This window comes from Phytophthora cinnamomi (genome assembly GCF_018691715.1).
Source record: "Phytophthora cinnamomi strain GKB4 chromosome Unknown Contig32, whole genome shotgun sequence".
NCBI lineage: Eukaryota > Oomycota > Peronosporomycetes > Peronosporales > Peronosporaceae > Phytophthora > Phytophthora cinnamomi.
This window is the reverse complement of record NW_027150965.1, coordinates 101,646-240,058: the sequence shown is the minus strand read 5'-3', so window position 1 is coordinate 240,058 and position 138,413 is coordinate 101,646. Positions and strand designations below refer to the sequence as shown.

Here is a 138,413-nt window from a genome sequence, read left to right as displayed (position 1 = left end):
TCTTTAATATCTCGTACGTGCTGAAGCACGTAGGATCGGAAGTCGGCGTCCGTACGCCCAATTCCTCGCTCGTCCGCCAAGACATGACATGGCGAACGCAACCTTCGACAACGGGTCGACGATGCGTCGAGCCGCAATGGCTGTCGAGTTCGACAAGCCATCGGAGGAGAGGCTCGCCCTCTCTTCCTACATAATTGCTCACGCTCAATTTTAATGATTGAGCACGCGGTGTCGCCCCGACGACGCCGTTACTGAAGGAAACAGCATCGCGCTGCTCCTTCATGATGAATCCAGAGCAACACCATGTTGCTCTGTCGGCGATAGCGTACGCAGCATTGTAGCTATCGCCGCCTCTAATGACTGTTGACAGTCGTTGGAGGGCCTCCACTCTGGATCCGACAGGTGGGGGCAGTCCGCGCGTGCAACATGAGTTGCAGGCGTGTTGGAGCTCTCCATGGGCACCTCCGTGCTCATGTGGCTCTCGGCTCCGCGTTCGTACACCTCGTACGAACGTCAAGCATCGGTCGTTGGACGGACTACAAAGTGCTACCAGGTGTAGTGGGTCTAACTTGACTCACTACTTTAGCTTACACGTCGCGCTACGTGTATGAGGAAGCGTAGGAGTTTATTAATAATTTGAATTAATTATACTTGAGTCCACAAGTATAATATAAATCAAATAAAACACCAAATAGGTAGTTTAAGGTAAAATGAGAACTGTATTGTTTGTAAATTGATCTTCCTCTAAAATCTGCTAAACTGTTTATCATCTATGAAGGGTTGGCAGCGGCTGGCTGTCAGGGCCCTTAATATGCATGTCTCTGATTGGTAGAAAGATGCTGCTTTCTACCAATAAGATCTTGGGTATGTGGACCACTCACTGTGGTGGTCCACTTCAATGTATCCATTGGTGTGTCTTACACCAATGTGAAATCTAAAACCTTTAACAGATATTTATCTGTTAAACCATAAGCGGCAATTGCCATGCACAAATTGACAGTTGTCACTTGTGACCGTTAATCATTGCACAAGTGACTGTTGTTGTCGCGTATGCTTTCGTTACAGGCTGTAACGAGTTACACCTGAAATGGCTTTAAACCACTTATTGAATTTAATAAATAGGTTATCTGTTAAAAGTTTTGGATACTTCCCTCACCTTGGTGTAAGACACACCAATGGATACATGGTGGACCACCACAATGAGTGGTCCACATACTAAAGATCCTATTGGTGAAAGCAGCATCTTTCACCATAATCAAGAATCATCCTCGAAGTCTCTTCAAATGACTCGTATTTTAACTTTTAGTTTAGAAAGGAAGATCAATTACAAATATTATAGTCTCATTTTACTAATCTAAGAATCGCGGAGTCTTGTCTAAGTTAACCTTATTTGGTGTATTCAAATATAATTAACCTAAGTAATTACGAAGTACTTACGCTTCCTCATACACGTTGCGCAACGTGTAAGCTAAAGTAGTGAGTCAAGTTAGACCCACTACACCTGGTAGCAGTTCATAGTCCGTCCAACGACCGACTGCTTGACGTTCGTACGCGGTGTACGAACGCGGAATACAACCACATGAGCACGGAGGTGCCCATGAGCTCCAACACGCCTGCAACGCATGTTGCGCAGCGACTGCCCCACCTGTCTGACCCAGGTGGGAAGCCCTCAATCAGCAGTCATTGGAGAAGCGGCGATAACTACGATGTTGCGTACGCTATCGCCGACGAATAACATGAGGTGGGATCATGAAGAACGGTGTGATGCTGCTTCCTCAGTGACGGCGTCGTCAGGGGACGACACCGCGTGCTCAACCGGTAAAGTTGACCGTAAGCAATTACGTGGGGAGAGAGGGCAAGCCTCTCCACCGATGGCTTGTCGAGCTCGACACAGCCATAGCGGCTCGACGCATCGTCGACCCGCTGTCGAAGGTCGCGTTCGCCATGTCCTGTCTTGGCGGACGCGCAAGGAGTTGGGCGTATGGACGCCGACTCTCCGATCCTACGTGATTCGGCACGTACGAAGTGTTCAAAGAGGAGCTCAAACAAGCGTTTGAGCCCCCGCAAAACGAGTTCAGGTCGAGGGCGGAGTTCCTCGACATACAGCAGGGTAAGCATGACGTCCATGCTTACTGTAGTGGGTCTAACTTGACTCACTACTTTAGCTTACACGATGCGCAACGCGTATGAGGAAGCGTAAGTACTTCGTAATTACTTAGGTTAATTTTATTTGAGTACACAAATATAAGATAACTTAGACAAGACTCCAAGTGACTTAGATTAGGTAAAATGAGAACTGTAGTGGGTCTAACTTGACTCACTACTTTAGCTTACACGTTGCGCAACGTGTATGAGGAAGCGTAAGTACTTAGTAATTACTTAGGTTAATTATATTTGAGTACACAAATATAAGTTAACGAACAAGACTTCAAGTAGCTTAGTTTAGGTAAAATGAGAACTGTATTGTTTGTAAATTGATCTTCCTCTAAAATCTGCTAAAACTGTTTATCATCTATGAAAGGGTTGGCGGCGGCTGGCTGTCAGAGCCCCGCTAATATGCATGTCTCTGATTGGTGAAAGATGCTGCTTTCTACCAATAGGATCTTTGGGTATGTGTGGACCACTCACTGTGGTGGTCCACTTCAATGTATCCATCGGTGTGTCTTACACCAATGTGAGGAAGTATCCAAAACGTTTAACAGATAACCTATCTGTTAAATTCACAAGTGGCTTGCAGCCACTTGTACGTGCAACCGTTACACCATCCCCATAAGGTTAGACGCGCGGGGTCCCCGCACGTCAATCTTTGGAATTGACCATTCGTCAATTCTCCGCGTTTGGAGAAAATCCGCGCTCATTCAACGATGAGCGCGCCTCGAAGTCCGCAAAGTCGGTGGGAGTCATCTCTCCATCGACGACTATCGAACGCCAGAAGGCGAAGTACGGTGACGTCGTCGACTTCGACGACGACGATGAACATGGAGGGCGAGGAGGACTCGCCCTCAAAGCGTAAAGACTCAGTGTCGAGCGAATCGCTCGACCCTCACGCCAAGAACGTTCGCCCGCGTGAAGGGGACGAATCGGACGCTTCGAGTTCGAAGCGTTCGCGTACTGAGTGATACCCACTCGCTTCAGCTGGGGCTCTCAGTACTCCGCGCGCTGCTGCTGCAGCGCGTGATATTAAACTCAAGGCTCTCCGCGCGCTGCGCCTGCAGCGCGATCCGAATGCCGTCCGCGTCCGAGATCGCGGACCGGTTTGGGAACTCGGTACCTCCGAATGAGGTGCCGCTGTACGTATGCAGCGCCATCAAAGATGACGCTGTGGCTGCCGAGCTGCACTTTGATGCGGAAACGCATCAAAGGCGCGATACTACATCGGACTCTTTCATGAGCTCCGATGGTTTCAAAACAAGAAGACCTCTTCTCGCAGCAAAGTGCCCGAATGGCAGGCACTTTGTCAAAGTTGGAACGCCTTTGTTGAGAACTTCAACAAGAGGCCGAGTGCTTACCGTGATCGGATTAAGCAAGCGCGTGATCGCTTCGAGACGTACTCGAAGCGTGGAAAGCTGAACAACTTCATGTTGCTGCTGAGGAGAGCAAATGTGCCGTGCGCTGTGCCCGAGGGCTTTCAGTGCACGAAGTGCTTTCAGGCGCGGTCGCTTGAGCGACCGCGACCTGAACGGGTACACGTCGTTCCGTGTGCCCGAGTCTCAAAGAGCTCCGTGCTAAGTTCTTAGCACGTGAGGGTTCGGGCGCTAGCGATGATCGCAGCGCTCGTGTTACCCCGCTGCGCCAGCGCGTACTGCTCTTCGTACGCCCTCACCATTTCCGGAACGTCCTCCAGCAAGACGTTCCGCGGCTCTATGTATCTCGATGGGGAGGAAATCCTCTCCAACGAATACGAAAACGAGCCCCTTGAGGGTTCGTTTTCGGGATACTATGGTCAACAATCCGCTCAACAATCCAGCGGGTTGAGGCCGTGAGCGTCACGGATCGGCGGTGGCGGGGGTGGGAACACGCCCGGGTATGATCAGCCCCGGGCTGATCAGTATGCGCCTCTCCACGACCGGGTGACCGTCGTGGAGCGTCTGCAGGCGCTGAGTTCGCCGCCCTCAAGCAGGAGCTGGCGAACCAGAAGCCCAAGTCGCGGCGGTCTCGCAGACCGCCTCGAATATCCAGGTCGAGCTGGGGACCCAGATGAAGGGGTTGCTCCAGCGCGTCCGCGCGCTGGAGGAGAGGTTGCTCGTCGCCGAGGCCAAGTCCTCCGCTTCTGCCTCGGCTCCTGCCGAGGCTTCGGGTCAGCCGAGCTAGATGGCTCGTGCTGCCGGTATGGCTTCAGCCGTCCGACGTAAAGGTCGGATGGAGGCGCATGCTAGACGGTATGTCTAGCGTGTATGCGTTGCCGTGCCGTGCCAACACAGTGAACGGCCCGATGAAGCGCGGAGCAAGCTTGCTTGCTCCGAAATCAACTGCATGTCTAGGCAGGTTTGTGTTGCTAACAAAACTAATGAACCAACTTTAAATTCATTTTGTTGCCTCTGCCCGCATTGTCTGCGTTCAGCTTCTGTTGATCAACAGAAGCTGCTATGTCTTGGACAAACCGAATCACGGCTTGTCTTTTGGTGATGAAACTGATTGCATCCGAGCTGAAGTCATTCAGCTCGCTCTCCATAGAGGCCCGGCCTCTGCGTGGTTCTTTGCGGTGTCTGCGCCCTGCGCAGACCGTGATCGTTAACCTTGTTGTTGGGGAGTCTGCCTGCGCAGACTCATGTGGTTTGTCCATTGTTGCAGCTGACACTGTGCAAGTGTCAGCGGTTTTCTACGGCTGCTGTATTGCAGTCGTCCGCCGCAAAGTGGGAGCCATCACTCCAGTAAACTCGGTAGGCGTGGATGCTGCATGGCATTCACGTAGAACGGTGTATGCCCGGTCGAGGCATGCACTGAGTTATTGATGGCAAACTCTGCCATCGATAAGCACTCGCTCCAGTATTGGAACGAGTGAGCGTAGCTCTTCAACATGTCGACGAGCACGCGATTCACGCGCTCGGTTTGACCGTCCGTCTGCGGATGATCCGCAGTCGACATGAAGCTGGCTCCCAAGTGTAAACACTTCTTGCCACGAATGCGCTGTGAAGCGCGGGTCTCTGTCCGACACGATGTCGGACGGCATGCCATGGTGTTTGAACACCATGTCGACGAGCAGACGGGCCGTCTGCTTCGCGGTCACCTCTGCTGGCACCGCAGCAAGATGTACCATCTTGCTGAAACGGTCTAAAGACCACAACACCGGTGTTCCCTCCGCTATCCGGGGAAGACCAAAGATGAGATCAAAGACATGGACTTCCAACACTCCGACGAGTCGGTAGTGATTACGGAGCCTGCGCGAATGGCGCAGGCTTTACGTGGCATACCTCGCAAGCACGGATGTACTTGCGCACCCATATACTGGTGGTGCCAGTAGAAGTCGCGCGTGAAGGACGTAGTCTTCTCACGTCCGAGATATCCCGCAGTCGGGGCATCATGGTACTCGTACATGATCCTGAGTCGCAGGTCATGGTCATTTGGCACGACAACGCGATCCGCGTTGTCGTCGACTTCGTGTAAGCAGTAGTCCGTCGTGCACACGAAAGCGGTGTGCACGCGCTCGAGTGCTTGGGCAGTTTCTGACGGGACTTGTCAGAAGGCGCTGTGCCATAGGCCAGCAAGAGCTTCGCGTCCGCGTCGTGCGCGTACGCGGCCTTCACATCATCCAACAGAGATGATGTGGGTTTGCTCGATCGCATGGCGTCAATGGCATTGACGTCAGCAGCTTCTGCATAGTCCGGCCGACGTGATAACGCGTCGGCCACCATTCAATCTTCCGGGTTTGTATTCGACCGGAAGTTATACTCCGCAAAGAATGAGAGCCATCTCGCCATTCTTTGTGAAATGTGGCGACTTCACTGCGGTGCGCAGTGAAGCATGGTCGTGTAGACGACAAATGGTCTACTCCCAAGCAAATACACTCGGAACTTTGCGAGTGCATACTTCATGGCAAGGAGTTCCTTGTCATGCACCGGATAGTTGCGCTCAGCTGGCTTCAGCTGACGCGATTGGTAGTAGACGACACGATCACGGCCTTCGTGATCGTGCTGCATCAACGCGCATCCGATCGCGAAATCGGATGCGTCACACTACGTGAAATGGGCGATCTTGGTCAGCCACTGCCAAGATCGGCGCCTCAATCAAGCCGCTTGACTGCATCAATACCTTTGGCAATCGGTGTCAATTCCACACAGCTTCTTTCTTAAGAAGCTGTGACAGCAACGGATCTTGCCCGCGTAATCCTCCACGTACTTGCACAAGTACGTGGCCAACAAGAACTGCCTCAGTTCCTTGACATGAAGGCGTTGGCCATTCATTTATCACTCTGACCTTTTCCGGGTCAGGGCGAACACCATTCTTCCTACGAGACACCCGAGGACGGGTATCTCGCTCGCCCGAAGATACACTTCTTCAGGTTCGCGTAGAGCTTATGCTTTCGCATAAGCTCAAGTAACTCGGAGATGCACCCTGTGCATCTCTACGTCGTCTTCCGTCCACAGCCCGGCTGTGGATGAATACATCATCGAAGTAGCTCGGTGCGAAGTCGCGCACCGAGCGCAACAAGTGCGTCACGCACCTGTTGAAAGTCGCAGGGGCATTCTTAAGCCCCTGTGGCATTACTAGCCATTCCCAGAGCATGCCGCTTGGCGTGCTCACTGCCGTAAGAGGGATATCCCTCTCACGCATTAGGATTTGATAAAACCCATCTCGCAAGTCGAGAGCACTGTAAACGGTGCTCCCGGCCATCGAATCGATGATAACATCTTTTCGCGGTATCGGCGTCTGCGTCGGTACCGTCGCATCGTTAAGCTTGTTGTAAGCATGAACGATGCGCCATCACCTATGGCTTCTTGACACAGAACGTCGGAGCACTGTGCGGGGACTTTGATTCCCGCACTTGTCCTGCTTTACGACGACTTTCAAAGAAGTCGTCGATCGCTTTCACTCTCGCGGCAGTGGCCACTGCCGCGTGACTGTACTTCGTGCCCGGCACGAGATCAATCTCGTGCTGAATGCCCTTATCCTGCGGAAGCTCCGCGAAATATCGGGGTACGTCTTTGTACTCCCTCAACAATCGTAATAGGGACTCGACTTCAGCGAGTCCCAACCTTATTCCTCGAAGCGCTCGCTTCGTCTTCGCACTGAGTGTCTTCACTCTCAGTGGTACTTCCATGAAGAGCTGCCTCAGCTCTTCGCTCATATCCGTTCTTTCGCTGTCCGAAGAACGCAGACTGCTCGATGCGTCCATCGTGCAAGTCGCGCGTGGCGCTTCAGCTCATGGCTGGAAGCGAAGTCAACTCCGACGCCGTCGTCGGAGGACTAGCGAGTTCCATGTCGCGATACTGGAATCCAGTATCGGTGCGCGTCAAGACGCTTAGCGTCTTGACATTCGGCATCACCGCCGCAGTCTGCCAACAGACTGCTCTTGTTACGTCTCGGTCCCGGACCGAGACTTGCGCGTTTTCGCGCCGTCTTCTCAGTTGTTCTTCTTGTCCAGGCCGGCCGTGGACGGTCGTTCGCCGGCGGACCCTGTCCGCGGGCGCGGTATCAAGCCCGGCTTGACCGCATTTTCCTTCGTGCAGCCCGGCTGCACGGTAATGTCTCCTTCGCCGGCAGACCCTGTCTGCGGGCGCGCGATATCAAGCCCGGCTTGATCGCATGGCGCTTCGTCGTGCAGCCCGGCTGCGACAGCATGTAAATGCGTCAGTGCGGTACGTTTGCAACCGCCCGCACTGTTTGCAGCGTCAACTCCCGGAGTTGACGCCTTCATCACCTCGACGCCAATCATTGGCGGAGCCCCTCATGACCGAGGGTGCGTCGGCTCCCGGGCCGACGCGTCGTCGACCTGACCGCTTCGGGTCAGGGACTGTCCCTTACGCTTGAACGTGGGTGTTGGTTCCCGGAACCAACACATCTTTACTTCGACGTCGGCAGCATTGCCGACGTGGGTCTGTGCGCGCCCTCGCGCACTTCCTGGGCACTCCGGGACGGCAGCATGAAGCGCTGTCTCGACTGGTGAAACCGCGCGCACCTGCTGGTGTATGCGCTGCGGTAACAGGGCCATCGCTCTCTGTTCCGCTATCGCGTCCGAAGCGCACGAGCGTGCGCTTCTTCCAGTCTATCACCGGATCATGCCGTGCAAGCCACGGCATGCCCATTCCACGTCGAACTTATCGTCCAGGTCAGGACGATAAAGTGTTCGACAAACACTCATTGTTTGTACGAGAAGCGCACGTTCACGACGCGCTTCTCGGTCTTCGATGGCACCTGTTGCCAGTCGTACCTCAGAAGACTTCGAGGTGTATCTACCTCCTCGAAGTCAAGTCTCGACAGGCTTCGTAGTCGAACAAAGTTGTTCGACGCGCCTGAGTCTACAAAGCTCGAAGAGAGTCACTCGCTCTCTTCGAGTAAACCTCAAGATGACTAGGTTCGGCCTGTCATCTTGTTTCTTACAGTGAGCTGGTCTCACTGGGGCTGCAGTCCTTAGTGTCGCGTGCCCGATGTCGGCACGCGCGACTGCGATACCAGTAGGGCGCCCGCGCCTACTGGATATTCGCGTTTTTTGTTGGTCCGCGGCGATGCTAGCATCGCCACGACGGCTACCTCCAGGGCATGGGGCTGTGCACTCCGTGCAAAGTGACCGATCCTTCCGCAACGGAAGCATCGCACGATACCGCCCTGCTGCTGGTAACCAGCAGTTGTTGCATTCGAGAGGTCCATTGGTTCCAGACCTCCCGTGCTCACTACCGGGCGCGGTTGCGGCCTCGGCACGTTCACATGCAGTTTAGCCTGCCGCAGGCTAAACTCTTCTTGCATGGCAAGAGTGATCGCAGCTTCGAGAGTACTCGGGTACTCTCGGAAGAGATAGGTCTTCACAGGCCCATCTCTAAGTCCTTTCATGAACGTGACGACCTTGGTCGCCTCGTCAATCGGGTTAGTCACGATATTTGATACCAAATATCGTGCGCGCTGCGTAAGCATGGACATCATGCTTACCCTGCTGAAGGTCGAGGAACTCCGCCCTCGACCGGAATTCGTTGCGGGGGCTCAAACGCTTGTTTGAGCTCCTCTTTGAACACTTCGTACGTGCCGAAGCACGTAGGATCGGAGAGTCGTCGTCCATGCGCCCAACTCCTTGCGCGTCCGCCAAGGCAGGACATGGCGAACGCGACCTTCGACAGCGGGTCGACGATGCGTCGAGCCGCTATGGCTGTGTCGAGCTCGACAAGCCATCGGAGAAACTCGCCCTCTCTTCCCACGTAATTGCTTACGCTCAACTTTAATGGTTGAGCACGCGGTGTCGTCCCTGACGACGCCGTCACTGAAGCAGCGTCACGCTGCTCCTTCATGATGAAGCCCAGAGCAACACCATGTTGCTCCGTCGGCGATAGCGTACGCAGCATTGTAGCTATCGCCGCTTCTCCAATGACTGTTGACAGTCGTTGGAGGGCCTCTCACTCTGGGTCAGACAGGTGGGGGCAGTCAGCGCGTGCAACATGCGTTGCAGGCGTGTTGGAGCTTCTCCATGGGCACCTCCGTGCTCATGTGGTTCTCAGCTCCGCGTTCGTACACCGCGTACGAACGTCAAGCAGTCGGTCGTTGGACGGACTACGAAGTGCTACCAGGTGTAGTGGGTCTAACTTGACTCACTACTTTAGCTTACACGTTGCGCAACGTGTGTGAGGAAGCGTAAGTACTTAGTAATTACTTAGGTTAATTATATTTGGTACACAAATATAAGTTAACTTAGACAAGACTCCAAGTAGCTAGTTTAAGGTAAAATGAGAACTGTATTGTTTGTAAATTGATCTTCCTCTAAAATCTGCTAAAACTGTTTATCATCTATGAAAGGGTTGGCAGCGGCTGGCTGTCAGAGCCCGCTAATATGCATGTCTCTGATTGGTGAAGATGCTGCTTTCTACCAATAGGATCTTTGGGTATGTGTGGACCACTCACTGTGGTGGTCCACTTCAATGTATCCATCGGTGTGTCTTACACCAATGTGAGGAAGTATCCAAAACGTTTAACAGATAACCTATCTGTTAAATTCACAAGTGGCTTGCAGCCACTTGTACGTGTAACCCCGTTACAAGAACTATATTGTTTGTAATTTGATCTTCCTCTAAAATCTGCTAAAAACTGTTTATCATCTATGAAAGGGTTGGCAGCGGCTGGCTGTCAGAGCCCCGCTAATATGCATGACTCTGATTGGTAGAAAGATGCTGCTTTCTACCAATAGGATCTTTGGGTATGTGTGGACCACTCATTGTGGTGGTCCACTTCAACGTATCCATTGGTGTGTCTTACACCAAGGTGAGGAAGCATCCAAAACTTTTAACAGATAACCTATCTGTTAAATTCACAAGTGGCTTGCAGCCACTTGTACGTGTAACCCCGTCACACCATCCCCCCTTAAGGTTAGACGCGCGGGGTCTCCGCACGTCAATCTTCGGAATTGACCATTCGTCAATTCTCCGCGTTTGGAGAAGAAATCCGCGCTCATTCAACGATGAGCGCGCCTCAGAAGAAGTCTTCAAAGTCGGTGGGGAGTCATCTCTCCATCGACGAAAACTTCGAACGCCAGAAGGCGAAGTACGGCGACGTCGTCGACTTCGACGACGATGATGAAGACATGGAAGGCGAGGAGGACTCGCCCTCAAAGCGTAAAGACTCAGTGTCGAGCAAATCGCTCGACCCTCACGCCAAGAACGTTCGCCCGCGTGAAGGGGACGAATCGGACGCTTCGAGTTCGAAGCGTTCGCGTACTGAGCGATACCCCACTCGCTTCCGCTGGGGCTATCGGTACTCCGCGCGCTGCTGCTGCGGCGCGTGATATCAAAACTCAAGGCTCTCCGCGCGCTGCACCTGCAGCGCGATCCATGAATGCCGTCCGCGTCCGAGATCACGGACCGGTTTGGGAACTCGGTACCTCGAATGAGGTGCCGCTGTACGTATGCAGCGCCATCAAAGATGACGCTGTGGCTGCCGAGCTGCACTTTGATGCGGAAACGCATCAAAGGCGCGATACTACATCGGACTCTTTCATGAGCTCCGATGGTTTCCAAAACAAGAAGACCTCTTCTCGCAGCAAACTGCCCGAGTGGCGGGCACTTTGTCAAAGCTGGAACGCCTTTGTTGAGAACTTCAACAAGAGGCCGAGTGCTTACCGTGATCGGATTAAGCAAGCGCGTGATCGCTTCGAGACGTACTCGAAGCGTGGAAAGCTGGAGCAACTTCATGTTGCTGCTGAGGAGCAAATGTGCCGTGCGCTGCGCCCGAGGGCTTTCAGTGCGCGAAGTGCTTCCCAGGCACGGTCCGCTTGAGCGACCGCGGCCTGTACGAGTACACGTCGTTCCGTGTGCCCGAGAGTCTCAAAGAGCTCCGTGCTAAGTTCTTAGCACGTGAGGGTTCGGGCGCTAGCGATGATCGCAGCGCTCGTGTTACTTCCGCTGCGCCAGCGCGTACTGCTCTTCGTACGCCCTCACCATTTCCGGAACGTCCTCCAGCAAGACGTTCCGCGGCTCTATGTATCTCGATGGGGAGGAAATCCTCTCCAACGAATACGAAAACGAGCCCCTTGAGGGTTCGTTTTCGGGATACTATGGTCAACAATCCGCTCAACAATCCAGCGGGTTGAGGCCGTGGGCGTCACGGATCGGCGGTGGCGGGGGTGGGAACACGCCCGGGTATGATCAGCCCCGGGCTGATCGGTATGCGCCTCTCCACGACCGGGTGACCGTCGTGGAGCGTCTACAGGGCGCTGAGTTCGCCGCCCTAAAACAGGAGCTGGCGAACCAGAGGTCCAAGTCGCGGCGGTCGCGCAGACCGCCTCGAATATCCAGGTCGAGCTGGGGACCCAGATGAAGGGTTGCTCCAGCGCGTCCGCGCGCTGGAGGAGAGGTTGCTCGTCGCCGAGGCCAAGTCCTCCGCTTCTGCCTCGGCTCCTGCCGAGGCTTCGGGTCAACCGAGCTAGATGGTTCGTGCTGCCGGTATGGCTTCAGCCGTCCGACGTAAAAGGTCGGATGGAGGCGCATGCTAGACGGTATGTCTGGCGTGTATGCGTTGCCGTGCCGTGCCAACACAGTGAACGGCCCGATGAAGCGCGGAGCAAGCTTGCTTGCTCCGAAATCCGAAACTGCATGTCTAGGCAGGTTTTGTGTTGCTAACAAGACTAATGAACCAACTTTAAATTCATTTTTGTTGCCTCTGCCCGCATTGTCTGCGTTCAGCTTCTGTTTATCCACAGAAGCTGCTATTGCGTCTTGGACAAACCGAATTACGGCTTGTCTTTTGGTGATGAAATTGATTGCATCCGAGCTGAACTCGTTCAGCTCGCTCTCCGCAAGAGGCCCGGCCTCTGCGTGGTTCTTCGCGGTGTCTGCGCCCTGCGTGACCTTGAGTCTGTGCTCTGCACAGACTCGTTTTATTCTGGGGGTCGGCGCACTGCGCTGACCGTTGGTCTTCCTGCCAAAGTCTGCGCCCCGCGCGAACCTGGTTATCTTGTTCCTTGTTGTCGCGGCTGACACTGTGCAAGTGTCAGCGGCTTTTCACGACTGCTGTGTTGCAGTCGTAGATCCTCCCCACTTAAAGTGGGAGCCACCACTCCGAGTAAACTCGGCAGACGGGGGATGCCGCATGGCATTCACGTAAAACGGTGTATGCCCGGTCGAGGCATGCACCGAGTTGTTGATGGCGAACTCTGCCATCGATAAACACTCGCTCCAGTATTGGAACGAGGTGGGCGTAACTCTTCAACATATCGACGAGCACGTGATTCACGCGCTCGGTTTGACCGTCCGTCTGCGGATGATCCGCAGTCGACATGGAAAGCTGGCTCCCAAGAAGTGTAAACACTTCTTGCCGCAGATGCGCTGTGAAGCGCGGGTCTCTGTCCGACACAATGTCGGACGGCATGCCATGGTGTTTGAACACCATGTCGACGAAACAGACGGGCCGTCTGCTTCGCGGTCACCTCTGCCGGCACCGCAGCAAGATGTACCATCTTGCTGAAGCGGTCGACGAAGACCACAACACCGGTATTCCCTCCGCTGTCCGGGGGAAGACCAAAGATGAAGTCCAATGACATGGACTTCCAACACTCCGACGGAGTCGGTAGTGGCCTGCGCAAACGGCGCAGGCTTTACGCGTTGGCACACCTCGCAAGCACGGATGTACTTGCGCACCCACTTATACTGGTGGTGCCAGTAGAAGTCGCGCGTGAGAAGGACGTATGTCTTCTCACGTCCGAGATGTCCCGCAGTCGGGGGCATCATGATACTCGTACATGATCCTGAGTCGCAGGTCATGGTCATTTGGCACGACAACGCGATCCGCGTTGTCGTCGACGTGTAAAGCAGTAGTCCGTCGTGCACACGAAAGCGGTGTGCACGCGCTCGAGTGCTTGGGCGGTTTCTGACGGGACTTGTCAGAAGGCGCAGTGCCATAGGCCAGCAAGAGCTTCGCGTCCGCGTCGTGCGCGTACGCGGCCTTCACATCATCCAACAGAGATGATGTGGGTTTGCTCGATCGCAGGGCGTCAATGGTATTAACGTCAGCAGCTTCTGCATAGTCCGGTCGACGCGATAACGCGTCGGCCACCACATTCAGCCTTCCGGGTTTGTATTCGACCCGGAAGTTATACTCCGCAAAGAATGAGAGCCATCTCGCCATTCTTTGTGATATGTGTGGCGACTTCACTGCGGTGCGCAGTGATGCATGGTCGGTGTAGACCACAAATGGTCTACTCCCAAGCAAATACACTCGGAACTTTGCGAGTGCATACTTCATGGCAAGGAGTTCCTTGTCATGCACCGGATAGTTGCGCTCAGCTGGCTTCAGCTGACGCGATTGGTAGTAGACGACACGACCACGGCCCTCGTGTTCGTGCTGCATCAACGCACATCCGATCGCGAAGTCGGATGCGTCACACACTACGTGAAATGGGCGATCTTGGTCAGCCACTGCCAGATCGGCGCCTCAATCAAGCCCGCTTGACTGCATCAATACTGCTTTTGGCAATCGGGTGTCCAATTCCACACAGCTTCTTTCTTAAGAAGTTGTGACAGCGAGCGGATCTTGCCCGCATAATCCTCCACGTACTTGCACAAGTACGTGGCCAGGAACTGCCTCAGTTCCTTGATGCATGAAGGCGTTGGCCATTCATTTATCACTCTGACCTTTTCCGGGTCAGGGCGAACACCATTCTTCCCTACGAGACACCCGAGGACGGGTATCTCGCTCGCCCGAAGATACACTTCTTCAGGTTCGCGTAGAGCTTATGCTTTCGCATAAGCTCAAGTAACTCGGAGATGCACCCTGTGCATCTCTACGTCGTCTTCCGTCCACAGCCCGGCTGTGGATGAATACATCATCGAAGTAGCTCGGTGCGAAGTCGCGCACCGAGCGCAACAAATGCGTCACGCACCTGTTGAAAGTCGCAGGGGCATTCTTAAGCCCCTGTGGCATTACTAGCCATTCCCAGAGCATGCCGCTTGGCGTGCTCACTGCCGTGAGAGGGATATCGCTCTCACGCATTGGGAGCTGATAAAATCCATCTCGCAAGTCGAGAGCACTGTAAACGGTGCTCCCGGCCATCGAATCGATGATGACATCTTTTCGTGGTATCGGCGTCTGCGCCGGTACCGTCGCATCGTTCAGCTTGTTGTAGGCATGAACGATGCGCCATCCGCCCTGTGGCTTCTTGACACAGAACGTCGGAGCACTGTGCGGGGCCTTTGATTCCCGCACTTGTCCTGCTTTACGACGACTTTCAAAGAAGTCGTCGATCGCTTTCACTTGCTCTCGCGGCAGTGGCCACTACCGCGTGACACAGTACTTCGTGCCCGGCACGAGATCAATCTCGTGCTGAATGCCCTTATCCTGCGGAAGCTCCGCAGAATGTCTTCCAGGGTACGTCTTTGTACTCCCTCAACAATTGTAATAGGGACTCGACTTCAGCGAGTCCCAACCTTATTCCTCGAAGCGCTCTCGCTTCGTCTTCGCACTGAGAGTGTCTTCACTCTCAGTGGTACTTCCATGAAGAGCTGCCTCAGCTCTTCGCTCTCATATCCGTTCTTTCGCTGTCCGAAGAACGCAGACTGCTCGATGCGTCCATCGTGCAAGTCGCGCGTAAGCGCTTCCAGCTCATGGCTGGAAGCGAAGTCAACTCCGCCGCCGTCGTCGGAGGACTAGCGAGTTCCATGTCGCGATACTGGAATCCAGTATCGGTGCGCGTCAAGACGCTTAGCGTCTTGACATTCGGCGTCACCGCCGCAGTCTGCCAACAGACTGCTCTTGTTACGTCTCGGTCCCGGACCGAGACTTGCGCAACGTTTTCCACTTGCGCCGTTTTCTTGTTGTGCGGGCCCGGCTCACACAGTTATTCTTTGGTCCAGGCCCGGCCGTGGACAGTTATTCGCCGGCGGACCCTGTCCGCGGGCGCGCAGTATCAAGCGCGGCTTGACCGCATTTTCCTTCGTGCAGCCCGGCTGCACGGTAACATCCCTTCGCCGGCAGACCCTGTCTGCGGGCGCGCGATATCAAGCCCGGCTTGATCGCATGGCGCTTCGTCGTGCAGCCCGGCTGCACGACAGCATGTAAATTGCGTCCGTGCGGTACGTTTGCAACCGTCCGCACTGTTTGCAGCGTCAACTCCCGGAGTTGACACGCCTTCGTCACCTCGACGCCATTCATTGGCGGAGCCCCTCATGACCGAGGGTGCGTCGGCTCCCGGAGCCGACGCGTCGTTGTCGACCTGACCACTTCGGGTCGGGGACTGTCACCACGCTTGAACGTGGGTGTTGGTTCCCGGAACCAACACATCTTTTCTTCCGACGTCGGCAGCATTGCCGACGTGGATTCTCTTGTGCGCATCCACGCGCACCCCTTAGGCACCCCGGGACAGCGGCATTAAGCGCTGTCTCGACTGGTGATCGCGCGCGCACCTGCTGGTGTGTGCGCTGCGGTAACAGGGCCATCGCTCTCTGTTCCGCAGTCGCGTCCGAAGCGCACGAGTGCGCTTCTTCCAGTCAATTACCGGATCATGCCGTGCAAGCCACGGCATGCCCATAACAACGTCGAACTTATCGTCCGGGTCCGGGACGATAAAGTGTTCGACAAACACCCGTGTTTGTGCGAAGCGCACGTTCACGACGCGCTTCTCGGTCTTCCCAATGGCACCTGTTGCCAGTCGTACCTCAGAAGACTTCGAGGTGTATCTACCTCCTCGAAGTCAAGTCTCGGCAGGCTTCGTAGTCGAACAAGCTTGTTCGACGCGCCTGAATCCACCAAAGCTCGAAGAGAGTCACTCGCTCTCTTCGAGGTAAACCTCAAGATGACTAGGTTTGGCCTGTCATCTTGTTTCTTACAGTGAGTTAGTCTCACTGGGGCTGCAGTCCTCAGTGTCGCGTGCCCGATGTCGGCACGCGCGACTGCAATACCAGTAGGGCGCCCGCGCCTACTGGATGTTCGCGTTTTTTGTTGGTCCGCGGCGATGCCTAGCATCGCCACGACGGCCACCTCCAGGGGGCATGGGAGCTGTGCACTCCCGTGCAAAGTGACCGATCCTTCCGCAACGGAAGCATCGCACGATACCGCCCTGCTGCTGGTAACCAGCAGTTGTTGCATTCGAGAGGTCCATTGGTTCCAGACCTCCCGTGCTCACTACCGGGCGCGGTTGCGACCTCGGTACGTTTACATGGAGTTTAGCCTGCCGCAGGCTAAACTCTTCTTGCATGGCAAGAGTGATTGCAGCTTCGAGTACTCGGGTACTCTCGAAGATAGGTCTTCACAGGCCCATCTCTAAGCCCCTTCATGAACGTGACGACCTTGGTCGCCTCGTCAATCGGGTTAGTCACGATATTTGATACCAAATATCGTGCGCGCTGCGCGTAAGCATGGACGTCATGCTTACCCTGCTGAAGGTCGAGGAACTCCGCCCTCGACCGGAACTCGTTTTGCGGGGGCTCAAACGCTTGTTTGAGCTCCTCTTTGAACATTTCGTACGTGCTGAAGCACGTAGGATCGGAGAGTCGGCGTCCATACGCCCAACTCCTTGCGCGTCCGCCAAGACAGGACATGGCGAACGCGACCTTCGACAGCGGGTCGACGATGCGTCGAGCCGCTATGGCTGTGTCGAGCTCGACAAGCCATCGGTGGAGAGGCTTGCCCTCTCTCCCCACGTAATTGCTTACGGTCAACTTTAATGGTTGAGCACGCGGTGTCGTCCCTGACGACGCCGTCACTGAGGAAGCAGCATCACACTGCTCCTTCATGATGAAGCCCAGAGCAACACCATGTTGCTCCGTCGGCGATAGCGTACGCAGCATTGTAGCTATCGCCGCTTCTCCAATGACTGTTGACAGTCGTTGGAGGGCCTCCACTCTGGGTCAGACAGGTGGGGCAGTCAGCGCGTGCAACATGCGTTGCAGGCGTGTTGGAGCTCTCCATGGGCACCTCCGTGCTCATGTGGTTCTCGGCTCCGCGTTCGTACACCGCGTACGAACGTCAAGCAGTCGGTCGTTGGACGGACTACGAAGTGCTACCAGGTGTAGTGGGTCTAACTTGACTCACTACTTTAGCTTACACGTTGCGCAACGTGTATGAGGAAGCGTAAGTACTTCGTAATTACTTAGGTTAATTATATTTGAATACACAAATATAAGTTAACTTAGACAAGACTCCAAGTGACTTAGATTAGGTAAAATGAGAACTATATTGTTTGTAATTTGATCTTCCTCTAAAATCTGCTAAAAACTGTTTATCATCTATGAAAGGGTTGGCAGCGGCTGGCTGTCAGAGCCCCGCTAATATGCATGACTCTGATTGGTAGAAAGATGCTGCTTTCTACCAATAGGATCTTTAGTGTGTGGACCACTCATTGTGGTGGTCCACTTCAATGTATCCATTGGTGTGTCTTACACCAAGGTGAGGAAGTATCCAAAACTTTTAACAGATAACCTATCTGTTAAATTCACAAGTGGCTTGCAGTGTAACGGGGTTACACACACAAGTGACAACAGTCACTTGTGCAATGACAACGGTCACAAGTGACAACTGTCACTTGTGCATGGCAATTGCCGCTTATGGTTTAACAGATAAATATCTGTTAAAGGTTTTAGATACTTCCTCACATTGGTGTAAGACACACCAATGGATACATTGAAGTGGACCACCACAGTGAGTGGTCCACACATACCTAAAGATCTTATTGGTAGAAAGCAGCTTCCAGCCGCTGCCAACCCTCATAGATGATAAACAGTTTAGCAGACGAGGAAGATCAATTTACAAACAATACAGTTCTCATTTTACCTTAAACTACCTATTTGGTGTTTTATTTGATTTATATTATACTTGTGGACTCAAGTATAATTAATTCAAATTATTAATAAACTCCTACGCTTCCTCATACACGTAGCGCGACGTGTAAGCTAAAGTAGTGAGTCAAGTTAGACCCACTACACCTGGTAGCACTTTGTAGTCCGTCCAACGACCGACTACTTGACGTTCGTACGAGGTGTACGAACGCGGAGCCGAGAGCCACATGAGCACGGAGGTGCCCATGGAGAGCTCCAATACGCCTGCAACTCATGTTGCACGCGCGGACTGCCCCACCTGTCGGATCCAGAGTGGAGGCCCTCCAACGACTGTCAACAGTCATTGGGGAGGCGGCGATAGCTACAATGTTGCGTACGCTATCGCCGACAGAGCAACATGGTGTTGCTCTGGGATTCATCATGAAGGAGCAGCGCGATGCTGCTTCCTCAACAACGGCGTCGTCGGGGGCGACACCGCGTGCTCAATCATTAAAATTGAGCGTGAGCAATTATGTAGGAAGAGAGGGCGAGCCTCTCCTCCGATGGCTTGTCGAACTCGACACAGCCATTGCGGCTCGACGTATCGTCGACCCGTTGTCAAAGGTTGCGTTCGCCATGTCATGTCTTGGCGGACGAGCGAGGAATTGGGCGTACGGACGCCGACTCTCAGATCCTACGTGCTTTAGCACGTACGAGATATTCAAAGAGGAGCTCAAACAAGCGTTTGAGCCCCCGCAAAATGAATTCCGGTCGAGGACGGAATTCCTCGACCTGCAGCAGGGTAAGCATGACGTCCATGCTTACGCGCAGCGTGCACGGTACTTGGTCTCGAACATCGTGACCAACCCGATAGACGAGGCGACTAAAGTCGTCACGTTCATGAAGGACTGAGAGATGGGCCTGTGAAGACCTATCTCTTCCGAGAGTACCCGAGTACTCTCGAAGCTGCGATTACTCTCGCAATGCAAGAAGAGTTTAGCCTGCGGCAGGCTAAACTGCATGCGAGTGTGCCGAGGTCGCAACCGCGCCCGGTAGTGAGCACGGGAGGTCCGGAACCAATGGACCTCTCGAATGCAACGGCTGCTGGTCACCAGCAGCACGGAAATAATGTGCGATGCTTCCGTTGCGGAAGGATCGGTCACTTTGCCAGAGAGTGCACGGCTCCCGTGCACTACAATAGTGGCCGTCGTGGCGATGCTGGGCATCGCCGCGAACAAACAAAAACGTGAACATCCAGTAGGCGCGGGGCGCCCTACTGGTAATGCAGTCGCGCGTGCCGACATCGGGCACGCGACACTGAGACTGCAGCCCCAGTGAGACCAGCTCTCACTGCAAGAAACAAGATGACAGGCCAAACCTAGTCATCTTGAGGTTTACTCGAAGAGAGCGAGTGACTCTCTTCGAGCATTGGTAGACTCAGGCGCGTCGAGCAACTTTGTTCGACTACGAAGCCTGTCAAGACTTGACTTCGAGGAGGTAGATACACCTCGAAGTCTTCTGAGGTACGACTGGCAACAGGTGCCATCGTGAAGACCGAGAAGCGCGTCGTGAACGTGCGCTTCTCGTACAAACAACGAGTGTTTGTCGAACACTTTATCGTCCTGGACCTGGACGATAAATTCGACGTAGTAATGGGCATGCCGTGGCTTGCACGGCATGATCCGGTAATAGACTGGAAGAAGCGCACGCTCGTGCGCTTCGGACGCGACAGCGGAACAGAGAGCGATGGCCCTGTTACGCAGCGCGCGCACCAGCAGGTGCGCGCGGCTCACCAGTTGAGACAGCGCTTTATGCTGCTGTCCCGAAGTGCCAAGAAGTGCGCCAGGGCGCGCACAAGTGAGACCCACGTCGGCAATGCTGCCGACGTCGGAAGAAAAGATGTGCTGGTTCCGGGAACCAACACCCACGTTCAAGCGTGTAAGGGACAGTCCCTGACCCGAAGCAGTCAGGTCGACAACGACGCGTCGGCTCCGGGAGCCGACGCACCCTCGGTCATGAGGCTCCGCCAATGAATGGTGTCGAGGTGACGAAGGCGTGTCAACTCCGGGAGTTGACGCTGCAAACAGTGCGGACGGTTGCAAACGTACCGCACTGACGCAATTACATGCTGTCGTGCAGCCGGGCTGCACGACGAAGCGCCATGCGATCAAGCCGGGCTTGATATCGCGCGCCCGCAGACAGGGTCTGCCGGCGAAGGGACACATTACCGTGCAGCCGGGCTGCACGAAGGAAAATGCGGTCAAGCCGGGCTTGATACCGCGCGCCCGCGGACAGGGTCCGCCGGCGAACGACTGTCCACGGCCGGGCCTGGACAAGAAGAACAACTGAGAAGACGGCGCAAGCGGAAAACGCTGCGCAAGTCTCGGTCCGGGACCGAGACGCAACAAGAGCAGTCTACTGGGCAGACTGCGGCGGTGACGCCGAATGTCAAGACGCTAAGCGTCTTGACGCGCACCGATACTGGATTCCAGTATCGTGACATGGAACTCGCTAGTCCTCCGACGACGGCGTCGGAGTTGACTTCGCTTCCAGCCATGAGCTGGAAGCGCTTCACGCGCAACTTGCACGATGGACGCATCGAGCAAGTCTGCGTTCTTTCGGACAGCGAAAGAACGGCGAGCGAGAGCGAAGAGCTGAGGCAGCTCTTCATAAGTACCACTGAGAGTGAAGACACTCTCAGTGCGAAGACGAAGCGAGAGCGCTTCGAGGAATAAGGTTGGGACTCGCTGAAGTCGAGTCCCTATTACGAATTGTTGAGGGAGTACAAAGACGTACTCCCGGAAGACATTTCGCGGAGCTTCCGCAGGATAAGGGCATTCAGCACGAGATTGATCTCGTGCCGGGCACGAAGTACTGTGTCACGCGGCAGTGGCCACTGCCGCGAGAGCAAGTGAAAGCGATCGACGACTTCTTTGAAAGTCGTCGTAAAGCAGGACAAGTGTGGGAATCAAAGTCCCCGCACAGTGCTCCGACGTTCTGTGTCAAGAAGCCACAGGGCGGATGGCGCATCGTTCATGCCTACAACAAGCTGAACGATGCGACGGTACCGGCGCAGACGCCGATACCACGAAAAGATGTTATCATCGATTCGATGGCCGGGAGCACCGTTTACAGTGCTCGACTTGCGAGATGGATTTTATCAAATCTAATGCGTGAGAGCGATATCCTCTCACGGCAGTGAGCACGCCAAGCGGCATGCTCTGGGAATGGCTAGTAATGCCACAGGGCTTAAGAATGCCCCTGCGACTTTCAACAGGTGCGTGACGCACTTGTTGCGCTCGGTGCGCGACTTCGCACCGAGCTACTTCGATGATGTATTCATCCACAGCCGGGCTGTGGACGGAAGACGACGTAGAGATGCACAGGGTGCATCTCCGGCAGCTACTTGAGCTTATGCGAAAGCATAAGCTCTACGCGAACCTGAAGAAGTGTATCTTCGGGGCGAGCGAGATACCCGTCCTCGGGTGTCTCGTAGGAAGAATGGTGTCCGCCCTGACCCAGAAAAGGTCAGAGTGATTAACGAATGGCCAACGCCATCAAGTGTCAAGGAACTGAGGCAGTTCTGGCCACGTACTTGTGCAAGTACGTGGAGGACTATGCGGGCAAGATCCGCCCGCTGTCACAGCTTCTTAAGAAAGAAGCTGTGTGGAAGTGGACAACCGATTGCGAACAGGCATTCGATGCAGTCAAGCGGGGCTTGACTGAGGCGCCGATCTTGGCAGTGGCTGACCAAGATCGCCCATTTCACGTAGTGTGTGACGCATCCGATTTCGCGATCGGATGCGCGTTAATGCAGCACGATCACGAGGGTCGTGATCGTGTCGTCTATCAATCGCGTCAGCTGAAGCCAGCTGAGCGCAACTATCCGGTGCATGACAAGGAACTCCTTGCCATGAAGTATGCACTCGCAAAGTTCCGAGTGTACTTGCTTGGGAGTAGACCATTTGTGGTCTACACCGACCATGCTTCACTGCGCACCGCAGTGAAGTCGCCACATCTCACAAAGAATGGCGAGATGGCTCTCATTCTTTGCGGAGTATAACTTCCGGGTCGAATACAAACCCGGAAGATTGACGTGGTGGCCGACGCGTTATCACGTCGGCCGGACTATGCAGAAGCTGTTGACGTCAATGCCATTGACGCCATGCGATCGAGCAAACCCACATCATCTCTGTTGGATGATGTGAAGGCCGCGTACGCGCACGACGCGGACGCGAAGCTCTTGCTGGCCTATGGCACAGCACCTTCTGACAAGTCCCGTCAGAAGCTGCCCAAGCACCTTCGAGCGCGTGCACACCGCTTTCGTGTGCACGACGGACTGCTACTCTACACGCAGTCGACGACAACGCGGATCGCGTTGTCGTGCCGAATGACCATGACCTGCGACTCAGGATCATGTACGAGTATCATGATGCCCCGACTGCGGGACATCTCGGACGTGAGAAGACATACGTCCTTCTCACGCGTGACTTCTACTGGCACCACCAGTACAAGTGGGTGCGCAAGTACGTCCGTGCTTGCGAGGTGTGCTAACGCGTAAAGCCTGCGCCGTTTGCGCAGGCTCCATTAATCACTACCGACTCCGTCGGAGTGTTGGAAGTCCATGTCATTGGACTTCATCTTTGGTCTTCCCCGGACAGCGGAGGGAACACCGGTGTTGTGGTCTTTGTAGACCGTTTCAGCAAGATGGTACATCTTGCTGCGGTGCCAGCAGAGGTGACCGCGAAGCAGACAGCCCGTCTGTTCGTCGACATGGTGTTCAAACACCATGGCATGCCGTCCGACATCGTGTCGGACAGAGACCCGCGCTTCACAGCGCACCTGTGGCAAGAAGTGTTTACACTTCTTGGGAGCCAGCTTTCAATGTCGACTGCGGACCATCCGCAGACGGACGGTCAAACCGAGCGCGTGAATCGCGTGCTCGTCGATATGTTGAAGAGCTACGCTCACTCGTTCCAATACTGGAGCGAGTGTTTGTCGATGGCGGAATTCGCCATCAACAACTCGGTGCATGCCTCGACCGGGCATACACCGTTTTATGTGAATGCCATGCGGCATCCCCGTCTGCCGAGTTTACTCGGAGTGGTGGCTCCCACTTTAAGTGGGGAGGATCTGCGACTGCATCACAGCAGTCGCAAAAGCCGCTGACACCTGCACAGTGTCAGCCGCGACAACAAGGAACACGACAACCAGGTCTGCGCGGGGCGCAGACTTTGGCAGGAGACAGGTCAGCGCAGTGCGCTGACCCCCAGAACAGAAAACGAGTCTGTGCAGAGCACAGACTCCACAAGGAACAGGACCACGGGTCTGCGCAGGGCGCAGACACCGCGAAGAACCACGCAGAGGCCGGGCCTCTTGCGGAGAGCGAGCTGAACGAGTTCAGCTCGGATGCGATTGACTTTATCAATAAAAGACAAGCCGTAATTCGGTTTGTCCAGGACACGATTGCAGCTTCTGTGGATAAACAGAAGCTGAACGCCGATAATATTGGCAGGGGCAACACAAATGAATTCAACGTGGATTCATTGGTTTTGTTATCTACTCAAAACCTGCCCAAACATGCAGTTTCGGATTTCGGAGCAAGCAAGCTTGCTCCGCGCTTCATCGGGCCATTCACGGTGATGGCACGCCACGGTAACGCATACACGCTAGACATACCGTCTAGCATGCGGCTCCACCCGACATTTTATGTCGGGCGGTTAAAGCCATACCTCCAGCACGAGTCAAGTGGCTCGTCTGTCCCGAAGAGACAGCCTCGACAGGGGAAGCCCTCCCTCCAGCGCGTAGTCGCGCTGGAGCAGTTAATACAGTCGGGCCTACAGCCCGACCGGCACGTTCAAGGCGGTCTGGGAGACCGCCAGAGCCGGGACACGAAGGAACAGAGCGGCAACCGCCGCGCTCTGAAAGTACTCCACGACCGTCACTTGGTCGTGGAGCAACACGAGATGAAGGTCAACACGGCGTTGACCATCGGAGCGTGTTTCCACCACCTCCGCCACCGCTGCGAGACGCACGCGGAGAAATTCGCTGGATCGTCCAGCGAATTGTTGATCATAGGAAAACAATCCGAGGTCCGGATTGTTTTCGCATTCGTTGGAGAGGTTTCCCTCCCCAACACGACACGTGGGAACCACGGAACGTCCTGATGGAAGACGTTCCGGACATGGTGAAGGAGTACGAAACCCAACACGCACTACCAGCAAGAAGGTAGTGCGAGCGCTGTAGTAATCTACAACGCCTGACGACTCGCGTGCTAGATAATTAGCACGGAGATCATTGAAGCTCTCAGGTATACATATAGTACACCTGTTGTGGTCGCGGTTGCGAATATGCACCGCCACCTGGACGGACACCAGCCTCCACCGCAACAGCGTGGAGTTGTTAATACTTGCCTCACTTCGAGAAGGACTCGAAGTGCTTTGGCGCTTGCTTACCCGATCGCGGTAAGCAACAGAAATTCGCTTAGAGATGTCGACGCATAGACGTGGTCGACATCGAAGAATCATACACAGACACTGTGTTGTCTGTCCCCGTGGTAGCGGCGCACCTCGCGCTACCGCGCATTGTATTCAGCAACAGAGAGTTTACACTCTGTTGCACTGGTGGTCTTTAACTTGATCGTGCTCATTGCAGATGAGCACGGAAACCCCCCAGCACAAACAATTGACAAGCAGTCAATATTAATTGACGTGTCGATACCGACACGTCTAAGCTTAACGGGGGGATGGTGTAACGGGGTTACACACACAAGTGACAACAGTCACTTGTGCAATGACAACGGTCACAAGTGACAACTGTCACTTGTGCATGGCAATTGCCGCTTATGGTTTAACAGATAAATATCTGTTAAAGGTTTTAGATACTTCCTCACATTGGTGTAAGACACACCAATGGATACATTGAAGTGGACCACCACAGTGAGTGGTCCACACATACCCAAAAGATCTTATTGGTAGAAAGCAGCATCTTTCTACCAATCAGAGACATGCATATTAGCGGGGCCCTGACAGCCAGCCGCTGCCAACCCTTTCATAGATGATAAACAGTTTTTAGCAGATTTTAGAGGAAGATCAATTTACAAACAATACAGTTCTCATTTTACCTTAAACTACCTATTTGGTGTTTTATTTGATTTATATTATACTTGTGGACTCAAGTATAATTAATTCAAATTATTAATAAACTCCTACGCTTCCTCATACACGTAGCGCGACGTGTAAGCTAAAGTAGTGAGTCAAGTTAGACCCACTACATGCAGCCACTTGTACGTGTAACCCCGTTACAGCTCCGCCGCCATGGCTACCACATCCCTGCGTCCACCACATCCCGACCCAAGACGACCTCGCACTTCTACTTGCACTCGCCCGACCCGTCGTCGCCGGTGAAGGCCCCCCAGCTCGGCCAGCCGTAGTTCGTGTCGCCGCCATGGGCAACACTGACCGCTCTATTGAAGCGAACGGCTACACCACTGACAGAGTCGCCGAACTAGACAGCTCCACTGTCATGGCTACGACAGCCGTGCGTCCACCACATCCCGACCCAAGCCGCCATTGCTGACGCACACCCGTCATTGCTCGCATAGGCAGCCGGAATCTGGCTCTCATAGGTAATCTAAAGCGAAGGTATTTAGTTTACTTGATAAATTTCATGGAATGTGTACGATTTCAACCAATGAATATTCTATTGAACTAGTCGCGCACGATAAATATGAATAATATCCAATCGGTGTTTACCTGGAACAGTACCATCAATTTTTTAAGGGCGCTTTCTGCGCCCTTTAACCCTTTGACTACCAGCCAGCTGGAGTGATTTATAGGTCCATAGGGACCCATGAGAGGTCTAATCGCAAGATGCGATTGGCCAAAACTAAAAGCTACGAGACGACGGCAAAGCACTGTACAACCTAACAGGTCTCCATGGACCTGTAAAATGCATTACCGCACGAGCCACAAACAGTTCGTGTGACCTGCCATAATTGTTTTCTCGTCTAGCTAGCAGCCCCGCCTCCCCTTCGTGGACAAAAGAACTTCGATGCGTTGTTCAATGTAGCCGACGACGACACGTGAGACTGGGAGACCGACACGGACCCTGGCCTGGAAGGGTGCGGAGCAGGTTCTAATGTATACGAGCTAATATTCAAATTCATACATCAGGCAACGCTACAGAATCCTAACCAAACTAGATAAGCTTACAGTGATAGCGTTATAGCAAGCCAATGTGAATGTTACGCAGGATTGCATGTGCAGGAGTGCGAGCGGTTGGCGGATGTAGATTGGAAACTGCTACTACATGGGGTGCTCGGCTAAGCACGCATACTTGGGATAATGCTATAACGAAATGACGCTGAGTCGAGAGCGCGCGGGCTCCAACGCCACCGCTCGGAGGTCAGCATCCTCAGTGGGCTCGCCGTGATGTCCACCCCAAACGGCTCCTACTTCCGTAGACCATTGCCGTTGTAGCGACACCGACCAGGGCGCGACGGCATGTAGCTCGACCTCTCAAACTTTTGATTGGGAGTACCGTGAAGTAAACCACCGTCGCCACGTGTAAAAATTGGTGTTTTTGATTGGTCGTTTTTTTCCCTGTGCGTTGAATTGATTTGCTGGAGCCATAGGTCCAAGGAGACCCGTAAGAAATCTCTGGTAGTGAAAGGGTTAAGGAGTGGCATACGTTACTATCAGAGCTCGTACATGATTGTGAAAAGTCCGGACACGTGGGGAGAGTACCGTCATTTTCTAAAAGGGCGCATTTTGTGCCTTTTTAGGAGGAAGTATCTTAAGTTTGTATACTATAGTTTATCCCTTAGGCTCGCGAGAGGGTTAAGAAATGGCGTTTTTTTTTTTAGAAAGAATTGGGCCGATTTGGCGAAATGGCGATTTAGTTGTTAAGAATTTCATTTGTGAGGTACGGTATAAAGTTCTTTAACGTGTCTGATACAACATTAAGGATTTTTGGTAATGTGTCTGATACAACGTCTCGGGTGCGAGGACCACCACCAGCCGCAGCACGAAGCTCATGCCCACCATTTGCGGCACGTGCTGCTTGGAGCGCAGGCCGCTCGTGCCGAAGCGCGCACCGATGACGTCGTCCACCTCGCCGAGGCTGTCGCGCCGGGCCAGCTCCTTCTCGCCGACTTGGTGAGCGCGGCGGACACGATGAGCAGTACGAGCATTGGGGGGTTAAGGAATACGGTACATGTATTAATACCAGTGACTGATAGTATCCACAGGTACAGTACAAGTGTATTACATGATTTTTAGTTAGCTCGCCATCGTCTCTTCAAAGAGCTGATTTTCAATGGCGTTCTTGCGCACTACCTGGAACATATGCATCCACACTTCGCGCACAGCAGTACCTTCGTGCGAAGCTATCCAAGATCGCATTCCATCTCTAGTTCCACTTTCTGGGCCATGGCCTGTCACAGTGCTGTATGTGTTCACGGTACTCGACACGGAAAGCTGCTCCTGTTGCTCGGATCGGGAGCGAGTATTTGTGACGATGGAGACTTGAGTTTCTCGGAAACCGACTTTTGTCGTTATTGAGGAGTGCCGAGGCTGCAAGTATGTTTGGGTAATAATGATAGTGCGGCCATCTTCACAATACTTCCTTCCTGCCCATCGAATTTGAAGGGAGAAATTCGCGTTTGTAATTCGAAAAGCTCGTCGCACGCAGCATGTTATGGTGCTGTCCGTCGCATGAATGTGTTGCTTCATCGATACAACAGATCATTTAGAACGCGATTGTATAGCTAGACATGAAAATTGTAGAAGTATCGCCGTACCTCGTTACCTCGAAAGCGCGCCCCCAGAGCATGCCACATCGCAGTGCCAACCGTCAATTGGTCAAATGGTAACGTATACGTGTCGGAATGCTTGATGAACGGGATATGGCCCTTCAAAAGTGGGCGGGCCCCACTTATAAAAGCCTCGAGATCAGCGTAGACGTCGTCAGCCTCTTCCTCTAATCTCTTCAGCAAGGCAGGAGTATCGGGCGGTATAATGCCGTGGACAAGTTGATCAGGTACTGACGGTTTCTCTTGGTACCCCTACAGTATCGACAACACACAAGCAGCAAAGGAGTCAAGTAAGGCAACACTGGCGCCGTGCACAACTCCGATCAGCGCGTTCACCTCTGTAGCCATTTGCTTCTTCCAGGCAATTTTCAGACGTTTCGCTCGTCCTACGTGCATCGCCACCAGCGACCGCAGTCGCCGGTTCTCCCTCTCGGAATCCAGTCGACTCTGGTACTGCCGAGACGCGATCTTCTTCCAGAAGGGCAGCACGTTGGTGTTCTTGCCGGGGCCGCCGCGCTGCTTCCGGTCGTACGCCTGCAGCCGCAAGTTCTCGAGTCTGCACGCCAATTCTCGCTCCTGCGCCCGCAGTTGGGCGATTTCCTGCTTGGGAGTGGTCCGACCACGCTTCTTCTGGGTCGGAACCGCCACTGTGTCGACTGGACGAATGGGCTCATTGGCGTCGCTGAGTTCGAGCGAAATCTGGGGAATGTCCACGTGGTCGAGGAATTCCGAGACGCCGTCGAGAGTTGCGTCCAAGTCGCGGGTTTGGTCGGGCGTTATGGGCTCCGTCAAAGGGTCGTCGCTGCAATCGTCGATGAGATTGAGCGCAGCTTCCAGCGTGGCCAAGTCGTCGCAGGCCACGAGGAGCGAGTCGCAGCAGGAACGAGGAGACTTGTTCATCACAAAGCACTTTTCAAACTGAGAGGAGACCTTTTGGGTTGTGTAATTTGGTGTGCGCCACACTTTGACGGAATATCCACCTACAGATATGGGTACACGCATGGATTGCCGTGTTTGCTACTTGCTGTGGCCTGGAAGTTCATGCAGAATCCTGTCGGGTCAAACACGTCCGCGCTGTGAGTTAGTGGAGCGTGTTTCACGGCTGAAGTTTCCAGACAGAAAGAAAGATAGAGATCTCACCGCTTCACTCGCTTGGCCTGTGCGATGCGCAGTTTCAAGATTTTCTTGAGCCTCGCGTTCTCGCGCTCGGACACGACGCGCTCCTCGTACTGCTGGCTTGCAGTGCGTTTCCAGAAAGGTATTTCTTCGCTTGTGCTTGGTGGGGAGCTGCCTGTATACATCTGCTCCCGGTTGTATGCCTGCATCTGCAAAATTTCGAGTCTGCGCGTGAGATTGCTCTCAACAAGACGCAGACGCTCGATCTCTTGCCTCGGAGTCTGCCGCTTCCGCTTCTTCGTGTGGGACAGCTGTGGTGTATGGTTGACCGATGGAGACGCATCGCAGCGTGTGGCCGTTGTTTCCACGAGCTCGAAGCATTCGAGCTGGCTGTCGACCGAATTTGGGCTGCCGCCCACGTCTCTGGACTCCGCCATCTTGCTCCAGCTGTTGATGAAGTCCAGCGTAGTCTCCAATTCCATCACCGCCAAGTCGCTGCATTCAACTGAAGGCCAATTTCGCATTTTCGCTAGTGAGGACAACGCGACCACAGAAACTTGGTGAGCCGGGAAGGCACAGCCTCACCTGTATTGAGCATACACTGGAATGGGTACAGTCTTGATGGGGAAGCTCGTGCTTGCTCGAAGTGATTGACTGCAGAGTGGATAGTCGGTGGATTTGAGTGGATATCCATTCCCCATAAATTATGGGCCATAATAGGTGGGCTGACACTGCGTGTTGATCGTCTGTGGTGATGAAAAGCAGCTCTCGGTGGCCTTGATTCCACCGCATTGAGTACACTACTGCAAGCATTGAAGCGAAACGCTTCCCCTGTCAAACTGGTTGTACCGGAATAACAGTAGCATTAGGCGTCATCTTTTCGCCAAAATGCATCAGCGTAATCAGGAAAAGTGTGTCGACACAAATTCTGCACCAACACAACTGCTCTGACAATGGCCGCCATCCCGCAGCACCGACGAGCCGCGCCACCGCAGGCGCTGCAGCCCAAGCCGAAGCGAGTTCGCCGCGACAAAGTGGAGCGGGAGTACTTGCGAGACCTCGTGGGGGAGCTGGAGGCCAAGCTCACAGTGCTGCAATGCCGCCGACTTAACGGTGCGCTGCTGCTTCCGACCACAGTATCTACAGTAGAGTGTCTGCCTTTAATTGACTGATCGCGTTATTTCCTGTGCTCTTCCAGGCCATGGCACAGTCGCAGGTCGCGATCGCAGCCGCAGTCTCAGCACAACATGGATGGACCGCTCAGTAGAAGAGGTGAGGAAACGAGAGCGTGCTCTGAAGGAGAACCAGCACCTGCGACACTCAATCCAGCAGCAAGACCAGCTCGCATCGAAGCTCCGGCTTCTAGTTGATACGTACATGGCACAGAGGGGGCTTCTTCTGGAGCTAAATAGCCTCAGAACATCTCCTCGTCGGAAGTTCTGGGACCTCGCAAGAGATGCCGAAGAGGACATCTTCACGGAGCAGCTAGCGGACGTGGCACAGTTACGTCTCGAAGCACAGCAGCAGGTATATGAGGACCCGCGCAGAGCGGCGGATGTCAGCTGGGGGCTGTCTAGGGGCCATGCAGCGGTGAAGAGCGACCCACATTTCGACAGGGGCGTGGTGCTCGAACTGCACTGCAGGACGACGGTGCCGTTTAGCTTGGAGGTGGCGGCGAGAGCCTACTGGCGAATGTTTTGTACCGAGCACGGGGAGCTACAGGGAGCCGACAGCGCTGTCAAAGTAGTGGTACGACTCGATGTTGTGCGTCTTCATCGCCACAGTGTCGATGTCCTAATTCTCTTCGATCTTTGTAGACGGACACAACGACTCGCTCGTTCACGCTGCGATTGGAGTTTGAAGGCTTGGTCTCAGATACGTCGGGCAAATACACGTGCCAGAAATCGGTCAGTGCGGACGAAGTCGAGATCGCGTGGGTAGAGCATGCCGACGTCATGGAGTTTGGCGGCGTCAAATTCAACGGGATGCAGTACCAGAAGCGAGCGTTCATGAAGTTGCGTCCAGTATCACGCGAAGGGCTATGCCAGCGCTCGGCAGCAACAGAGGTGGAAACACACTTCGAGACGTTCCCGATATTCCGTGACAACGTCACGGATTCGTGGGACCAAACACTTGCATTCGTCAACCGCGCCCAGCAAACACACAACAAGTTAGACGCCCTTGTATGCCAACACATGAGCAACTTGTTGTTGGAAGAGGACTGGAAAGCAGCTTTTGGGTAGCTAAAAAAATATCCCCATGAGTGATCGATATTGCGATTCATGTGTACATCGAAGTACATGTACAAGAGGGCCTGTCGGCTGTTGTGACAGTAGCAAAGCAGAGATGGTACAAGAGTCCGGGAAGAATAACTACATAGATGTACCGCTAGGGAAGGTCTTTGATAGACGCAGCTGTGTGCTCGCGGTATTTGATCCGAATGTGGTTATCGCCGGGGATTATTGGAGCTTTTTCCAGTTCGAGAAAAAAACGAGATCAATGGGTATTGGTGGCATCATATTTTTTTAATATTCGGCAAGCATTTATCTCTGGCAAGAGTTCAAGGCGGTTCATGTACGGGGAGGATGCACTTGCTGGAAATCGGCCAAATGACGAAATTTGGCCTTGAAACCTATCTGTACTGTACGATGCAAATTGTGAATTGAATGTCATTTACATGTAGGGACGAACATCACCACGATACACCAGGAAAGCGAGGTCTGCCTATCGCTCCGACTTCGAATGTAAGTAAGCTCAGCGTTTTTCAACAATTTTGCTACTCCGATCTACATATTTCTCGGTAATTTCATAACTCTCGCCGGAACGCGCAACTTTCAATACGAGCCACACTATATCGCTCCCGAAGATGCGCTCTGAGGACATAATAAAAACAAAATGCTGCCGAGTATTGTCAGTATTCTAAAAACATCAGAAAGCAAGGGAATTAATTGTTGGTGCAAATTCGAATTTCTTGTTGAGAAACAACTGTCGATTTCCACGTTTGCAACTGAAGTTAGAACTAACGTAAGCTCGCTATTCTGTTTTGAAGGCGTTTGGCACTTGATTCGGAGCCTGCTGGAAGCTGGCGCTCAAGCTCACTATTATACTACGTACATGTTCCAGCTAGCCTTTTAAAACGTGATACCAAACCTTCACAAAGTACGCGAAATATTTCGCCCAGTCCATGCCACCCTCTCCAAAATATTCGTCAAGCGTGATTTTCTCCTTGAACAAGATGGCAAAATCGACCTTGCCAAGCTTCATTAGATTTTTTGCCACGCTCTCTCAGAGAGTCTCTCTCTCTTCGCATTCGTGCTTCATTCGCCTTCGCTCATTCAGCAAACTGGTTGCGTCGCTTTTTAATCGAAGCCGTGACTTTGTCGTTCATGCTCCTCTCTTCTTACTGTGCTGCCAACTCCACACAGATACACAGATAGTCATTTGCTTCATTTCCTCCACCGAAGAGCCCCAATGATCTAATCCGAGATGTCCTCAAGTTCAAGCAGCTCAATGTACTCGTTCCCCGCGAGTCGAGTTGTCCTGGCGAAGGAAACAGCTGAAAGCCAGCGCTTCCCGAAGTGTAGCTCCTTCAGAATGCACATCATCTGCTCACAATGTTCTGCGCAACGACGAATAGCCAAATCGTTCGCTAACCATAATTTTGCCCGAAATTTTGCCAGTAATTTTGCCCCCCACTTGCGACCAGCAATCACATCTATCATGTCGTTTTGCCAGCACCCAAAGAGGCCACGAGTGCAGTAATGGAACCGGGATAGCAAAACGGTTGATTCCCTTGACCAGTTCGAGGGATTCCTTCGCCTTATGCCGGTTGGGTACGAAATAATGTAGGTCTTGAGATGCTACAATCACGGAGGTCAAGTTTTGCTCACGAGTATTCGACTCCATAATGAAGTCGTCGGGTGAATTGGTCGAGTATACATCATCTTGAGCCAGTTCATCGGATACATCCACGTTATCCACGCTATCCGGTGGCCATGTAAAGGATGACATACGCAGTCCATCCCGTGCCGATGTCGAACATGCTCAAATAGTACTGGCCCATCGTGCGGCCTTACAATAATCCACGTTTTCATAGATACATACATCCCCTTCGTTGTTGGCATAACCTCGTTAAAAGTTCGCAGACTTCCGGTGAAGGGGGGGTTAAAGCAGCGTGATCACTACGTTCTTGTTCAGCTTGTGCGCCACGGTACTTCGATGATGTCGAATGTCGCCGCATTATCCAAACCCGTGCTGATCTCGTCTATCAGGGTAACATATTCCATGACAAACTCCATCTCGCCCGTCGTCACACGCTTGCGTTCACCACCGGAGACTCCGCGGGTCATTGTATCTCCTAGAACGGTGCTTTGACAGTTCTGAAGGCCAAGTTGCTCGAAAATAATCTCCGGGTAGCAGTCTTGGTTGTTTCGATGGTCTCTTGGTTTTCTTGATGCGGGCCCTGCAAGAGCATTTGTTCTGCGTGCGTGCTTCAAAAGATTGCTGCCACAAACGTGGGAGCAAATTCGAGAGCCTCCTTGAAGGTCAGTACAGGGAAGTGCTTGTCGCGCTGGTTGACGTAGGCAACGAATTGCGGTAGCCGCATGATCAGCTTCTCCCGCGACACACCATGGTGTTATTTTTCATCGGGAAACGTCCGCTGAGCACCTCGACCAGGGACCACTTGTCGGAGCTAGGCTGCCTAGCAGTAACGTGATTTTCCCGGATTAAAGTCGGCACTGACATTCTTCATAATCTGCTTTCTCACAGTGCGCTTCTTGGGTCCAACAACAGTCCCTTGAAGCTGTTGAGGGTGGTCGGTAGCTCGTGCTAGGCGTCCTTGTCGTCCACCACCACCAGATGGAGAGGTTGTTGACGCGCACTTCCATCTTGGGCACTGAGGTGTCTGGCCTTCAGTATCACTATATACATCAACCCAAAAGTAAGTGCAATCGAAAGCAACTTGCTGTGGACAGTCGTTCCCGCATCTGACGCCCCCGTGCGAGATCTCGATTACGATTACCACGACAAACAGGACCGGCGCGTTTCGCGTTGACTCCGATATTTTGACACTTGACCGGGATCAGTAAGTATTAAATCAACAACAATCTATTGATTTTCTTCTACTCCAGCAAGCACCAAGCAACGTCACACTATTGCGAACCAACCAGACTCATTCGTATCGTGAACTGGATTCCCGTGGTATAATGCCTCTTGTCACTGAGATATTTAGGTGTTTAACTTATGAGAAGCCAAAACTCTGTCATGGCTGCCAAGTGGAAGCGTAGGCCAACTCGATCAGCCATGGAGTTCATCTCCTTCGAAGATCGACTTCCAGTCTTCGTTCAGTAGCAGCTCGCTCATCACACGACAGAAGTAGTCATTCAGGCCGTCATAAGTCTGGTTTAATGCCCGGATCAAAGTATTTGTCTGCTGTATCGGATCAGCGATGCTATCGTGAAATATCGGTATCGATTTGAAATGCGTCTCAACCAATGTCGATCCTTCGTGGCACCCTCGCCGCAGCTTTATCCAGCCGCTTTTGTGAAGCTGCATCCCGTTGAAGCGTATCCCATTAAACTCCAAGACATCCCAAACGCCAGACCAAACAAGTGTACAGGCAATGCCATCACTATCCAAATATCTTCGGCAAGTATACCTCCCACCAGCTACTGACGTGGCATCTTCCAATCTCATCCGAGCCGTGAATGAGCGCGTCAATGTATCGGTCTACACAATAACGACAACAACATCAACATCGACGAGCCCTTTCCAATTTGTGCGACAAGGTCTATGCATTACTGTACCTTGAGTTCAGGTACATGATCGACGACACTTTTGTCGATGTATCCAAAGCTGAAAAATCGCCAATACGCGTCCACGGCTACATTCAGTGGGAACGGTAGCACTGTGCCACAGCGAGCTTCGAGTACGACCCCCACCTTGACCTTCGAATCTGCTTTAGCAACATCCCTGCCCATTGACAAGCCGCAGCCAAAATGCGATGTCCCGCTTGGACTTTGACTGTGCTGCTGCTGGGACTCCAAATGCAGCCTCGCCACAGTCGACAATTGGTCAGAGAAAATTTCGTGGTCACTGATCACTGAGAGGTCCCAAAAGTGTTGTTGCCGTGTATTGAATCGGCAACGCTCTACGATTGCCTGCGTAAAATAAACAGTCAGCCATGGTAGTACACGAGGTGAACATCACACCGACACTACGAGTACTTGCCTGCTTGCTCTCTTCAAATTTGTGCATCAGTTTGTGCAACTCCAGTGAAACCCGTGCCGCCTCCGAGCACGACTTCTCCAGTTTTAATTGCTGTTGCTCGACTCGGAGTCGCTCCCTTAACTGCCTCTCCGCAATGTTGTTCCAGACCGAGAGACTGTCGTCACAAATTTTGTGACCTTTTTTGTGGGGACCCATTTCCTTCGAGTCGCCATTTTCGTGCCGTCTTTTGAGCTTGCATCGAGCGAGTTGGAGCTCCAGCTCCGCGACCTGTTGGCGCCAGAGCGGCAGTTCCTTCTGGATGCGGCGCACGCGCTTCTTCTTGTTGTTGTCGGTCCTCGTCGCGTGCAGGGAAGCCGCGAGAGCATCCTTCATGTCGATCTGCTATTTGAAACAGAGTCCTAATCAAATTTGCGATTTCGAGTCTATTTTGCGAGTCCCAAAGTACCAAACCAGGAAATACTTCCTCCGGTCCGAAAAATTATCGACATATCAGTTGTGATGGTAGTTTTAGTGTGACACACATATCTGTATTGATTTATCATCTTAGAAAGGTATAAAATAATTCGTGTTATGGTCCCATCTGCAATACCACAAAAATAATAATCACAAAATAAGGATTAGTATCATATAAAGTTTTGGACTGTATAAAATACGAAGCATTTTACCTTGGACACCAAATCACCATGAAATTCGCGGTCATTACTGTACTCTCCTCATTGGTGATCGCTGGCATTTCTGCCGACGGTTCCTTCGGCTACGGCGACTACATGTATATGTTAGCAGGACTACGATCCAGTTTGTAGGAGTAGTGGTGTCACCTACGATAACCAATGCGATTTCGACAACGGCAACTGCTTCAACGGCCTTACGAATTGGAGAGTGCTTCATAGCGGCATGTGCCGGAGGGATGAAGGAGGAAGAACATTCGTCAAGACTCAATCGACCTGTCAGTTGGGCAGGTATGTCAAAACGAGAGTTTTCTGTCGGGGACTTTCCTCGGTTGGATTATAGGAGTACGTACAAGCAAGTTTGCCATAATGAACTTTGACAGTGACCGTCTACCACTGACTGTTCTATTGCTGTTTACCCTCCCTATGACGCGAGTAGTTAACAGAATCATGCAGGCAGAATCCTAAGAGGAAGCACCAAGCAGCCGCCTGGGTTTGTTTATAGTGGTTTAGTAAATTGCACGCGTTCTGCCATGCATGTAGCATAGCTATAAGCTTACATATAGTTTTATGCTACATTTACTTCATCCTGACCGACAGTTGCCCTCCAGTCTTCTTCCAGCAGCAGACCGCTCAACGTTTCACAGAATACTTTGTTCACCTTGTTATGTGAACGCTTTACTGCCCATACTAATTCTTGCATCTGCAGGGCCGGATCAGTAGCACCCTCGCGCAACACAGGAGTAGTTTTGGAGTATGTCTCGGGCACAGTCGATGTGGATTGCTCACCAGGGCCTTCCCGGAGGATTCGCTTAAGTTTCAGGTAGCCCCGCTTCATGTATTGCATGCCGTCAAACTTAGCACCAGCAAACTCCAAGACATCCGCACACTCGACCCACACGATAACAACCTCGTCATCCATCACGTGTTTCCGACACGTATATTTTCCAACGACTTCAGAGAAAAATCCCTCGAAGTCCGTTTCGATGGAGAACGATCGTACCAGTGTATTAGCCTGCAAAAAAAAAACTAGCAAGCAAGCAAAAACGTGTGTGTCAGAACCTTCAGCAATGAATGCATACAATGTAGTAAAATTCATCATCAAACCTGCTGGTCAGAGTTGGGGACAATGCATTGTTGGCCTTCACCATGACCGAGGAATTTCCAAGATGCCTCAATAACCACTTCCAGCTTGAAAGGCAGAACCGTGCCACTTCGCGCCTCAAAGATGATGCCAACCTTGGCAGAAGGGTCTGGCTTTACCACTTCCTGTCCCAAAGACAAGTCCCAACGGAAATGAATCGTTCTGTTCGGCGATTCATCCTGCTCCCGCTGTTGCAGTTCTAGGTAGAACCCCGTCAGTATCGTCAGTTGGTCGGAGAAGATTTGGTCGTCGTTTTGTGACTTTAATTCCCAGAACTTTTGTTGCGGGTTGCACTTGACCCGCCCCACTAACTCCTATAAGAATAAAAATCCAAACCAAGTCTGTAAATCTGTCTTCAGTACAGTAAACCATGCATCATTTGCATTCTCACCTGGTTAATATTTTCATAGTTCTTCAAAAATTTGTGCAGTTCAGCGGAGAATTGGGCGACCTCGTTATATGTCGCTTTCAGCTACCCGGAAGTGTGCTCTTCCCGCAGTCGTTCCTTGAGCTGCCTTTCGGCAATATCGTCCCACAACACTGCAACGCGATTTTGGTCTATTCTTTTTTCGGAAATTTGGGTCGGCAACTCGAGCTGAATGCGGCGCACGCGCTTTTTCCCCTTCGGTTTGGCACCACCAGAGTGCGGGGACACGATGGGTGGAGCAGAGCGCTCGATGCCGCGAAGGCCTGCGTCAGAGCTCGTTGGTGCTGGACAAGCATTCATCGCGTCGAATTGTAACTAGTTTTGTGGTTTGATTACTACGATTTGTTCAATTTTACATCAAATACATAACGTGTTGGCCCATTCACAGTCGCACCGCGGTCTGTTTAATGGCTTCTGCTTCCTGGTGTAGCATGGTCATGATCATCTCGCGGCACCGCAGGATCACGGGACTGGCGGATTTGATGAAGAAATCCAGCAGCTCGTTGATGCCCACAGTTTCGTTTGAGCTATTTGAACCGAAGTCTGGGACCAAATATACGCAAGCCTTCACACACGTCTCAGGCACACCGTTGGTGCTGCTGTCACTGATAACGACGCGAGCGTCGTCAAGAAATGAGACTCCAGTCGGGTGGCTGCTGTCCTTCACGTAGGGCTGGACGGTGGACCGCCCCACCAGAACTGTCCGGTCACTCTCCAAGTGCCTTCGGACCACTTGGTTCATCCAGTAGTCCTTTGCGGGGTCGGAATCGGGTAGTCGGAACGCGAAGCAGTGCGCCTGGATGTCCTTGGTTGTGTAGATTTTCTGTTGGTAGCATGAATCAGACTAAGGTTAGATACTAGATTCGAGTGGACATTTTGAGTGCATTTGCCTACGTTGAAGGAGCTAGCGAGCGAGATGAGTCCCTCTTCAGTGAGGAACCTCCACATTGCACGGCTAGTGACATCGTAGCCGAAGGGCATCGCGATGCGGGTGGTGAAACGAATGCACGTCCCGTAGGACGGGTGAAGGATGGCCTTGATCTCGTGTTTGTCCATCTCGAGCTGATCCACGCCTTCCGTCGCGAAAGCTTCATTCGCGCCTAAATACGAACGCTCCAAGTGCCCCAAGCTCTCTGCGAGTGTTTCGGAGCTCGATGGACCGAAAAGCTCCGGCGGAAGAATCGTTGCGCACTGGTTGCCAACATTCTGTTGTCGATCACCAAGTTTTGATCATCGTTAGGACCTGGTCTGCAACAGCTGTGCGGTCACGGAGAACTGGTTTGGTGCTTACCTGGCTGGGTGGCAGTTGCTTCAGCGTGTCCTCGAGTCCCTGCGCAATCTTGAGTTGATCCTGCAGCATGCTGCGCAACTCCTGGTTTTCGCGCTCGGCCCGCATGCGGTCTTTGAGCTGGCGGCCGGCCATGGACGTCCACACGGACGGCATGAGTCCGTCGAGCGGAACAGGCTCTCCCTCCGCTCTGGGCGACGTTGAGAACCCGAGTTGCAATTCACGCAGCTGCTCCTCGAGCTCCTTCGCTTTGCCGCGCAAGAACTTGAGCTCCACGATTTCGCGGCGGATACGTTTCTTCTTGACGGGAGGCGCATCGACCGGTTGCGTGGCCGTCGGGGTCTGCGCCTTGGTCGGCGTCGACCGACTGGACTTCCGTGATCGTCGTGGTGTCTTCGCCTTGGCGAGCGGCTCGACCTCCGGCTGCATGTCCATTGACACCATAGGCTCGTCAACGGGCAGGGGTGGTCGGCTGATGTCGTCAGGGCTGGAGAGCACGTTCTCGAGCTCCTTCCAGTCAATGAGGCCGAGCACGTCGTCCACGGAGAGCCGCGGCGATTCGTCCGTGATGTACGAGTAGCTCATGGGGCATTCGATGCGCGGTGCGGTGTGGTGCGGTGCAGGGGGTGGTGGTGCTGCGCCTTCCAGGGCGAAAATTGAAATGCTTGAAAATGCTTGCAGAGGCGACTCGAGACCGATGGTAGACGGTGCGGTGTGCGCAAACCCGGGGGCAAACCTCGAGACACACGACTAGCGTTTACGCCGTGTGCCGTGGTAGTCAACGACGGGCCCACCGTAAACGCCGGAAACATGCAGGCGGCCCTAAATATGGCATTTGCCATATTTGAGATCTCATCTTGAATAATGTGTGGTGTGTGCCTGCTCTCATTCCGTTTTCTACTTCAGCACGGATGCTCCAACCCTGGGTCCCAACACTACGTTTTAGCGATCGCTGACAGCGAGAAAGCGAAAGGAAGGGCAAGCCAGTAGTCCATGACGCCGCCGCGGTTTCCAGGCTGCCAGATTTGGGGCAGCTCGGCCATTTTTGCTGCGTCCCGGTTTTGAAGGCCGATTGCGCCCCTGGGGTGGACCAAATTCGAGCAATCTCGGGAAGATTACAGCACGTTGGCGCTCTCTAACTTTACTCCAGAAACGTATAAATTGCAAAGTTGAATCCGTGTTTCTGAGCGTTCTCTATGCTTGAAACCCGCATCAATCTATAACACTGCAGAAGCGGAAAGAGTTGAAGATGAGGCAAAATTGTAGGGTACTGCAGAAACGCAGTTGGCCATGGGCAAATTGAGACGGAAGCTGCTGTCGCCGCTCGCCACCCGTGTCTCTTGACGAGCAGCAGGGGCAACGGTGGTCACCAGCTATTGAAGCAGCTCCACATCGGCCGGGAATTCATTCGCGTCGGCAAAAGCCACTCAGATGCGTCGGGGTCCGACTCGGGCGGGGCTCGCTCGGGCGGGGCTCGCTCGGACGGAGGCTCGTGTGTAGCGAAGGCAGGTGCGGCACAGGCAAACTCAGGCAAAGCAGCGGAGACTGCGGCCGCGATGATGGCCGGAGGCAGGCATCACAGACATCATCAGTGCAGCCGCTCTGATTGGTACCGGGCGACCGGATTTTCTCGACGAACGGCGACGGCCTGATGGCGAGCACCGCACCACGTGCGAGTCAGCTTGACTACCACCACAGGGCCTGTCAGGCAGGCGGCAGAGCGCCAAGCGCCTGACTGTCAGGCTTGGCGCTCTGCCACCTGGCTACAGATGTGTATCGTGAACGTCACTGCGCTTGTACATGAATGAACACAGTACACGTACATGTACTGTGTACGTGTACGACCGGTTAAAAGCAGAATGTTTGTGTCCAGGGATTACTTTCGCCATGATCAGTCGATGATGGCACGACTTGACTCTCCGGTCCCAAAGAAAATGCTGTAAAAAAATCTATTGCACGTGTGATTAACGACATTGCCCGCCAGCTCACAGCCACGAGGATGCTGGCTGCGTGGCAGCCTTGCGGGCTTCCTCCATCATGATGCCGGCGACGACCTCCTCGCCGAGGTGCATGTTTCGGTGGAACGAGTCGATGACAAAGTCCGTGAGCGCCCCCACCGTGAAGTCCTGGTCGAGGACGTCGTCGTCGTAGATCGGCTTGAGCTCCATGGACGAGGCGATGGTTGACCACTTGCCCTTGGACGACCCGTCCTGTGCCGACGCCTTCTCGATCACGATCCACCCGTTCTCGTGGAATCGGATGCCGTTCACTGGTGCCGCCGAAAACTTGATCGGCTTCGCCAACCCGCGCGTCACGATGACCATGCGGTCGCCGCGCTTGCGACACTCCAGTACACTTTCGCTGCGGTAGTCGAGGCTGCCGTTATCACTCTGGATCTTGTGGCCGAAAGTTCGCGCGACCGAGTACTTTGAAGAAGTATCGTGCTGCATAATCGAGGCGGGTTTCACGGTTAGATCACGCATGCCACACCGCTCCATGATATCGTAGGTGCTTCTTACCTCCTCGTAGAAATACGCCTGGCGCTTGGTTGCCTCGCACGAAGTGAAGCGCCACATTCCTCGGATGGCCACCTCTTGAGGGAACGGCACGCGCTTGAAACCCATGAACTGCAGCGCAATGCCGTTGTCCAAGCTTGACGCTACCCTCACATCGAGCTTCTCCGTCTCGATATCCTGGTACTTTTTCACGTCGTACTTGGTGTTCACCTCGTCAAACGCTGCATCCATTCCGGCCAGCAGCTGTGCGTGGACAGACTTCGGATCGCTGCTGACGGACATCGTAAGCAGCTTCGACTGCTCCGGGTGGGGCACTCCCGGCATCGACTAGAAACAAGCAAAACACGCAGGATAACACAGCTGTGTCAGCAATCGCTCTAGCAGCACCCGCATCACCGCAAAAAACACATCACTTACGTCGTCTTCGGGCTGGTCCTCGAGGATCTTCTCGAGACACTTGGCCAGCTTGATCTGCCCCTCCAGCGTGGACTTGAGCTTGCGGTTCTCCTGCTCGGCGCGTTCTCTGTCCTTGTACTGCCTGTTGGCGAGGCTCTCCCACACGGAGGCCAGCAGCGACGAGCCCTCCGAGCTGGGCTTGCCGTTGACCGCCAGTTGCGAGCTGGGCGACCGGCTGCGCACCTCCTTGTTCTTGAGCTCGGCCAGGCTGCTCTCCATCTCCTTGACCTTCACGCGTAGGTACAGCAGCTCCTCGCGCTGTCTGCGGATGCGCTTCTTGGTGGGTTTGGTTTCCTCCAGCGGGACGCCCTGGGCGGCGGCTGCAGCGGCGGCCAGCGCCGCGTTGGCAGCCGCGAAGTCCTTGGCCGTCCGCGTGGGGGACGGCGCTCGCGCCCGCTTCATCTTCTTGGGGCGCTTGCCAGCCGAGGAGGGCGTGGACGCAGCGTCCGAGAGCTGGCCCACGGCCGCCGCGTCGTCACTGCTGCTGCCGTCGCTCGTGGACGCGTCGCAGCGCGTGGAGAGCACCGCCAGCGCGCTCTCGAGCGACGTGTCGGACTCGGCGGACGCGTCGGCGCCCAGCATGAGCCCCGTGAACTCGCCCAGCGGCGGCTGAGCGGCCTCGGGCGCCTGCTGCAGCATGAGCGCCAGCGACGCGTCGGGCGCGAACAGGTCGCCGGCCTGCACGTCGGCCAGCAGCGCGTCCAGCTCCGGGTCGGGCGCCATGTCGTCGTCGCTGCCCACGTCGCACGAGTCGGCGAAGGCCAGCGCCTGCTCCAGCGCCAGGGGGTCTTCGAGCTGGAAGCTGCTGTTCATCATGGACGCCGGACGTTCGGGAAAGAGAACTGGGCTGAGCTGCTGGTGTATTGTGTAGCGGTTTTTTTTTGTTTTGTAGGACGTTTCCTAGGATTGTGCTCGCGGGTGCGACAAGCGGTATCACTCGGTCTCGGTATGGTGGGATGGGCAGTTCGATTACTCCCGGGCTAGGTTTGTGCGATTGTTTACTTCACCCTGGTTTGTATATAGGTTTCTAGCTTGACCCATAGTATCACCTATTATATCGGTAGACTCACAGTTCAACTGTCAGTTGGGTGTTGAAGCTCTGCATGCAGGTGCTGCAAGCTCCGTTTAACATTGCTGCAGCAGCAGCGCGTCCTCAATGTGGTGGTTAAACTCGGTGATGGAGCGGTCCCAGGCCGCGGCGCTGGCGTCGACGTCCCGGAAGCGCCGCCAGATTTCGTCGGCGATGCGACCACCGTCGCTGGCTGTCACCTGGCGGTGCGACTGCATCACAGTCGTGGGCCCCAGCAGCGAAGGCTCCCCCGGGCACAGCACCATGCTCGTCGTCTCGCGGAAAGAGACGTCGACGCCGTCGCGCTTGGGCTCGATCAAGGTCCGCCAGATGAAGACTGTTCGGTCCTGCCGCACGTAGCGGCGGCCCACTTTGCGCATCACGACTCGGGCGTCGATGCGCCCCGCCTTGAACGAGAAGCCCACGCTCTTGAGCTTCGTGTTGGCTTCGGCGGCTACACGCTGCAGCAGGGGAGAACCAAGTGTTAGAACTGGCCAATTATTCTAGACGACGCGCGCGGCACGAACCTCTACGAACGTCGCGTTGGCATCCTCCAAGCCATCCGACCCCAGACCCCAGATCGCTGCGTCCACCCGTTTGAAGTCGAACGGCAACGAGTAGCAGTCCAAGATCTCCGCGTATTTACCTTCGAGCATACTGCTGGCGGTGTTGTTTCGTCGCCCAGGACACGGCAGTTCGTGCATTCCAAGTGATTTAAAGAGATCGTCCAGGGCGGCAAAGTTTGTGTCCATTCCGGCACTGAGCTCGTCGAAAACGCTGATGTTGTTAGTCGGCGGTGTCAAGGCGCTTGCTCCTACCCGACCGCGTTTGGAGAACTCCAAAGCGTTTTTTGCGGACTGGTGCGGAATATTTATTCACAGTGATGGAGTTAGTCGTGAACGCAGCGAAACCGTATCCGAAAGATACACGTACTGCGTCCCGAAGTCGCCTCTTGAATGCACGCCGAAGGCTCTTGGCATGCGTGACCGAAGTCAGCAGAGCGTTGCGCAAGCTCAGGTTCTCGGTCTCGCTTGTTCTCCGTTCTTTCTCGTTCCGTTTCGCGATAGATTCCCAAATGCCCGACTCGGTGGCAGCTTCCGCTGTCAGCACAAGTTGATCGAGCGCAAGATTGGAGCGTAGTCTGGCATCAAGCTTTAACTGGTCTAGTTGGGCTGAGAGTTCCTTCACAGCTTGACGTAGCTGAACCAATTCATCATTTCGCCTTTTGTACCAGGATTTTCTTTGGGATGTTTGTCTAGTAGCTTCAGCTGCCATGTTCGCCTCGTTCTCGATTTCCTGGGAACAGTGATTGGAGTTTGTCCAAAGTGGGGTTACTTGATCTGCTGGCGTCGTTGAAAAAACAAGTTCATGGTGTGCCAAATCACAATTCTCAAGAAATGCCAGCACCATAGCCTCATTTAGCAAACCGTCGACGTCCTGTTCGGGGTGTGATGCCATCAAGAACCCGTGGTTGCGCTGGTCAGCGAAAATTAAAATAGCGTCAGACAAGAAACGCAGGTCTGCAACATAGTGAAATTGGTGTTGATGCGGTCCGCTACGTTTCATAATCCTAAGTTGTCTGGATTTTCGACCACCGAATCCTGCACTGGCAACAAGTTACCTGTTGTCGCATCAGCAGCCCAGGCCCCTGACTTACGATTAAATAGTATCGTACGAACGAACGACCAATATTACAACGAAATTTCTATCGGAGTATTGAGCTCGTCAGCGCTGTTCATAGCTACGCATTACCCCGAACTGCTACGACAATAGTTTGTGCTTGATAAAAGCAGGCTATACGAAGTTGGTGCTGTACAAATTCTTCGCGGGTCCTACCTCAGTATCCTGGGTAGACACAGATCCAGCCTGCTTAAGCTGGTCCACCTTGAATGCGTGACTCCTTAGTCGTCGCTCACTTTCGCGTTTCTCCTTGGCACTTGCGTACAAAATAGTAATCGCCGTGGCCAATACAGTCACTGCTGCAACCCCAATAGAAAGCGCCATTGGAGGACCGTATTGTTTATCGTCCTTCTTGACACTTGTAGTCTCGGTGCAGCGCGGGCCAGTCCAGGTACGTGATACGCATTCACACCGCCCGTTGCTACAGTGCCCTGTTCTCACGGGTGAAGACCCAGTGATAGCAATAGTGCAGTCATCGTCGGAGTGGCAGGATGCCTTACCCGACACTTCAACCACCAAATTGTCAAAATCCTGATAGAGATCAATGTGATCTTCAATCCACTGCTTGGTCGGGTGTGATGCTGGGTCGCAGCCATAGGCCATCGTTGTTGTGTCTTGGTACACGCGAATGTAGTCGATCTTCATCTTCATAGGAAATGCGTCGCAAATAGCGTTCGTCTTCTCATCCTTTCCATCCCCGTAACAACCGGATGTGCCAGCATTCGGAGGTTTTGACCCCCACGAGCTTGATAGTGCGACATTGAAGATGAAATACATAGGCTCCTCGATCATGATCTTCTTGGGGTTCGTCTGTGCTGCATTTTGTGGTGGATTGGTTACTGTAGCGGCGGTGATCTCGTAGATCGGGTGGCCTTCTACTTCCCATCGGATGTAGCCGTCAACTCCAGTGACCCACTCGACAGAGTACGTAACCCAGTCGATGTATGCAGCCAAGTGGATGCCCCAGTTTGAAGATAATGCGTCCATTTGGTAGGTGAAAGAAGACGCTGCGCTTGTCGAACCCCCGGACTCAGTGCATTGTGGCGCTGTATTTCCCGCATTGCAGAGGTAGGCACCTGTGTATGCATTCATCCTCGGAAAGCATGTGCCGTTAGAGTTAATGCCCCAGTGCTCCGTTTTGTTGTTCATGAATCCAAGATCGGCATTTACGTCGAAAGATGCTGGACAGATATCGGTCGTACACGCGTTTTCTGTGACCCCCTTCGTCAGAGAGGCATTAATCTTGGCGAAGGTCTGAAGTTCGTCACTTTCCTCAGCACACAAATTGTTGGCACCGTAGCGCATTCCTTGGTACCAGGTCTTGTGGCCACGCAGCTTCTCGTAGAACGCCGTCGGGACATCTGGGTTGTTGGCACCGGTCGTAGTACAGTCATAGGTGTACATGCAAAAGGAGGAAACCTTGTCATGTAGCGGTCGAAATTCTTCGGGCATACCAGGACCAATTTGCATGGAAGATGAGATTTCAGTGCCGCCCCCTTCCAAAATATCAATTTCCGGTGCCCCTCGACCTTGATACGGATTCATGCCTGAGCCAGGGTTAGCATCGCATGCACTGATGCGCTGGTTTTGATAATCGAAAACCGTCTCGTTGCACTCATTGTACGAGAATGGCCAAATGCGGGCTGTTGAGCCTGTGAAGATAGATCTCCCAAGATTTCCAAACATCCAGATGCCCGGCCAAGTTGGGTAGTAGTCGATACTACTGACACGAGTGTTTTTCGTGCCGCTAACGAGATCAGGATTCCCAGAGTCCCCACCGATGACACCGGGAAGTTGGGCGCGAACGACTACCAGCCCTCCTTGGAAACAAAACTTGTTCCAGCCTTGCACCATTGCCGCTCGATAGTAAAACGAAACGTTTTCGTAGCCAGGAGGCGTGATGTAGTCGTTCCAGACTGTGATATTCTGCTCGTCGATGTCGGATTCGATGTAGAAGTAGCAATTATCCTCCTTATCGCACTCGGTTGAAGTCATATTGATCGCGTAGACCTCCAGCGCAGCATTCACACCGTCAGGCTTCTCCACTGCGGTCCACAGGTGGTCCGCCCCTGCCTCGAAAGTCCGACCTTCCGTATTGAACTCGTCACTCATGACCAGTGACCATGTTGCTCCACGAGACGATGCGTGAGTTAGAGCCTGTTCTGGAGTATCGACGTCTACCCACGGCAAGACATTGGACTTGGTGGAATAGGAAACTTTAGCACTGGTGATCAAGATGGTGCCGAAAAATGGTGCAACAAATGCGAGGAGGCATCGCCAAGTTGGCCAACACTCCATTGTCACGTAGCAGATTGAATAGTGAGCCTGGTGTTCGCAGAATATTGTGCTGGAACAAGGAGGATATCACTTCACGTGCGTCGAGTAATACTAGTAGTATGTATTACTCGACGCGAAGTAACATGAGATTGTGATTTCCGATTGATGGTGTTTTGACAATCGAGTCTGCTCCGAATATTCCTCGCTGGCAATGATGACGTGAAATACTTTGCCAGTGATCTTCGATGAACTTGCTAGTCGAGCTACAGTACTTCTAGGATTCGGAAGCTAAGAATAAAAACACATATGCTTTAAGATGCCTACTTCAGAAATTCTAATGTTTGCGCTTCTCGCAGTATTTTGCAGGTCCACATGATGACGTCGCCATAGCTTGTTTCCGGCGACAGGTCATTTGCAATTGTAAATCTGCCTAGAACGCGCGGTGGCTATCCCAAGTCTATTTGACCACGCTGCGCTGTCGCTCATCGAAACTCCATGTGGCAGGAAATGCGCATCGTACTTATCAGCATAGGAGGCGCGCAAACGTCAAGAATCTGCCTCCGCTTTGACTCTTTTTTTCTTCTTCTTTGAATTCAGCGGTGCCGGGTTTCCGGGCATGCCCTGCGAAAACAAGACTGCGAGGACAAGGTAAACTCAACTGCAGTAGAAGCGCATTTGGAGATTGTAGGATGGGGTTGAAATGCAGAATTTGCAGTTCCATCGGTGACTCGATGGCAAAAGCTCACAGCACAACGACAATAATTTACTGCCAAATCATACACGAAGTGCGACTGAAGAAGACTGGTAAGTGAATACGGAAGTGACATGTAGTCTTGTCGTTAGGCCCATGAGAAGTGAGGACCGAATCAAGTCAATGGATCATTTGACCGTTTATCCTTAACAAAGGCGTCTTCTACTCGATGGTTGAGACCCATCCCACACGGCCGCTCCAGCTCTATCAACCAACGCTACAATCCGTGTCAAGTCCTCTTTGTTGTGGCAGGGGGCTTCCCGAAGAGATTGAATCACGGAAGTTGGCCCAAGCTCCGATGAGCCATTTTGTTTCGTAAAATACGATAGATGTCTTCGGGTCAATAAATGCTTGCGAAATAAACACTGTCCTGCTTTCTTCGACGTATTTTCGTGTCACTCTGCAATTTCTGATTTATACAATCGTTTCCCCACCGGAGCACGAAGTTGCGTTCTTGCCCGAGTACGAATTTATCCAGGTAGTCATCCATGCTTTCCTAGCTGAGTTGACATGCTAAAAATGGAGAAAAAAAAACGTGTCAATCACGAGTCCGTGAACAGTAGCAGTGCATGTACGTACGCTGGAGACCAGATTATTGGGGCCTTTCCTATCTAACTCCGATAGGCAACCTAAGACGGCCATTGCGGTGTGTCGGACGTCGAACGGCACAGCATAGCGATCGACAAAATTCTTTGAGTTGATTTTTGTTGACATATTTTTCCGCCCTGGGAATGGAAGCTCGTGGATCTTTACTTTCTCGAACGCGATGTCCACATCTGCGTATATAGCGTCCAGCCCAACAACAAGCTTGTCAATGATGACTTCGCTTCTGCCATCCAGAATGAGTTGTTGATTGTACAAGGCGACCGCGTTTTTCATGACCTGCAAACCCCAAGTAGCAATTTGTTAATAGCCACCACCACAACAGTATTAGTTGGCTACAAAAATGCAGCTTACCTCTTGGAGCATTCTATGCTGAAGCAGACGTCGCATGGACTCAGCGGTTCGTTGGAGCGACAACTTACGATCACAGAGTCCGAATAACGAGCAGTTTCTGTGTTTCTTCCTGCTTCGCCCTCATTTCCTCCGTCATCGCAGCCTCGTTTGAAATGCGTAAAAGTAACGAGTTTGCCCCAACATTGGCTTCCTCGTCCGCCGCAGCTTTGAGCGATGGCACAGTTGCTGCCCCACTCGCTGGAGATTGGCCATCTCCACCTCGCGTCGCTTGACTGTCCCCACGCCGCCCGGTGGGCAGTGACTCCTCGTCGGATGGCGATGTGTCTGGGAGAGGAATGAGGGGAGATTTGTGCCGCTTTTGAACCTCCGGGCTGGGAGCGCGAGTTCTACTGCTGCTTTATCTACCCCGCTGGCAGGAGCTCATTAGATGCAGGAGCTCCTCGTCATCTCTGGAGGAACGACGTGCCTACGCAACTCTGCACGCCTTGTGTTAGTCATACTGACTCGCAAACTGTCGACAGGACTAACAATTGAGAGGAACAAGTGATGTCGCGCACACATGTTGTTGTCACTGCCGTGGAAGAGATCGTTGAGGGAAGAACTCCATGTAAAAATGGCTGACTTTTTTCCTGCTTCTCACTCGCACACGGATTTGTCTCGAGTCCAATTCGACTGGTATCTGGGGGCGCTGCTCATGGTGGTGGTGGTGGGAATTTTAGACTATCCCAAAAGACCATTGGGTCTGGTTGGTACCGCGTTCGACTCATTGCATCGGGCTCGCTCCGGTTGGCCCAAGTTGAGTGACTCCACCTTGATGGCCGAGAGAAGAGTAATCGTCGCGGTTTTGCCTCTGGCGTAATCCTTTTTGAGGCATTCACTCAACTCAAAAGGTTGGTGAGTAGCGAAGATGAGCTCTAGTAGCAGCCACGTTCATCAAGCAGTCGCCACCTTCGCTAATACCCAAAACGCCTCCATGCTCAGAGGGAATGGAGGAAACCACGGTCAACCGCGACCGCCAGACAAACCCAATAAAAAACGTGTTCGGCGGCAGAAACTGGAGCTTGTGTATCTGCGGGAGCTCGTGAAAAGGCTAGAGGAGCAGCTAACGCAGCTCAAGGCCAATTCACCACCACCACCTCCTCCTCCGACCGTCGACTCTGATTGCGATAAGACTGCTGCAGCTGTGACGGAGAGAAAGAACTCGTTGATCTGGAAAGGGGTAGCAGAGCGACAGCTAAATGAGCGAACCCGAGTGGAGGAGAAGAACAAAAAGCTGCGAGCATCACTGAAGGGACAACTGAAACTAGCGGCGAAGCTGGAGGGGCTGCTGCGCAAACGTCCAAGAGATGAGGTACGCATAGGATAAATGAGGAGCAACCGGGACATGGGAGTGCTGATGCCCTATGTGTCCGTCATTTGATGCAGGAGGTGGCTGCGTTGACAAATCCGAAGCGCCCAAAGCCCTTGATCGACAGTGTAATTTGTCTGACAGACGACGAGATCTTCGCCGATCAATTGGCACATGTAGAACGCGCACATTTGGACGTGGATCGGCTATTCGGCATGCCGGAATTCTCGCAGTCCACTGCCTCTTTCAGCAAGTTGCACGTGATGAACGACCCATATTCGGATGCGGGCGTTGCATTCATCAAAACGGCGAGGTCTATGCTGCCCTTTGATGTTCACGTAACGGAGAAGGCTTTTTGGCGTGCGGTGGCTGAGGGGGGCACCAAAAAGAACAGCTACTTTCTGGAGGAACGATTGTCAACTGACTCTGTGGTTGCTCGATCTTACGGCCTGCTCTTCAACGCTGGTCGGTTTCACGCAAACGTGCTGGGGAAACAGACGCATCGAAAATGCGTTGTGGGCGACCAGGTCGCCATCATGTGGAAGTGGGTCGTGAACCCGGAGGAGCTCAACGGGACCAAGTTTACCGGCGTGCGCTGCCACGAGACAGGCTGGACCGTGCTTCGTGGTGTCAACATCGGCTGCTCCAGCACAACATCGACGCTGCTGCAGTCGTATTCCAAGATGACTATGGAGCTGCAGGACGATATTGCCAACCAAGATCTTCAAGTTGGTGCGATCACCGATTTTGTGGTAAACTTGCACGGCACGCTTACTGAAATGTCCGGCAAGATGATCGCCAATATTCTCGTGGAGGAAGACTGGAATCTCAACGGGTGGCTCGGTGGTAGTGTACCTCTGTAGGCATTAAATGCCTGGTAAATTTTACCTAACAACAATAATCAAACGGACTCGATTCAAAAGTTTTTTTTTACCTGATACAAAGTACCCATTTCAAGTCTCGAGCGCTGATTGGTCAGCACCAAAAGTTCAGTTATCGTTGTCTGTGAATATGACCATTGACCTGCCGCTGGAGGAAGCGCTGGCGCTGTTCTCCGACTTGAACACGGGCGACATGAAGACCCGCAGCTCCGACTGCAGTGCGGTTGACTTGCTACCGTTGGCGCCCGAGCCCATGGTGAAGGAAGAGACGGCGGCCCAGCCGCCAGCCAAGCCCAAGAAGAAGCGCATCCGCCGCCAGAAGCTGGAGCTGGATTATCTGCGGCAACTGGTGGGGAAGCTGGAGGCGCAGATGACGCAGCTCAAGACCCAGGAACGAGCCCCGGACATCAAGACGGAGGCGGGGGCTCCGTCGATCTGGAAGGGCATCGCCGAGCGCCAGCAGAAGGAGAGAACTCGGGCGGAGGAGCAGAACCAGCGGCTGCGGGTGTCGCTGGAGGGGCAGCTGAAGCTGGCCTCCAAGCTGGAACGGCTGCTGCGCAAACGGCCGAGAGAGGAGGAAGTGGTAGCGGTGGAGGGGGGCAAGCGCTACAAGCCACTGCTGGACACGGCGGTGAGACCGACGGATGACGAGATCTTTGCAGACCAGCTGGCTCACTTGGAGCGCGCCCACCTCGACGTGGGCGAGTTGTTCGGCGGGCCCGAGTTCGCAGATCGAACCGCTTCGTTCTGCGACTTGCACGTGATGGAGGAGGCGAACTCGGACACTGGCGTTGCGTTCGTGACCAAGGCCAACTCGATGCTGCCTTTTGATGTCCACGTGACGGAGAAGGCGTTCTGGCGTGCTTTTGCCGAAGATGGCCCCAAGAAAATGAGCTACTTTAATTACGAACGGATCATGACGGAGAACCTGGTGGCTCGCTCGTATGGCCTCAATTTTGACGCCGGCTCGTTCCACACGAATGTGCGGGGCAAACAGACTTACCGCAAGTACGTGGGCGGCGACTGCATCATTATCATGTGGAAGTCGCGCACGGAGCCTGTAGAAATCAACGGCACAAAGCTGAGTGGACTGCGCTGCAATCAAATCGGATGGATTGTTCTACGTGGTGTCAACCTTCCATCCAAAGATGCGTCTGAGGTGATGATATCGACGTCACTGCAGTCATACTGTAAAATGACGCTGGACCTGGAGGATGATATTGCCGACCAAGAGCTCCAAGTGGGCGCGCTCACCAACTTTGTGGTGAATTCTCATGACGCGATTACGGATGTTTGTGGGAAAATGATCAATCAAGTGCTCGTAGAGGAAGATTGGAATATCAATGGCTGGCTCAACAATATAGTACTTTAAAATTTTCCAAGACAGTACAATCCATTCCGAGGAAATGCCCGCCGAACACTCCTTCGTAGCACATACTGTACGTGGAATACACACTGAAGTCGCTACCTCATTTTACGTTTGGCCAGTGCCAATTTCATCATCTTCCCTACTTTTAAAATTCACAGCACTTAGTCTCTGAACTAGGGTGTCTTCAACTTTGTGATTGAAGTCCTTTAACGATTCGTGGAATCCGGCGAGGCCTTCTGGAGGCAGACAGCTGAGCGCCTTGTATGTTGGAAACGTCGCCAGCACGTACGTCTCGATGGTAGCTGTTGGTGCTCCTTCCTTCACTTTGCCTGGCTTTACAGTTCGCCACTTCACTTCATCGTACGACACACCTCCGCCAAAACTAGTGCTTACAACTGCACTCTCGTGTACCACGAAGAATGATTGTCCACCATTCACATACTTGCGACATCCTTTGCGAACTAGAAAGCAAAGCTCAACTGAGCCAGCTACTATGAAGGCGCGAGCACTCTGTAATGTAGTCCTGCTATCAATCTCAAACGACTGCATCACCACAAATTAGTATGTCTCGACGAACTAGCAGAACAAGACGGACGCACCTCGTTGTAGGCCACCCTATCGCCAACTTCCATCAAGGCACTCCAAACGGCTCGCTCGGTGTCGTCCACGCTGAATGGAACTGTGTAGCTGTTCAAGATCTGGACCTGCAGCCCACATGCGCGATTGATTGTCACGTGGCCATCTCTTCTACGATCGTCTGGGGCTGCAACGAATAGGCTGCCCATGTTCCCATGATGTCCATCCAGTTGTGCTAGCAGCCTCTGGAAGACCACGCTATTATCTTTAGGAGGTCGGCATTCATCCCCAACAAGACCAGGCCTGCACCCAAGCGCTTGGGCCACGACTGCAGTTGTCATCTGCTGCGTCATCATCCGATAGATCTTCCGGGCATGCTTCACCTGCATGTGCAAGACCTTGTGGAGTCTCTCATTCTCGATATCAGAGGTTTGGCGAGCCAGTGACTCGCGAGATGCCGCGTCTTGCCACGACTCATGCAGCAGCTTTCTCACTGGCGATCGCTTGGCAGTGCATACGCTGGAAACTAGCGGCACAGTAGATAGCACTCCAGAGGCCAGCTTCATCTTCTTGAGCTCCGCATCAAGCTGCTGCATCTCGTCGCGCAGTCTCAGCACTTCCAGACGCTGCCGCTGTCGCCACGTGTTCGATTTGGTCTTGGCCGTGGGTTTGCTCTTGACAGCGGCACGGTTCTGCCGTGTATCCACTTCCTCCACACTGGAAATTACTTGGCGGTCCACAGCCCGCGCGTCGACTCCCGCGTCAAGAGCCGCATATTCATCGCTGAGCGAGTCCAGGAAGTCCAGCAACGCTGGCGCTGCGTCGTCCAGGTCGAAGCTGTCGGTCTGCATAGCACTGCGAGTAACGATTATAATGGGAGATGACAAATGAGCGGGTACAGTATTTTGGTGTCAGTTATGTTGCAGCAATGACATGTGTCAGGCTTGAGTTGCACTGTATCACGACGCATACAAGTACCACGAACAAGCGATCACACGCATTTTCCAACACTCGATGCGCCATTCACGTTCATTAACTGCAAAAACAAGCGATAGCTTAAGCGGCCACTTCGTCGGTATCGCCGCCACGAAACGCCTTCCAGTCTTCCTCCACGAGAACCTCACTTAGCGTCTGCCGGTACCAGTCGTTTGTCATGTGATGGGAATTTGAAACCCACTCCATGATCTCGCGTGCTCGATCAACCTGGCCCGTGTTACCGTACCGAAAGCGCGGCAGCGTCTCCGAGTGCATTTCAATCATTGCAGACGGAGGCTGGTCCGAATCTTGAGTACGTAGTTCGCGAACTTTGATCCATCCTGTCTTTTGTAGCTGTGCATCTTGGCACGGTGTACTTACATTCGTCGGTTCAGTGCGCCCGGCAAACACGATGGTAATGCAACCATCCTCCTCAACATATCTGCGGCAGGTGTGCTTACCGCGCACGTCAATCTCCCGTCCCAAATGAGTAGACGAGCACGTAAAAGACTGCGCAAATACATCAACATTTTCGATCTATGAACCAAATCGAAGCAAACCACGTTATAACATGTGAGGCGTTGTCCAGAAAAAGCAACCCAACCAAGGCGCCACTTACGTCTCTTGACACAATTATGTGTTTTACGGGCGAGAGCGAGAACATCCTCCAGCATGCGGCTGCCGTGGTCGCCACGCTAAACGGCAGTAGTGAGCACGCATGCGTTTCCATCACAAGCCCTGCTTCGCTGTCCGCTCTCACGTGAGGCTCGCCGACGGAGATACCCCACGTGGCGAACGTCAGCACACTCCTAGGATTTTCGACTTGCTGCCTCTGAATCGCCAAGTGCGTTCTCACCACAAGAGTCAGCAAGTCGGCAAATATGCCTTCCTCATCCCCTGACCCCAAATCCCAGTAACGAGGACCCTCGTCCTGCAGTTGCATCATGGTCAGCCCTATAAGACACTGCAAACAGCAGACATACCGAAGTCAGTCATCTCTACCTGGCCGGTCTCTTCAATAGATAATGCTCCGGATCCCCACCTTATCTCCCAAAATCTTCAGGACCTTGGCCTGTAGTGACTGAGCCATGCCGCTCTGCGCCTTCAGCAGCAGTTTCAGCTCCTCGTTCTGCTTCTCCACGCGCGACCGCTCCTTGAACTGGCGGTCGGCGATGGCCTCCCACACGGGGGCAGGTCCGTACTTTGCCTTCTTACTGCTACGCAAGTTGTCATTGCTTCGACTGCGTTGAGTCTGTGGGGTGCAGAGCCGACGCCTCTTGAGTTGCTCCACGCGGCGCTTTAGCTCCTCCGAGAGCTCGCGCAGTTGCTTGAGCTCCAGCTGCTGGCGGCGCACGCGCTTCTTCTTGGGAGCAGCGGCCGATGCGCGGGCACTCGGCGCACTTGATACAGACGAGGGCGAGCTGCTGCCCTCTGTGCTGGTGGCGTCGGGCGACAGCGGTCCGGTCATCTGCGAAATTGGACTGCAAGGCAAGTTGGTTAGGAAATACAGTACACTTTTCATATAGGAGACTATCTGAGATAGCAAATGACTATTCACATAGGTGCATTTATAATGTCCTCTTTTGTTTTGTATGAGTCCTACATATGTTACTTTAACCATGAAATTTCGGTATTGAACCATCATTCCGGTATATTTAGTAATCGCTAAAGGGGATAGGTCATCGACTAATCATGAGAGCCGTTTATGTGATCTATGCGGTATACATAACCTAAGATATTGAATACATGTCCCATATATGACCTTCCGTATAGAATACAGAGGTGAGCAGAGACGAATGAGCTTCCTGGAGAGTCCCGGCGACCCCGAGACGCTGGCGGAGGCGCTGGCCTTCGTGGACGGCTTCGAGTTCTCTGGCGATGACAACGCGACGGATGTGTCTTCGGGCGGCAGCGACAGCGGCAGGGAGTCACACAAGCGTTGTCGAAGCGATGAGAAAGACGAAAACGTCGCCGCTGCGGCGCCAGACAAGCACGAGAAGGCCAAGAGTAGACGCAAGAACGCCGTGTACTCGGCCCGCCTTCGAGCCAAGAAGAAGAATGAGATGCAGCAGCTGAAGGACCAGGTGACGCAGCTGCAGATGCAGCTGGTGCGACTGAAGAGCGCTAAGGGTGCGTGGTCGAGTTCAGCTATGGAGGGTAACGGCGGACGTCTGACGCTTGAAGGTTGTGGGGCGGGTGCAAGTTACTGGTTGGAGGAGGCTACAACACAGGCCTATCAGAGACAGCGGGCGGAGCAACTGAATACGCAGCTGAAGACGTTGCTTGGCAAGGTCGTGAAGAGGTCCAGGACCATGCAGGACGCGTTCCAGAACTTGCAGTCCCTCGGGTGCGAAATCAACTTGGCTGTCGGCGCGCCGTCTACGATCCTCATGGGAACGTCGTTGAGGAGTAACGACGCGACTCCGCAACTTGGAGAGCTGCGCGAGTACCTGGATCAAATGTACGCCAGCGCACACGGCGTTTTGGCTACCAGCGGGGTGGGTTCAGCCGAGTCCGCTGCGTTCACTTCGCAAATCAAGCAAGACCCCGGGACTGGCAGAAGATATGTGCAGCTCTCCTCGACGACCCCATTGGCCAGTGACCTGGACACTGCGAGTCGCATGATCTGGCGAGGTATGCAATTGAAGGGCAGCAAGTGCTGCAAGTACTACGTTCATCGACTCCATGTGAACGCAAATTCCATCGCGAAAAGCTTCTTCTTGACACTTAGCGACGATCCAACCCCATGCACACTTCATGGGGCGGCTTTTGCTCGGAAGTTTGAGGAGCGAGACCGCATCTTGTATATCTGGACGACGGCTATGGTGCCGTCACACCAAGAAAGTGGAATTTTGCAGTCAGCTGATAACTCCTTGAAATTGCGCGTCCGAGAAAAAGGTTGGACAATGTTATCGCGGTCTCCAACCAACCCAGAACGCGAGTCGGTATTCCGTACCTGCTACGAAGTTTCAAGTGAGCTGGGGCATGGCATTGGGTCCGCATCAGTAGAACAGATCGACTATGACCGTATCGGCAGCGGTGTTGTAAACTTGCTTAGTAGCGACTTGCGCAAGTTCCATGAACGGGTTCAAGACAAGCTACTTGCAGAAGCAGGATGACGTGGTTAAGAAACAATGAGTACTGAACGGCTTTATTTTTTCGTGAATCGTAGTGAAGCCTGGTAGCGCGAAACGTGGTCGATAAGCTCTGCGTCATCTCTCTGTATTGGCCGATGAAAACTATCTGGACATGGATGACCAGTAGTACTGGGCCAGTACAGGGTGATTGATCTGTATGATACTCAGTTATTTCTTTTCTTTGCAAATCCAGTGCATGTTTATCCTTGTTGAGCGAGGTCCATTTTCGACATTCGCGATGAGCTTCCTCCTCCCAAGTGACACCAAGACTCTAACGGAGGCACTGGCGTTTGTCGACGCATTCGCTGCATCGGGGGATAGTGCGGGACGCGAGAGAAGTGGGGAAGTGAGCGCGGAAAGAGAGGTGGTCGTGGACAAGCACGAACGGGCAAAGGCCAAGCGCAAGAGTGCATGGTATTCGGCACGCTTACGCGCCAGGAAGAAGAACAAGCTGTTGCAGCTACAGGAGCAGGTAGCGAGTCTCGAGATGCAGCTGGAGCGATTGCAGTCCGAACGGTCTTCAGCTGTCGGTAGTAAACACAGGATGGCGACGCCGGTCGATAACAGAAAGCACACCAGTCTTCAGACCTGCGATTCGACATGGCCTGGTGCCAGCACGGACAAGGCCTCGTGCTGGCTGCAGAAAGCAGCGGAGGAAGCCTTGCGACGACAGACAGCGGAGAGGGTGAATACGCAGCTCAAGACTTTACTGAGGCGGGTGATGGAGAACTTTACGGTGCTTCACGGTGTGTTCGGGAACTTGCACAGCCTCAGCAGCGACTTTAGCCCAGTTGGTTGTTGTCCATCCAGCTCACCGATGGGGTTGCCGATGAGTGAAAATGCAGCCTCCCCTCAGCTAGATAATCTTCGCGAGCACTTGGACAGCATGCATTCAGACACGCACCTTGTGCTTGCTTCCATTGCGGCAGCCCCAGAGAATTATGAATCCAGCGTCAAGCATAACCCGCGTTCCGGGGGACTATCACTGCAGCTGTCGTCTTCAACACCGATAGCGTGCGATCTCGATTCGGCTAGTCGTATATTCTGGACGGGGATGCAGCTCAAGCACTACGATCGCTGCTACAAAGAGCGTCTTCAGCGCCTGCAGCCAAGTGTCAACTCGGTCGTGAAAAGCTACGTTGTAAGAGTCTGCGACGGAGCAGGTGAGCGCACACTTCACGGTGTGACGTATGCGCGGAAGCTGGAGGAGCGAGATCGGATCGTGTACATGTGGGCGTCTGCCACCGTGCCGTCGGACAAGGAGTCTATTGACAGCAAGTCGTGCGACCTGCACTCCAGGCTGTGCTTCCGAGAGAAAGGATGGGCCATGCTGTCTCGGGCGCCTGACGATCCGGAGCACCAGTCAGTATTCCAGACCAGTTACGAGGTCTCTGGCGAGCCCAGCGACGCTGAAGCGGGCAAGTTCCTGTCGATGAAGAACTCCGGCCGTCTCTGTCGGAGCGTCGTTGACGTGCTGAGCGGTACGTTGCGCACATTTCACGAGCAGCTCCAGGACCCGTCGGGGCCCGTTGCCAGCCGAATCGGCAGATAGGTGTTTCGCGCGAACTGACTGCTGCAAACGAAGTCCGACGCGAAGTCGCAAGGGATTGCTGAGTTTTGGATGGATGGAGGCAACGGTACCGCACCTTGCGTCGTCTCAATATCTCATGAACGGCAAAGTCATCACATACACACACTCGCTACTGTAGTTCAGCTACGATAGTACGTAATCGCCAGCAGCTTCCCGCGTGTTGACTCCGAGAAAGACGCTTCAAGCTCGCGCAAGGTCATTTGTGCATTTGCCCCCCAACACGCAAGAGCCATGAGCCTCCTCTTCGAGCCCAGCAGCGTCTCGACTTGCTTCTTCGAGCCTGAAGTAAGCGACGAGCAGGTCTCCCTCCCAGAGATCCTCGCGATGCTCGACGGCGTCCTAGAGAGTGATATAACTGTCGAGTCGCTCAGCTGCGACGCCGCCTCCGTGTCCGCCGACCCTGAGTCTCGGAGTTTAAAGAAGCTGCGACCCCGCCCTCGCGACGATGGTGACCAGAAAGAGCCCAAGCCGAAGAGAGGCAGGAGACCTACCGCGGCACGTCCGCGATTGCGGGACAAGGGCAAGATCGAGCTTCTGAAGCGCGAGATCCAGAGTCTGGAGGAGGAGCTCGAGACGCTCAAGCAAACTGAGCGAGACGACGCGAGTCCCGAGGAGCACCAAGCTAACTCGCTGTGGAAGATCATCGCCATGAAGCAGAGCGAAGAGCGGGAGAAGGCTGAGGCCCAAAACAAGGCGCTAAAATGCCTGCTGAGCAAGCAGTGCACATTGACCACGTCGCTGTCTGGCGTACTCAGCGAGTGGACTAGTCTACCGGCCCCGGAGTTGGGCCTGAATATTTAGTCGTTTAGCAACGGTGCACGCATAAATGTGACAAGATATTAATCCTACCAGTCCGTGCTTGGCTGCAACTTCCAGTATCGATTAAGGCTTCGTTACCTAGTACCTATGCATGTAAGAGGGAGGGAGGGAGTGTGGCAGTGCGCTGCCAGCGGTATATTATATAGTGATGTGCGGAAAACGCTGAGGCAGAGAGGAGTTTTTCGCGCAGCCACCTCCCACCGAGGCTCGAAGCCGTACGCTGCCGCTGAGAATGGACCTGGCGAGCATGTTCTGCGCCGCGATCATCCTCTTGAGCACCCTGTTGTCGTGCTCTGCACGCTGCCTCTGCTGAAGTCGCTTCGCTGCGATAGCTTTCCACCGTGAAGTCGTGGGGCTTTTCCGTGAGTGAATGGCAGAGTCTCCGCCCCCTCGTCCGGCGCGCTGCAGACCGGCAAGCTCCAAGCCCAGCGTCTGGATCTCGCGACGCAAACGCTCGATCTTTCTCTTAGTCTGCAGCCGTGGGCGAGACGAATGGGACACGTTGACTACATTCCTGTCTACGTCGCAGTGACCGCTGGATTTGGAGCTGGAGTCGCCGCCGTCGGGAGCCTCCGCCTTCATGTAGGAGGGCGTGCATTGCACGGTGCAAGCTTCAGCCTCTTCTTCGTCCTCGACCTCGACGTCGAGCAGCGGCAGAATGTCCGCGACGAAAAGCTGCTCCTCGCCCTCTCCGAACCGGAATCGCATGGCTGTCTTTGCGCGCGTGAAATGCGGAATGCGAGCATGGAGACAGCGCTTATAACTCAAAGGGACTTCTTCTCCTTCTCTTCTTCCCCTTCCTATCAATGATGCCATCGTATCAAGTTCGCGAAAAAGTCCAATCATGTGTATGGTCGAATTGAAGAAAGGAAAACATACGGATATGTGCGCCACACCATGATGTGTACGACTCGGCACATCAATTGTCTCACTTTGGTTTTAGTCATGGACGGCGCAAGCTGCGGGTCCGCGCGGCCTAAACGCGTGCGCGGCGAGCGGCAGCGGCTGCAGGACGCGCAGTGGCGACAGCGGAAGAAGCAGGAGCGACAGCAGCTGAAGGACACTGCGCAGCGGTTGGAGGCGCAGTTGGCTCAGCTGCGGAAGGACAAAGACGACGGCGTTTGCTGCGGTGTGTCGCTGCCGCCTCCTCTCCCGGTGGCCAGCCCCGTAGCGAAGCGGAGGAAAGGCTGCTGCAACTGGCGGGAGGAAGCGGAGGCCATGAAGCAAGAGAGAATCCAGGCCGAGCTGCTCAACATGACGCTGAGGAGGGCGATGGCTACAGAGCAGCGAGTGGCCAAGTCTTTACGAGCCTTGATGGACAAACGGCCCTACATGCCGGTAACTAATAGTTTACTTCGTGCAGTATGGTCTGGTCTCTGTATACATGCACAACGCAGGTTGGATCTGACTGTGGCCGTGTTAATGTGCCCGTGCAGCGCTCGGTTGTGTACGATATGCGCAGTCGTGCGAGCTGCTCCCAGACGAAGACCTACCCGCCAGTTCCGCAGCTCTCGCCGTGCTGCAACCCAACCACGCTGCATATTAACCCCACTGCGGTCCGACACGAAATTGAAGCGACGTTGCAGCGGATGCATGCACACGCTCAATCTGTGCTCAGCTCAGATGTTGGTTACGATTCCCTGTCTTTCAACTTTAACTTACGGGTGGACCCGGTTGCTGGACCCACCACGGAGGTGACCACGACTACGCCGATGAATTGTTCACTGGATCAAGCCGTGCTGTTGCTGGGATCGAAGCTTCAAATACAAGGAACGGCTGATCGTGCTTGTCTTCGCTGTGTTCAGGTGTGTGACCCCATCCCCATCGTTTGTAGTCATTATTTTCTCACCTTCGTTTTTTTTTCAGGATCCCCGACGCTGGGGTGATGGCGCAAACGTGCAGCAATTTGCAGTTGAGATAGGCGCCCCGTACCAAACTGTACTACTTGATGGATTTGGCGCCAATCGGAAAAGTGGCGATACAAACCACCGCCTCATTATGAGGGCTGCTATATCGTTTGACAGGTGTGGGGCTCTTTGTTTCCGAGAGTGCTCCTGGATTGCAGTCTACCGGTCACGGTCTAACCCGATTCGTGAAGCTATGATCCGGTCGTACTATTCTGTCGCTGCGGAGAAGGCGGTAGAGTGTACATCGATAGATGGCGAGCACATCGATGGGGTGCGTGATCGCCTTCAAACATCAATGGGGAGGAAAATCAAAGAACGATACTTGATCATGCAGCGTGGTATTTTGGTTCAGACTGGCCGTGCAGACCTAGTTGACTTTGTGGGACTGTGAGCATGTTGCCAAGCCGACACTATCGTATTTTCGAAGTGATATGTTCTTACCGTATGATTATGCGGCTGCGTAGATTACGATCGGACCAAATCTTACTGGAGTGCGAATGTTCGTGGGATGTTTTGATACATCAACTGGAACGTCCACGGATGAAAGCTATACTTCGAAGTACTATGCAATGTGTGGACAATGCAATGCTGATAAGCCGCAGCACGGCCTCATTCTCCGATTTGAACGCGCCAAACGACTAAGCTATTTTGTCGGAAAATGAAAGAGGAGCCTGTGAAGTTGTCAGAAATGATGGAAATCATAGCAGGTTTCGATGACGACAGGTCTCTTCACGATCACGACCTCTATTCGAGCGTTGAGGAGAGCAACACCTCTTCTAGTGGCGATCGCAACGAGATGACAATGGGTGGAAGCACGGTTTTATTGACTGGCGTTTTCGGGAATATGCGGCGGCCACGACGGAAGCGCATTCGCAAAGTCGGCTCCGTGCCGTACTCAACAGACTTGCAGCGCCGTAGAAGAGCGGAGCTTGTATCGCTGCGGTCGGAGGCTCAGGGCCTTGAAGACAAGCTGGCTCAGCTACGCCGACAGTACGCTGGGAAAGTTACGTCTTCGACCGAGAAGAAGTGCGAAAAGTGGTGTAGGATCGCAGAAATTGCGCTCAAGGAACGTCAATGCTCCGAGCACACAAATCAAAAGTTGAAGGAATGCGTGTCAAGCCGGCTCAAAGCGTTGTCAACCATTCGAAAACTGGTGACGAAAAATAACATTCTTGAGGTACAGTTCTGCGATTAATCTCGATCGCTATGTCGACACTTACGATACTTGTATTTTCAGGGAAAAGAATTTGTATTCCGGGAGGCAGCGAAATCTAGTCACTTTTTGGCTACGACTCGCGAGGCCAATTTCTTAAAAGTATGGAGAAGATAACAGACTACATACAGTAACTGTATCTTCAAGCTGATTCTGTCTTTCCGGCCCTTCCTGGGATATTGTGTTGCAGTCACACAAGAAACGCCACAAGATGCGCGACAGCATGGGCTATAACTGCATCGAGACGATCTCGGTCACACCCGTGTCTTGGACGATTTTGAAGGCGTGGATGAGTCTATTGGAGCAACTCATTCGAAGGAAAGACACAGAGCCAGAAAGCTCTACCGATTCGTAAGTCTTAGTTGGATGTGTTACACAGCGGTCTGTTGAGTTATCACCACTTTTTGAAAGTTAATTTGAGGTGTACTGCAGATGCGAGCGAAAAGTAATACCTCGCTCCAAATGAACTTTGTCAGTGCGAGACGAAAACCGCAAAATATGTGTATTGATGCAGTGAGTACCTACCGCAAGTACGAAGAAGAGAACCGGTTCGTTCTCGTGGGGAGCTGTCTGGGTTCTTCGAGCGGGTGAACTACAGTTTGAAACTCTTCACGTGACGATCATTTCGCCATCACCAACCAATCCAGGACAAGTGTCTGTCATGGAGAGCTGCAATTAATTGCGAGTGAAAAACGTTGACTGCATGTCAACTGAAGCAGCCAAGATACTTTTTACAACAATAGGCGGTAAGCTGCGCAGCTTCATGAATAAGGTGCAGAACGGGCTTCTTCGCAGCTGAATCACTGCTGAGTAGTTGCTCCAACGCGTCACAGGACAAGCTTTTCCTATGGAAACACAATGGATCTGTACAGTATGCGGTACGATTAAACCTTGCTTCGATTGGCAGCATAATGATTTAACCCTACGAATTTCCGGGGGTATTCGGCTTGAAAATGCCTCCAGCTTTTTTTTCTTACGGTTTCGCGAGATAGTCGGCAATCTTGGGCTCCGCCTTGACATTGCTCAGTACCTCAGCAAGTTTGGGAAACGCATCCAGCGTAAAAGTAGGGAAAATCCACTGAAGCTTGTTCTCAACGACATCGAGAAGCTGTACATCGGCGTATGAGATCTTGTCGCCGAGAGAGAACTTGCCTTCAATCAAGTTTTCAAGAGCACGAAAGGTCTTGGGCACAGTCTCCTCAATGAACACCTTCATCTTCTGCGCCTTCTCAGCCTCATCTGGTGTCTTGAACATGAATTCAACAAACGGATCATCCAAATCGTTCAAAGAGCAGGAAAACATGTCTAGCTTCAGAGCGTCAACCGGGTCATTCGGGTACAGACCCGCGAGCTTGGCAGCATAGTGAGCGATCGCCGTACTCTGCGCGTAGACTACGCCATCCACCTCCAGGATGGGCAGTTGTCCGAGCGGTAGCGTGGGCTTCAGAGCGGGGAAGTCAGGAAACTGGACACGCTCGTCCACGAAAGCAACGTCACCGTAGTGGAAGAGCATACGCGGGAGCTCGGCACGGCTTTTAATGTCGAAGTAGGTGAGCTTGAGTTGAGGTTGGGCCATGATAAACGGAGAAACTTGAGCCTTGAGCGGGGTTGCTTGTGTGCAGCTTAGTAGATTCGCGAATGAAGAGATATGTTGGTTTTGGGCCGAAACCAACGTATCTACAGCTACTCAGAACCCGAACTTGCTGGCGCAGTCAACAGAGCAGCACCTTTCTGTTCTCGATATTCCACTGGTATACGGAACAGCTCGCGTAAACGTCCTAGACTAAGTTGACGAATCATGATGTATTAATAAGTTGACGAATCATGATTATGGTAACTATGCTCGTTCCAGTGTTTTAGACAAGAAAGACGAAGTTGCCTCCACTGGTGGCAACTTATTACCGCCCCAGAGCTTCACGCACATTACCTCCTCCACTACGATTTCTGATCATTAGTACAACTGGCCAGTTGCTCCTTTGTCGGGCAGACAAATACTGAAAACTGACGTCTGTGAATTCTAGAACAGGTAAGATTCTCCTCTGTCGGAGTTCCTACACGAGAACTGAAAATAACTCGATTGCATTACCTAGCATTGGATGTAACCTTGGTGTGCTTGAATTTTGACAAAGTGACTCGCTTGTGAGTCAATGTCAGCAATACCTGTTAGGGACCACTTTGCTCTAGTACCGTAATAATCGGGTCCAGTGCGACGAACGGTTTGAGTGCAACACCGGCAGACGTATGGGTGACAATCCCTCCCCTCCTAAAAAGTATTAAGAAAAGACTTAAAAAAAACTTGCGTTTAACGTCTATTGATCGTTATCTTCCTCCTCGTCAGTGATGGTCATCTCTGGCAGTGGTTGTGGGAATGTCCGAAACACACCATGCTCATCGCGGGGACCAATTGGCAAGAGCTTCGCCTTTCGAAAGCCCTTCACGATTGACTTAACCTTTACGAGATCCCATGCTTTGGCTACGAGAAAAGAGAGCATGACGCGTCTTTCTGCAGCGTTAGCAGGGAACGGATGATCGATGTGGTATTTCAGATAGAGATCCCTGCAGTACCATTACAGCGTCAGTTAAAATTAAAATAATTATCCATAGAAATACTCACTGGATTTTCTTCTTGAAAGAGGCCATCACGGTTACGTCCATGGGCTGACACAGTCCAGTAACTCCCGGAGGAATATACTGAACTTGGGTGGCGCAGTCGTCCTCGAGGGTCTGCCGAATGCTTGCCATTTTGTGAACCTTGAGACTGTCGAGTAGCAGCATCCGGCAGACTTTGACACTAGGACGCCAAGTCTAAACACATTGTTAATAAAAAGCCAGAAATAAAAAAGTAGCAATATCAAACCTTAGCGATCCACTCCTTCATAATGGCATGGTCGCACCATGCCTTCATCTGCACGATGTGCTCCACCGCAGCACTGCCAAACGATGAAGCCGTCACTTCATCTGCAACGCGGCAACCAGGTACGCCAGCAAAAACCACAAACGGTGGCAACTTTTAGCCGGTTTCCGACACACATAAAAATACGCTGCAACGCCCTCCATTTTCCGCACTACCTTGTATTATGTCCACATTTCTTGTCCCGCGATAATCGATAGTAAACTTGCCGGGGTTATCCATGAAGAGAACCGTTTGGTCCATGTTGAAAAGACCCGAGTATTTGCATTGTAGGATGTATGAAACGATAGAACACCATCCATTTCAACTGCCACATTCACGGAATTAGCAAAGGAATCAGTCAATTCCCAAAAAAAGACAAAACTTTTTGTGTTCAAAACCAGATAAATTTCTTCATGAAAACTAACCAGCATTTCACTTCTCCTCTTGCTGCCCTTGTGGGTTATTCGGCGCACCACAAGTCGGTTTCGCTTAAGGAAGCGCGCAGTACACGATCGCAGCGCAGGGTATTTGCGCACTCGAACATTATCTGGATCAAATTTAGCGATCATTAATATGAGGCACTTCGTGGTTACGCAAAGTTTGCGATTCTTTCTTACCTCGGCTACATAATCTAGAAGTCTAAAACACGAGAGTTAATTTTTAACCAAAGATAGTCGAACAAACAAACGTTTTACGAACCTTTTCTCTAAAACGGGATTTCGTACGCGAAGAGCTTCATGGCTGCTCGTACGCACGTAGAACGTGCTACCAGTCTTTTTACCAGCGGCTAGCGCAGCAACTGGTTTTCTCCACCGGTACACAGATGACCGGTGGACGCCCAGCCGCATAGCAACAGACACAACAGAAGCCGTTTTAGAGGCCTCAGCACCCTGTACACGAGCATCATCAGCAAAATGTAAAAAAACGAGTATCGAGCACAACTTCCGAGAGACCGCACCTTCAGCTTCGTCTTGTTATTGTTCTTCGGGTTCTTGTTCACTTTCTTTTGTGACTGCGATGGCGCGAGGGAGGTACCGCAACCAACCGAGCGAACTCTTTGAAAAACCTTACGAGGTTTTTTGCTTCACCTGGGAAACTGGGCCCGATTATTATGGTACACCGACAATTCAATAACCGGGACCAAAAGAGCAAATAGCAAGTGGTAGAGACTACGAATCCTCTGCTGTACATATATTTCCGGCAGTGTGGGGCCATGTACAAAATGTGCCGCTGGCCGCAAGGTTGCATGAAAAAGCTAGGAACTGGACTGGTTGTCGGGAATACAGCATTGATCACGGCGCACTGCGTTGAAAGGCCGAAGTACATATAGCCACTGACTAGTAGCCACTGATGGGATGCTGGGGACACACTCCCAGTGTTTCGAACTGATACAGTGATCGCAAAGTACGATGTTTCAAGGCCCAAGGATCTAAAAAGGCCGAGTGTTGAGGAGAGCAACACCTCTTCTAGTGGCGATCGCAACGAGATGACAATGGGTGGAAGCACGGTTTTATTGACTGGCGTTTTCGGGAATATGCGGCGGCCACGACGGAAGCGCATTCGCAAAGTCGGCTCCGTGCCGTACTCAACAGACTTGCAGCGTCGTAGAAGAGCGGAGCTTGTATCGCTGCGGTCGGAGGCTCAGGACCTTGAAGACAAGCTGGCTCAGCTACGCCGACAGTACGCTGGGAAAGTTACGTCTTCGACCGAGAAGAAGTGCGAAAAGTGGTGTAGGATCGCAGAAATCGCGCTCAAGGAACGTCAATGCTCCGAGCACACAAATCAACAGTTGAAGGAACGCGTGTCGAGGATGCTGGGGACACCCTTTCAGCGCATGTAGACTCTTGGGCGTTGAAACGTGGTAGGGGCCTTGACCGGCAACTAATGGCCTATCCTACGCCGAATGTGGCAACTGCTAAAATTGCTCACGGACAGTCGGTCGGAGACCGACCACTGATTCGTGCTCGTCGTACATGTAGTTGCACTATTACAGCACGCTATGCTGCTTGTAATCTCGGTCCGGAAGTCTGCGGGTGCAAGTTACAGTTCACCGTTGACCACGTACATACGTTGCCGTTCGTGCCGCACAGAGTTCGTGCAGTCCGCCCTCCGCATAGAAGAGGCTCGAGTGTTGATACCTTCATGACATCCGCCCTTAATCATACTGAATCTAGCTTTGTGTTTAACAGTTGAAGACGGGGTGATTCACATGAAAATCAACCGCCGCCATTGCTGCGTGGATGCATTTTGCTGGACAACTGAACTTGCGATTGTGACGTCGGCGGCACCCGAGGGCATGTGGATGAAGTCCCAGCTATTCCCATCCTGCTGGAAGGCGGCCCGAGTTTCATGAGCGTTTCGGCGCAGTCACCTCATTCCCCAAGTTGCCAAGCTCAAGACATCGCTAGCGATCGAGTCGCGCGTGGCCAGCATGTGTGGAGGCAAGAAAGAGGCGTCTTCGGAGCCGCTCAAGTGGTATGAGAACTGCCTGTGGCAACCCAAGCTCATGTACGCCATCTCCAACGTGCAGCAGTCGTCGGTTGCCATCTTCCTGGTCGTGTACTACCAGCAGACGGCTGGCTTCTCCAAGGTACAGATCGGTTTGCTGCAGACACTGCCCTGCGTCTGTGCCATGGTGTCACCCCCCATTTGGGGAGCCGTCGCCGACTACATCCGCAACCAGCGACTCGTGCACAACTTCTGCATCATCACGGGCGGGCTGCTCATGTTCTCCATCCAGTACTTCTACTGGTCGTACCGTTGGACGCTCGCAGTTCTGGTGCTGGCCAACTTCCAGTCAATGCCCGCTGGGTCGCTCATGGATCACGCTGTCCTGGATATGATCGAGAAGGTTGGCGGAGAGTACGGCAAGCAAAGACTATTTGGCGCTGTTGGTTGGGGCACGGGCGCCTACATCACTGGCTTGGCGGTTGCTGCTGCAGGCATCTCGTGGGCATTCAACATTAGCCTCATCTTCATGTTTGCCTCACTTTTGGTGCTGCGCACGATCCCGTCAGTCAAGCACGGCCACCACGGCGATACCCACTCTGCGATGGAGGAAGGTGGCAAGAGCTCTCGCCAGCCCTCGTTTGCGGACAACATGCGCCGCATTTGCCAGAAGAAGGACGTGATCATGCTCCTTCTCGTTGTGTGTTTCATGGGACTCATGTACGGTGTGCTGTCGAGCTTTCTGGCCCTGAATCTGTTCAACTTGTCTGGCGGCAACGCACAGATTGTGGGTATTGCCATCATGTGTGAGACCATCTCGGAGCTGCCGGCCTTCTTCTTCTCGCACGCTATTATCAAGAAGCTGGGCACAGTGAAGGTGCTGCTGGTCTCCATCGCTGCCTACGCGCTCCGTATTACGTACTACGCGGTCATGACTAATGCCTGGAGCGCCATCCCGTTCGAGTTCCTGCACGGGTGCACCTTTGGTCTGGCGTGGGCTGCCTGCACGCAGTACATTTACGCCGCTGCTCCTAAGGGCTGCGAGGGGACGGTCATGGGTCTTCTGAACGCGATGCAGAACGGTTTGGCTCGTGCCGTGGGCACCATGGTCGGCGGATACTTCTACCAGCACTACGGTGCGCGGGTGATGTGGGCCGTCACCGACCTGGGCGTGCCTCTGGCGCTCATTTTCCTGTCTGCGTTTGCCTACCTCAAGAGCGAGAGCGACGAGGTGCTCTCGGGCGACGACGTCGAGGCCGAGGAGTCCGAAATGTTCTCGCCGCACCACCACTCCAAAGCGATCAGCTCTGGCGCCTCGTCCTACGACGAGTTCTGAGTAGAGCGAGTGACAACCTACTAGTAAGCCGACGGAGCAGTCCGTACAATACATTTTCCACTTCCGAAAGCATCGTTCTGGTAGTCGATCACAATTCATGTAGCCATGTGCATTGTACATCATACAATTTCCTGCGAGTCGCCCACTGAAAAATTGTCATCTGTAGCCTACAGATACAGACTGCACCGTAGACACTTTACCACCGCTCATCCAGGATCAGTGTTGGCTGGGATGGATGTGGACGACTTACTACGAGACTTGACCGAGTCAACCCTGACGCTGGAGGAGGCACTGGAGCTTATCGACACTTGTGACGTCGCCCCCGGTCTCGACTCCACCGATCTCCCTACTTGCAACGACTTTGAGGCCTCTCAAGCGGCAGTCACCGATGTGCTCACGAAGCCAAAAAAGCGTGTGCGAAACCCACTGAACGACGTCCGTAGGCGGCAGAGGAGGAAGGCGGAGCGCCAGCAGCTTAAGGATCAAGTGCAGGAATACGAAGCTCTGGTGGAGCGGCTAAAACGCTGCAGACAAACCCAAGCCAGCGACGGCGACTCCATTGAGACCAGAGCGTTAACACAGCAGCCAACATGGCTGCACGCAGCCATCGAAGAGGAGCGGAAACGGCGTCATGCTGAACGAGTTAATGCCAAGCTAAAGGCTCTACTGGTTGAAAGGCTGCAAGCAACTGGGGTGGTCCGTGATGCGCTGAAGAAGGAGAAAATGCTGCTTTCGGTGAGTTTGGATTGTCCGAGTTGTCAGCTTCAACCCCTTTAACTCGTTTTGCTCGGGTTTTCTGTTAGAAAATCGAATCAGCGGAGAAGTTGATCCTTCCAACCCCATCCAGAGCGTTGAAGTCGTGCTTATTGGAGGCCGACAGCACGTTTTCAGGGCTCAGTCGGGCTCTCCAACACGTCTTCGACACCACTGATACGGTGTTTCGTTCATTCCCTACTAGTAGCTTTGAATCTCTGCAATCGATTTCGCGGGTCAAGCAGCGAGACCAATCCAGCGGGCCGTGTATTGAACTACTAACCACTACTCCACTAGCTTGTGACCTCCAAACTGCGAAAAACGTGTTGTGGGAAGTTATCGCTGACAAGAAGTGGCCTGCTGACCAAAATGCATTCGATCTGAAGGTACATTTACATTCCGACCTATTTTTGCTGGCATTAGGTACTAAACTTCTCTTGCATTTGTCAGGCGAAGGAGAGCTCTAGTGAATCGATGGAACTGAAGTTCTCGATGGGTCTTGAACAAAGTCAGCTCAGCCTAGACGGTGCTACCTTTCTTCAAAGGAAAGACGAAGAGGATCGTACCGTCATAGCTTGGACGTCCATAATTCAGCATGCGTACGAACAACTTCGATTTCAGTCGCAGGGATGGATTGTTGTCTTGAAATCGCCGATCAATCCTCACGCAGCCTCCAGTATACGAACATGCTGCCAAATTTCAGCAACCAGCGCCAGCCTTATCAGTTCTTCATCTGTGAACCTCCAGAACTCGATCCTGCGTTCTATGGGCCACCGCGTGAAGAGCAGAATCGAGAGCGTTCAGCAGAGTCTCGTGGAGAAAGCGGGATCACCAGGGAGTTCCGGTTTGATTTTCATCTGAGCAATTTTAGGCGTAATATATGTAGTCGTATGATGGGGGCGTCGGCAATGTTGGACGGTTCGCGCCACGCGGTTTTCTACTGTAGAACTCCTTCGATGTCCCTTAATTCAATGCATAATGTGCATAATCTTTCCGATTGAATAATCTCTCGCCATCTTATCGCTGAAGCAAGTTACATTCCGGCAAGATGGACGAAGCCAGCACGTTATCTGAAGTGCTCACCTTTCTCGACGGTATTGACACGGCCGAAAGCGATTCCAGCTCTATTGCTTCGTTGGGGGAGAGCGATGCAAGCGTTTCTAGCCATGGTGTGACTACCCCCTTGCAGCCGCAGCTAAGACAGTCCAAGCTGAAGGAGGACCGAAGACGCAAGGACGGCCCTGTGAGGTACACGACAAGCCTTCAGCGCCGTAAGAAGGCCGAGCTGAAGTCATTGAGAGAGGAAGCGCGGAAGTTGAACGCGCAACTGGAAAAGCTACAACTGTCCCGCCTCAATCACATTGGTATAGCTCCAGATACCGCGCAACAGCCTCAAAACGGCCACCTCAGCGTTTGGCGAAGTCTCGCAACGATCGAGAGTGAAGGACGTGAACGCGCGGAGCGTACCAATCGCGAGTTAAAAGCAATCATGGCAAACCAGCTGAGAGTCCACGCCTCCATCCAGAAACTCCTTGGACGCAGCAACGTGCTTGAGGTACGTTTGTGCTGTCGTGCTGCTGGTCCCCAAAGTATTTGGCCTCTCCTAACGAGGTCGCGCTTTGTTGTAGGGAATGGATTTTGTTTTCCAACGGCAACCCACATATGATCAGCCTCTTCCTCCACTTGACTTCAGCGATGCGATCCTGTCAGATCTTTCCAATAGCTTGGGCGCGTTGCGACTGGAAGTAGATCAAGTCTTCCCCGCATTGGGCGGCAACCTTGCAATCGCTTGCAGCAGTCAAACTAAACAGCACGAAACTCGTGGCAACTGCTTCGAGACCAGCTCAATCACCCCACTGGCATGCTCAGTGCAGAACACAGGAATGAAATTATGGCATCACATCACGACCAAGAAAAACGAGGACGTACAGAAGTCCTTCCGCTTTGTATGCCATCGCACTGGGTTTGAAGGGCAATGTGCATGTTCTAACGGCTGCTTGCTCTGCTTCTGTGGCTATGTAGGTGCGGACCAGAAATTCTAACTGTGTCGAGCGGAACTGCATGGCATCGTTGCCAGACGGAAACGATACTGTGCTGCATCTTGACGGTGTGAATATCGTTCGCAAGTATGAAGAAGCAAACCGAACCGTCTTGGTTGGGACGACGACGTGGTTTCTTCCCACGGGAGGGCTTCAGTTTGAAGATCACCACTGGACAATCATTTCTCCGTCCCCGACAGACCCCCAGCACGCATCCGTGGTTCAGAGCTGCTATCAATTGCGAGTAAAGCACGTGGACACTGCGTCGGTTCTACCAGTCGACTTAGCTCGAGTGGAAGGTGTCGTGCTGCCTTCGATCGGTAAGAAGCTCCGCAACGTGCTCCAGTTGCAGCAGAACGTGCTGCTTGAGAATGCTGATCCAGTTACTGAAGCGTTGTAACGCGTACTTAAAGCTGTATATCGTGCACGAGTCGCCGTTCGCCGAAGTCCCGCATTTCTTCCTTTTAGTCTCAATCCCACAGTGCATGAAAGAAACGAAGATTTACATTCAGTTGGCTTCATATTGATGTGCAGAACGCTTGTAAACGAATTGAGAGCAATGCATGTGTACACGGTGTGATCTCGTTCGAAAATGGATCCAGGGCGGCTTTACTCTCGGCGCTTCCGTTGCTGTAGCGCCTGGTCCAGGAGCACGTTTTCAATCATTTCATTACTGGCAGAAATGTTGGCAGCGGTCGAGCTCAGCACAAACTCAGTCAGTGCGCCGGTTTTGGCGTCTTCATTCAGCGTTTGGTCGGACAAATCCGGAGTAATGATGTAGCACGTTTGCACTAGTGTGAAGTCGTCGTCATCGGTGCTGTCGTAGCTGTGAGCACGCGGCTTGATCACCACGTAGCCTTTCTCCTGGAAATGAATACCGGCGAACCGTTTGTTGGAGAACTCGAGCGGCTCAATGTGTGAGCGCCACACCACCACGACACGGTCTTCCTCGACATAGCGACGCAGAATCTGCTTGACATTGAACTCCGCGGTGGTCTTGCTTTTGGCATCATACATCTCCATGCCGAAGCACTCCACCATCGTATCCTCTGTCGACTCAATCGAGCCGGCGGATTTGGAGTGATACCAACGATACGGGATATCTGTCCCCTTAAAGTGTTGCCAAACGGCCTCGCCCGTAGCATGCATGCCGAATGGCAACATCTTGTTGGCGAAGATCTCGAGGTACATACCGTTGACACCGTCGCGCATCTGAGCGTCGCTCTCCGGGGCCTCTGTGCGACCAAGACCATTGGCCTCAAACACAGCATCAACTTCACGGTACGACGCCTCGACACCAGCCAGCAGTGTTTCGAAGATCCTTGCGTCGGCACGACGGTCAGACGACTTAGGCACGCCGTTCGTGTGCTTGGTGCGCTTGTTGCTTCCGCAGGATTCCATGGCACGCAGGACCGAGCGCTTCCTGAGGATCTGCTCCATACTCTTGGCAATCTTGATCTGGCCTTCGAGCACCATCTTGAGCCGAGCGTTCTCCCGCTCGGCCTTCACTCGGCGCTCCAGTTGACGAGCACACATCTTCTCCCAGACCCGGGGAACCCCGTCTTCCAAGCTGTGGCTCGCCGCCAAGGCGGTGGTGGAGCTGGCTGCAGCCTCCTCTTCGGGAGGTGAGGTGCCGACTTTGCTGTCCTTTATCTCCTGCAGCTTCTGTAGCTCCACCTCCATGTCGACCACCTTCCTACGCAGGTAGAGCAGCTCCAGCTTGCGTTCATCGCGCGCCTTGTTGGGGTTGTAGCTGAGAGGTTTCTTGCGCACGTAGGGCTTCTTCTGGCTCGTGCTGCCAGCTTTGGTGGTGGCTGCCTTCGGAGGCTGTGCTAGTGAAGAGGTGGCTGGCGGCTGAGGAGGACACGGGAAGACCTGGTGGCGCTTGGAGCGGCGCTGCGAGATGAACTTCGGGGTGGGGATGGCAGCCGCCCAGCTGACGTTCTTGACGGCCTTGTCGGCCACTGCAGGCAGCTCCGCACTCAGCGCGTCCAGCACCGCAGCGGCCTCGGGGTCTTCCAGCGACGGGAGCACTGCATCGTCGTTGGGTTCGGCGTCCTTGTTGCTAACTTCAACGTCCTTTCGGCTCGTCGCCTCAGCTGCTGTAGCACTGCAGGCCTTTTGCTGCTCGTCCAGGAACGCCAGCGCCGCGGCCAGTGCCTCGTCCGCCTCGCCTTCCAGCAGGAACGCCATCTTCTTGAGCTGTTACCACCGACGGCGCCGCTTGAAGAATGGCTCAGCCGCTGAGCCGCTGAGCCGCTGAGCCAGCGCGCCAGCGGCTTGCATCTCGGTTTTGTGATGAGTGGACGATTCTTGTGGCACACAGGCGTGCGCCTGGTCCATGATGATTACATGTATGATGCTTTACGGCCTTACGTGTTCGCTGATTGTCATCGCCAGGACATCCTGTAACCAGTCTACCGGTGTCCCCGCCTAATTTGGACCTGCGTCGCGTTATATACCTCGCAGAGAACGAGCAGATTCAAATGTGAGTTGCACATGTCTGATCGAGGGATGTACTGAGTTAAATGAAAAGAAAAGTGAAACTGTCCCACCGCTTGCATGTGCAAGTTGCTGCTTGCAAGAACAAATGAGAGGCCCACAATGAAGATTAATTATTGCAACGTTGCTTCGCCGAGGCGTCGTCGCGGTCATTCATCAAAAATATTCATGTCGGTATCAACGAAGTCAAGCAAAAAGTCCAAAAAAGTGGTATATTCGCCTAACGTTTGGCCAGGTCACGGTGTTCAATATGGCTCGAGAGCACCCTCGCGATCTACACGCTCAAAGTTGAGGATAGCATCGACCGACACATTGTTGGCCTCGATCAGGAAAAGATCTGGACTCTACTGGTGTAAGTTGGGCATCGCAAGCTTGGGACGCAGATACACCAGACACTATTAGGAATTGCAGGAAGCATGCTGGTACAATATTACAACCGCAATGTCGATGCGCTGCATTCCTTATTGTAACTAGCATCAGTGTAAATGAGTACATTTCCATCTAATGGTTATGCGAAACCTGCACGAATTCTGCATCCTTGTAGACTCTTTTTTTTGGTCCCACCTGTATGCATTTGCATTTAATCGCGGCAGAGGAAATGCGCATAATCTTTCCGAGTGCATAATCTCTTCGCCAGCTTATCGCTTAAGCAAGTTACATTCCGGCAAGATGGACGAAGCCAGCACGTTATCTGAAGTGCTCACCTTTCTCGACGGTATTGACACGGCCGAAAGCGATTCCAGCTCTATTGCTTCGTTGGGGGAGAGCGATGCAAGCGTTTCTAGCCATGGTGTGACTACCCCCTTGCAGCCGCAGCTAAGACAGTCCAAGCTGAAGGAGGACCGAAGACGCAAGGACGGCCCTGTGAGGTACACGACAAGCCTTCAGCGCCGTAAGAAGGCCGAGCTGAAGTCATTGAGAGAGGAAGCGCGGAAGTTGAACGCGCAACTGGAAAAGCTACAACTGTCCCGCCTCAATCACATTGGTATAGCTCCAGATACCGCGCAACAGCCTCAAAACGGCCACCTCAGCGTTTGGCGAAGTCTCGCAACGATCGAGAGTGAAGGACGTGAACGCGCGGAGCGTACCAATCGCGAGTTAAAAGCAATCATGGCAAACCAGCTGAGAGTCCACGCCTCCATCCAGAAACTCCTTGGACGCAGCAACGTGCTTGAGGTACGTTTGTGCTGTCGTGCTGCTGGTCCCCAAAGTATTTGGCCTCTCCTAACGAGGTCGCGCTTTGTTGTAGGGAATGGATTTTGTTTTCCAACTGCAACCCACATATGATCAGCCTCTTTCTCCACTTGACTTCAGCGATGCGATCCTGTCAGATCTTTCCAATAGCTTGGGCGCGTTGCGACAGGAAGTAGATCAAGTCTTCCCCGCATTGGGCGGCAACCTTGCAATCGCTTGCAGCAGTCAAACTAAACAGCACGAAACTCGTGGCAACTGCTTCGAGACCAGCTCAATCACCCCACTGGCATGCTCAGTGCAGAACACAGGAATGAAATTATGGCATCACATCACGACCAAGAAAAACGAGGACGTACAGAAGTCCTTCCGCTTTGTATGCCATCGCACTGGGTTTGAAGGGCAATGTGCATGTTCTAACGGCTGCTTGCTCTGCTTCTGTGGCTATGTAGGTGCGGACCAGAAATTCTAACTGTGTCGAGCGGAACTGCATGGCATCGTTGCCAGACGGAAACGATACTGTGCTGCATCTTGACGGTGTGAATATCGTTCGCAAGTATGAAGAAGCAAACCGAACCGTCTTGGTTGGGACGACGACGTGGTTTCTTCCCACGGGAGGGCTTCAGTTTGAAGATCACCACTGGACAATCATTTCTCCGTCCCCGACAGACCCCCAGCACGCATCCGTGGTTCAGAGCTGCTATCAATTGCGAGTAAAGCACGTGGACACTGCGTCGGTTCTACCAGTCGACTTAGCTCGAGTGGAAGGTGTCGTGCTGCCTTCGATCGGTAAGAAGCTCCGCAACGTGCTCCAGTTGCAGCAGAACGTGCTGCTTGAGAATGCTGATCCAGTTACTGAAGCGTTGTAACGCGTACTTAAAGCTGTATATCGTGCACGAGTCGCCGTTCGCCGAAGTCCCGCATTTCTTCCTTTTAGTCTCAATCCCACAGTGCATGAAAGAAACGAAGATTTACATTCAGTTGGCTTCATATTGATGTGCAGAACGCTTGTAAACGAATTGAGAGCAATGCATGTGTACACGGTGTGATCTCGTTCGAAAATGGATCCAGGGCGGCTTTACTCTCGGCGCTTCCGTTGCTGTAGCGCCTGGTCCAGGAGCACGTTTTCAATCATTTCATTACTGGCAGAAATGTTGGCAGCGGTCGAGCTCAGCACAAACTCAGTCAGTGCGCCGGTTTTGGCGTCTTCATTCAGCGTTTGGTCGGACAAATCCGGAGTAATGATGTAGCACGTTTGCACTAGTGTGAAGTCGTCGTCATCGGTGCTGTCGTAGCTGTGAGCACGCGGCTTGATCACCACGTAGCCTTTCTCCTGGAAATGAATACCGGCGAACCGTTTGTTGGAGAACTCGAGCGGCTCAATGTGTGAGCGCCACACCACCACGACACGGTCTTCCTCGACATAGCGACGCAGAATCTGCTTGACATTGAACTCCGCGGTGGTCTTGCTTTTGGCATCATACATCTCCATGCCGAAGCACTCCACCATCGTATCCTCTGTCGACTCAATCGAGCCGGCGGATTTGGAGTGATACCAACGATACGGGATATCTGTCCCCTTAAAGTGTTGCCAAACGGCCTCGCCCGTAGCATGCATGCCGAATGGCAACATCTTGTTGGCGAAGATCTCGAGGTACATACCGTTGACACCGTCGCGCATCTGAGCGTCGCTCTCCGGGGCCTCTGTGCGACCAAGACCATTGGCCTCAAACACAGCATCAACTTCACGGTACGACGCCTCGACACCAGCCAGCAGTGTTTCGAAGATCCTTGCGTCGGCACGACGGTCAGACGACTTAGGCACGCCGTTCGTGTGCTTGGTGCGCTTGTTGCTTCCGCAGGATTCCATGGCACGCAGGACCGAGCGCTTCCTGAGGATCTGCTCCATACTCTTGGCAATCTTGATCTGGCCTTCGAGCACCATCTTGAGCCGAGCGTTCTCCCGCTCGGCCTTCACTCGGCGCTCCAGTTGACGAGCACACATCTTCTCCCAGACCCGGGGAACCCCGTCTTCCAAGCTGTGGCTCGCCGCCAAGGCGGTGGTGGAGCTGGCTGCAGCCTCCTCTTCGGGAGGTGAGGTGCCGACTTTGCTGTCCTTTATCTCCTGCAGCTTCTGTAGCTCCACCTCCATGTCGACCACCTTCCTACGCAGGTAGAGCAGCTCCAGCTTGCGTTCATCGCGCGCCTTGTTGGGGTTGTAGCTGAGAGGTTTCTTGCGCACGTAGGGCTTCTTCTGGCTCGTGCTGCCGGCTTTGGTGGTGGCTGCCTTCGGAGGCTGTGCTAGTGAAGAGGTGGCTGGCGGCTGAGGAGGACACGGGAAGACCTGGTGGCGCTTGGAGCGGCGCTGCGAGATGAACTTCGGGGTGGGGATGGCAGCCGCCCAGCTGACGTTCTTGACGGCCTTGTCGGCCACTGCAGGCAGCTCCGCACTCAGCGCGTCCAGCACCGCAGCGGCCTCGGGGTCTTCCAGCGACGGGAGCACTGCATCGTCGTTGGGTTCGGCGTCCTTGTTGCTAACTTCAACGTCCTTTCGGCTCGTCGCCTCAGCTGCTGTAGCACTGCAGGTCTTTTGCTGCTCGTCCAGGAACGCCAGCGCCGCGGCCAGTGCCTCGTCCGCCTCGCCTTCCAGCAGGAACGCCATCTTCTTGAGCTGTTACCACCGACGGCGCCGCTTGAAGAATGGCTCAGCCGCTGAGCCGCTGAGCCGCTGAGCCAGCGCGCCAGCGGCTTGCATCTCGGTTTTGTGATGAGTGGACGATTCTTGTGGCACACAGGCGTGCGCCTGGTCCATGATGATTACATGTATGATGCTTTACGGCCTTACGTGTTCGACCTGGAAGCTGATTGTCATCGCCAGGACATCCTGTTACCAGTCTACAGGTTTGCGCTATATACAGGTGCCCCCAAGCCTCCTTGGGGGTAGCGGGGCTCCCGGGCTCTTACGGGAAGCCCGAAAAGTCGCGACCGGGCTCCTTCGTTAAATAGGTTATGTGAAAGGAGCCCTCAAAAACTGTGAGAGCCCGGTGTTAAGGGCTCCCCTGCCAAGCAAGTTGCCTGTGTTAGATATAACGTTCATAGTTGGCTGCCTATTAAGCTTCTTCAGGTTCAGACCAATACGGGCGAGATCCACGCGATGGTGTTGGGCCGAGCCCAGGCTGACGGCCACCCCCTCGAGGTGCTGGAGGGAGTTGTGACGGACGTTGATGATGAAGGTCAGCTCGCGGTCGCTTGTATCCCGACCGAACAGGAGTGGGTTCGTCTAAAAACGCAGGTGTCGAGAATCGTGGATAACTTCTGGAACGAGACGCAGCGACTTGCAGCTGAGAATACATTGCTACAGAGCAATCAAGTAGAGCAAGCCAAAGAGTACCGCGCAGCGTTGGTAGCCATTCAAAATCATGCTCACAGCAGCACTGCAGAGCTAGCTGCGCATCAGCAATGGATCAAGGTTCAAATCCAGAAAGTCCTAGAAGATATCAGATGATCCGTCTGTGTTGCTCCCGGCAAGCGACATCACGCCGATCCGACAACACCACAGTCGGTAGTTAGTGCCACGGACGCGGCGTCATCCGACCCCTTTTGAATGTCAACGTAAACAGCTTGCAGCACAACTTCAACAGAGAAGACTAGCTCTTGCTAACCAAATATTAATACATGTCAGTTTTACTTTGCAAGTCCACCGCGCAGAGCGATAGCTCAGATCAAAGAATTCTTTAGTTCGGTTGAGCATCAAGACTCAAGCCCGAACATGGGACACCGTCGCTCGGTACGACACACGTCGTTCTCCGAGTTGACAGAAAACTTCGAACGCCTCAATGTAGAGACCGACAACGAAGCCGCCGACGCTGCACACCGTGCTGCAGCCGCCCGCCGAATGAGCGCTCCGATCATCAACCCGTTCGGTCCCGCGACACCGGTACCAGCCTCCCCGGGTGGTGTCAGCGACGTGTCCATGACCGACGTTTCGACCACAGTGCTGAATGCCCCGAATCTTCCAGCAGCCCCTGTCTACCGAGGGAGTACGTTTGAGGAGCTCCGAACCTTCATGCGGCAGTACGAGGCCTACACCATTGAGCTTTCGGCTTTCCAGACCCCCTCAAATCGACCGTTTGTCATGCCTGTCATGGCGTGTATCGACGGGGATACTCGTCGTCGCATTGCAATGTTCGAGTTCGGGTGTGCTCCCGAAACGATCACCGACGAACAGTGGGTGCAATATTTCCTGGAGGCCAACGTTCCGGTGGATAGAGACAACTACTTGACTATAGATGAAGCTATGAAGTCGCTGCGAATGAATGTCAAGTTGAAGGAGGCTCAGTCGCGTATGAACCAACTCCAGGCGGACATGTACAAGATTCTGGAGGCTCACAATCTTGGCGACGACATGTTCCGCAAGGCGCCGAGACGCATCGTGAGCTACCTATAGGCGCTACAGCCGGCCGGGTTTCGAGAAATTGTCCGGCATCAGCTCACCATGGAATCAAACAAGGAGATGAAGAAGCAAATTGTTCCATTCTGCAAGTGGGTCACCACAATGTTGGCCCAGTACATGCAGTGGAATGACGACGCGCGAGCCCAGAAGCCTGCACCAGAGGCAAAGCCAGGCCAGCGCCAGCAACGCGGTAAGCCGCCGCACCCGAGCACAAACAGCAGTTCAACGACGACCAGCAGTAAACCGAGCAGTGACCAGTCTACTACAGGTGACCGTAAGCGCCCTGCGCTACCATGCTTGAAATGTGCTTCTCCAGAGCACAGTGTGCGTCATTGCCCGCACGCGCAACCAGGCGAAGCAGAGAAGCTGATCGCGGAAGTGCGCGAAAGGAAGCAGGCAAAACAGCGTCTGCACACGAAAAAACTGTACGTACCTCCTGATGGTGGCGTCCCCTCTGGCAGCAGTTCCGAAGGGACACCGACAGCGCCCGGTCACGTTATTGCCGTTGCTGATGGGCTAGAGGTGACTGCAACTCTCCTCGACAGTGGGTCTGACGACACTCTCATTTCCCGCGCAGCTGTTGAGGCGCTACTGAAACTCGACCCGGGCCTCGACCTGCGCGACGCACCCACACCAGCGTATGGAAGACCGGTCGGGGGCCAGCTCGTTGTGCTATCTCGGCTCGCCCTGATACGCAAAGTGAGTCTAGCCACTTCAGCTGGGCCCCTATTGCTAAGCAACCTACGGTGCTGGGTGGACGAAACGGACGAGGAGCTCACCATTACGATTGGACGTCCGATGATGGAGCGGTTAGGATACTCGGTGGACGCGTTTTTGGTGGCAGCGCTTACAAACCAGCCGGAATACGACGGGGGAGGCGGCGCCCAGCTGCCACCTGACAGCTCGCCGGTGCTGAAGATGCAAAGACTCCAGTATCAGGCTTGCTACGACCCACCATCCAGCAGCGAAGCGACCCCATTGGAAGATTTTGCCCTCACGCCGACGTTCGAGAGCGATGACGTGGCCTCCCAGCGCGTTCAAGAGCTTTTTGTCAAGGGCTTAAAGGAGGCTGTCGCACGTGGGCTAAGCGATCGGGGTCTACTACGAATGAAAGCGTCGTTGGACAAGTACACCGACAATTTCCGTGTGCAGTTTGGTTTGGACCCGCCGGTTAAAGTTGCTCCACTCAAGGTTCGACTTAAGTCTGGTGCTACGCCCGTAAAATGCAAAGCTCGTCGATACCCGCTGCTCCACCGCATATTTCTGGACGCGCACGTGACGGAACTGCTCGACGCGATGCTGATTCGAGAGAACAACCGCAGTCGATGGTGCTCGCCACCACGCATCGTCCCGAAGAAGGACGTGGGAGACCTACGCATGACCATCGACGACCGCGCAGTAAATGCGTGCACAGAGGTCATGCCATTCCCCATGCCGCAGCTGGAAGTCGTGGTCACTCATGTCGAAGGCGCCACGGTTTTCTTTTCTTGCGATTGGTTTAAAGGCTACTGGCAGCTGCCTCTCGACCCCAAATCCCAAGAGCTCTACACGTTCATGACCCACCGAGGCATGTACACGCCCCTCCGTGTCCCCATGGGAGCCACCGATTCAGTCGCATTCTGCCAGCAAGCAGTAGAAGAGATCTTCCGAGACGAGATTAACCGCGGCGTCCTAGCATGGCTGGACGATTTGTTAGGGTACGCGGCGACGGAGGCAGAATTGTGTGACTTATTCGATAGGGTCATGCAGAAGTGTGCGGACTACGGCTTAAAGCTTCACCAAGGGAAGTACGTATTCTTCACGAAGATTATTAAGTGATGCGGTAGGGTGATATCCGCAGCCGGGGTGACGCATTGTCCGGATCGCATTCAAGGGCTTGTCAGCCACTTGTGCCCCGATTACAGCCGCTGACCTCCAACAACTGCTGTGTGCCGCTAACTGGATGCGAACCAGCATCTCGGAGTACGCGGACATCACGGGTCCGCTGTACAAGACGTTGGAGGTGGCCATGAAGATCACAGGCAGCCGAAAGACCAAGTTGGATGAATGCCAGTGGGGACAAGAGGAGACCGCCAGTCTCAACAATTTGAAGGACGCTCTAGCCCGAATTACGCCCCTCGCACACCCTCGAGCGGATTGGGATATGTGCCTATTCACCGACGCAAGCGCTGAGTATTGGGGAGCTGTAGCTACCCAGATACCACCAGGCGACCTGGAAAAGCCCCGAGGCGAGCAACGGCATGAGCCACTTGCATTCCTCAGTGGAAAGTTTGTAGGTGCTGCCAGTCGGTGGGCCATTGTGGAGAAGGAGGCGTTCGCTATAGTCGAAGCCTGTCAGCGCCTTGACTACCTCCTTCTGCGTCCCGGTGGTTTCACTATTTTTACGGACCATCGGAATTTGATTTACATCTTCAACCCGTACGCCATCGACGCTGGCATACATAGGTACCAAGCCGACAAGCTACAACGGTGGGCGCTCGGACTATCGTGCTTTAATTATGAGATCGAGCACGTAAGTGGCGAGGAGAATGTCTGGGGGGACCTACTTTCTCGGTGGGGTGCGCACAGAGACGACCCACCACCTAGCACGCTCCAACTTCGACAACTCGCTGTCGTCGATCAGGTTGCCCCACTCTAACAACCAGATTTTGAGTGGCCTACATCGACCGAGATACGCCACGTTCAAGATGAAGCCATCACACTTCGCGCTCCTGACGACGTGACTCTTGATTCTGAGCGAGACCTGTACGTGACCAACACAGGAAAGGTTTGGCTTCCTCCCGATGCTGGTGATCTTCATCAGCGTGTATGTGTTATCGGCCATGCCGGTGCCAGCGGTCACCGCGGTATCAAGGCCACATTGCACATGATCAAGGACATTTTCTACTGGCCGACAATGCCTACTGACGTCGAGGCATTCATTCGCGGATGCATTCACTGCCTGAGTACTGGAAACTCTCGCGAGCCTCGACCATTTGGGCCTACTCTCCGTGCTACGCAGCCCAACGAAGTCTTACATTTTGACTTTCTCAGCCTTCCAGCAAGTTCGACGGGCCTCCAATACGTGCTCGTCCTGAAAGACGGAATGTCCGGCTACACTGAACTCGTTGGGTGCCCCGCCGCCACGGCTGACGAAGCGCTATCTGCTCTTGTAGACTGGTTCAAGCGAGTTGGCATTGTGTACCAGTGGGTGTCTGACCAAGGCACCCACTTCAAGAACCAGCTGATCGGCAGCCTTCGCCGGCTATTTGGCGCCCAGCACCACTTTGTGACAGCCTATTGCCCCTGGGCGAACGGGTCTGTCGAAGTCGTAAATCGCTTGGTTTTAAAGGCCATGAAGGCCCTGCTGAGTGAGCGGAAGCTGCGGATCATGGACTGGCCAAGTTTACTACCTGTCGTCCAGTACAGTCTGAACACCATGCCCTCGGATCGCCTCGGCATGGTTGCCCCACTCACGGCTTTTACCGGTTTACCGGGGTCCTCTCAACTGCGAGCGATCGTGCGCGGCGACAATATCATCCATCTTAGTGAAGACCGCCTAGCCAATTTCCAGCAGCAGCACCTCACGCAGGTTAGAGGCGCCCTCGACGAGATGCACCGGTCTATGGCAAGCACGAGTGCCGCGAAAACGCAGTAGAGACGGGACCGCCACAACCAGCGCGTCGGGGTGGCAATGCCCAAATTTGAAGTTGGAGACTTCGTCCTGGCAGCTAGCGTCTTACCGCGCCGAAACAAGCTAGTTCTCTACTGGCACGGGTCCAAGCGTATCGTTGCTGCCGTAAACGACTACACTTTTCAAGTCCAGGACCTCGTCGCTCCGTATGGGATCACCCTGCATCATGCCTCAAGATTGAAGTTCTACCGTGATTCCCAGCGCGAGGTTACCGAAGACCTGCTCGACCACGTCCACCACGGCGCTGGGGGTCACCTGGTCGAGAAGCTACTGGACTGTCGCAAAGGCCCCGCCGACTACGAACTCAAGGTCCAGTGGGTTGGTCTCGACCCTCTCGAAGCGTCCTGGGAGCCTGCCCGCGTCATGCTTGAGGATATCCCGAAACTAGTCGAAGCCTACGTCGTCGCACACCCCAGGCACAGGGCCCTACAGGCGATGTGGAGAGCCCTACGCGAGTCTGTCGCGCCGACGCAGCGAAAACGGAGGGGGGGGGGAAGTGATCCGTCTGTGTTGCTCCCGGCAAGCGACATCACGCCGATCCGACAACACCACAGTCGGTAGTTAGTGCCACGGACGCGGCGTCATCCGACCCCTTTTCGCTGCAGCAAGACCTTCTTGTTGTAGCAAACGCACAGGCTGTTCGTTTGCTACACACAAGTTTGTTCAACAAGATCTGCAGCAATTGCGAGAGGGAGCAAGACTAGAATCGTTAGAAGTCAAGCAAATAATGGCGAAACAAGCGCTTACGGCCGAAATTGAACAGCTTAAATGTCGTCTGGCCGAATTAGAGACCAAAGCACCAACTTCGGATCTGTTGCGGCCTGCAGCAGGCCTAACCCACCATGCCAACGAACGTGATCACCACGACCACTCGGATTGCCTAAAGAAGTATCTGCTTGCAGAACTAAGTCGGGCATTGTACGCATCGCCAATCGCAAAAGCCCCAGATGTTCCAGCTGTTCTAGCAGGAACGAAAAAAATCCAAAAGGCCGCCAAAACAAGCAGACCTCCGCCACACAGTACAAAGGTTCAGCGGGCAATTACTCAAGCTCAAAGCAATGTCAGGCGACGTTCCGAACTAGCAGCACGCCAGCATGAATTCCTTGCCGACGTAATGAAGGATCCTGCGTGGAAACGATGAAGGTAACTCATTTAAAGACATTGAGTAGGTACACTAACGCTAACTGGAATGATAACATGTGGGTCTTGCAGATATTGATTCCTGGGCCATGTCGCGGCTGCGTCAATCCTTGATGAGATACACTGTTGTGAATATTTTTCACGGAGGTGTGGAGTAGCTCCCTCACAGAAATCTGCAACGTCGTCCTCGCACAAACCCGTCGCGCCCGCTGTCGGTAGGCGCGTCGGATATTCCCCGGGACTTGAGTAGCGTATCTCAGGATAGGGTAACGAGTAGCTTGAGCTTGGAGCGTGAAGTCTTCCTTACTGGGACGGTCCTGTCCTTGATCCGTCTTTTCTCCTTTCTTGCCCTTGAACACGTGCAGTTATCGGTGCGTCGCGTCCTTGGGGTGCGTGGCGTTATCGGGGCCGACGCGGTCTTGTGCGGCGTTATCGGGGCCGGCACGGGTCTTCGCCTTCAGCGACGCGTTATCGGGCGTGCTTGAGCGGTATCGTTTAACGTGTCCCTCCTGTTGGGCACGGGTCTGAGGGTGAGTACACCGACGACCGAGGGACGGGGGGCCGCGTTATCGGGGCGGCTCTGCTTGCCGGCACTCGGAAGCCTTGGACCGCAAGGGAGAAATCCACTTGAGCGGCACAAAGAAGATTCGGGACTGAGCCTTACACCTATCCTATGCTACCGACTGACTACTTGAAGATTGCTAGCTACGGTTCCATGCTTAACCCTACTTCGATGACGCATACCCTGATTTAAGATGCTGGATCCCTGAGACGCGGCCTGGAGGACCCCGTCTCAGGGGTTCCTAGGACGGGGTCGTCCCAGACCTGAGACGGGGTCATTCAAGTGGGATGTCACTAAATTGAGGTCGTCCTAGAGCCCTGAATGACGGCTCCGACTCAGACTTGGCGTCTGGGGCGTCTTTCACCCCTTTCCGCAGAAGATTCCGTACCGATCGCGTTCCTTCACTCTGGGCAACGGTCCTCTGGCGCGCCTTGCTTGTCACTTCTCGTCTCGCGGTCCGCTTCACCACAGAGGAAAGATCTGTCATGCGCTATTTACATGAATCGTATAGTGTTATGGATATATTCATCATTGGTGGGGACATTTCGATTGCTCTGTTGACAGGACTGCTAGTGGACATGATTTTTTACTATTGCGGATTTGGCTAGACGGTACTTCTACTTGGCCACTGTCCTAGCAATCGTTGTTGCCGAAGACGGTTTTGTCCGCATGGCTTTAAAATTCACGAGACCACTGCTTAGCCGAACTCAGACATGGTAGAGCGTGATAAAATCACACGATTTTGTACAGATTGACGTCCCTGACCCGAGATCGCGCACTACAGGTGCTGCGAGCGCATCGCGGCTGTCCCGTCCGGCTTCGACAGCTCCGGCACGAACGGGATCAGCGCGTCGATCTCCGCCTTCACCTCGGGGGTGATCTTGTCCACCGCCTCCATCGCCTTCAAGTTCTGCTAGAGTTGCGCCAGCGTCTTGGCGCCGATCATGACTGTCGACACATCCTCGTTGCTGACACACCAGGCCAGAGCGAGCTCCGACATCGACAGCCCCAGCTTGTCAGCCACAGGTCCAAGCTTGTCCGCCTTCACAACACGCTCAACGAAGTCAGGGGAAATCGCCTCGAACTGCGGATTCTCCATGCGAGGGCCCTCGTGTGTACCCGCACTGCATTTGCCCGTGACAGCGACGTACACCAGCGGCGACCAGGTTGTAAGGCCGAGCTTGTACTTCGTGTACAGGTCGACATACTCGAACTCCACTTTATTGCGGTCCAAGGTGCTGTAGACGGACTGTTCCACGATGGGGCGGATGAGGCCGAGACGGTCGGCGATCCCGCACGCCTCGACGATCTCGGCAGCAGACCACTGGCCGGTGCCCCCGTACAAAACCCAGCCCTGGTTGATGACGAAGTTCATGGCGCGCACAGTCTCCTCGATGGGGGTGTACGTGTCCGGGTGGTGGCAGTAGATGACGTCCACGTACTCTTGATCGAGTCGCTTGAGTGAAGTCTTCGTGCCCTCGACGATGTGCTTGCGCCTCAGACCCTGCTCGTGGGGCCCGCACTTTCCCGCAGATCAAGACTCATCATGCACCTTAGTTATTCAAATATTCGCGAGCGCTCAGCTTCAAACGTGTATTCGCTCGGCTATATGTTTTCACCACGGGCTTTAGATTCTGGCGGGGACTCGATTCATTTGGAGACCCTCATGAAGAGGGAAAAATCAAATGTACTGATGCTACCAAGAACTGGAAACGGCAAATTATTTAGCCGGCCTCCTCCTCTTCAACGCTTGTCTGCAAAAAAAAGGTCGAGCAGCATTTCGTCTTCAACATCCTGTGGTGTTGCTTCCATGTCATAGCAAACACATTGTAGGATGTGATCATCTGATTCCGCGTCCGCAATGGGTCGTAGATGTACTTGTTCGCGTGTTGCAAAGCGCAGAAAATAAATCGCCAGTCTTTTCAACTGACTGTACATCGGAGATAGTTTTCTTTATACGCGAGATTAAATCAGTCATGTGTGGGTTTCTTGAGCACTCAACATCTCCGTTCATCCCACAAGCCTCCCTAGTGGCCGTGTGTGCAAGATGAGCCATGCGCCACTCCCACTTCAAATTCAACTTGTTTTTCAGTAGGTTTTAACGTCTGGGCCTCCATCGCTCGTAGCTCCGTAAAAGTCCATCGCAGTGAGACCAAAGTCGCCAAGTAACTGGAGAATCCAAGCTTTGTACGGGCTTTGAATACCCCCTTCACGATCACCATAACTAGGTGAGGGCCGGCGTACGCCAATCAAAAGTGAGCGAAATTCCCAGTTGGCGTCAACGAAATACACTCGGACACCGATGTATTTCTTGTGGGCTATAGTGCAGGTCCAAGAGTCAGTCATGATGACAAAATTCCCAAACGAAGCCATCTTACTGTCGGCCAAAATACTCATAAATTCACTCTTCGTTGATGAGTGCAGCTCAACGATTACTTTATTCACTTTAGACGCATTGATGACAACTTGCACCTCCTCTTTCTTCAGTAGGGTCTCCCTTATGCGTGATTCCTTGTGTTCACCAAACCGGAAGGGCAGATTATTGTTAGTAATTCGACAAGCTTCCACGAGTAAACCAATCTGTTTGTTCACGAACAGGGTCGATGACCGCACGCGCTCGATCTCATCCTGCCGCTTCCGCTTTTCGGCTTTGTGAGACAGCGTTCTCAATGAAACTACGCCCTGAACAGAGGCTAGATGGTTGGCAGGTTTAGAAGTACGACCAGAAGGGAGCGTAAAATTGGTCCCTTGACACGTTTCATCAGCTAGACAGATCCAGTGGTATGCCGGCTTTCCATCTTCAACGATTTCAACACGAACTCCCCACTTGTAGATGTAAGATGTCTCTTTATCGGAAGGTGGCTTCAACGTTAAACCAGAAATAACAGGGAATTCTGCGATAGCATTCTTTACAGCTGCCGGGGGCTTCTTGTTCGTTCCATCACCATTGATGGATAATTCGTCGGTAGCACCAGTGGTGCTTGAGGAAGCCGATTGGGCCTTCATTGCTTCTGAAGATCTTGCCATGGAGTTACTTACTAACGTCACGGACGCGGACGCGTCGACATCCGCACCGTGGCCTTCATCTCGTGTGACTGGAAATGCGCTGCCTCCGTCGCTGGCAAAGCGACGTCTTCCTTCATGTCGTGACAGATGTGGTCGGGCGCTGCTACTGCCTTGCTGGGACTCTGGGGGTTGAGTAGTGACGCCATGATGGTGCGTGCTTCTCAGTCGTACTGCGGCTGCAGATCGGTTCTGTGGAGCAGCTTGTTGATCGCTGTCGTCGTGCATTCCACCGTGCTCTGCGCGTCGGTCCGTTTGCTCTCGGGCAGGGATAGCACGTCTTTCCTGTAGGCGCTTAAACAGCGAGGGCCACATAGCTCCACAGGACTTCGAGGTGAGTGACCTTCGAACTCAAAGCAGCATCTTTCTGTATGAGCAAACTCTCAAGGTTGAAAGTTAAATAGCGTTAGCAAATCATAGAAGGTTGCGAAGAGCCCATCAAGCTTCACATTCCAATTTGAGGAGCCCGCAACAGGAGCCCAAGGGGGAGCCCGTGTGCAGGGTTCCTCATTTTCGTACTTAGGTGAGGGTAGTTGGTTCGTGCAACATTCGGGCTCCCATGATATCAGGGGAGCCCGTTTTTTGAAGTTGGTGGGCTCCCCGAACCCTGGGCAAATCTTGCGCACTGGCACACCCCCGCACACTCTGTGTTCGCGGTAGATAGCCGATGGCAGTTGCAGATTCAGCGGGGACACCCGTACCACGCGGAGAACGAGCAGATCCAAATGTGAGTTGCACATGTCTGATCGAGGGATGTACTGAGTTAAATGAAAAGAAAAGTGAAACTGTCCCACCGCTTGCATGTGCAAGTTGCTGCTTGCAAGAACAAATGAGAGGCCCACAATGAAGATTAATTATTGCAACGTTGCTTCGCCGAGGCGTCGTCGCGGTCATTCATCAAAAATATTCATGTCGGTATCAACGAAGTCAAGCAAAAAGTCCAAAAAAGTGGTATATTCGCCTAACGTTTGGCCAGGTCACGGTGTTCAATATGGCTCGAGAGCACCCTCGCGATCTACACGCTCAAAGTTGAGGATAGCATCGACCGACACATTGTTGGCCTCGATCAGGAAAAGATCTGGACTCTACTGGTGTAAGTTGGGCATCGCAAGCTTGGGACGCAGATACACCAGACACTATTAGGAATTGCAGGAAGCATGCTGGTACAATATTACAACCGCAATGTCGATGCGCCGCATTCCTTATTGTAACTAGCATCAGTGTAAATGAGTACATTTCCATCTAATGGTTATGCGAAACCTGCACAAATTCTGCATCCTTGTAGACTCTTTTTTTTGGTCCCACCTGTATGCATTTGCATTTACCGCATCGCCCCTGTCCTAAGCGAAGTTTTGTCCTAAGCGAATTTTTATTTTAGCCAATGAAAACAATGCATTGACACCGCATGTCTGTAGTTAAAATTCCATGTTGACCAGCTAATTATAGGCTGCCACCAGCCATTCGGTCTCAGTGTTCAAAGTGCTATGGGTAGACCACGCACCACAGGAACCGGCAAAAAGCCAAAGCGCTGCACTCGCATTGCAGTCGACTATACGCACAAGCGCCGCCTTCTCGAATTCCTGGCTGCTGGCTATTCTGTAAACGAAGCTATTCCACACTTCTACCCAAATTTGCAGCGAGTCCGATACTCTGCGGAAACAGAAGCAGATTTCAAAATGGAAAAAGCAACAGGGCCACATTGTAGCGGTCTGTGATGAAGGAAAGGGTCACCTCAAGAATCTACGCTACAGTGGACAGGGCACCGTCCTCTCTAGTGACGCTGAAGGTGATATTGTGCTGTGGATCAACTCTATGCGTAAGGATGGCTGTCCTGTTTCGTGCCAGATGCTTAAGTACAAGGCGGTGGAAGTTGCAACCGACGAAGGACTTTCCCTCGCAATTTTCATGGCGTCTCATTCATGGCGCTGTCGGTTCATGCGCAGACACAAGCTGTCTATTCGAGCACCGCAATTTTATGCGGATGGACGCGGGTTCAATTCCCGCCGTGTCCATACTTCTTGATTGGTCCAAAATACCAAGAATTATTATAACTTTTACTTTTTATCATTTAATTCTGAGACTTGGCAACAGATGTACCGTAAACTGTGTACATTGCAGTTCGCTTAGGACAGGGGCGATGCGGTAATCGCGGCAGAGGAAATGCGCATAATCTTTCCGAGTGCATAATCTCTTCGCCAGCTTATCGCTTAAGCAAGTTACATTCCGGCAAGATGGACGAAGCCAGCACGTTATCTGAAGTGCTCACCTTTCTCGACGGTATTGACACGGCCGAAAGCGATTCCAGCTCTATTGCTTCGTTGGGGGAGAGCGATGCAAGCGTTTCTAGCCATGGTGTGACTACCCCCTTGCAGCCGCAGCTAAGACAGTCCAAGCTGAAGGAGGACCGAAGACGCAAGGACGGCCCTGTGAGGTACACGACAAGCCTTCAGCGCCGTAAGAAGGCCGAGCTGAAGTCATTGAGAGAGGAAGCGCGGAAGTTGAACGCGCAACTGGAAAAGCTACAACTGTCCCGCCTCAATCACATTGGTATAGCTCCAGATACCGCGCAACAGCCTCAAAACGGCCACCTCAGCGTTTGGCGAAGTCTCGCAACGATCGAGAGTGAAGGACGTGAACGCGCGGAGCGTACCAATCGCGAGTTAAAAGCAATCATGGCAAACCAGCTGAGAGTCCACGCCTCCATCCAGAAACTCCTTGGACGCAGCAACGTGCTTGAGGTACGTTTGTGCTGTCGTGCTGCTGGTCCCCAAAGTATTTGGCCTCTCCTAACGAGGTCGCGCTTTGTTGTAGGGAATGGATTTTGTTTTCCAACTGCAACCCACATATGATCAGCCTCTTTCTCCACTTGACTTCAGCGATGCGATCCTGTCAGATCTTTCCAATAGCTTGGGCGCGTTGCGACAGGAAGTAGATCAAGTCTTCCCCGCATTGGGCGGCAACCTTGCAATCGCTTGCAGCAGTCAAACTAAACAGCACGAAACTCGTGGCAACTGCTTCGAGACCAGCTCAATCACCCCACTGGCATGCTCAGTGCAGAACACAGGAATGAAATTATGGCATCACATCACGACCAAGAAAAACGAGGACGTACAGAAGTCCTTCCGCTTTGTATGCCATCGCACTGGGTTTGAAGGGCAATGTGCATGTTCTAACGGCTGCTTGCTCTGCTTCTGTGGCTATGTAGGTGCGGACCAGAAATTCTAACTGTATCGAGCGGAACTGCATGGCATCGTTGCCAGACGGAAACGATACTGTGCTGCATCTTGACGGTGTGAATATCGTTCGCAAGTATGAAGAAACAAACCGAACCGTCTTGGTTGGGACGACGACGTGGTTTCTTCCCACGGGAGGGCTTCAGTTTGAAGATCACCACTGGACAATCATTTCTCCGTCCCCGACAGACCCCCAGCACGCATCCGTGGTTCAGAGCTGCTATCAATTGCGAGTAAAGCACGTGGACACTGCGTCGGTTCTACCAGTCGACTTAGCTCGAGTGGAAGGTGTCGTGCTGCCTTCGATCGGTAAGAAGCTCCGCAACGTGCTCCAGTTGCAGCAGAACGTGCTGCTTGAGAATGCTGATCCAGTTACTGAAGCGTTGTAACGCGTACTTAAAGCTGTATATCGTGCACGAGTCGCCGTTCGCCGAAGTCCCGCATTTCTTCCTTTTAGTCTCAATCCCACAGTGCATGAAAGAAACGAAGATTTACATTCAGTTGGCTTCATATTGATGTGCAGAACGCTTGTAAACGAATTGAGAGCAATGCATGTGTACACGGTGTGATCTCGTTCGAAAACGGATCCAGGGCGGCTTTACTCTCGGCGCTTCCGTTGCTGTAGCGCCTGGTCCAGGAGCACGTTTTCAATCATTTCATTACTGGCAGAAATGTTGGCAGCGGTCGAGCTCAGCACAAACTCAGTCAGTGCGCCGGTTTTGGCGTCTTCATTCAGCGTTTGGTCGGACAAATCCGGAGTAATGATGTAGCACGTTTGCACTAGTGTGAAGTCGTCGTCATCGGTGCTGTCGTAGCTGTGAGCACGCGGCTTGATCACCACGTAGCCTTTCTCCTGGAAATGAATACCGGCAAACCGTTTGTTGGAGAACTCGAGCGGCTCAATGTGTGAGCGCCACACCACCACGACACGGTCTTCCTCGACATAGCGACGCAGAATCTGCTTGACATTGAACTCCGCGGTGGTCTTGCTTTTGGCATCATACATCTCCATGCCGAAGCACTCCACCATCGTATCCTCTGTCGACTCAATCGAGCCGGCGGATTTGGAGTGATACCAACGATACGGGATATCTGTCCCCTTAAAGTGTTGCCAAACGGCCTCGCCCGTAGCATGCATGCCGAATGGCAACATCTTGTTGGCGAAGATCTCGAGGTACATACCGTTGACACCGTCGCGCATCTGAGCGTCGCTCTCCGGGGCCTCTGTGCGACCAAGACCATTGGCCTCAAACACAGCATCAACTTCACGGTACGACGCCTCGACACCAGCCAGCAGTGTTTCGAAGATCCTTGCGTCGGCACGACGGTCAGACGACTTAGGCACGCCGTTCGTGTGCTTGGTGCGCTTGTTGCTTCCGCAGGATTCCATGGCACGCAGGACCGAGCGCTTCCTGAGGATCTGCTCCATACTCTTGGCAATCTTGATCTGGCCTTCGAGCACCATCTTGAGCCGAGCGTTCTCCCGCTCGGCCTTCACTCGGCGCTCCAGTTGACGAGCACACATCTTCTCCCAGACCCGGGGAACCCCGTCTTCCAAGCTGTGGCTCGCCGCCAAGGCGGTGGTGGAGCTGGCTGCAGCCTCCTCTTCGGGAGGTGAGGTGCCGACTTTGCTGTCCTTTATCTCCTGCAGCTTCTGTAGCTCCACCTCCATGTCGACCACCTTCCTACGCAGGTAGAGCAGCTCCAGCTTGCGTTCATCGCGCGCCTTGTTGGGGTTGTAGCTGAGAGGTTTCTTGCGCACGTAGGGCTTCTTCTGGCTCGTGCTGCCAGCTTTGGTGGTGGCTGCCTTCGGAGGCTGTGCTAGTGAAGAGGTGGCTGGCGGCTGAGGAGGACACGGGAAGACCTGGTGGCGCTTGGAGCGGCGCTGCGAGATGAACTTCGGGGTGGGGATGGCAGCCGCCCAGCTGACGTTCTTGACGGCCTTGTCGGCCACTGCAGGCAGCTCCGCACTCAGCGCGTCCAGCACCGCAGCGGCCTCGGGGTCTTCCAGCGACGGGAGCACTGCATCGTCGTCGGGTTCGGCGTCCTTGTTGCTAACTTCAACGTCCTTTCGGCTCGTCGCCTCAGCTGCTGTAGCACTGCAGGTCTTTTGCTGCTCGTCCAGGAACGCCAGCGCCGCGGCCAATGCCTCGTCCGCCTCGCCTTCCAACAGGAACGCCATCTTCTTGAGCTGTTACCACCGACGGCGCCGCTTGAAGAATGGCTCAGCAGCTGAGCCAGCGCCTGGCTTGCAAATCGAAGATTCTAGGATGTGTGATGAGTGGACAATTCTTGTGGCGTGATGGGCGCCACCTGGTCCATGAGTGAAGGTGTTATCATCGCCAGGTAAGGGCAACAACGGCAACTTGTGATCGGGAAGCATATCATCTATTAAGGAGCTACCTCAGGCGGCAAGACTGGTGCTTTCCTGGTGGCCGTCGAGCGCCTGGTCTAGCAGCACGTTCTCGATGAGCTCCTGGCTCGTGGTGGTGTTGGCGGCCACGACGTTCAGCACGAACTCGGTGAAGTCGCCCGCTGCAGTCATGTCGATCCGGCATCCCGCCGCCATTTGTGGCGACACGAGGCTGCACATCTGCAGAATGGTGAACTCACCGTGGCCGGGGGCAATCGACGTCGGCCGTCGAGTGACGACGTAGCCCTTATCGACGAAGCCGAAGCTCGAAAAGGGCGAGTTGTTCGGGTCCAGTGCCTGCCCTATGGACACCCACACCACGACCTGTTTGTCAGTCTCCACAAAACGTCTGATCACCTGCTTCACGCGGAAATCCGCTGTGGTCGTCTTGCCCAGGAATTCCATCGTGAAGGCCTCCATGATGGTGTCGGAGGAAGTCTCGAGATGCTGGAGCGCAAGACACAGCGACACCAACAGCGTTAGCGATACACTATGCCCTTACCACACTACACAAAGCTGCTTGTCATACCTTCGTCGCATTCTCATAAACCACGCCGCGATGCTTCTCGTCGCCTCGAAAATGGTTCCACACCGCTGTCGTGACAGCATCATAGCTAAAGGGCAACACTTTGTTGGCAAACACATCAAGATACATCCCACTAGCACCTTCACGCATTCGTGCGTCGCGGCACGGGGTGTCCAAGTCCAGCAAGCCATTCGTCGCGAACACGGCGTCCAGCTCGGCATACGCTGTTTCTACGCTCGTAAGCAGCGCTTCGAAGGTATCCTTATCAACAAGGAAGTCCAGCGTGGACCCCTGCGACGATAGGTCCCCCGAGGCCCCCACCACCTCAGCACACCCGGACACCTGCTGCCTAGCACGCTTTTGGAGCAATGTCTCCATACTTTTGGCTAGCTTCACTTGGCTCTCAAGCACGAGTTTCAGTCGCGCGTTCTCCCGCTCGGATTTCTCCCGCCGTTGCTGCTGGCGAGTGGCGATGTCTCTCCAAATGAAGGGCATCCTGGACGAGGTAGCTCCAGTTTTGGTGGTCAATGCTCTAGACCCGGCGCCCGACGAAGAGGGCGGCGGTTCGCCGTTGCAAATGCCCCGAACGCGTCGGCGGTGGCGCATTGTGTCCAGCTCCCTCTCCATCTGCTCCACCTTGTTCCTCAAGTACGCGAGCTCATGCTTGCGTTCGTCCCGCGCCCGGTTGGGGTTCACCTTGACGCGGCGCTTGGTTTTGGCCAGAGTCGTGGTCGCGCTTTTGGCTGCTCGGGAGCCGTGACGACTTTGCCTGGATACGTCGGAGGCGCCGACGTTGGTCACCATCGGCGGCAGAGGCGTCGGCAGGACGTGCCTTGATGCTGCTGCCACCGCCGTCAGTGCGGACGACGTCGCCGCCAATGATGTCGAGTCGCTGTCATGCTCGGACGAAGAGGAGAGCGTCTCCAGGAGCAGTCGGTCCAGTTCCGCGTCTAGTCGGACCTCTCCCTCGCCCGCAGCCCCGTTGCGAGCTGCAGGCGCTGCCGACACCTCCACCGCCGAGTTCCCCTCGTCCTGGAGCACCGAGTCGCTAGGCGGCAGGGTGTCCACGTATGACAGCGCTGCCTCCAGTGCCTCCACCTCGTCGTCGCCCAGCAGCAGCGGCATCGCGGCGAACTTGCTCCAATATTCCCAGTTCCGAAATTGGCAAAGTGTATGCTCAAACACGCGAAATTTCGGTATTTCAGCCAAATACTGAAGTTGGAGATTATCGCCCGTTTAGTAGTCTGGCATGAATTTCGTCGGATCGGGTGACAACGGGCTCGAAGGTTCGGGAGCAATATCAAGTCCGAAAATGAAGAGTACAGTATATGCATACACACGAGTTTAGCTGCAGCATAACTGGTTACCAGAACGCAGTAACCATCACCACTACCAACCAACACAGCTATCCTGTCTTTTACAGATTTATACGTCGAGTCACACTGCCGCAGCGAGGTGTTGTAGTGGAATGGCAGCGTCTTGTTGGCGAATGTATTGTATAGGGCTGCAGAGTTTTCGCGCATTGGTGCACGCTGTTTCCAAGATTTTACGTATCGCCGCCTCCATGCCTTTATGGTTTTATCCAGTCGTTTGAGAGTTGAGACTAAACCGCAGGCATCTGCAACTGTTATTTTAGATATGTGGGTGGCATTGACCACTACATGTATTGTATTATCCTAGACACGTAGTTATCGATGCAAGGCGCTTGTTCATCGTAGCAAGCTGCCACCATACGTGCAGCGCTCCACTAGCAATGTACCCATTTTAGGGTACCGTGCCACTGGCTGTTGCTCCTGAGGGATCAGTATTCAACGCCCTTCGCTCCTGCAGCGATGAGCTTTTCGCTGGAGACGGCGGCCTCGGCGATGGAGGACGACGACGCCAAGACGCTGGAGGAGGCGCTCGCGTTCCTGGCAGACTGCGAAACGTCGACCGAGTGGCTGCTGGGAGCAGACGCGGCGCTGGATCTGGCGGATGTAGAGCTCGATGGGCAGGGCGGCGACTTGGACGCGGACCTGGAGCTGCCGACGCTCACGGAGCAGCTGATCCCCGAGTTCGAGGACGTATCGGCACCTCACGCTTCTGTCACGACCGCGCTAGAGGAGGTGGCGCCTTCACTGTCGCTTGCCAGCCGAGGCATCAGTTCCAGCAGCCCCACCTCGTTCACGGGCAGCCCGCCGATGCAACTGCAGAACCCCAAGGGCAAGAAGCCGAAGCAGCCACGGAAATACTCCAACCGCGCCCGAGACGCGCGGCGGGAGGAGCTCGTGTATCTGCGGCAGAAAGTGAAGGACCTGCAGCTGCAGTTGGACCAACTGCGGAACACGCACAAGCCCCAAACAGTATCGGCGCCGTTTTCGTCTGTTGCGGCCCCTCCGTCTGCGGCGGAGCTGAAGGAGGCAAAGGCGAAGAGTAGACTGGCAGCCATGCGCGCCGCTAAGCTTTCTACAGGCACACCATCTGCGACGTTCTCGTCCGTTGCGGCCCCCATGCCAAGCACAGCTTCGCCGGCACACCTGGCCGCCGTGTGGGGTGACATGGCCCGGCGCCAGGCACAGGAGCGTCAGAAGGCGGAGCGCGAAAACGTGCGGCTGAAGCTGGTCTTGGAAAAGCAGATCAAGATGGCTAAGAGTCTCGAGCGCATTCTCCGGAAGCGCCAAAATGACCGAGTAAAGTATCCTAATGCCTAGGTTGCGTCCGAATAGTTACTGACCCCCGTTCTTGATTCAAGGGCATTCTCCAGGTGTTGGGAGGTCGGAGCAAGCGGATTCGACGAGTGTCACCCGCACCAGGACCCGACGCGGCTCGAGATGACCGTGCAGATTTCGATATGCTGCTCTCTGGCATCGACAAGTCTCGCCAGGAGCTCGACGCCGTTTTTGAAGCCAATGGTTTGGGTCGCATGGAAACGGCGCATCGCACAGCTAAGATCGAGCATGACGCTGCACGCGGCATGGTGATGGAGATCTACGCGAACAAGGTTATGCCATTCGATATGCCTACGACAGGCAAAGCAGTTTGGCGACACTTCGCGCACTCCATGGATCATATGCCACACCGCACATACTACGAGAAACAACCGCTGCACATTGAAACAAGTGATGATACTGTTGTCGAGCGCTACGGACTGGAGATGACAGACGGGCATACGGACGGGGACTTTCATGTAAAGCACATTATCCGGCGATACGTGGAGCAGGACCGGATTATTGTTGTTTGGCGCACGATCACGGACACGGTGGAGTTCTCGGCGGAACCAACCCCGGGCATTCGGTTTCTGGAAAAGGGCTACATCGTGATCAAGCCCCCTGCTACGGGCCAGAAGGACTGCACGCTGATGCAGACTTGCTACATCATTCGACCTGAAATCTACAAGCGCAATGGACCGGAGCAGTCACGGAAGGTCGGAGCACTCACAGATTTTGTGCTAAGCTCGGTGACCGGTAGTATTAGCGCTAGTCATCAGATGATCGAAAACGTGCTCCTGAGCGGAGCTCTCAAGAAGGCCCTCTAGAGACACATTTAGGAAGTACGCCGTGTAGCATATTAAGCCAACGGCGAAACTCAGCCGTGGCACAGGTACTCGTGCTTAATTAAGGAAACGCTAACGTTATTACAAAATGCTTGGCTAGAAAGTTTGCGTCCTTGTCCTACCAACACGAATCTAAGAGGTTAGCGGCACCCTATCTTGCTGCGGCAACAAGGGATCATCTTCGGTCGCTTGGTTTTCTACCTGCGTCAGTGCGGTGGGCTCCGGTCGAAAGTGAAGGGCTCCATCCAACAGGTAATTCTCAATCATTTGGTGGCTTGAGCTTATCGTATGCGACACAGAGTCCAGCAAAAAGTCTGTTAGAGTAGTGAGAATGCGTTCACGGTCAGCAACATGACCGTAAATCTCCGGCCGGAGGACGTAGCATGATTGTATTAGTGCACCACGGCGGCCGCTTGCGTTCGGTAGAGCCTTGACCACGGTAAAGCACTTCTCGTGGAGGCGGACACCTTTCGTGGGCTCAGCAGAAAGTTCAAGGGCTTCCGAGTACATGGGCCACGCAATCACGACGCGATGGGGCTGAACAAACTTCCGCCGGATCTGACGCACACGGAACGCGGCTGTGGCATTACGACTACCAACAAGTTCCAGGCCGAAGCTCTCCATCAGAGTGTCGTCCGTTGTTTCCGTCTTCTACGTGGCAACAGTGAAAGCAATTAGTCCGATCCAACTGAGTCCATAAGTCAAATGAGCAGCACAACCATGCACCAATAATGCTACCTTTAGTTGCTTCTGGTACACAAACCGCGATGGAATGTGATCCATGGAGTGAACAAAGTGCTCCCACACGGCGTGACTTGTAGCCTCCACACTGAATGGGACGACCTTGTTCGCGAAAATCTCCATGACGGTAGTGCCGTCTTCGCGTCGCACTTGCGCGTCTGCATAGGTTTTCTCCATGCGCGCCAGACCATTCGCTTCGAAAACAACGTCGACCTCGTCCAGAGCAGTCTCAAGTTCCTTTTCCAGACGCGCAAAGATGGCCGCTTCGTCCTCTTCCTCAGTGGAAGTCGGCTTACGGTGCTGCAAGCTCGTTAAATATTTGCCCTGAATGGACTCCATCACCTACGCATTCGAACATACCAACCCGACCACAGCATTGTTAGCAGGGAAATTTTCTTTGCCCCCTCGGTGCTTCTGCAACCACTTACCCGTAGACTGGTACGCTTAGTCAGCATTTTCTCAAGACTTTTGGCCATCTTGATCTGTCCCTCGAGGATAAGCTTCAGTCGAATGTTCTCCAGTTCAACGCGGCGCCGCTCCTGGTACTGGCGAGCTGCAATCTCAGTCCAAACGGGGCCCATCGCCGCGTCCTCTTTCATATCTTCTGCCGAGAGGGGCTCGCTTGTGGCTGCATGGCCCTGCAAGGCAGCGAGGGCGAAGGCGCCTTCGGTGAACGCCTGTGCCTCTCCTTGGGAAGCGGCTTTTGCAGGTGCAGGCGCAGGCGCGGCCAGTGCGCGACGCTGGGAAAGCTGCAGCGTGCGCAGCCTCGCCTCCATCGTCTGCACCGTCTTGCGGAGATAGATGAGCTCCTCTTTGCGTTCGTCACGCGCGCGGTTGGAGTTGTGCGACGTCGTCTTGCGCTTCTTGCCGGTGCCCGCGGCGGCGGCCGGCGCCTTCTTCTTGCGCTGCTGCTTGGCCACAGACGTGGGCGTCTTCTTCACGGGGCTGCTGGTGGCGGTGACCAGCGCGGGCGTCACGGCGGGGGACAGCTCGGCGCTGAAGCTGCCGGTGCAGCTGAGACCCGCGCCAGGCGCGGGCGGCGGCTCGGGATGCGTCTCGGTGGTCGACAGGGTGGAGTCGCTGCGGTTGGCGGCCATGGGGCTGACCTGCTCGTCGTCGGACGGCAGCAGCAGCCGCGAGATGGCGGCGTCGTAGTCGTCGTCCTGGCAGTCGGCCAGCAGGGCCAGCGCCTCCTGCATGAGCTCCTCCTCCTCCTCTAGCTGCTGCAGCTCCATGGCGCTCGGCGTCGGCGGCCTCGCTCGCGCTCGCGGCGGGCGCTCAGTATCGGAGAAAGTGGAGCGAGTCACGAGCGATGGGATGCGTCAAACGCGTGCCGGTTGGCTGAAAAGCAGCATTACGGCCCCCTTTATGTGCGCCAGCTGGGCCTGCGCCTTGAACCTGTTCGAGTGGTGGGGATCTGCCGGCGCGACTTGGTTTGGCTATGGGACCGGACTATAACACATGCGTCACGCAGACAGCGGTGAGTCGGAGCTCTCGCAGAGAGCAAGAGAGTCTCCCTAGCGATGGCGCTGCTGCAGGACACCGACGACCTGGACGTGCTCGACGCGGCGCTGAGCTTCATGGACGCCTACATGGCGTCCGCAGCGCCGGCCAGCGGCCATCGGCGCGGCGATTCGTCCGAGGAGGACGTCATGAGCCTGGGTGGCGACCTGGACGAGCTGCTGATGGCGACGCTCTCGCCCTCGTCGGGGGAGTCCCGCGACGAACCCAGCGCGCTGGATGACGCACGTGCACGTCGCCATCGCGTGCTGCCGTCGCCGCTGGCGCCTCTGGCCACGAATGTGCAGGCTCCGGACGTAGCCGGCGTGAAGGGCAACGGCCGCCTCCGAGGCGGATGCCGCGGATCGACATGCCAAGCGGCGTGCGTCGACGCAGACGCGACCAAGGACAAGGCGAAGAAACGGGCCAAGGTGAACCCGAACCGGGCTCGCAACGAGCGCAAGAACGAGCTGGCGTACCTGCGCACCAAGGTCAAGCAAATGGAGATCGAGTTGGGCGCGCTGCACCAACGCCACCGAGGCGGCAGCACCGCATTGACGGTGCAGCCAACAGCACCACTGCAGGCCAAACCGCCGGCTGCAGTGGCGCTGGTCCAGTCGAACTCGGCCTCCAGCGCAGGCACGCTGCCGCCCTTCTGGCGGGATATGGCGACGCGACAGAAGCTGCGGCGGGAGAAGTCGGAGCGCGAGAATGCGCGCCTGAAGCTCGTGCTTGAGGGCCAGATCAAGTTGGCTCGAAGTATGGAGTCGCTTCTCCAGAAGCGCGCGCGGCAACAAGTGTCCGAGTGCGCGGGCTACCTCTGCCCGAACGGAGCACAGGGGCGCACGCTGGAGTTCCTGGCCGACAAAAGCACGTTCGACGCGCTCCTGGCCAGTATAGATGCCGCCTATCTCGAGGTGGACGAAGTGTTTGCCGCGACTGGTCTCGCTGACAGTGAAACACCGAGTCGCGACGCGCGCATGCGAGAAGGCGCCAACGGCATGTACCTGGACATCAACAGCAACAAGTTGCTCCCGTTTAGCATGGAAGCCGTGGGCACCGCTGTGTGGAACCACTTCAAGGGAGCCGACAAACATCGTGGCGCCTTTTATGAAAAAGCTGCCAAAGCGTTGGAGTCGTCGGACGACACCGTGATGGAGGACTTCAAGATGGAGTTCATGGGCAAGACCACGCGGGCGAATTTCCGCGTGAAGCAGGTTCTGCGGCGCTATGTCGAGGCCGACCGCGAAGTCGTCGTCTCCCTTTCGAGTGTGCACTCCCTAGACGACAGCAAGTCTCGGCTCTTCGCTGGCCTGGGCTTTGCCGAGAAGAGCTATGTAGTTATCAAGCGGCCGAAGTCGCTGGCACTTCAGAAGGGTGGCTTCACCGTGTTGCAGATGTGCAGCCTCGTGGTGCCCCAGAAGGCGGACAGCTGCGAGCAAGACGCGACGGCTGTCGGCGCCTTCACGGAGTTCGTGCTGAATGTGATTGTCGCGAACACAACAGTCAGCCAGGAGAGGATCGAGAACGTGCTGCTTGACCAGACCTTGAAACGATCGCGAATGGAGTGACCTACGGCCAAGTAAAGAGAGCTGCAACTTTGTACAATATACACTAATTGCTGTATGATAGAAGCAGGATACTCACGTTGTTCGGCGCGGCGCACTCAAATGCTCAAATGCTCTGGGGCTTCAACTTAACTCAGCCGACGTTCCATTTGAAGCGTGGACGTAAAGCAACAAAGCTACCACGTTGGGTCGTCAGCAATCACCAGACCACGAGCTACATCCGAACATGTTATCAAGGTCGATCGTAATAAACAGGTCCTAATGCCTTAATAAAGCTGCATACTAGCTTGTGTACAGCGAGAGGATGCATCGATTTTCGCAAATATCAGTTTTCAAGGAGCGAGAGGTTCAACACGCGTTTTCGGGCAAAGACGGTCACATCTCAATTCGCTAGTGTGCACGCAAGTGGGGTCCGTAGGTACCACGGAAGCGATGTCCCAGGACGAGGCAAGGAGGCCGCGCGCGACGCAGCCGCCGGGCGTGCCGATGGACATGCCGCTGGGGTTAACGGAGGATCCGTCGTCGGCGCTCTCGCAGCTGCTTGTGCTGGACGACGACGACGACGAGTCTGATGAACAGGAGTGGGCTGCCCAGGACGCGGAACTGCAGGAGATGCTGGAGTCGTTCTCGCGCGCTCCAGCGTCCGCCCGGCCGTTCTGCGGGGGAAAGAGTAGGAGACGTGCGCGCAACGACCGCTTCGACGAAGTGGAGTTCCTGCGCAACAAGGTACAGCAGATGGAGGACGAGCTGCGGGCGCTGCGCCTGCAGCACCTTGACAACATGGTGCCCGTGCCGGTCTCGTCGGCCCCCGCCACGACGCTGGCATTCTCGAGTCAAGCGTTCGGCTTCCCGGTGTCCTCTCCGGAAGCGCCAGTGGCACCACCAATCTGGGATCTGGCTGCTCGCCAACAGCGCTGGCGCGAAAGGGCCGTGCGCGAGAACACGCGGCTGCGGATGGTGCTCGACACCCAGGCCAGTCTTGCTAGGAGCATGGAGGCCGAGCTGGGGAAGCGCATTCGCGAGCAACTTACGGGCCGAATCCGCTATCCTGGCGACTTTGTTGGCATGGCGGTGCAGGAGCGAGGCCCAGACTTTGCGCTAGAAACAGAGACAGCCGAGTCGCTTCGACGTGGATTGGACACGGCGTTTGACGAGCTAGATGCCGTGTTTGACGCAAACGGCTTGAACCGACTGGAGACCCTTTCCACCGATGCAAGGATACGAGAAGGTGCCGGTGGCATGTACCTTGACATCTTTGCCAACAAGCTGCTACCGTTCGATTTTGAGACCGCAGCGACAGCAACGTGGAATCATTACCGAGGGGTTGAGCGGCGTCGCGGGAATCTCTACCAGAACTTGACCCAGGTATGGTGACTTAGCTGTGTTTACGGGAAGGCTTGCCGTATCTTACGGACATTGTCAACGTCGTGCTAATACTTCACCAGGACGAAGGGACAGATGCTGACACCGTTATGGAAGTGGTTGCCATGAAATTCACCGGCAAGTCTACCAACGCCGAGTTCCGTGTGAAGCAGGCGCTTCGTCGTTACGATGAGGAAGACCGGCAGGTCGTAGTTTGGGTTTCTAAGGCGGAAGCGGTGGAGCAGCCAGCTTCTGCCTACACGAACTTTGCGTTCGTCGACAAGGGCTACGTTGTTGTCGAGAGACCAGCATCCCCGGAGCAGGTTCATTCCTCCACAAAGCTGCAAATATGCTGCCTCATCTCCCCGCAGATGGCGAGAGGTTGCATCCTGGACGTGGCAACGGCTGGAGCATTCACAGAGTTCGTGCTGAGCGTCATGGTGGCCAGCATAACTGCCACCCAGGAGCTGGTAGAGGGCATGCTTGTCGAGGAAGCGCAGCAACTGCTTGAGCAGAGAGGGTAGATCGAAGGCTTCGTAATGAACAAGACGAACTCCGGTAATACATCCATTTACCCCATACTGTACACGTGAGCAAAGTTAACTTATTTTTGGAAAATTCAAAGCGTAGCAAATACCAATTCTGGTCGGCCCAAGATAATACGAGAGCAAAGGCTTCCTAGTTTAGGACCAACAGCCAGCCCAACACACACTAATTAGGCGTCGCCGGTAACTGGACAGAAGCCGGAAAACTGAAGCCGGGTAACCGGTATTGAAGTTTTGGGACTTGCCATCCCATCAGGGATAGTAAAATCACGATTAATACTACATCGATCTATTAATATAGTATTGATATAGTAGTAGTAAACGTGGTCTCGCATTCATTACGCTGGTTAAGAGTCAACTCATTGAGCCTCCTGGCTATTTTTAGTGTAGCGTTCGCATTTGTCGGATCTCTCTCTTCTGAGGGTGTGTAGGCGAGGAGGGACTGGACTGCCTACCCGGGCCCGAGGTCCCGGGAAAATGTAGTTCGAAGAACGACTCGGGAATTCATCGTTCGTGGGCATAGATTGGCCCCGTTCTTTTGACGAATCTTCGTCTTGTACAATAGATTTACCACAGTGTTCATGTGAGAGCACCACTGCGCGCTCTTTTGACTAGACAACAGCAAGACTTCCAATTGCATGTGGGCGTTGTTCGTGCATGCGCTAGGATTTGTATTCGGTTCATGTACGCTGTCTCAGCCTACGCGAAGCACTAGTCACAAACTCCTACAATGGCGTCTATCGATATCTGCGTGGCTCTGAAAATACACGGTTAACCGCAGTATATTGATGCTGTGTTTTACAGTTGTTAATTATCTATTGTAAGTGACTAACTACGGTGATTCTAGTGAAAGCAATACAATAAAATCCATACTGGTACATAAATGTTTGCTGAGCGGTATCCACTATTAGATCAAGTATTTCACTTACTTTTTACTGCCACCACAGCTGCGAGCATTGTGTCGCATTTAAAATCTGCCCGTCTTCCGACAGGATACGCCACGAACACAAGCTGTTCTACAAGTAGACCTAATACAAACTTTAATTGCAGCTAGCCAACACTACAGTAGTACTAGTAGACACACTATATTCCGAGTGCGAATTAGATTTTATGGCTGTGAAGCAGACTCGGGGGATGTCCACGGGTAGCCAAACATAATCAAAGTGCGCATTCTGAATTCAATACTAGTATTGATTATTTTAAGTGTAGTCCTCAATTTTAACCGTGCAAACCCGCTAAATTCTACAAAACAGAGCGCTGTACTGACGGATCCATTAGTCACTTGGGGATGTATTTCTCTAAACCTCTTACAATGTCGTAGGGAAGTTATTGTTACCAAGTCGAACATATCACAGAGCCAATCTACTCGTTGTATTCGCTTCACTGCGTCGCGCTGAACGAGCCTGTAACGGCGGTGGCTGTCGACAACACCACGTTCTTGACATTTTCTAACAATCAATAACTTAAAAGAAGCACAAGGTCGATTCACGCGGTAATATCGTGATTCGTACTTAGGTTCGTAAGCATCTTTTTGTTTGACGCGATCTCAAATATACACCCATTGGCGTCGTATTCCTACAAGTTGTAGGCTACAACAGCCAGTTTTTATCAACGTTGCACGCTACCTCTATACTCTATTTTGTCGTGGGCTACGCCACCGTCCACCGCTTACTTGTGCTCTCACACACACGTACACAGGCACTGGTTCACTTGACTTGCCTATCAGAGATCCCAAATGGCGATTTTCGGGTTACCCGCACCCGCCCGATCGCTCCTCTTGTTCACCTCGGGTACCCGCACCCGCCCGACAGCACTGTTCGGGTACCCGAGCTTTACCCGGCCCATTATATACAAATAGAGCCATTCAAAACAAAATGTGCAATATATTGAGTTCATCTTTACTTTTGCCGTAGTAGTCCTTGCCGTAGTCGTCGCAGTCGCCACCGTAGCTCTTGTAGCCGTAGCTCTTCATGTCACAGTCATCGGAGTCATCATAGACGTAGTCATAAGTGCCGTAGCCGTTGAAGTCGCGAAAGCGTTTGTGCTCGAAGTCGTCCTTGCGGCTATCATACTTGCGGTCGTCACGGCCCTTGTCGTCCTTGTCGTCGCCATAGTCGTTGTCGCGTTGGGCCCGAAGAGTGTTTGTCGTTGAAGTGGGTGCGTGTTGTTGGTCCTGTCGAGAAGCGCGGTAGTTGTGGTCGATCTGCGGGGTAGACGGTTTATTTAATACTGAATTGCTACTGCTAGCCTAACATGCATGCCTCGCTGTGCTCCTACGCGAGCACAGGGTTTATCTGCGTATTTCTGGGGTTTTCCTGACTATGTGCTACCCTGCGTCTTTTTGTTTTCTTTTCATTTCTTTTCTACTAAATGCATGTTCCATGTTTCTTTTTCATGCTTTTCCTACAAAATGCATGTTCACTGTGACGGCTGACCCTCTCGGGTAGCTGCCACAGGAACTTCAAGCCTCTGGCCGAGCAAGCAAGCCAGAGCCTTTGCGCCGCATCGCTCTGGCTTGCTTGCTCAGCAGGCCAGAGGTGGGCCTGACATCTTTCCCTGGTTGACTTCGCGTTGGCGGAGTCGATACTCATCCAAGAGTTGACGCCAATGCGAAACGTGCTTGATCTGCGCTTCGCTTTCCCAGGTTGCCTCATGCTCCGGCAACCCATGCCACTTCACGAGCCATTGATGTTTGCGACGTCTAGTTCGTTTCTTGAGCAGCTTCTCCACAATGTAGAGTTCTTCTCCAGTGTCCTCGTCCAAGATTAGAGGTACAGCCTTCGGAATCGGTCGATTCGGAAAATCCTCACGATTCGTTTGGTAATGGGTCAGTAACTCCACGTTGAATGTCGGATTAAGCCGTTTCATCGTGCGCGGAAGTATCAACTTCGCCGCGTTGTCGTTCACCATACATTCAATCACGAACGGTCCAACCTTCTTAGCCGCTAATTTCGCTTTCTTCAATTCCGTGTTCTTGTTTACGGTTTTCAGCGGTAAGTTCTTCGTGTCGAGCAGCACTAAGTCACCTCTTTTAAAGACAACTTGTCTGCGTTTGCGATCGTAGTACTCCTTTTGTCTTGCTTGAGCTTCTTCCAAATTCTTCTGAGCACGTTCTACGATCTCCTGTCGCTCCTTCCCAAAGTTCTTCACGAACTCCGCGAGCGTCACATCATTCTCCGATTGCAGCAGGTCTTTCATCTTCTGTGCCACAATGTTTGAGACATTACGTCCTGTGTCAAGTTCGGATGGCGCGAACTTCGTAGACGCGTTGACGAGGGTCGAATGCGCATATTCGATAGTCCCTGGGTGCTTAACCCAATCGTCACCGTGATACGAGATCATACATCTCAATGCACCTTCGAGCACGAGGTTCTGGCGCTCTGTCTGGCCATCTGCCTGAGCTCGGTGCGCAGTTGTCATGCTGAGTTTGATACCCATCAACTTCATCAATGACTTCCAAAAGTCCGAGATGAACATCGAGTCGCGATCACTGATGATGACCTTCGGCAATCCGTGATGCCGAACAACTGCATCAAAGAACACTTTAGCCGTGTCCTTCGCGTCAGCTGTCGAATACGTTGGTGCATACTTCGCTCGCTTGGACAACTTGTCCACTGCAACTAGTATTGCATCAAACCCTTCCGACACTGGTAAACCCGTGATGAAATCCATTGACACCACTTCCCAGCATTCCTTTGGCACTGGTATCGGCATCAGTAGTCCTTTTTTCTTCTGGCAGCTGGACTTCTATCGTGCACAAGTCTCACATGTGCGAACGTATTCCCTTACGTCGCGGTCCATTGTCGACCAGTAGTACCATTGCGCTGCTTTCAGGTACGTACGTTGACTTCCAGGATGCGCGGACGTCTTTCCATCATGAAATTCGGTCATGACATTTGTACGAAGCTCTTTTACCTTCGGCACACAAAGTCGGTAGACAGTTTCGCCTTTCTTTTGTTTGAAAAACAGAGCCCATTGTGCTTGACGAACTTCTCCTTTCCTGCTCCATTAGACCACTGTTGCTTGAAAGCAGGGTCTGATTCGTATCCTTCCTGAAACGCTCTTTTCGTCTCAGGGGCCAAGTGCGGACTTACAAAATGATAGTCGACGCTGTTGACTTGCTGCTGTGCTACGCCAATCGGGCGACCCTCCCCCCGTAAGTCGACATCGTCGAGTAACAGGTGAGTATCATCCGTTGACAAGTTGCGCAACACTGCAGACTTAATACGGTGGTCATGAACTGGTGCGGCATTCTTCGCGCATTCGTCGTCGCAGTCATGAACCGTATACGTCACATCCGGAAGAGGTGCTTCTTTCTCCTCTTCGTCTTCCAGTCCATCCGGTGGAGGCCGTGGGAGCGCATCCGCTACAACGTTCATCTTACCTCGCACATGATGCAAAGTAAACGTGTATTGCGAAAAGTGCGTCAAAAAGCGAGCCATCTTTGGTGACACTCGTGGGTGATACAACATCCACGAACACGCTGCGTTATCCGTGTAGACGTCGAATGGGCGTCCATGCAGATAGTGTCTCCACTTCTCCGTAGCCACTTTGATAGCTAGTAGCTCCTTCTCATGCGTAGGCCATCCACGCTCATGTTTATCCAACTTCTTCGAATAGAAGGCAATCGGATGATCTGCTCCGTCATACTTCTGTGACAGAACTCCACCAATACAATGTCCTGACGCGTCCGTCGTCACGATAAATCGCTCAAAGTCGTCAAATCCCTCAACGGACGAGCAATCTCGGCAAACCCACAGATAAATCTGCGATAATATCCTGCCAAACCCAAGAAACTCAACAACTCCTTTCGATTCGTCGGAGTCGGATACTTGGCTATCGCTTCCGTTTTACGCGGATCAACGCTTACTCCTGCCTGCGAGACAACATGTCCTACGAAAGCCACTTCGGACTGACCAAACGAACACTTTGCCATGTGCGCAAAAAGCTTCTCGCGACGCAGTACCATACAAACTGCACGCAGATGCTCCACATGCTCCTCCATACTCTTCGAGAAGACGCAGATGTCATCGAGATACACGACGACAAATTCGTACTTGTCGAACAACTTGTGCATGAGCCTGGACCATGTCCCTGGCATTCCAGCCACTCGCATGGGCGCTAGACACCACTGATACGTTTCCTTGTGTGTTCGAAACGCAGTGTACGGACGACTTGACTTCACCACCAGCATTGGATGATATCCCTGCGCAAGGTCGATCAACGTGTAGATGACACAACCAACCATCTTATCGAACAACTCCTCGATTAATGGCAACGGGATCTTGGCAACGACAGTCATGCTGTTGAGATAGCGGTAGTCGAACACCCAACGCAACGGAATCTTCAAATTGCCGCTACGCAACCATTCAGCCCTTTTCGGCATCTGACCTGTGACTGGATCCTTCTTCGGGATAGCGAAGATGTTCGAAACCCACGGCGAGTTCGACACTTCAATCCATCCTTACTTCAACTTGTCTTTGACAAATTCTTCAAAAGCATCCTGTTCCATCTTCGACATGCGGAACGGTGCACGAGAGCTTGGTTGAGCCCCCTTCTTCAACGTCACTTCAAAGTTGACTTCACGCATCGGAGGCAATCCGTCTGGTAATTGCTCCGGAAATACATCCTTGAACTCCTTACCGACTACGTTGAAGATCGGTTCTGGAATTCCTTCCACTTCGGGCGCAAGTTGTATCTTCACCCGAAACACCTGCTCATACTCGCCTTCCTTCAAGTTGTGCGAGAACAACGGTGCATCGACGTCGATGAATTGCATCCGGTCAGGTATGACAACCTCCTCCTTTTGCCAATCCACTTGAGGGTTGTAGTCCTTAAACCACGGTTTCCCCAAAATGACGTCGTGCGACTCCGGCAACTTCCATTCCACGAACTCGATTGCTGGAAAGAAGTACCCATCCATGCTCACTGGAGCTTCCACGTGTTTGACATCCGTCGCAGGTGTTAACGTGCCATCAAAGCGCTGAGCTTGAAGTCGTCTTGACAGAAGCACATTACTAGCCAAACCTGGCATAATCACGTTCGTGCTTGCACCCGTGTCCAACAGAATTCGGACATCTCTGCCATTGATGCGACCCTTCCTGATGAAAAGGTTACTCGTACGTTCGGAGTTCACTGCGTTCACCTTCATGGTCTCCGTTGTACTTGTTGGTTGCGATCCTTGCTGAACCAACTTCACTGGCTGCTTCTCATGCAACACAGCTTCCTGCTCTGGCGGCGATCCACACACACCAGACTCCAATTCCGGTTGCATCGCACGCAAACTCGGTTCTTCAACTGGCTGTTGTCCACACGAGCCAGCATCTTCCGTCATTTCTGACGCTGCAGTGACAGTCTCTTCCACTTGTACACGTGCCTTGTCCATGAATGCCTGTAACTCATCCGCTTGTTCCTGGATGTCAGCCACACTCATAGTCACGCGATCCATGACGACAGTAACCACCTGTTCGTCATCCTCGAGGACCATGTTCATCCTCGGCTTACGCTCTTGGTTACTGCCCGAGTTGTTGTACTTCGGCGCATTCCGCTTAGCCATTTGCGTCTGCTGCGGCTGTATCGGACATTGGCGACCCCGATGGGCGCTACTCCCGCACCGGAAACACAGGTTTCGGCGCATACATTCCTCCTTCGACGGTACCTTACGTTGTCGATCTCCGTCGGCACTGGTCCATCGTTGTTGCTCTTCGATCGTCTGTTGTCGTACGATCGGTACCTCGGTCTGTCGCGTGCTCCTTCCGAGCGTCCACGATGCGCGTGAGACCGGTCACAGTCGAGCGCTACGGTAATAGCGTCGGTCAACGTTGCACTCCTGCGATACTGGACTTCCTCCCGAATACTTGACGGCAGACCACGCAAGAAATACATGATCTTGTCCAGTTCGCTCATCTCCTTGACTTGAGTAATCAAGTGCCTGAACTTGCTGATATAATCGGGCAAGTCTCGACACTGACGCTCCTTCAAGTCATTCATCTGGTCACGAATACGTTCTTGCAGATCCGGAGGCACGAACTCTTCCTCCAGCTTCACAAAGAAGTCTTCCACACTCTTCACATCGTCCTTCTTGACGATGTACCACTGCGCGGCTCCATACTTCAGCGATCCCGCTAACACAGCCAAAATGCGTCCACTCAACTTACTATCCTTCCAGTCTATGCCCTTAGCTAAAACGTACTGCTTCACTTGCTCCCGGTATAGTTGGAACGATTCCTTGAGCGTCCCCCCGTAGCTGGGCATTTTTATCCCATCCAGCTTTAGTTGCGGCAGCTGCCTTGACTTGCGCAGCTCGTCGATCAATTCTGTCTGCTTCTCCATGGCCGCCAACATACTATGCATCAGTTGGGCCGGATCCGCCATCTTGAACACGCGAAAACTTCGTACTTTGTGTGTTCACCCTTGAAACTTGATACCGGTGGGAGCAATCTACTTTTAGGGGCACTGACTAAAAGAAAGTAGAAGACAAAACCTGTTAAAGAAAATAGCCTACGCTACTTCCTAAAATTGGCCGAGTTACGCGCTGTGGGAGGTCTTGGACTTCTTCGATGCCTTTGAAGAGGTCGATGCCGCGTGAGAGGTCGAGCGGCGACGGTTGTCGTCCTGGTCTTCGCTTCGCCAAAATTTTGCTGTGCCGGGCTACCAAGAACAAAAACTAACTGGCTTCGAGACTTATAGAGCTCGATTTATATGCGGTGCAGTCTTTTGAGAACAGTAGCTACTTGGTCAGGGGATTGCTAAGGAGGGCCCTCATCAGGAGGGCCCTCGTTACAACCAGGGCATTTGGGCAAACAGATGGCAGATAGTAACGCCTCAAAATGGGCAACACACAATACCAAACGTGCTGACCCACTTTGGCTGTTGAGGGTCAACCCCCGTCTAAGTGGATTGACCCGATTTCGTTGTTGAGGGTCAACCCCATCCGAGTGGATTAACCCGATTTCTTTGATTAGGGTCAACCGCACTATTGACCCAACTTCACTGTTGTGGGTCAGTGGTATATGCGTTTTGAGAGTCACGCATTAGCGAATGACCCGAATTAGTCTGTGTGAGTCAACTATACTGAATCGTCCGTTTTGACGTACATTTATAGCAACCGAATTTGCCAACAATTGGACCGTAGTGTCGGCTCTAGAGTTCGTCCGTTAGTGAATTGCCTCAGCTAGCACCTGCTTCGACCCCCCCCCCCCTTTATCCTCTCTACTTGAAAAAGCCTACACGATCTATCAAAGAGTTATCGATTGATACGAGATGCGACCACCTGGTTGGCAAAAAACCACGTTCTATCAAGGTGACAACCCTCGCAGCCACCAGGCTTTGTCAGCGTGTACAGGCAATTTACACGATCGGGAGTCGACTCATGTTGCGACACAATTGGATAATGAGCAGCTTTCGGAAATCTACTATGCGGCATCCGCTTTACAGCGCGATACAGGTGGAGATAATGTCGCTCGGAATGTTTCCGGGGAGTCGGAATCGTGGGTCGAACGTAGGGATGCCAGTGACGAACGCATGAATGACAGCAGCAATGAAGACATGAATTTAGGAAGTGACGATGCGAAATGTATCCGTGATGAGGATTCGTTATGTGATGATTTCGGTTTATCCAACTCTGAAAAAGAAATGTTGCTATTCGAGTATGACTTCCCTGATTGTAATTCGGATAATTCTTCTGAAGACTCAGACGAATTGGAGTGGGTAGATGACGAAATTTTCGCCCCTGTTTGCGCGCACTATCTCGACCAAGAGGAAAATCTGCAAGTCGTATTCAAGAGGAATTTTCATGTGGTTATGCGGGAACCGATGGCGGGAACGTTTTTGTTCCTACCAAATTATCTGGAGACGAGTTGTATGTAATTCAACCTCCACCAGAATATCTGTATGAAAACCATGACGAAGCTGAAAAAGCGGTTCATGAATGGACTTTGCGCCATGGATTTAACGTATCGCGGCGTCGGGTACGCTACCTGAACGGGTCAAAAACAGATTTTTGGGCAAGAAATTACGAATGTGATCGAGCTGGCAAGCCTAAGTGCACGCAACGCCTGATAGACTGTGAAAGAAAGCGGGATATGCGCGGATCTAAACGCAGTGGTTGCCCGATGCGCCTTAAAATTTGTGCGGTCTCTAAAACCAACGTTCTAGGCCCTTGGAAAATTGTTCACACTCGCCAAAGTGAGGTTCACAATCACCCCCCATCAGATGATATTAGGGTTCATGCAGCTCATCGACGCCGGGCGGCGGGCAGACTTGCCCTCGCTCCGGCTGACAATATGCACGAGTTTATTGACAGCCAATCGGCTGCTGGAATACCAGTGGCGAAAATTCGAGCGTCTATTTTACATAATGATCCGGAGTCTTTAGTCCTCCCAAAGGACATCAGTAATTCCAAGCTCAAAACCCGCCATATAGCTATGGCGACCAAGACACCGATGGAGGTTAAGTTCGCGTTACTAGAAACCCACAAGTTTTTCTACCGATTTGAAGTGGACCCTGTATCTAACGAATTGTCGTATCTACTGTGGGCACATCCAGAAACTTTACGTCTTTATGTTACTCATTGCGATGTATTAATTATGGACGGCACGTTCAAGACGAACAAGTACGATCTTCCGCTTGTGAACGTCATATCTATGACAGGTATGAACACAGTTCTTCCAGTAGCACAGTGTTTTCTCCCTGGACAGAAAGAGATAAATTTCAGTTGGTTTCTCAAGACACTTCGGGCGATGTTAGAAGAGCAAGGAATTCCGCTTCCTACTGTAATTTTTACAGACCGTGAACTTGCATGTATGAATGCTCTCGCAATTTTTTTCTCCTCCGTTCCCTCGATGATTTGTAGGTGGCACTTTAACCAGAATGTACTAGCGAAAACACGGAGCGTGTTGGGACAGGTCGCTGTATCCAATCCGCTCCCTGGGCAGGATAAATATGAGAATACCTGGGAGACTCAAGTTTTCATGGAATTCTTCTACAAGACTGTGGACTCTAAAACGGAACAAGATTTTGAACTTCATCGCGCGCATCTGCATTTACTGTCTCCGGTGATTGCTTCGTATTTGGACGAACATTGGTGGAAATATAAAACAAAACTCGTCCGTTGTTGGACGAATCGATATCGTCACTATGGATATCGAGATACGTCAGCAGTGGAAGGAACGCATGCACAATGTAAACGTTGGCTGCACGACTGTAATGGTGACATGTACTCGGTGTTTAAGCGGCTGTTGCCCTGGTGGGTTTCGTGTGCAAGTGCGGTTACTGAACGCGCTGCGCGTGATGCTACAATATTACCATACCGGCTTCAACACGACAAATACACACAGGTGGCTCGCGTAATTACAGTTTGGGCCCTTCGTGCTACAGACGATCTTTGGAAAGAAGCCATGGACGTCATTGCCGGGGCTAAACCGACCCGACCTTGTTCCGGAAATTTCCGAACTGTCAATGGGAGGCCCTGTGTTCATGAAATTATCGCTATCATCAAATCTAATGGGGAATTGAAGTTATTGCCTAGTCATTTTGACGCACATTGGTGGATTTATCGCGATCGTATCCATAGTTGGCGTCCTAGAATCCGCGAGCCGGCAAGTTTACGTAAAACGCGTCGTGTTGCTCGCTCTCATAAGTCTAACCATGGTGCCACTGGGACTGCACGACTCCCAACATTTGCTGAGCGAGTTGATCGCAACCACCCATCCACTAATTCTACGTTAGAGACACCCCACCAAGCAGTTGTGTACCAGATTGCAATGCCTCAAGAACATGTTGAGATGGACCAAGCTAGTACGTACCACTCAACTCATGCTCCCGCTAGATCCTGGGGGTATGCTAACAGAAAATCATACTAGTCTGTTTTAGATACTGCATACGTACATTCAAAAACACCACAAGTGCTAAAACGTTTTAGTTTTACTTTCATCTACCGCACAAGCTCGGATAGCCTAGTGTTATGCCGCTTCGTAGACACAGCGTGGATCTTCAATTTGACTGCATCATGTAATATATTGAAGTTGACCCAAATTGGTAAGACTGGGTTACTAGTTTAAAAAAAAAAAAATTGGCGTTCGTTCTTAAAGACACGGGCCTTAAAGTCGGTAGAATAGCATTTTAGAATAATGCGAAAGGAAATGGAATATATAATACACAAGGAACTAAACATGGAAGCTGTAGTGGGTCTAACTTGACTCACTACTTTAGCTTACACGTTGCGCAACGTGTATGAGGAAGCGTAAGTACTTAGTAATTACTTAGGTTAATTATATTTGAGTACACAAATATAAGTTAACTTTAGACAAGACTCCAAGTAGCTAGTTTAAGGTAAAATGAGAACTGTATTGTTTGTGAATTGATCTTCCTCTAAAATCTGCTAAAAACTGTTTATCATCTATGAAAGGGTTGGCAGCGGCTGGCTGTCAGAGCCCCGCTAATATGCATGTCTCTGATTGGTAGAAAGATGCTGCTTTCTACCAATAGGATCTTTTGGGTATGTGTGGACCACTCACTGTGGTGGTCCACTTCAATGTATCCATCGGTGTGTCTTACACCAATGTGAGGAAGTATCCAAAACGTTTAACAGATAACCTATCTGTTAAATTCACAAGTGGCTTGCAGCCACTTGTACGTGTAACCCCGTTACACCATCCCCCCCTTAAGGTTAGACGCGCGGGGTCCCCGCACGTCAATCTATTGGAATTGACCATTCGTCACTTCTCCGCGTTTGGAGAAGAAACCCGCGCTCATTCAACGATGAGCGCGCCTCAGAAGTCGGTGGGGAGTCATCTCTCCATCGACGACTACTTCGAACGCCAGAAGGCGAAGTACGGCGACGTCGTCGACTTCGACGACGACGATGAAGATATGGAGGGCGAGGAGGACTCGCCCTCAAAGCGTAAAGACTCAGTGTCGAGCGAATCGCTCGACCCTCACGCCAAGAACGTTCGCCCGCGTGAAGGGGACGAATCGGACGCTTCGAGTTCGAAGCGTTCGCGAACTGAGAGTGATACCCCACTCGCTTCAGCTGGGGCTCTCAGTACTCCGCGCGCTACATCTGCAGCGAGCGATCCGTAGATGCCGTCCGCGTCCGAGATCGCGGACCGATTTGGGAACTCGGTACCTCCGAATGAGGTGTAGCTGTACGTATGCAGCGCCATCAAAAATGACGCTGTGGCTGCCGAGCTGCACTTTGATGCGGAATCGCATCAAAGGCGCGATTACTACATCGGACTCTTTCATGAGCTCCGATGGTTTCAAAGCAAGAAGACCTCTTCTCGCAGCAAAGTGCCCGAATGGCAGGCACTTTGTCAAAGCTGGAATGCCTTTGTTGAGAACTTCAACAAGAGGCCGAGCGCTTACCGTGATCGGATTAAGCAAGCGCGTGATCGCTTCGAGACGTACTCGAAGCGTGGAAAGCTGGAGCAACTTCATGTTGCTGCTGAGGAGGCAAATGTGCCGTGCGCTGTGCCCGAGGGCTTTCAGTGCACGAAGTGCTTTCCAGGCGCGGTCCGCTTGAGCGACCGCGACCTGAACGGGTACACGTCGTTCCGTGTGCCCGAGAGTCTCAAGAGCTCCGTGCTAAGTTCTTAGCACGTGAGGGTTCGGGCGCTGGCGATGATCGCAGCGCTCGCTCTACTTCCGCTGTGCCAGCGCGTACTGCTCTTCGTACGCCCTCACCATTTCCGGAACGTCCTCCAGCAAGACGTTCCGCGGCTCTATGTATCTCGATGGGGAGGAAATCCTCTCCAACGAATACGAAAACGAGCCCCTTGAGGGTTCGTTTTCGGGATACTATGGTCAACAATCCGCTCAACAATCCAGCGGGTTGAGCCGCGGGCGTCACGGATCGGCGGTGGCGGGGTGGGAACACGCCCGGGTATGATCAGCCCCGGGCTGATCAGTATGCGCCTCTCCACGACCGGGTGACCGTCGTGGAGCGTCTTCAGGCGCTGAGTTCGCCGCCCTAAAACAGGAGCTGGCGAACCAGAAGGCCCAAGTCGCGGCGGTCTCGCAGACCGCCTCGAACATCCAGGTCGAGCTGGGGACCCAGATGAAGGGGTTGCTCCAGCGCGTCCGCGCGCTGGAGGAGAGGTTGCTCGTCGCCGAGGCCAAGTCCTCCGCTTCTGCCTCGGCTCCTGCCGAGGCTTCGGGTCAGCCGAGCTAGATGGCTCGTGCTGCCGGTATGGCTTCAGCCGTCCGACGTAAAAGGTCGGATGGAGGCGCATGCTAGACGGTATGTCTAGCGTGTATGCGTTGCCGTGCCGTGCCAACACAGTGAACGGCCCGATGAAGCGCGGAGCAAGCTTGCTTGCTCCGAAATCCGAAACTGCATGTCTAGGCAGGTTTTGTGTAGCTAACAAAACTAATGAACCAACTTTAAATTCATTTGTGTTGCCTCTGCCCGCATTATCTGCGTTCAGCTTCTGTTGATCAACAGAAGCTGCTATTGTGTCTTGGACAAACCGAATCACGGCTTGTCTTTTGGTGATGAAACTGATTGCATCCGAGCTGAAGTCATTCAGCTCGCTCTCCGCTAGAGGCCCGGCCTCTGCGTGGTTCTTGCGGTGTCTGCGCCCTGCGCAGACCGTGGTCGTTAAGCCATGTTGTTGGGGAGTCTGCGCCCTGCGCAGACTCATGTGGTTTGTTCATTGTTGCAGCTGACACTGTGCAAGTGTCAGCGGTTTCTGCGGCTGCTGTATTGCAGCCGTAGATCCCCCCCCCACTTAAGTGGGAGCCATCACTCTGAGTAAACTCGGTAGACGTGGATGCCGCATGGCATTCACGTAGAACGGTGTATGCCCCGTTGAGGCATGCACCGAGTCGTTGATGGCGAATTCTGCCATCGACAAACACTCGCTCCAGTATTGGAACGAGTGAGCGTAGCTCTTCAAGATGTCGACGAGCACGCGATTCACGCGCTCGGTTTGGCCGTCCGTCTGCGGATGGTTCGCAGTCGACATTGGAAAGCTGGCTCCCAAGAAGTGCAAACACTTCTTGCCACAGGTGCGCTGTGAAGCGCGGGTCTCTGTCCGACACGATGTCGGACGGCATGCCATGGTGTTTGAACACCATGTCGACGAGCAGACGGGCTGTCTGCTTCGCGGTCACCTCTGCTGGCACCGCAGCAAGATGTACCATCTTGCTGAAACGGTCTACAAAGACCACAACACCGGTGTTCCCTCCGCTGTCCGGGGAAGACCAAAGATGAAGTCCAATGACATGGACTTCCAACACTCGACGGAGTCGGTAGTGATTAATGGAGCCTGCGCAAACGGCGCAGGCTTTACGCGTTGGCACACCTCGCAAGCACGGACGTACTTGCGCACCCACTTGTACTGGTGGTGCCAGTAGAAGTCACGCGTGAGAAGGACGTATGTCTTCTCACGTCCGAGATGTCCCGCAGACGGGGCATCATGATACTCGTACATGATCCTGAGTCGCAGGTCATGGTCATTTGGCACGACAACGCGATCCGCGTTGTCGTCGACTGCATTGTAAAGCAGTAGTCCGTCGTGCACACGAAAGCGGTGTGCACGCGCTCGAAGGTGCTTGGGCAGCTTCTGACGGGACTTGTCAGAAGGTGCTGTGCCATAGGCCAGCAAGAGCTTCGCGTCCGCGTCGTGCGCGTACGCGGCCTTCACATCATCCAACAGAGATGATGTGGGTTTGCTCGATCGCATGGCGTCAATGGCATTGACGTCAACAGCTTCTGCATAGTCCGGCCGACGTGATAACGCGTCGGCCACCACGTTCAATCTTCCGGGTTTGTATTCGACCCGGAAGTTATACTCCGCAAAGAATGAGAGCCATCTCGCCATTCTTTGTGAAATGTGTGGCGACTTCACTGCGGTACGCAGTGAAGCATGGTCGGTGTAGACCACAAATGGTCTACTCCCAAGCAAATACACTCGGAACTTTGCGAGTGCGTACTTCATGGCAAGGAGTTCCTTGTCATGCACCGGATAGTTGCGCTCAGCTGGCTTCAGCTGACGCGATTGGTAGACGACACGATCACGGCCCTCGTGATCGTGCTGCTAACGCGCATCTGATCGCGAAGTCGGATGCGTCACACACTACGTAAAATGGGCGATCTTGGTCAGCCACTGCCAAGATCGGCGCCTCAGTCAAGCCCCGCTTGACTGCATCGAATGCCTTTGGCAATCGGGTGTCCAATTCCACACAGCTTCTTTCTTAAGAAGCTGTGACAGCGGGCGGATCTTGCCCGCATAGTCCTCCACGTACTTGCACAAGTACGTGGCCAAGGAACTGCCTCAGTTCCTTGACACTTGAAGGCGTTGGCCATTCGTTAATCACTCTGACCTTTTCTGGGTCAGGGCGGACACCATTCTTCCCTACGAGACACCCGAGGACGGGTATCTCGCTCGCCCCGAAGATACACTTCTTCAGGTTCGCGTAGAGCTTATGCTTTCGCATAAGCTCAAGTAGCTGTCGGAGATGCACCCTGTGCATCTCTACGTCGGTCTTCCCGTCCACAGCCCGGCTGTGGATGAATACATCATCGAAGTAGCTCGGTGCGAAGTCGCGCACCGAGCGCAACAAGTGCGTCACGCACCTGTTGAAAGTCGCAGGGCATTTTAAGCCCCTGTGGCATTACTAGCCATTCCCAGAGCATGCCGCTTGGCGTGCTCACTGCCGTGAGAGGGTATCGCTCTCACGCATTAGGATTTGATAAAATCCATCTCGCAAGTCGAGAGCACTGTAAACGGTGCTCCCGGCCATCGAATCGATGATAACATCTTTTCGTGGTATCGGCGTCTGCGCCGGTACCGTCGCATCGTTCAGCTTGTTGTAGGCATGAACGATGCGCCATCCGCCCTGTGGCTTCTTGACACAGAACGTCGGAGCACTGTGCGGGGACTTTGATTCCCGCACTTGTCCTGTTTTACGACGACTTTCAAAGAAGTCGTCGATCGCTTTCACTTGTTCTCGCGGCAGTGGCCACTGCCGCGTGACACAGTACTTCGTGCCCGGCACGAGATCAATCTCGTGCTGAATGCCCTTATCCTGCGGAAGCTCCGCAGGAATGTCTTCCGGGAGTACGTCTTTGTACTCCCTCAACAATTCGTAATAGGGACTCGACTTCAGCGAGTCCCAACCTTGTTCCTCGAAGCGCTCTCGCTTCGTCTTCGCACTGAGAGTGTCTTCACTCAGTGGTACTTCCCATGAAGAGCTGTCTCAGCTCTTCGCTCTCGCTCGTCGTTCTTTCGCTGTCCGAAAGAACGCAGACTTGCTCGATGCGTCCATCGTGCAAGTCGTGCGTGAAGCGCTTCCAGCTCATGGCTGGAAGCGAAGTCAACTCCGACGCCGTCGTCGGAGGACTAGCGAGTTCCATGTCACGATACTGGAATCCAGTATCGGTGCGCGTCAAGACGCTTAGCGTCTTGACATTCGGCGTCACCGCCGCAGTCTGCCCAGCAGACTGTTTTGTTGCGTCTCGGTCCCGGACCGAGACTTGCGCAGCGTTTTCCGCTTGCGCCGTCTTCTTGTTGTGCGGAGCCCGGCTCCGCACAGTTGTTCTTCTTGTCCAGGCCCGGCCGTGGACAGTCGTTCGCCGGCGGACCCTGTCCGCGGGCGCGCGGTATCAAGCCCGGCTTGACCGCATTTTCCTTCGTGCAGCCCGGCTGCACGGTAATGTCCTTCGCCGGCAGACCCTGTCTGCGGGCGCGCGATATCAAGCCCGGCTTGATCGCATGGCGCTTCGTCGTGCAGCCCGGCTGCACGACAGCATGTAATTGCGTCAGTGCGGTACGTTTGCAACCGTCCGCACTGTTTGCAGCGTCAACTCCGGAGTTGACACGCCTTCGTCACCTCGACGCCATTCATTGGCGGAGCCCCTCATGACCGAGGGTGCGTCGGCTCCCGGAGCCGACGCGTCGTCGTCGACCTGACCGCTTCGGGTCAGGGACTGTCCCTACACGCTTGAACGTGGGTGTTGGTTCCCGGAACCAACACATCTTTTTCTTCCGACGTCGGCAGCATTGCCGACGTGGGTCTCACTTGTGCGCGCCCTCGCGCACTTCCTGGGCACTCCGGGACAGCAGCATGAAGCGCTGTCTCGACTGGTGAGCCGCGCGCACCTGCTGGTGCGCGCGCTGCGGTAACAGGGCCATCGCTCTCTGTTCCGCTGTCGCGTCCGAAGCGCACGAGCGTGCGCTTCTTCCAGTTTCATGCCGTGCAAGCCACGGCATGCCCATAACAACGTCGAACTTATCGTCCAGGTCCAGGACGATAAAGTGTTCGACAAACACCCGTTGTTTGTACGAGAAGCGCACGTTCACGACGCGCTTCTCGGTCTTTACGATGGCACCTGTTGCCAGTCGTACCTCCAGAAGACTTCGAGGTGTATCTACCTCCTCGAAGTCAAGTCTCGGCAGGCTCCGTAGTCGAACAAAGTTGTTCGACGCGCCTGAATCCACCAAAGCTCGAAGAGAGTCACTCGCTCTCTTCGAGTAAACCTCAAGATGACTAGGTTTGGCCTGTCATCTTGTTTCTTGCAGTGAGCTGGTCTCACTGGGGCTGCAGTCTCAGTGTCGCGTGCCCGATGTCGGCACGCGCGACTGTATTACCAGTAGGGCGCCCCGCGCCTACTGGATGTTCACGTTTTTGTTTGTTCGCGGCGATGCCTAGCATCGCCACGACGGCCACCTCCAGGGGCATGGGAGCTGTGCACTCCCGTGCAGTGACCGATCCTTCCGCAACGGAAGCATCGCACATTATTTCCGTGCTGCTGGTGACCAGCAGCCGTTGCATTCGAGAGGTCCATTGGTTCCGGACCTCCCGTGCTCACTACCGGGCGCGGTTGCGACCTCGGCACGCTCGCATGCAGTTTAGCCTGCCGCAGGCTAAACTCTTCTTGCATTGCGAGAGTAATCGCAGCTTCGAGAGTACTCGGGTACTCTCGGAAGAGATAGGTCTTCACAGGCCCATCTCTCAGTCCTTCATGAACGTGACGACTTTAGTCGCCTCGTCTATCGGGTTGGTCACGATGTTCGAGACCAAGTACCGTGCACGCTGCGCGTAAGCGTGGACGTCATGCTTACCCTGCTGCAGGTCGAGGAATTCCGTCCTCGACCGGAATTCATTTGCGGGGCTCAAACGCTTGTCTGAGCTCCTCTTTGAATACTTCGTACGTGCTAAAGCACGTAGGAACTGAGAGTCGGCGTCCGTACGCCCAACCCTCGCTCGTCCGCCAAGACATGACATGGCGAACGCAACCTTTGACAACGGGTCGACGGTACGTCGAGCCGCAATGGCTGTGTCGAGTTCGACAAGCCATCGGAGGAGAGGCTCGGCCCCTCTTCCTACATAATTGCTCACGCTCAATTTTAATGATTGAGCACGCGGTGTCGTCCCCGACGACGCCGTTGTTGAGGAAGCAGCATCGCGCTGCTCCTTCATGATGAATCCCAGAGCAACACCATGTTGCTCTGTCGGCGATAGCGTACGCAACATTGTAGCTATCGCCGCCTCCCCAATGACTGTTGACAGTCGTTGGAGGGCCTCCACTCTGGATCCGACAGGTGGGGCAGTCCGCGCGTGCAACATGAGTTGCAGGCGTATTGGAGCTCTCCATGGGCACCTCCGTGCTCATGTGGTTCTCGGCTCCGCGTTCGTACACCTCGTACGAACGTCAAGTAGTCGGTCGTTGGACGGACTACAAAGTGCTACCAGGTGTAGTGGGTCTAACTTGACTCACTACTTTAGCTTACACGTTGCGCAACGTGTATGAGGAAGCGTAAGTACTTAGTAATTACTTAGGTTAATTATATTTGAGTACACAAATATAAGTTAACTTTAGACAAGACTCCAAGTAGCTAGTTTAAGGTAAAATGAGAACTGTATTGTTTGTGAATTGATCTTCCTCTAAAATCTGCTAAAAACTGTTTATCATCTATGAAAGGGTTGGCAGCGGCTGGCTGTCAGAGCCCCGCTAATATGCATGTCTCTGATTGGTAGAAAGATGCTGCTTTCTACCAATAGGATCTTTTGGGTATGTGTGGACCACTCACTGTGGTGGTCCACTTCAATGTATCCATCGGTGTGTCTTACACCAATGTGAGGAAGTATCCAAAACGTTTAACAGATAACCTATCTGTTAAATTCACAAGTGGCTTGCAGCCACTTGTACGTGTAACCCCGTTACAGAAGCTTAGAAGGTTGAGTCAAACTTGAATTAAACATATCACGAAAAGTTATAGAAGTTTAAAATTTGTTTTATACAACGTTTGAATCATATTGGAAATAGTGATAATTTACTGGGAGTTCGCTCTAACGGACAAGGACAATAACGCTAGTAAAATAAAATTTTACAATAATCAATAAAATGAAAACATGTTACCTAGGAAAATAATATCCAAAAAACCTTTCATGAAAACTCAGATAAGTATATGATCCGTTAAATTTATCAGAATAGAGTTACAGAATAATCCGAAAGAAAACAGAAAATATATTGTTAAGAAAATATAACACTAAGGAAAGCAAAGATTTTTTTTTCTAAAGCCGCACGTACGAATGGTGCACACGACAATGTGATCTCAACGTCTCCTTATGTTCAAATGTTTTCTTGCAAATACGACAGAAAAATTGGGTGCAACCCCGCTCGTGTTCTCGACGGGCAGCCTTCGTGTCGAAAGTTGCAACCGAACATGTACGGCACTGGTACATGTGGAATCGGCAAAGCTGCGTCATGTTGTAGCGGTAGCTAACTCCAGGTAAATCAACATCTAAATAGCAGTGTAGCCTGATGTTGATGCAGTCGTAGGATACACCACAGTGAGCGAGATCGCCACGACAAATTACCAAATCACCTTTCTCGAGAGAAATAATTTTTTCATTGTCTTTCAGGGGCCTGCGATTATCCACCCGTAAGTTGCCAGTCTAGTTCCGTCCTGTAAAGCAATTAAAACAAACGCAGGTAATTCTTCCTCATCAGCATCCACAGTTTCGCTGTTGAGAAAGTCCCTGTGAACTTGCTGTTGTGGGCCACCTGGAAAAGATTTCAGGAACACCCACGAGCCGGTTCGGATGATCCAGTGCTCGTTGTATGCGGCCGCATAATTCTTCACAGCGACTGGCGAAAGTGGGCTGTCGGATTGATCCCATGCAGGGACATACGCCTGCAATCGGAACTCGTCTTAGGTTGTTCCAATGCTGAAAACGGTGGCCCACTTCTCGATATCGTTAGCCTTGAGTCGAATAGCAGCCGCTTGTTCATGCGTGATCGCCTTCTTGATAACCTGGAATCCATCTTCGTAGAGTTTCATAGTGTGTGTGCGGGAAGACTGAACGATTTTCGACATGATGTCCTCTATTAAACAGCGAAGGTTGCTTCTTCCTACGTGCTGACTTGAACCTCGCATCTTATGTACTTTCCTAAGAACGAGAGACGAGTTAGAAGCTAAGAGCTAATGATAGTAACGTATATTGAAACAGAGTAGGAGTCTTACTGTGTTTCCAAGCCGTAGCCACGCCAAGAACGCTCGTGACCCGAATCAGCGAAAGTGGGTCAGTGTATTTGAGTTTGCGTGTTGCCCATTTTGGGGCGTTACTATCTGCCATCTGCTTGCCCAAATGCCCTGGTTGTAACGAGGGCCCTCCTGATGAGGGCCCTCCTTAGCAATCCCCCTTGGTCAAATGGGCTGTCACCGGGGCCAGATGCAAAACAAATTTGCACCACGGCTGCCCTCCAGTTATTTCCCGCGGTCAGCGTACAATAGTAGGTTGCCCTATTAATGTACCAAAGTCTCCCCAACAGCTGGGTTGGTCACGCTGACGTGACACTTACACCTCAAGCTGAAAAAGCCTCCCCTTGAGTGCCGTGCAGCAGCGAGCCTTCCCCCCGCAAGTGCTACCAGATGTCGCGTTGGGCCCGAAGAGTGTTTGTCGTTGAAGTGGGTGCGTGTTGTTGGTCCTGTCGAGAAGCGCGGTAGTTGTGGTCGATCTGCGGGGTAGACGGTTTATTTAATACTGAATTGCTACTGCTAGCCTAACATGCATGCCTCGCTGTGCTCCTACGCGAGCACAGGGTTTATCTGCGTATTTCTGGGGTTTTCCTGACTATGTGCTACCCTGCGTCTTTTTGTTTTCTTTTCATTTCTTTTCTACTAAATGCATGTTCCATGTTTCTTTTTCATGCTTTTCCTACAAAATGCATGTTCACTGTGACGGCTGACCCTCTCGGGTAGCTGCCACAGGAACTTCAAGCCACTGGCCGCGAGCAAGCAAGCCAGAGCCTTTGCGCCGCATCGCTCTGGCTTACTTGCTCAGCAGGCCAGAGGTGGGCCTGACAGTCGTCGTCCTTGCAACCCTTGTTCTTGCTGTAGTCGTCCTTCTGTAGGCGTAGTCCGAGTACTCGCTGATCTTGGCGTCTTCCAGTCGGTGACAGTAGTGGCGCGAGCGCTGCTTGTCGTGGCGGTGCTTCTTCCGGTCATCGCTATCGCGGTCATGATCGTGGTCGTGGTGGCGAGGGTGGTGTCCGTAGTCCTGCACCTCGAGTCGAAGTTCCTGCCTCAACGTTGGGCGTACGCCCTCTCCTTCGAGCTGGATGTCCGCCGTCTTAGTCACCCGCACGATGACCTTTTGTACTGCCATGTAGCCCTCGTTGCCGAACAGCGCCTTCTTCACGGCAGTGTCGTGATGTACAAGACCTGCACTTGCGTGGCGCCACGCGCGTTGACCTGCAGCCACACCTTGCTTTCGTCGCGTGTGAGGATGGCCACGGACACGGCCGCGCTCTTCATGAGCAGCTTGTCCATGACGGGGCGAACTTGGTGTTGCCGACATGGCCGCAGCTCGCTGTCCAAACCCAAACTTCCTGCCGAGGTCGTTGAAGTTGCTGGGTCGACATCATTCAGGCTGATGCAGCCGGAAGGCTGCGCCAAGTCGAGTTACGATCACGCAATTAATCCGTTGGGAATTCCCCCCTCCCCCTCATTCTTCGGGTGTTCCCCAGTATAAAACAGGGTTAGCCATGAATACCACAGCATCACGAAAAGTACTCACTCACATTCGGCGAGGGTTGACTGCGAAGTGTGACCGAAACCCGGCCAATCCCGAAATGAAGTCTGTGCGGACTCGCGCGTCAGTCCATCGTTACCAACGTATACCGGTATAAATACTGCCGCGTGACCACTGTACTGCAATTTCCCCCGCTAACGATAGTTCTTCGAACTACGAATAAGTCGTCTCCATTCCTTCGGGTCTTGCGTAATAGGTAAAGATCAGCAGTTCGTCGAAGTCGGTAGTTGTCGGGAAGGGTTCGGAGGTCAGCATCGAGGACCACAGGGAGCGTGGTGCGTTGACGGCCGCGGAACCTAAGGCTTTGGCTTGGCGCGAAGTAAGCTTCCATGGAGCGGTAGGCGGGTAAGTCTGGTGTCCTTGAGGCTCTACAATTACTACGTGCTCCGTATCTTGCTGTACGACTGCGGCACTTAGGCGTTAACCGGGCTAATAGGTTTTCATCGCCGACATGTCCGTAAAGTTGTGGGCGTAACATACCCCGACACCATCTCTAACGACGACCTCTACGAGCGCAAAGGAACGGAGCCGCTCCGATACAGTCTTCTCAAGCGCCGCTGGACACTGCTTGGGCAAATTCTTCGACTCTCGACAACCGCGTGGCTTCCGAGGTCAACGATGGCCGGATCCAAACCTTCCACATACGGTGAAGAGCTGCCGTGGCGAAGCTCTTCCGCCGCGAAACATCCTCTGCGTCGCCCGAGAGAGAGCCCAGTTTGCGCGTGTTGCGCCAGGATTCTTCTTTGGCGCGGTCGGTGCGGTTTGTGGAGGCATGTAGAGCTCGGTGTACAGTAGCGTGTTCTGTTGCCAAGTTGCTTGAGTCCTACAAGTCGAATTGAAGACTGATTGATTGATTGAAGTTACTCCTGGCATCACCTAGCAGCTAGGCTACTCATGCAGCGCCTTGAATGCACGATACGTACCCACGGCGTGGGTTCTGTTGAACCCAGAACGAAACTTAGAAGATGTTAACCTATGCGCCAGGGAGGACAGGCGCTGGTGTCGATAGGGCACAAAAGGAGTTCTCATGCCAGGATGTCAGTGATGTTAAATCAATACGGAAAATGCGCCTGATGTTAACTCGGTACTCACTCGACCCAGTGTCGAGGAGCACGTTTCCATTGTCGTAGACTTGCTTTACGACGAAGGGTCCTTTTGAGACTGGTTCGGCTTTCTTTCGCTCTCGTGCAGGAACCCGGAGCATGACATGATCACCAACACGATAGAAGTGTCGTAGTCGCCGCATATTTTTACGGTCGTTCTCCTGCAGGATCGCCATGAATCGTTGCTTCGACAAGAAATTCCAGCTGGCAAAATGCAACTCCCGCGTGATCATGCCTTCGACAAACGAGGAATTTCCATAATCCAGTAGAAAAGTACTGAATCGTGCCCGACGAGATTAGGTGTATCCAAACTGGAGTAGTTACCAGGTAAGTGCGCATGCTGCCATCATTCGCACTTAAGACCGTGTTCGACGATACTTCCATTTCGCAAAATCGTGATTTTCCCGGCTCCGCTCGACAGGAAAAGTAGTATCATGCCGAGCAACGTATCACTTCAGCGGTGGTCGTGTTCGAACCAAATCACATTATACGGAGGGTTTGCTTAGGGTCGTGCTTTCGTGACTAATAAGTCTTCACTTGTTTTTTCGGCCCTAGAGGGTGCTTCAGTTCCTACACGACTAGCTGTTGGAGCTTCCACTGCAGCGGGTGTGAAGGCACCGCTGTACGATATGTAAAATTTCGTGTCAACTGCAAGCTTCGGCACGCCAACTAACACTTATTACTTGTGTCTTACGTAAGTTAGAGCGTCTCCACCGTGTGACAGCAAAATATAAAATTTATATTATTTATATTATTTATATGTAATATAATCATGTAATGCTCTGTTGTTACCAGAACCAGATAGTTGCAACCTCACCGCACAAATAGCAAATAGCGCCTCTTCAACGCCCGCGTCCAGAGCCAAGATGAAGCCCAGTGACGAGGAGGTGGAGGAGTGTGGCACCAGCGACGATGATGAGGTCAGGTGCGAATGCTTTATTCTGCTCCAAGCACCATCTTATTGTGCACTCTACGTTCACAGGCTTTCATGAACTTGCTGCTTGCCCACGCGAGATAGCGTTCTAGCAATCAGCGCGACCTGGAGCTGCGCTTCATGGCGCTGGCGACCCAGCCTCGATCTCGAGTTCGAGATCGAGGCTGGGACTGGACTAGCAGGCAGCGCACGTGCGTCAAGCTGCAGGAGTTTCAGCAGTCAAAGGACGAGCGCGCGTAGTTTGACTGGACCGTCCATGTGTTGGAGGACGACATCGGATACATCAACGGCATGGACAGCCGACCTGTGGACGGTATCGTTAGAATTTTTATTTAATTCAGTCCGTAGAAGGTAGGATACAGAGAATTAATGTGGGAGTCAGCAAGTCACATCCCCACACGGCTCAAAATGTAGTTTGAACACGATAGGTAGTGGGCCTACTTTGGCTCACTACTTTAGCTTACACGTCGCGCTACGTGTATGAGGAAGCGTAGGAGTTTATTAATAATTTGAATTAATTATACTTGAGTCCACAAGTACAATATAAATCAAATAAAACACCAAGTAGCTAGTTTAATGTAAAATGAGAACTGTATTGTTTGTAAATTGATCCTCCTAAATCTGCTAAAACTGCTTATCATCTATGAAAGGGATTGACAGCGGCTGGCTGTCAGAGCCCCGCCAACATGCACGTCTCTAATTGGTAGAAAGATGCTGCTTTCTACCAATAGGATCTTTGGGTATGTGTGGACCACTCATTGTGGTGGCCCACTTCAATGTATCCATTGGTGTGACTTACACAAAGGTGAGGAAGTATCTAAAACCTTTAACAGATATTTATCTGTTAAACCATAAGTGACAATTGCCATACTCAAGTGACAGTTGTCATGTACAAGTGACAGTTGTCATGTACAAGTGACAGTTGTCATGCACAAGTGACAGTTGTTATGCATAAGTGACTGTTGTCACTTGTGTGTGTAACCCCGTTACACCATCCCCCGTTAAGCTTAGACGTGTCGGTCTCGACACGTCAATTAATATTGACTGCTTGTCAATTGTTTGTACTGGGGATTCCCGTGCTCATCTGTAATGAGCACGACCAAGCTGAAGACCGCCATTGCAACAGTGTGTAAACTCTCTGTTGCTGAGTACCATGCGCGGTAGCACGAGGTGCGCCGCTACCACGGGGACAGACAACACAGTGTCTGTGTACGATTCGTCGATGTCGACCGCGTCTGTGCGTCGACATCTCTAAGCGAATCTCTGTTGCTTACCGTGATCGGGTAAGCAAGCGCCAAAGCACTTCGAGTCCTTATCGAAGTGAGTCAAGTATTAGCAACTCCACGCTGTTGCGGTGGAGGCTGACGTCCGTGCGCCGTGCGCACTGTTCGTCCAGGTGGCGGTGCGTATTAGCAACCGCGACCACAACAGGTATACTATATGTATACCTGAAAGCTTCAGTGATCCCAGTGCTAATTATCTAGCACGCGAGGCGTCGGGCGTTGTAGATTACTACAGCGCTCGCACTACCTTCTTGCTGGTAGTGCGTGTTCGGTTTCGTACTCCTTCACCATGTCCGGAACGTCTTCCATCAGGACGTTGCGTGGTTCCCACGTGTCGTGTTGGGGAGGGAAACCTCTGCAGCGAATGCGAAAACAATCCGGACCTCGGATTGTTTTCCTATGATCAACAATTCGCTGGACGATCCAGCGAATTTCTCCGCGTGCGGCTCGCAGCGGTGGCGGAGGTGGTGGAAACACGCACCGATGGTCAACGCCATGTTGACCTTCATCTCATGTTGCTCCACGCCTAGGTGACGGTCGTGGAGTACCTTCAGAGCGCGGAGGCTGCCGCTCTGTCCCTTCGTGTCCCGGCTCTGGCGGTCTCCCAGACCGCATTGGAACGTGCCGGTCGGGCTGTAGGCCCGACTGTATTAACAGCTCCGGCGCGACTACGCGCTGGGGAGGAGGGTTACCCCTGCCGAGTCTGTCTCTTCGGGTCAGATGAGCCATGTGGCTCGTGCTGCTGATATGGCTTCAGCCGTCCGACATAAAATGTCGGGTGGAGGCGCATGCTAGACGGTATGTCTAGCGTGTAAGCATTGCCGTGCCGTGCCAACACAGTGAACGGCCCGGTGAAGCGCGGAGCAAGCTTACTTGCTCCGAAATCCGGAACTGCATGTTTAGGCAGGTTTCGAGTAGCTAACAAAACCAATGAACTAACTTTGAATTCATTTGTGTTGCCTCTGCCCACATTGTCTGCGTTCAGCTTCTGTTGATCAACAGAAGCTGCTATTGCATCTTGGACAAACCGGATTACGGCTTGTCTTTTGGTGATGAAGCTGATTGCATCCGAGTTGAAGTCATTCAGCTCGCTCTCCGCTAGAGGCCCGGCCTCTGCGTGGTTCTTTGCGGTGTCTGCGCCCTGCGCAGACCCGTGGTCTTTGTCCTTGTTGTTGGAGGAGTCTGCGCCCTGCGCAGACCCGGGGGTCTTTGTGCCTGTTGTTGCAGCTGACACTGTGCAAGTGTCAGCGGTTTTCTGCGGCTGCTGTATTGCAGTCGTAGATCCTCCCCCACTTAAAGTGGGAGCCATCACTCTGAGTAAACTCGGTAGACGTGGATGCCGCATGGCATTCACGTAGAACGGTGTATGCCCCGTTGAGGCATGCACCGAGTCGTTGATGGCGAATTCTGCCATCGACAAACACTCGCTCCAGTATTGGAACGAGTGAGCGTAGCTCTTCAAGATGTCGACGAGCACGCGATTCACGCGCTCGGTTTGGCCGTCCGTCTGCGGATGGTCCGCAGTCGACATGAAAAGCTGGCTCCCAAGAAGTGCAAACACTTCTTGCCACAGGTGCGCTGTGAAGCGCGGGTCTCTGTCCGACACGATGTCGGTCGGCATGCCATGGTGTTTGAACACCATGTCGACGAACAGACGGGCTGTCTGCTTCGCGGTCACCTCTGCCGGCACCGCAGCAAGATGTACCATCTTGCTGAAACGGTCGATGAAGACTACAACACCGGTATTCCCTCCGCTGTTCGGGGGAAGGCCAAAGATGAAGTCCAAAGACATGGACTTCCAACACTCCGACGGAGTCGGTAGTGATTGCAAAGGAGCCTGCGCGAATGGCGCAGGCTTTACGCGTTGGCACACCTCGCAAGCACGGATGTACTTGCGCACCCACTTGTACTGGTGGTGCCAGTAGAAGTCGCGCGTGAGAAGGACGTATGTCTTCTCACGTCCGAGATGTCCCGCAGTCGGGGCATCATGATATTCGTACACGATCCTGAGTCGCAGGTCATGATCGTTCGGCACGACAACGCGGACCGCGTTGTCGTCGACTGCATTGTAAAGCAGTAATCCGTCGTGCACTCGAAAGCGGTGTGCACGCGCACGAAGGTGCTTGGGCAGCTTCTGACGGGACCTATTAGAAGGCGCTGTGCCACAGGCCAGTAAGGGTTTCGCGTCCGCGTCGTGCGCGTACGCGGCCTTCACGTCGTCCAACAGAGACGATGTGGGTTTGCTCGATCGCATGGCGTCAATGGCATTGACGTCAGCAGCTTCTGCGTAGTCCGGCCGGCGTGATAACGCGTCGGCCACTGCATTCAATCGTCCGGGTTTGTATTCGACCCGGAAGTTATATTCCGCAAAGAATGAGAGCCATCTCGCCATTCGTTGTGATATGTGTGGCGACTTCACTGCGGTGCGCAATGATGCATGGTCGGTGTAGACCACGAATGGTCTACTTCCAAGCAAATACACTCGGAACTTTGCGAGTGCATATTTCGTGGCAAGGAGGTCCTTGTCATGTACCGGATAGTTGCGCTCAGCTGACTTCAGCTGACGCGATTGGCAGTAGACGACACGATCACGGCCCTCGTGATCGTGCTGCATCAACGTGCATCCGATCGCGAAGTCGGATGCATCACATACGACGTGGAATGGATAATCTTGGTCAGCCACTGCCAAGATCGGTGCCTCAGTCAAGCCCCGTTTGACTGCATCGAATGCCTTTTGGCAATCGGGTGTCCAGTTCCACACAGCTTCTTTCTTAAGAAGCTGTGACAGCGGGCGGATCTTGCCCGCATAGTCCTCCACGTACTTGCACAAGTACGTGGCCAAGCCAAGAAACTGCCTCAGTTCCTTGACACTTGAAGGCGTTGGCCATTCATTAATCACTCTGACCTTTCCGGGTCAGGGCGAACACCATTTTTCCCTACGAGACACCCGAGGACGGGTATCTCGCTCGCCCCGAAGATGCACTTCTTCAGGTTCGCGTAGAGCTTATGCTTTCGCATAAGCTCAAGTAGCTTCCGGAGATGCACCCTGTGCATCTCTACGTCGGTCTTCCCGTCCACAGCTCGGCTGTGGATGAACACATCATCGAAGTGGCTCGGTGCGAAGTCGCGCACCGAGCGCAACAAGTGCGTCACGCACCTGTTGAAAGTCGCAGGGGCGTTCTTAAGCCCCTGTGGCATTACTAGCCATTCCCAGAGCATGCCGCTTGGCGTGCTCACTGCCGTGAGAGGGATATCGCTCTCACGCATTAGGATCTGATAGAATCCATCTCGCAAGTCGAGAGCACTGTAAACGGTGCTCCCGGCCATCGAATCGATGATGACATCTTTTTGTAGTATCGGAGTCTGCGCCGGTACCGTCGCGTCGTTCAGCTTGTTGTAGGCATGAACGATGCGCCATCCGCCCTGTGGTGTTTTGACACAGAACGTCGGAGCACTGTGCGGGGACTTCGATTCCCGCACTTGTCCAGCTCTGCGACGACTTTCAAGGAAGTCGTCGATCACCTTCACTTGCTCTCGCGGCAGTGGCCACTGCCGCGTGACACAGTACTTCGTGCCCGGCACGAGATCAATCTCGTGCTGAATGCCCTTATCCTGCGGAAGCTTCGCAGAAATCTCTTCCGGGAGTACGTCCTTGTACTCCTTCAACAATTCGTAATAGGGACTCGACTTCAGCGAGTCCCAACCTTCTTCCTCGAAGCGCTCTCGCTTCGTCTTCGCACTGAGAGTGTTTTCACTCTCAGTGGTACTTCCCATGAAGAGCTGTCTCAGCTCTTCGCTCTCGCTCTCCGTTCTTTCGCTGTCCGAAAGAACGCAGACCTGCTCGATGCGTCCATCGTGAAAGTCGCGCGTGAAGCGCTTCCAGCTCATGACTGGAAGCGAAATCAACTCCGACGCCCTCGTCGGAGGATTAGCGAGTCCCATCTCACGATACTGGAATCCAGTATCGGTGCGGGTCAAGACGCTTAGCGTCTCGGCGTCCGGCGTCGCCGCCTCAGTCTGCTCAGCAGACTGTTCTTGTAGTGTCTCGGTCCCGGACCGAGACTTGCGCAGCGTTCTTCGCATGCGCCGTCTTCTTGTAGTGCGGAGCCCGGCTCCGCACGGTGGTTCTTCTGGTCCAGGCCCGGCCATGGACGGTTGTTCACCGGCGGACCTTGTCTGCGGGCGCGCGATATCAAGCCCGGCTTGATCGCATGGCGCCTCGTCGTGCAGCCCGGCTGCTCGACAGCATACAGATTGCGTCAGTACGGGACGTTTGCAACCGTCCGTACGGTTTGCAGCGTCAACTCCCGGAGTTGACACACCTTTGTCACCTCGACGCCAGTTATTGGCGGAGCTCCTCATCACTGAGGGTGCGTCGACTACCGGAGCCGACGCGTCGTTTTGGCCTGACTTCTTCGGGTCAGGGACAGTCCCATGCGTACTTGAACGCGAGTGTTGGTTCCCGGAACCGACACATCCTCATCTTCCGACGTCGGCAGCACCGCCGACGTGGGTCTCACTTGTGCGCGCCCTCGCGCACTTCCTGGGCACTCCGGGACAGCAGCATAAAGCGCTGTCTCGACTGGTGAGCCGCGCGCACCAGCAGGTGCGCGCGCTGCGGTAACAGGGCCATCGCTCTCTGTTCCGCTGTCGCGTCCGAAGCGCACGAGCGTGCGCTTCTTCCAGTCAATTACCGGATCATGCCGTGCACGCCACGGCATGCCCATAACAACGTCGAACTTATCGTCCAGGTCCACGACGATAAAGTGTTCGACAAACACCCGTTGTTTGTACGAGAAGCGCACGTTCACGACGCGCTTCTCGGTCTTCACGATGGCACCAGTTGCAAATCGAACTTCCAGAAGACTTCGAGGTACCTTTACCTCCTCGAAGTCAAGACTCGGCAAACTCCGCAGTCGAACAAAGTTGTTCGACGCGCCCGAATCTACCAATGTTCGAAGAGAGTCGCTCGCTCTCTTCGACGTTACCTTCAAGATGACCAGATTCGGCCTGTCATCTTGCTTCTTGCACTGAGAGCTGGTCTCACTGGGGGCGGCAGACCTCAGTGTCGTGTGCCCAATGTCGGCACGCGTGACTGCATTACCAGTAGGGCGCCCCGCGCCTACTGATGTTCACGTTTTTTGTTTGTTCGCGGCGATGCCCGGCATCGCCACGACGGCCACCAATATAGTGCACGGGAGCCGTGCACTCTCTGGCAAAGTGACCGATCCTTCCGCAACGGAAGCATCGCACATTAGTTCCCTGCTGCTGGTGACCAGCAGCCGTTGCGTTCGAGAGGTTCATTGGTTCCGGATCTCCCGTCCTCACTACCGGGCGCAGTTGCGACCTCGGCACGTTCGCATGCAGTTTAGCCTGCTGCAGGCTAAACGCTTCTAGCATTGCGAGAGAAATCGCCGCTTCGAGAGTACGGGTACTCTCGGAAGAGATAGGTCTTCATAGGCCCGTCTCTCAGTCCCTTCATGAACGTGACGACTTTAGTCGCCTCGTCTATCGGGTTGGTCACGATGTTCGAGACCAAGTACCGTGCACGCTGCGCGTAAGCATGGACGTCATGCTTACCCTGCTGCAGGTCGAGGAATTCCGCCCTCGACCGGAATTCATTTGCGGGGGCTCAAACACTTGTCTGAGCTCCTCTTTGAATATCTCGTACGTGCTAAAGCACGTAGGATCTGAGAGTCGGCGTCCGTACGCCCAACTCCTCGCTCGTCCGCCAAGACATGACATGGCGAACGCAACCTTTGACAACGGGTTGACGATACGTCGAGCCGCAATGGCTGTGTCGAGCTCGACAAGCCACCGGAGGAGAGGCTCGCCCTCTCTTCCTACATAATTAATCACGCTGAATTTTAATGATTGAGCACGCGGTGTCATCCCCGACGACGCCGTCGCTGAGGAAGCAGCATCGCGTTGCTCCTTCACGATGAACCCCAGAGCAACACCATGTTGCTCTGTCGGCGATAGCGTACGCAGCATCGTAGTTATCGCCGCCTCCCCAGTGACTGTTGACAGTCGTTGGAGGGCCTCCCACTCTGGGTCCGACAGGTGGGGGAAGTCCGCGCGTGCAACATGCGTTGCAGGCGTATTGGAGCTCTCTATGGGCACCTCCATGCTCATGGGGTTCTCGGCTCCGCGTTCGTACACCCTGTACGAACGCCGCGTAGTCGGTCGTTGGACGGACTACAAAGTGCTACCAGGTGTAGTGGGCCTACTTTGGCTCACTACTTTAGCTTACACATCGCGCTACGTGTATGAGGAAGCGTAAGTACTTAGTAATTACTTAGGTTAATTATATTTGAATACACAAATATAAGTTAAGTAAGATAAGATTCCAAGTAGCTAGTTTAAGGTAAAATGAGAACTGTATTGTTTGTAAATTGATCTTCCTCCAAAATCTGCTAAAACTGCTTATCATCTATGAAAGGGATTGACAGCGGCTGGCTGTCAGAGCCCCGCTAATATGCACGCCTCTAATTGGTAGAAAGATGCTGCTTTCTACCAATAGGATCTTTGGGTAGGTGTGGACCACTCATTGTGGTGGCCCACTTCAATGTATCCATTGGTGTGTCTTACACCAAGGTGAGGAAGTATCTAAAAACTTTAACAGATCTTTATCTGTTAAACCATAAGTGACAATTGTCATGCACATGCGACAGTTGTCACTTGTGACAGTTGCCATGCACAACTGACTGTTGTCACTTGTGTGTGTAACCCCGTTACACTACTAATCGCGTCAGCTGAAGCCAGCTGAGCGCAACTATCCGGTACATGACAAGGACCTCCTTGCCACGAAATATGCACTCGCAAAGTTCCGAGTGTATTTGCTTGGAAGTAGACCATTCGTGGTCTACACCGACCATGCATCATTGCGCACCGCAGTGAAGTCGCCACACATATCACAACGAATGGCGAGATGGCTCTCATTCTTTGCGGAATATAACTTCCGGGTCGAATACAAACCCGGACGATTGAATGCAGTGGCCGACGCGTTATCACGCCGGCCGGACTACGCAGAAGCTGCTGACGTCAATGCCATTGACGCCATGCGATCGAGCAAACCCACATCGTCTCTGTTGGACGACGTGAAGGCCGCGTACGCGCACGACGCGGACGCGAAACCCTTACTGGCCTGTGGCACAGCGCCTTCTAATAGGTCCCGTCAGAAGCTGCCCAAGCACCTTCGTGCGCGTGCACACCGCTTTCGAGTGCACGACGGATTACTGCTTTACAATGCAGTCGACGACAACGCGGTCCGCGTTGTCGTGCCGAACGATCATGACCTGCGACTCAGGATCGTGTACGAATATCATGATGCCCCGACTGCGGGACATCTCGGACGTGAGAAGACATACGTCCTTCTCACGCGCGACTTCTACTGGCACCACCAGTACAAGTGGGTGCGCAAGTACATCCGTGCTTGCGAGGCATGCCAACGCGTAAAGCCTGCGCCATTCGCGCAGGCTCCTTTGCAATCACTACCGACTCCGTCGGAGTGTTGGAAGTCCATGTCTTTGGACTTCATCTTTGGTCTTCCCCCGGACAGCGAAGGGAATACCGGTGTTGTAGTCTTCGTCGACCGTTTCAGCAAGATGGTACATCTTGCTGCGGTGCCGGCAGAGGTGACCGCGAAGCAGACAGCCCGTCTGTTCGTCGACATGGTGTTCAAACACCATGGCATGCCGACCGACATCGTGTCGGACAGAGACCCGCGCTTCACAGCGCACCTGTGGCAAGAAGTGTTTGCACTTCTTGGGAGCCAGCTTTTCATGTCGACTGCGGACCATCCGCAGACGGACGGCCAAACCGAGCGCGTGAATCGCGTGCTCGTCGACATCTTGAAGAGCTACGCTCACTCGTTCCAATACTGGAGCGAGTGTTTGTCGATGGCAGAATTCGCCATCAACGACTCGGTGCATGCCTCAACGGGGCATACACCGTTCTACGTGAATGCCATGCGGCATCCACGTCTACCGAGTTTACTCAGAGTGATGGCTCCCACTTTAAGTGGGGGAGGATCTACGACTGCAATACAGCAGCCGCAGAAAACCGCTGACACTTGCACAGTGTCAGCTGCAACAACAGGCACAAAGACCCCGGGTCTGCGCAGGGCGCAGACTCCTCCAACAACAAGGACAAAGACCACGGGTCTGCGCAGGGCGCAGACACCGCAAAGAACCACGCAGAGGCCGGGCCTCTAGCGGAGAGCGAGCTGAATGACTTCAACTCGGATGCAATCAGCTTCATCACCAAAAGACAAGCCGTAATCCGGTTTGTCCAAGATGCAATAGCAGCTTCTGTTGATCAACAGAAGCTGAACGCAGACAATGTGGGCAGAGGCAACACAAATGAATTCAAAGTTAGTTCATTGGTTTTGTTAGCTACTCGAAACCTGCCTAAACATGCAGTTCCGGATTTCGGAGCAAGTAAGCTTGCTCCGCGCTTCACCGGGCCGTTCACTGTGTTGGCACGGCACGGCAATGCTTACACGCTAGACATACCGTCTAGCATGCGCCTCCATCCGACCTTTTATGTCGGACGGCTAAAGCCATACCTGCAGCACGAGCCATCTAGCGGGGCTGACCGGCATCGGCAGGAGCCGAGGCAGAAGCGGAAGCCTTGGCCTTGGCGACGAGCAGCCTCTCCTCCAGCGCGCGGACGCGCTGGAGCAACCCCTTCATCTGGGCCCCCAACTCGACCTGGATATTTGAGGCGGGCTGCGAGACCGCCGCGACCTGGGCCTTCTGGTTCACCGGCTCATGTTTCAAGGAGTCGCCCTGCAGACGCTCCACAGTGATCTCCCGGTCGTGGAGAGGCGCGAACTGATCCGCCCGGGGCTGATCACACCCGGCGCGTGTTCCCACCCCCGCCACCGCCGATCCGTGACGCCCGAGGCTCAACCCGCTGGATTGTTGAGCGGATTGTTGGCCATAGTATCCCGAAAACGAACCCTCAAGGGGCTCGTTTTCGTATT

At 53.4% G+C, this 138,413-nt stretch overlaps 28 protein-coding genes across 28 annotated transcripts; 15 read left to right on the top strand and 13 right to left on the bottom strand.

Moving 5' to 3' along the window:
- Nucleotides 1–27,658: 27,658 nt before the first annotated feature.
- On the bottom strand, nt 27,659–29,091 carry IUM83_18541 (uncharacterized protein; the record flags this gene model as incomplete). The annotated part of the gene is made up of 4 exons (XM_067943547.1): nt 27,659–27,715; nt 28,067–28,105; nt 28,180–28,443; nt 28,528–29,091. The coding sequence occupies 4 exons, from the start codon at nt 29,089–29,091 to the stop codon at nt 27,659–27,661; spliced, it is 924 nt and encodes a 307-aa protein (XP_067792889.1).
- Nucleotides 29,092–29,208: 117 nt separating this feature from the next.
- IUM83_18540 (uncharacterized protein) lies at nt 29,209–29,905 on the bottom strand (the record flags this gene model as incomplete). The annotated part of the gene is made up of 3 exons (XM_067943546.1): nt 29,209–29,242; nt 29,332–29,812; nt 29,893–29,905. 3 exons carry the CDS (start codon nt 29,903–29,905, stop codon nt 29,209–29,211), a joined length of 528 nt encoding a protein of 175 aa, XP_067792910.1.
- Nucleotides 29,906–30,260: 355 nt separating this feature from the next.
- Nucleotides 30,261–31,550, top strand: IUM83_18539 (uncharacterized protein; the record flags this gene model as incomplete). The annotated part of the gene is made up of 3 exons (XM_067943545.1): nt 30,261–30,420; nt 30,506–31,056; nt 31,125–31,550. 3 exons carry the CDS (start codon nt 30,261–30,263, stop codon nt 31,548–31,550), a joined length of 1,137 nt encoding a protein of 378 aa, XP_067792945.1.
- Nucleotides 31,551–34,835: 3,285 nt separating this feature from the next.
- On the bottom strand, nt 34,836–35,910 carry IUM83_18538 (uncharacterized protein; the record flags this gene model as incomplete). Its single annotated transcript, XM_067943544.1, has 4 exons — nt 34,836–34,857; nt 34,967–35,037; nt 35,115–35,468; nt 35,539–35,910. The coding sequence occupies 4 exons, from the start codon at nt 35,908–35,910 to the stop codon at nt 34,836–34,838; spliced, it is 819 nt and encodes a 272-aa protein (XP_067792926.1).
- Nucleotides 35,911–38,159: 2,249 nt separating this feature from the next.
- Nucleotides 38,160–39,650, bottom strand: IUM83_18537 (M96 mating-specific protein family; the record flags this gene model as incomplete). Its single annotated transcript, XM_067943543.1, has 3 exons — nt 38,160–38,600; nt 38,672–38,983; nt 39,069–39,650. 3 exons carry the CDS (start codon nt 39,648–39,650, stop codon nt 38,160–38,162), a joined length of 1,335 nt encoding a protein of 444 aa, XP_067792946.1.
- A 1,400-nt stretch (nt 39,651–41,050) lies between these two features.
- On the bottom strand, nt 41,051–42,853 carry IUM83_18536 (M96 mating-specific protein; the record flags this gene model as incomplete). Its single annotated transcript, XM_067943542.1, has 3 exons — nt 41,051–41,509; nt 41,585–41,908; nt 41,999–42,853. 3 exons carry the CDS (start codon nt 42,851–42,853, stop codon nt 41,051–41,053), a joined length of 1,638 nt encoding a protein of 545 aa, XP_067792947.1.
- A 309-nt stretch (nt 42,854–43,162) lies between these two features.
- On the bottom strand, nt 43,163–46,898 carry IUM83_18535 (Beta-glucan synthesis-associated protein SKN1; the record flags this gene model as incomplete). The annotated part of the gene is made up of 4 exons (XM_067943541.1): nt 43,163–43,567; nt 43,634–43,963; nt 44,040–44,206; nt 45,287–46,898. 4 exons carry the CDS (start codon nt 46,896–46,898, stop codon nt 43,163–43,165), a joined length of 2,514 nt encoding a protein of 837 aa, XP_067792948.1.
- A 1,330-nt stretch (nt 46,899–48,228) lies between these two features.
- On the bottom strand, nt 48,229–48,807 carry IUM83_18534 (uncharacterized protein; the record flags this gene model as incomplete). Its single annotated transcript, XM_067943540.1, has 3 exons — nt 48,229–48,327; nt 48,394–48,696; nt 48,772–48,807. 3 exons carry the CDS (start codon nt 48,805–48,807, stop codon nt 48,229–48,231), a joined length of 438 nt encoding a protein of 145 aa, XP_067792949.1.
- A 937-nt stretch (nt 48,808–49,744) lies between these two features.
- Nucleotides 49,745–50,982, top strand: IUM83_18533 (EVI5 protein; the record flags this gene model as incomplete). The annotated part of the gene is made up of 2 exons (XM_067943539.1): nt 49,745–50,122; nt 50,197–50,982. 2 exons carry the CDS (start codon nt 49,745–49,747, stop codon nt 50,980–50,982), a joined length of 1,164 nt encoding a protein of 387 aa, XP_067792950.1.
- Nucleotides 50,983–51,130: 148 nt separating this feature from the next.
- On the top strand, nt 51,131–52,372 carry IUM83_18532 (EVI5 protein; the record flags this gene model as incomplete). The annotated part of the gene is made up of 1 exon (XM_067943538.1): nt 51,131–52,372. One exon carries the CDS (start codon nt 51,131–51,133, stop codon nt 52,370–52,372), a length of 1,242 nt encoding a protein of 413 aa, XP_067792894.1.
- Nucleotides 52,373–52,474: 102 nt separating this feature from the next.
- IUM83_18531 (uncharacterized protein) lies at nt 52,475–53,946 on the bottom strand (the record flags this gene model as incomplete). The annotated part of the gene is made up of 3 exons (XM_067943537.1): nt 52,475–52,912; nt 52,969–53,800; nt 53,924–53,946. 3 exons carry the CDS (start codon nt 53,944–53,946, stop codon nt 52,475–52,477), a joined length of 1,293 nt encoding a protein of 430 aa, XP_067792951.1.
- A 55-nt stretch (nt 53,947–54,001) lies between these two features.
- IUM83_18530 (uncharacterized protein) lies at nt 54,002–55,388 on the bottom strand (the record flags this gene model as incomplete). The annotated part of the gene is made up of 3 exons (XM_067943536.1): nt 54,002–54,457; nt 54,540–54,884; nt 54,963–55,388. 3 exons carry the CDS (start codon nt 55,386–55,388, stop codon nt 54,002–54,004), a joined length of 1,227 nt encoding a protein of 408 aa, XP_067792895.1.
- Nucleotides 55,389–55,716: 328 nt separating this feature from the next.
- Nucleotides 55,717–56,182, top strand: IUM83_18529 (uncharacterized protein; the record flags this gene model as incomplete). Its single annotated transcript, XM_067943535.1, has 2 exons — nt 55,717–56,050; nt 56,124–56,182. The coding sequence occupies 2 exons, from the start codon at nt 55,717–55,719 to the stop codon at nt 56,180–56,182; spliced, it is 393 nt and encodes a 130-aa protein (XP_067792914.1).
- A 1,113-nt stretch (nt 56,183–57,295) lies between these two features.
- Nucleotides 57,296–58,609, top strand: IUM83_18528 (uncharacterized protein; the record flags this gene model as incomplete). The annotated part of the gene is made up of 1 exon (XM_067943534.1): nt 57,296–58,609. One exon carries the CDS (start codon nt 57,296–57,298, stop codon nt 58,607–58,609), a length of 1,314 nt encoding a protein of 437 aa, XP_067792923.1.
- A 270-nt stretch (nt 58,610–58,879) lies between these two features.
- IUM83_18527 (uncharacterized protein) lies at nt 58,880–59,449 on the top strand (the record flags this gene model as incomplete). Its single annotated transcript, XM_067943533.1, has 1 exon — nt 58,880–59,449. The coding sequence occupies one exon, from the start codon at nt 58,880–58,882 to the stop codon at nt 59,447–59,449; it is 570 nt and encodes a 189-aa protein (XP_067792918.1).
- Nucleotides 59,450–67,911: 8,462 nt separating this feature from the next.
- On the top strand, nt 67,912–69,264 carry IUM83_18526 (Major Facilitator Superfamily (MFS); the record flags this gene model as incomplete). The annotated part of the gene is made up of 1 exon (XM_067943532.1): nt 67,912–69,264. One exon carries the CDS (start codon nt 67,912–67,914, stop codon nt 69,262–69,264), a length of 1,353 nt encoding a protein of 450 aa, XP_067792917.1.
- A 231-nt stretch (nt 69,265–69,495) lies between these two features.
- Nucleotides 69,496–70,878, top strand: IUM83_18525 (uncharacterized protein; the record flags this gene model as incomplete). The annotated part of the gene is made up of 4 exons (XM_067943531.1): nt 69,496–69,999; nt 70,068–70,403; nt 70,468–70,543; nt 70,721–70,878. 4 exons carry the CDS (start codon nt 69,496–69,498, stop codon nt 70,876–70,878), a joined length of 1,074 nt encoding a protein of 357 aa, XP_067792916.1.
- Nucleotides 70,879–79,518: 8,640 nt separating this feature from the next.
- On the top strand, nt 79,519–80,196 carry IUM83_18524 (uncharacterized protein; the record flags this gene model as incomplete). The annotated part of the gene is made up of 1 exon (XM_067943530.1): nt 79,519–80,196. One exon carries the CDS (start codon nt 79,519–79,521, stop codon nt 80,194–80,196), a length of 678 nt encoding a protein of 225 aa, XP_067792915.1.
- Nucleotides 80,197–81,000: 804 nt separating this feature from the next.
- Nucleotides 81,001–82,020, top strand: IUM83_18523 (Retrotransposon protein, Ty3-gypsy subclass; the record flags this gene model as incomplete). Its single annotated transcript, XM_067943529.1, has 1 exon — nt 81,001–82,020. The coding sequence occupies one exon, from the start codon at nt 81,001–81,003 to the stop codon at nt 82,018–82,020; it is 1,020 nt and encodes a 339-aa protein (XP_067792922.1).
- Nucleotides 82,021–86,490: 4,470 nt separating this feature from the next.
- IUM83_18522 (voltage-gated potassium channel subunit beta) lies at nt 86,491–87,078 on the bottom strand (the record flags this gene model as incomplete). Its single annotated transcript, XM_067943528.1, has 1 exon — nt 86,491–87,078. The coding sequence occupies one exon, from the start codon at nt 87,076–87,078 to the stop codon at nt 86,491–86,493; it is 588 nt and encodes a 195-aa protein (XP_067792921.1).
- Nucleotides 87,079–90,871: 3,793 nt separating this feature from the next.
- On the top strand, nt 90,872–92,262 carry IUM83_18521 (uncharacterized protein; the record flags this gene model as incomplete). The annotated part of the gene is made up of 3 exons (XM_067943527.1): nt 90,872–91,378; nt 91,452–91,769; nt 91,846–92,262. 3 exons carry the CDS (start codon nt 90,872–90,874, stop codon nt 92,260–92,262), a joined length of 1,242 nt encoding a protein of 413 aa, XP_067792920.1.
- Nucleotides 92,263–92,471: 209 nt separating this feature from the next.
- IUM83_18520 (M96 mating-specific protein family) lies at nt 92,472–94,055 on the bottom strand (the record flags this gene model as incomplete). The annotated part of the gene is made up of 1 exon (XM_067943526.1): nt 92,472–94,055. The coding sequence occupies one exon, from the start codon at nt 94,053–94,055 to the stop codon at nt 92,472–92,474; it is 1,584 nt and encodes a 527-aa protein (XP_067792919.1).
- Nucleotides 94,056–94,277: 222 nt separating this feature from the next.
- On the bottom strand, nt 94,278–95,937 carry IUM83_18519 (M96 mating-specific protein family; the record flags this gene model as incomplete). The annotated part of the gene is made up of 2 exons (XM_067943525.1): nt 94,278–94,733; nt 94,816–95,937. 2 exons carry the CDS (start codon nt 95,935–95,937, stop codon nt 94,278–94,280), a joined length of 1,578 nt encoding a protein of 525 aa, XP_067792957.1.
- Nucleotides 95,938–96,644: 707 nt separating this feature from the next.
- Nucleotides 96,645–98,326, top strand: IUM83_18518 (M96 mating-specific protein family; the record flags this gene model as incomplete). Its single annotated transcript, XM_067943524.1, has 2 exons — nt 96,645–97,481; nt 97,544–98,326. 2 exons carry the CDS (start codon nt 96,645–96,647, stop codon nt 98,324–98,326), a joined length of 1,620 nt encoding a protein of 539 aa, XP_067792961.1.
- Nucleotides 98,327–98,476: 150 nt separating this feature from the next.
- IUM83_18517 (M96 mating-specific protein family) lies at nt 98,477–100,320 on the bottom strand (the record flags this gene model as incomplete). The annotated part of the gene is made up of 3 exons (XM_067943523.1): nt 98,477–98,992; nt 99,083–99,427; nt 99,514–100,320. The coding sequence occupies 3 exons, from the start codon at nt 100,318–100,320 to the stop codon at nt 98,477–98,479; spliced, it is 1,668 nt and encodes a 555-aa protein (XP_067792955.1).
- A 288-nt stretch (nt 100,321–100,608) lies between these two features.
- On the top strand, nt 100,609–102,156 carry IUM83_18516 (M96 mating-specific protein family; the record flags this gene model as incomplete). Its single annotated transcript, XM_067943522.1, has 1 exon — nt 100,609–102,156. One exon carries the CDS (start codon nt 100,609–100,611, stop codon nt 102,154–102,156), a length of 1,548 nt encoding a protein of 515 aa, XP_067792956.1.
- Nucleotides 102,157–102,585: 429 nt separating this feature from the next.
- Nucleotides 102,586–104,039, top strand: IUM83_18515 (M96 mating-specific protein family; the record flags this gene model as incomplete). The annotated part of the gene is made up of 2 exons (XM_067943521.1): nt 102,586–103,518; nt 103,599–104,039. The coding sequence occupies 2 exons, from the start codon at nt 102,586–102,588 to the stop codon at nt 104,037–104,039; spliced, it is 1,374 nt and encodes a 457-aa protein (XP_067792954.1).
- Nucleotides 104,040–128,073: 24,034 nt separating this feature from the next.
- Nucleotides 128,074–128,381, top strand: IUM83_18514 (Macro domain-containing protein; the record flags this gene model as incomplete). Its single annotated transcript, XM_067943520.1, has 2 exons — nt 128,074–128,127; nt 128,226–128,381. 2 exons carry the CDS (start codon nt 128,074–128,076, stop codon nt 128,379–128,381), a joined length of 210 nt encoding a protein of 69 aa, XP_067792925.1.
- Between the last annotated feature and the right edge of the window lie 10,032 nt (nt 128,382–138,413).